Source organism: Silene latifolia, chromosome 10 (assembly GCF_048544455.1).
Source record: "Silene latifolia isolate original U9 population chromosome 10, ASM4854445v1, whole genome shotgun sequence".
Lineage (NCBI taxonomy): Eukaryota > Viridiplantae > Streptophyta > Magnoliopsida > Caryophyllales > Caryophyllaceae > Silene > Silene latifolia.
The window spans coordinates 107,272,328-107,416,506 of record NC_133535.1 but is presented as its reverse complement, the minus strand read 5'-3'; the positions used below and the strand labels follow the sequence as shown (position 1 = coordinate 107,416,506).

The window sequence follows — 144,179 nt, the reverse complement described above, 5'->3', positions numbered from 1 at the left end:
ATGGACATGGACACCCCCATGAATGAAGCGGGGGAGGGGTCTCATGCACCGGTTGCTCCTTGGCAACAAAGTATGTACGCCTATTTCAAGGAGACTAGAGAGGTGTTCACTACCATAAGTGGGCGTGTGGAGAATCTCCAATCTTGGCAACAACAACAAACACCAAGGTTGGAGAATCTTGACCAATGGAAAAGTGTGGTTGATGATCGGGGAAGATTGATAGAGGAGGCCGCAACAACTCAAACGGCTTTGATGAGGGAAATGATTGCCAACCAAGAGGCTAACCGTCGTTGGCAACAACAACTTGACCAATCAATGGCGGACAATGCCACCATGTGGAAAGAGCAAAATGAGTGGAGAAGCCAAATGGACCACCAATTTGGGGTCCAAAATGAAAGATATCAAGAGTATGTTGAAGATTCATACTATGATGCACGGACCCAAGAAGACACACTTGGGATAGTTAGTGGTCTATTTGGCATGTCTCTCCACCCCACCATCCCACCCTCTATCACCCAAGAAGATGTGGACCAACAATATGCCCGGGCAATAAGAGAAAGAGAAAGAAGAGAAAGAAGGTGGAAGAACCAAGGCACCGATGATCAAGGGGGTGCCTCGGGTTCTCATTGAAGAAGAAGAAGTGTTTGCCTCCTCCACATTGAGGACGATGTGGAATGTAAGTGTGGGGGAGGAATTTGGATTGTATTATATGTAAATTTCTTGTTGGTTAATGCTTAAAAAAAAAAAAAAAAAAAAAAAAAAAAAAAAACCGAAAATCCCGGCTAGGTGAAAACCCACAAGGGTGGGCGCCTAGGCAAGATTGGGAAAGGTGGCCGAGGACGGAATGAAAACCCGAAAGGGCATTCCGGGCAAAATGAAAAATTGAGTTGCGAGCCACCATGAGAGGAAAGGAAAAGCTAAGGTGAAAACCCGAAAGGGCACCTTAGGCAAAATGAGGGATTTTCAACAAAAAAAATTAAAAATTGAAAAATGTACCACCAAAAAGATGGAGGGACAAGAAGGGAGTGATAAGGAGGGTCTTGGAAGGAGGTTAGACTAGGATTTAATTTCATTTTTGAGTCACAAAAACTTGTTCCAAATCGGTGGATTTTTGGCTATGGCTACTTTGGTTGTTGAAATTGCATAGGTGTGTGGCCAACCAAGTAGCATGATCATACTCTTTGTGGAATGATAAGGGGGTGAAATAAGGGGGAGATGAATGAATTGGAGGATTGGTTTTGCCACTTTGCTTGTGCCTTGGGATAAGGCAAGAGTGGCTACTTCTTCTTTGGAGATATAAGAAGGGTGGAGTTATGTGAGGAGTCGGAGTTGGGGTCATGTCGTGTCTTGTGTGAGGGATGATATAAGGAGGACGAGTGAGAGAAGAGTTTGTGTCACCTTTGAGTCTAGATTTTCTCTTTAATTGGTGGTAGTTCAAGAGGGAGATATAAGGAGGAAGAGGTGAGGGAAGAGTGGTCATTCTCTCCTACACCCGCTTGTGGGCTTGCCGAATGCTTTCTTGAGTTTTACTCGGGACGAGCAAAAGTCCAAGTGTGGGGGAGTTTGATAGAGTCAAGAAGTGTCGAGTCACTAGGGCCTTTTTAGGCCAAGTATGCTTTTAATTAAGGGTCTTTTTGTCGGAATCAAGAGTTAATCTTCCCGTCCCGATGATTGTCATAACTAATGCGTTTTGATTCACGTGTGGAGCTTCGTATGAGGATGGAACCCGGAATCCAAAGAGTGAACCTCTAGCCACACTAGTAGACAAGCAATCATGCGGAGACGACCTCACATGAACCAGTTACGGAGCCGACATTCCCTGCTAGGAAGCATGAAGGCTAAGTAGTGAAGAACTCGTGTTGAGGAAGTGAAGAAATAAATTCGTTCCAGGCTCTTTTGGCAGACTGCCACCATCCACAGCAGTCTGCCACGGCAGTCTGCCATTCAGCCGGCAGTCTGCCGTTGTGCTATGCTCGTGATTTTTATTAAGCCCGTTGGCTTAAATTTAAGCCCAAATCCCGTATTACCCTAGAATTTCGTGCAGCCCTATAAATACCCCTTATGTTTGAAGACCTAGTTATCATCTAAGTATTGAATAATCTCTAGAAACTTGTAGTAGCAAGAACAATTTATTTTGGGTAAAAGTTGTAATCTTTTGGCTTTGGATGTTAATCTTTCCTCATTTCTTGGGTTTTTCTAAGAAGATGGAAGGCTAATCTTTCCATTGCTTGATGTAATTTGATCAAAGTATCCAACTTTGGTGATTGTAAGACTCTTAAATCTCTCTTAATTTATCTAATGTTCTTTTCTTGTGCTTAATCTCCCATGTTGAGTAATTGAATGTTTGGTTTGATCATCCTTACATGTTGTTTACTTGACTAGTGCAAATCCTAATGAAATGGTTTAATTTAGTTGGGATTGTTGAAGCAAGTTTGTTGTTAGTTGATTTGGTTTAAAGGATTCTTGCAACAAATAGGAAATTTCATGTCTTTTGCTCATTTGTATGGTTTAATCTTGTGAGTAATTGATTCTAGCTTCATCTTTTGGTCAAATTCTTAATGCTCATGCTTAGTCTCTTTTCATGGTTTAATGACTTGTTGTCTAAGTTTGAAGGATATTTGTAGATGGTTTAATTTGCATGTATCAATATCTTGAGGTGATAGTATTGGGTAGATAATTGTGAGAGAGTATAAAGAGTCAAGCTTTACCATAGTTGGGTTACTAAGAGAGAGTTACATCAAGTATTCCCTTTATATTGAACCTTGCATACTAGTTGTTTGTTGAATTGTCTCAATAGGAAGATCTCCAATCTTTACTCATTTTCCCATGTTTGTTTCCCAAAACCAATCCTTTTCCATCTATGTTTCCCACTAGTTGATCCTTGTTAATAGCCATTGTTTGTGATTATTGCATTTTGTTAAGTTTAAGTTGATATTAGGCTCTTAATTAGTAGTAGAGACCTACTTAGTTGTCAATAGTTTACAAATTCAAGTCTTTAGTTCAAAAGTTCTTCCCTTGGGTTCGACCCTAGCTTGCCAATTTACTACTCTATTGCTTGAAGTTAGTAAAGTTTAGTTAGGCTTATAAATTGTTAATTTGGTAGTTAATTCTAGTATTTAATACCAATACCATTTCTAGCAATATTAACAATATTAAAGGTTTCAGGGAATCTAGGGCCGTTTCTACAATATAAGAAACTATTAAATTCAACCAACAACACATGTGAACTAAAACTTGATAAATGGCCTAAAACAAGAAAAAGGCCGATTATCCAATTCATATAATATTTCATCCAACCGAATTTTTACCCGCAACCCCAGTCCTGCGACAGGTACGGGTTAAATTGCGGCTGACCAATCACACAATTGATCGACATCGATTGATCAAAGGGACCAAGGCTCAGTTTTCGGCATAATCATCCAAACATTACAATTATCGCTATAAAATTCATTTTGAGCCTATTCATTACAATTTCATTTTATAACCTATTCTAACATGTGTCAACTACCAAAATAAACATAATTTTTACTATCAACATAATTTTACTACTAATATGATTCATTTCAAAAGATTACCCATTTGTTACTTATACTAATTATAACATTAATAAACCCAAAATGACAAATAATGCATGAAAAACCGCGAAACAAGCAACGGGCTGACCCGGGCCAGCCGTGGGCCTGCCGGGCCTGCTTGCCGCCACCCCCAACCCTCCATTTCTCCATTTTTGTTCAGTTTAACATCGTCTGAAGCATCAATTAATCATTCCTATACTAATATGTTAACTTAAACTAACAAAAGACATGAATTAGACAAGAAATTAACCCATATTAACATGTGAAATAAACCATTCAATTAATAATCACAAAATCAAACAAAAAGCAAAGAATGTGACGATTATTCGTCGAGTAACTCGAAATATGTTACCTTTAGCAACAAAATGAGCAATTAGCACCTTGAAACCAAACCCTAATCTGCCAACTAACCACTATCTTCAACAATATACGAGTCCCCAAACTCGTCTTCCAAATCTTCACCTAAATAAACAATAAAAACACAACAATAAGCACAAAAATCGAAATATGCCCAAATTCGTCTTAAATCAACATCAAGAAAACTGAAATTAAAACATACTAGGATGTAGATCTTGAAGAGAGGATTCCAAAAATATAAATTTTGTGAAAATCGGACTAGAAACGAGTGAGTTATGGTGAAATTAGCTTGGATTTTGTATAAAAATGGTGGTTTTATGTTTTGGAAAGCTTTAGAACATTAAGGAAGATGAAGTTGGAAAAAGAAAAATGAAAAGGAAAGGGGGAAGGGAGGTGCCGCGGGAAAGGAAGAGGAAAGGCGGGATTGAGACGGAAATTTTATGAGTCGGTTTTGGTTCGTCTCGATGATAATTAGAACCGCTTGTCAATTGCAAATTCCGACAAGACCAAAATTCTTAAACACGAGATTACAAGAAAATTGAGTATTCATATGACCCATTTCCATAATCATTTGCCCAATTTTCAATAGAGTTGTCATTTTTTCCCGATATGCCCTTATTTCGAAATAAAAAGTTTTTACATGGTTTAAACTATTTTTAAACATTTCGAAACTATCAAAATAAATACTTTTCTTCAAAATATAATAAAATTATATTTCTTTGAATTATTATTACTTCAAATACATTAATATCAAATTTTACTTGATTAATAAATTACTTCCGCAATATAATAATGGTTCGAAATTACGGGGTGTTACAGAAAAGGTCAAATGGTAGTGATTTTAGGTCGGAGTAAGTAAGTTGGTAGTGATTATGAAAGTTTTTTTTAAGTCGGTAGTGATTATGAAAAAGAAGACATATGTTGGTACTATTTATCAATTTACCCTTTTATAATATATAATATACCAAGATCTGTAATGGCTTTTCATTCTTACCCATTGTTACGATTAGTGGTCAACACGTTAAGATGCATGTATATGACAAACTGTTCTGCTTGGTACGCACTTTAATGCATCATTCCTTTAATCGTCTTTATTTGTTGCATGTATGTATTACTTCTATTGCTAGTTGCTTTACCTGTCACCGTTTACTAGGGAAGTGAACTTCGGGGACGAAGTTCCTTTAAGGGAGGGTAGACTTTGTCTTGGTTGTTTTGGTTATGAATACAAAAGATGTGTATGTGTATATATGTGATTGCAATTATAGTTTGCAGTTATAGTTATGTTGTGATTGGTAGTGGTCATGTCGAGAACGTGGTTGTCAGCGAGTATGAGTTATAACCTTTTAACGTGGTTGAGTATAAGTTATAACCTTTTAATGTGGCGACACTTGTTAGTTCGTGTTACTTATGGTGTTAGGTGAACTTTGGGAACGAATTTCAATTTAAGGGGGGAAGACTGTAATACCCGCCTCTTTAGGGGACCTTGCGGAGGACCTCCTATGTCTAAGGGACCTTTTGGGAGACAATACTATAGGCTTAGTTGCAAGCCAGACCTAGTTACTCGATCTAGTGAGGGTTATTCAGTCGAGTATGTCAGATAATCGACCGAGTAAGACCTACTCGGTCGAGATGTGGGGACACTCGACCGAGTAGCGTTGGTTCAGCGGTTATTTTACAATCGTGCGTCGGGATTTATATCTTTTTGTTTCTCATTTCTTTCATTCTCAAAACCTAAAATCAGATCCTCACTTTCCCACCTCTCTTCCTCCTTCCCTCATTCTTTCAAATTTACATTATTCACCTAGAAGACTAGCATGGGAACGGGAATTAACAAGTCAGGACGTGGCCTCCGTCGTAAGTCAGTTAGCAAGGTAAGTCGCTGTCACCGTCTTCGGTACTAGTTGATGATTGTGGTTGGTCATGATAGAGTCTTATTGATTGTTTAGGTGGCGATGTTAGTTTCTTATATGCATAAGTGTGAATGTGTGCGCTAGCAGGAGCATTCGCTAGAGGTAGGGTTTCCCTACCTAGTGCAGTTATTGTGATTGAATCGTGTTGTTGTGATTGTCTTTATAATTGTGATTGATTATTGTTGGATGGTTGATGGTGGTGGATATGTGGTTGGTATTGTGGAGCCATGTCGGGAGATGGTTTTTGTAATACTCTATTAAACCAAAAACGTTATTCGGGTGGGGTAACCCCTTGAAGAGGTCCATTGATAGGCTTAAAATCTGACTAGTGCTTAAAGGGATTGAAAGTTCTACTCATATCACCAAAGTGCACCTTCTTTTCTGGTTATCCATGCGAAAGAACTCCACAGTTAAGTGTGCTTGGCTGAGAGTAGTCTTAGGATGGATAACCTCCTGGGAAGGTTTATGGGATGCGCATGAGTGAAGACAAAATGCACTGGAAAAGACCCGTGTTGATCTGTTGGCCATGTACATAGACTGGCGAGATATCATGAGTGACCACTCCCAAACCTAGGTTTGAGCCGGGGTGTTACAAGTAGTATCAGAGCAACCCCGCGACCGTGTGTAAGCCTGTGGTCAGGAGTACCCGGGTCACCCACCTAATGGGGGAGGATTCTTGGCTTGGCAAATTGGCTACGGTCAAATGCTGCCAGGCGCAACGAGGATGTTGCGTTCTTCAAGTGAAGGTGTGTAATACTCAACTGAACCGAAGACGTTATTCGGGTGGGGGTAACCCCTTGAAGAGGTCCATTGATAGGATTAAAATCTGACTAGTGTTTAAAGGGATTGAAAGTACTAGTCATATCACCAAAATGCACTTTCTTTTCTGGTTATCCATGCGAAAGAACTCCACAGTTAAGCGTGCTTGGCTGGGAGTAGTCTTATGATGGGTGACCTCATGGAAAGGTTTCCGGAATGCGCATGAGTGAGGACAAAATGCGCTGTAAAGGACCCGTGTTGATCTGGGGGCCATGTACATAGCCCGGCGAGTTACCATGAGTGACCGCTCCCAACCTAGGTTTGGGCCAGGGTATTACAGTTTCACCCCTATATGTATCGCCTCTTGTGACTCCCGTCACAAGGGGGATGTGCACATTAATGATCTGGGTTCGCTCGTTGCGATTAGCGGGGCTTTTGATGTTCAATGTTGTGGTCTGACATCGGCAGGGTTGGATTACCTGTTGTGATGGGAACCCGGCTACTCGTTGCTGTAATACTACGGTTTTCTATGTCTATGGGTGCTCTATCGAGTGGGGCTTACTCTGTCGAGTAAGTATGTTTTTACGCAAAACAGTAGTCTGCCTGATGGGTACTCGATCGAGTATGTGGGACACTCGATCGAGTAAGGGTCACTCGATCGAGTAAGTCACTTACTCGATCGAGTAAGTCACTTACTCGATCGAGTAAGTTGGTTTTACGGGTTATTTTAGCCGGGTTTTGTTAATAACGCGTGATTAGTATAAAAGGATTCCGTCATTCTTCTTAATCACTTTTTCACCTTTCTAAAACCCTTCAAAAGAAAAGAAGTTACGTAGTTCTTTTCCATCGCGTTATTAGCAAATCCCAAGGGCTAGGATCGTCAGATTGTCTTGTTCTTTACGCCGTTGAGATCGTCGTGTCAAGGGTAAGCTTCTTGATAGGCTAATCGTATACCTACCAAAGATAACCAACTGGTCTCTAACTAATGTAGCAAGGAAGTCAGGATCGTATCCACAGGGAGGCTGTCTGCAATCTAATTTGTCAATTAAGTTCGTCTGAGTCACAAAGTTGGGGGTTTGAAATGGTTTTGTCTATTAACTAAGGTAGCAAACAAAAGAAAGTAAATTGATAAACGATTTCAATAAAAGAGAGAATAGCTAGGATGATCGGTTCACCACGGTCTACAACGATCTAAGGTAAGGTCAACGGTCAGCAATAAACGGTCTGAAGGGTACTGAACAGGTCCTCTCGGTCCACTGTTTGCCCTAGAATTCTAATGTAGCTCTCGCCCTAATTAGAGTTTCCTATTGTTCATAGCAAGTCTTCGCCTTTTCCAATCTCTCGATCCAGGTTAAGGTTTAACAAGATGGTCAATTAATTACGTGCACTTAATTAATCAAACCGTTATCAGATGCCACGATTAACAATTCAGATGGGGTAAACAGCTAGACCTAAAACCCTAACATATTATATCATAGAACCGCGGATCCCCTAAATCCTAGCAGAAAGGAATTAGCTATGCATAATTAAATGAAAGACAATAATTAAAGTAGAAGAGAAAACTAAGAATTGCATAATGGAATTAAATAGATAAACTAGCATAAAGCGGAGCGAATAAGAATAATAAAAGGACAATAATGAAAATAAGGAATGAAGAACAATTGAAATTACCGAAATAGGAAGAGAAAGATTACAAGTTTAGATCCAAAATCGAAGGAGCAAAGTAACGTGTAAATTAGTTTCTGCCAAAGTGCCAGATACCCTAATAAAGTTCTCAGCTCTGCATTATATAGAAAAAGCTGATAATTATTGAATAAACGACTAATGGGCGGAAAAACTAACTAAGCAAACACGTCCTGGTAAGTAAAATAGTCGATCGACCAAAATTCCAGTCGATCGACTAATTCTCTGGGCAAAAGCAGTCGATCGACCACCATCTTCAGTCGATCGACTTTTTCTGGGTAAACAGCAGCGACAGTCATCACTTAATCATGCTTTCTTTCGTCTTCACACATTCGAAGATGATCATTCCCGAGCCTAACTTCACTAGTATCCATAATGTAACTTCGGGGGCGGGCTTTGGCTTGTTTAACACTCCTTTCGGGTCCATATCTGCACGTAATACAAAATAATCCAAAGTAGCCAATTCATGGGAGAAAAGTAGCTAGTCGCTACTAAATAAGCATAGAACTGCGTGCAAATGAGAAAAGTAAATGTATGAAATAGGCACGCATCAAACCTCCCCAAACCAAACCCGTGCTTGTCCCCAAGCAAGCAAAAACTAAGGACAAAAACAACTAATGGAACGATAGACAAGCTCAGAGCTAACTATGCTTCATACGCCCAAACCAATTTAATGCGAGTGGCCAAAACCAAAGTACATAATCGATTGAAAACAAGTTATACATATGAAACAACTTACTGAACCTTCAACCTTTCAAGACTCGTATATATCGGACTCTCACGGGTCGCTCATCACTCGTTAAAAAAATTTGGTGAGTATATAGTGTCAGATAGAAAGAAATGTAGCCGCTCACCTAACTGCAACCTATAAGAATATGCATGCAATCTAACACGATAGTCATCTCTACCGACCGTACATATGCATTCCAACCAAACAGGACCAAGTCACATGCCGAGGACTTCCAAATATGGTAAAGTGAGGTAATTGGGTAAAAAGGGGCAAAACATTTTTGGAAGTGTGGAGATAAGAGCCAAGCTAGTATCAAACGAAACCAAATAGTAAACTCATCCGCCTCATGAACCCAACTAAAAAGAAGTAAACAATGCCAATGCGGCATAAACTCACCCACACCATTAAGACACGACCCCCCATAATATATAAAGATAACCATGGGAGTGAAAATCAACACAATTTATTCTCTTTTTTCTCCTTTTTTCAGCCGTTATTTTTTTCTGATATCAATTTTGATTCCCTTTTTTTTTTTTGAATTTGATTTTTTTTCGGCTCAATTCAAGCCTCTTCTCATCATCAAATGTAAGTACCAAACTGACGGATAACACATACCCACTATTAACAAATAAACTAGCTTGACTAGGGTAGGCTAATTTAGGATTGTAGTTAACATCTGGGTCAAAACAAGTCAATTTGGCTAATGTGAGGCTCAAGAGTAGAATAAGAAGAAAAAGGATGCCGCTCCACATGTGACACTGCCACTAACCCGAATGCATACAGGTACTAAGAGACAAAAATCATGTTTATGCAAATTAAAATTACATGTCTTATATGGAGTACTACTCTCATCCTAGAATGAAACTGATCATGAATGTCATCAGTTTATTTAGCTCTAATACCTCAGAAATTTTGAGTAGTTTGCCGATATTAAGTCAAGTTTATTCGTTCATAAAAGTTGATCACAAACTCGTAGACTATGCAATGATCGTACAAGAGTGGCAAAGCAAGGCTTGGGCTATAAATACAGCATAGACGCAGTTTCATCATTGTCATCTAACTGTTCCGACTCGACCTAATATGCAAAAGAAGAACATGTTTTTGTAAATTTTTTAAATTTTTCAATTTTTTTGATTTTTTTATAGCGGAAAACGAAAAACAATGCATACGGAAATGCAATAAACATGCAAACAGAAATGCAGTAAAAATGCAGATGGATGCAAACAGACAGATGCATACCCTCCCCAAACCAGATCACACAATGCCCTCATTGTGTTCAGCAGACACTAGTAGCAGTGCAAAATAAAAAGGGAAAAGGGGTACGCGAACGATATGAAAACAAGTGAAGGAAAGCATAGGAAACAGAGGCAGCGGGAACTTACAATTTAATGACCTCCCCAAACCAGCCAAGAACAAGGGAGGTCGTGGCCAGCTGCCACTATGCAACACTCGCAACAAAATGGAGATCAACAGCTCTGTTATCTCTCACTAGTCACCATGGTTAGTCGATCGACAGGCTGAAGTAGTCGATCGAATTTTTCCGTGAGTGCGTTCCAGTCGATCGACCATTATATGCAGTCGATCAACTTTTCTACCTTGCATATTCAGCGTATTCCATCTTCGTTAGGCACAATTCCCTAACGTCATTCGCCGCTTCTCCGGTGCACCTGAAAGTAAAGCCCATATCTCTCAACAAAAACCAAAGCATGTGTCCTAATTGTCTCAGTAGCAAACGGTAATAAATCCTAATTACAACGCAAATAAAGCGAACGATAAACTAAGCTAAAATGTCCTTTGCTAAATAATAACTTATTCAAACCGGGTTGCCTCCCGTTTAGCGCTGGTTTTTGAGGTCCTGCTCGACCTCAAAGATCAGACGGCTCACAGCTCGACCGCTGACTAAGTGAAGTCCTCTCAGCATTCTTGACCTTGGGCCACCACTCAAACTTGGCTTTGAAAATACAAGATCGTCCCGCAGCATGGGCTTCCTCGCAACACTTTGCACGCGGCAAGGGATCTTCTGTCTCTCCACCATAATCAGCATCGCCGGCCTCAAAAAATGCACCCAACGCACTAAGTCCACCTCCCGAATCCTCCTGGTATCTCAACCTGTCATGTCCTGTAAAAGGAGATACAAAAGCACGGTCCTCCATCTTGCTCCCGGCATGGGGCGGAGGTGTCACAGTAATGGCAAAACAGGACTCAACTATAGGACTATGAACTACTACAAGGTAAGGTACAACATGCATAGGTGCCCTACGACCACAAGATTGGGAGTAGGTCAGCTTCTCACCCCTCACTTTAAAGGTCAGAGTCCTTGCTCCTACGTCAATAATTGCACCAGCAGTGTCCAAGAATAGTCTCCCTAAGATAATAGGGGTATGGGTATCCTCCGGAATGTCCAAAACAACAAAATCGACGGGTATAAAGAACTTCCCTACCCGCACAGGAACATCTTCCAGGATCCCTAAAGGACGCGACAAGGAACGGTCTGCCATTTGGACAGTCATATTTGTGCATCTAAGCTCAGTCAAACCTATCTTTTGAGCTAAAGATAAGGGTAAGACACTGATGCTGGCACATAAAGTCACATAGAGCATTATCAATAGTATGGGTGCCTATAAAACAGGGGATAGAGAAACTACCTGGGTCAGCCAATTTAGGTGGAGACTTATTTTGTAGGATTACACTACATTTCGCAGTAAAAGCAATAGTCTCTACCTCATCAAAACTCGTCTTACGAGACAGAATCTCTTTCATGAATTTAGCATATGAGGGAATTTGAGTAATAAGTTCAGTGAAAGGTACCGTTACCTGAAGATCCTTTACGACTTTCAATAACTTCCCGAATTGCTGCTCAACCTTCGTATTCAGCTGTAGGACCGGAAAGGGAAGCTTAATCGAAATAGGTGGCTCAACAGCTTTACTCTTCCCTCCATCAGTAATGGATGCCTTATCAGCAATAGAAGACGTTTTAATAGCAATAGACGACAGATCAGCAATTCCGTCTGGCAAAACAGTCGATCGACCAGCTGGATCAGTCGATCGACTAAGAGGACCAGTCGATCGACCACTATGGCCAGTCGATCGGCTTTTTTCGATTTCCACATTGCTCATATCAGAAGTTTTAGTCGATCGACCAAAAATTTCTGTCGATCGACTTTTTTCAGCAATCCCATCAATTTCGTCAGCACATTCATCTTCTGCATCAACATCCAAATCCTCAATAATAACCTCATTGTTCACCCGGGGCATCTCTGGTCCATCATATGCAAGACCACTTCGCAGATGTATCGCATTAACATCTCATGAGGCTTATCAGGCTTAGACGGCAACGCACCTAGCTGCCTACTTGTATTTTGGCTCGATAACTGGGCAATTTGAGTGTCCAAGACTTTATTGTGAGCCAACAACTGAGCAATTAGAGCTTCTTGCTTTTGTGAAGCAGCCATTTGCTGTTGCAACATAGCTTTAATATCTGACATATCACTGCTTGAAGCCTGAGGAGGAGGCTGCATCTGTTGAAACTGCTTTTGAGGTGGCCTAATAAAGTTCCCTTGTGGTTGGTTACCACGATTTTGAGGGATGATGTAAGGATTGGCTGGCGGAGGGGTAGGTTGGAACCCATTCTGAGTTCTCTCAGCGAAGAAATTAGAATACGGAGTACCTTGCTTGAAAGATTGATAGGCATGAACTTGTTCTAAAGTACTCATACATCCAGCTGCAACATGACCATGTGTACCACATCGCTCACAAGGGACCTCCTGTTGAACCAAAGCATTAACTGTCTGCCGATTTCCCAAGGACTGGGCTGTCTTTAGTTCGGCAATCTGGGCAGTTAGAGCCTCTAGCTGAGTTGCAATTACACTATCCGAACCACATCCTCTTTTGCTACCTCTTGGATTACAGTACTCAGCTGTGTGAGTAGCTATCTGATCAATTATTTTCCAGGCATTGGCATCATTAGTGTTGTCCTAGAATCTCCCGTTAACAGCTGAATCAAGTAAGGCCTTATTGTCATCATACAGCCCGTTGTAGAATTGATTGCAAAGGAACCAGATCTATAACCCATGATGTGGAATAGATAAAACTAGTCGTTTAAAACGAACCCACGTCTCATTAAAGTCCTCATCAGGACCTTGTTTGAAACTCGTAATTTGGCTTCGAAGAGCACTAGTCTTCTGTGGTGGGAAGTATCTCTTGTAGAAAGCAAGAGCTAATGAATTCCAGTTCGTAACACCATGAGCTTCCATATCCATGTCACGCAGCCACGCCGCTGCATCATCTCGTAGGAAAAAAGGGAAAAGTGTCTGTTTCATTTGCTCCCGAGTCACGCCCGCTGACAAAGAAACGAAGCAGCAGTAATTAACAAACTTCTCCATATGTTTAGCTGGGTCCTCACCAGCTCCCTCTCCAAATAAATTCCGCTCCACCAGATTAATGTAAGATGGGCGAATTTCAAAAGTACCCGTATCCGTAGTGGGGAGCTTGAATCCCTTGGGAAGAGTGGCAAGGGTAGGCTCAGAGTGACTTGCTAAAGTCGGCATGATTATAGTAGGGGCAGAAGTAGATGTGTCTTCCTCTAAAGACTGATTTTCTGCAACAAATGCGGCGTAAGCTGAATCAAGCGTACTCAAGTCTTCTGCTTGATATATCTCATTTAAAAAGTTTTGTCTAGCACGGGGGGTCCTTTCTGGTTCTGGGTCAAAAGGTATGAGTTCAGACCTGAAAGACCTGGGCATAAACAAAACTAGCACTGAAAGGTTAGATATGGTCTCAAAGAACACAGGTTCCTTGAGAAAAGAGACAAACTAAAATAAAAACAAATAGAAAGATGCGTTCGATCCCCGGCAACGACGCCAAAATTTGACAGGCTAATCGTATACCTACCAAAGATAACCAACTGGTCTCTAACTAATGTAGCAAGGAAGTCGCGATCGTATCCACAGGGAGGTTGTCTGCAATCTAATTTGTCAATTAAGTTCGTCTGAGTCACAAAGTTGGGGGTTTGAAATGGGTTTGTCTATTAACTAAGGTAGCAAACAAAAGAAACTAAATTGAAAAACGATTTCAATAATAGAGAGAATAGCTAGGATGGTCGGTTCACCGCGGTCTACAACGATCTAAGGTAAGGTCAACGGTCAGCAATAAACGGTCTGAAGGGTACTGAATAGGTCCTCTCGGTCCACTATTTGCCCTAGAATTCTAATGTAGCTCTCGCCCTAATTAGAGTATCCTATAGTTCATAGAAAGTCTTCACCTTTTCCAATCTCTCGATCCAGGTTAAGGTTTAACAAGATGGTCAATTAATTACATGCACTTAATTAATTAAACCGCTATCAGATGCCACGATTAACAATTCAGACGGAGTAAACAACTAGACCTAAAACCCTAACATATTATATCATAGAACCGCGGATCCCCTAAATCCTAGCATAAAGGAATTAGCTATGCATAATTAAATGAAAGACAACAATTGAAGTAGAAGAGAAAACTAAGAATTGCATAATGGAATTAAATAGATAAACTAGCATAAAGCGGAGCGAATAAGAATAATAAAAGGACAATATATAATGGAAATAAGGAATGAAGAATAATTGAAATTACCGAAATAGGAAGAGAAAGATTACAAGTTTAGATCCGAAATCGAAGGAGCAAAGTAACGTGTAAATTAGTTTCTGCCAAACTTCCAGATACCCTAATAAAGTTCTCAGCTCTACTTTATATAGAAAAAGCTGATAATTATTGAATAAACGACTAATGGGCCGAAATACTAACTAAGCAAACATGGCCTGGTAAGTAAAATAGTCGATCGACCAAAATTCCAGTCGATCGACTAATTCTCTGGGCAAAAGCTGTCGATCGACCACCATCTTCAGTCGATCGACTTTTTCTGGGTAAATAGGAGCGACAGTCGTCACTTAATCATGCTTTCTTTCATCTTCACGCATTCCAAGATGATCATTCCCGATCTTAAATTCACTAGTATCCATAATGCAACTCCGGGGACGAGCTTTGGCTTGTTTAATACTCCTTTCGGGTCCATATCTGCACGTAATACAAAATAACCCAAAGTAGCCGATTCATGGGAGAATAGTAGCTAGTCGCTACTAAATAAGCATAGAACTGCGTGCAAATGAGAAAAGTAAATGTATGAAATAGGCACGCATCACATCTTGTATAATTTTTATAATGTTTCGTTGAGTTTGCTTAAAGTCCTAATTGGGTAAGATTGGGGGTTTTAGGTGTATTGTATTGATTAGGTGATAATTGTATATATATGTGAATATAGGAGGAGGATTCGTTGAGGAACATTACTGATTAGCTGTTGTGACGGTCTTGTGGTTGCTATTCCAGGTAGGGTTTCCTACTCGGTTATTGTTTACATGTGTTGTGGTGGTTGAACATTGTTGTTCATTTATATCATACCGGAATTGGTAAATAGTAATTGTTGTGGTATAATGTGGTTGTTGTATAATTGTCTGTGTTTGCGAGGTGCGTCCTCGGCTGAGTGGAGTCACTTGCGGGAGTGGCTTCACGCCCTTGATTCTCCCTCTGTGGAACCCGCCACAGAGGGGATTTGCACATTTAGGAACTTGGGTTATCGCCCGGATGAGATGAGCGGGGCTTAGGTGGGAACAGCTGCGGTCCCCCACTAGCGGTGTGGAATACTTGTTGCGATGGGTATTCTGGCATGACTACATACTTTAGTGTGTAGTCAGGTATGTGGTGATATGATGGAGATTGGATTATTATATTGCTTTTGTTGTATTGTTTTATGTAAACAGTAACTGACCCCGGTTTAAATGTTTTGAAAACTATGGTGATCCATTCGGGAATGATGAGCAGTTATTGAGCAGGTATGAGACGATGCGCATGAGATAGCTGGGTTGAGTTGCCACGAGATGTCTAAGAGTGTTCCGCTGTGTCATAAACATTCATTTACATTATTTTGGATTAGTACTTTTAGAACAGTTGTATTTACTTTACCAGTTTTGGGATTTGGGCTTGTATCACTTTAAATTCATTTGTTAAAGTACATTTTTTATTGTTTTTTTGATATACATTGCCTCGGGTAACCGAGATGGTAGCATTCCCATGCCTTAAGTGGTCCTGGTGAGGCACTTGGAGTATAGGGGTGTTACAAAGTGGTATCAGAGCGATTTTGGAACCTGTAACTAATGAACCCAATGAACTTAGGGAGTCAAAATAAAATTAACCCGGGTAGGAGTTGTTAGGAGCTAATGCAAAGACTTGAGAGACATCCTAAAGTCGTGATCTCGCCCTACAACTTTGAACCGGTCACTATGGGGTGTGTCTTGGGATCGTTATATGTTTACCTACGTATATTGCATATCTATATAGAAGTGTGATGGTGAATGGTGGATGAATGCATGTGGAGGATGGGGAATGTTGTGGTGAAAGTGATGAGTAACATGAGTGTATATATTGATTGAATAATGGAATTGTATGATGAATGATTTATAACGTGGCTTGTTAGAAACATGTGAAGTAGGATGTCGTTTGTTGTATATATATATGTATGTTTGTCGTTTTATATATATAAATATAGTTGGTTGGAAAGTGTTGAGTTGAGCATGCGGGTAGTGTACGAGTCAGCATGACTCGATCGAGTGAGGGGCACTCGATCGAGTAGGTGAGTGACTCGATCGAGTGGTTGTGACTCGATCGAGTAGGGTGGATATCGTTTCTGGACAGTGTACTGTTTTTGGGCACTCGATCGAGTAAGTAGGGGGACTCGATCGAGCAGGGTCAACTCGATCGAGTAAGTATGTGGCTCGATCGAGTGAGGTTTTTGATGCTTTCTGGTCAGGTTCTGGAGTCGAGGCACTCGATCGAGTGGCCTCAACTCGATCGAGTAGGTTGTGTTACTCGACCGAGTAGGTTCTGCACAGGTCATATGCGTGTTTGAGTTGTGGGATGTGTGTTTATGTTTACCTTTTCTCTTATATAGTTCAAAGATGCCGTCAAAGAGAAATGCGTTGTATGCTTGGGCTCAGAATATGAGCATTGATGAGATAGTTAAGATGCTGGAGCATCAAGATGCGCTTATAGATGCTTTAAAGAATTTTGGGAAGGATAAAGAGGCTAGAGTGGACTTTGCTAAGATGAGTATCAACATCGCTCGTTTCAACCCAAAAGAGTATATGGGTACAGGTGCGCCAATCTTGCTTGATAATTGGCACAGAGAGATGGAGAATATTTTGAATGTGGTTCATTGCCCTGAGTAATTTAGAGTGGAATAAGATGCGTTCTACTTGAGAGATGCGGCCGGAGAGTGGTGGGATAAGGTTAGGGAGAGTGCCTTAGACCTATATGTGAAACAGGGGTTGTCAGTTATACCTTGGAGTGAGTTCAAGAGAGCTATGCGTCGAGAGTTTGTGCCGGAGCATGTCCGTAGTAAGTTGAGGGAGGAGTTTGATGATTTCAAGATGGCTCTGGATATGACAGTGGCTGAGTACTACCACAAGTTCAATGAGAAGTCCAGATATGCTGAGGATATGGGGTTGAGTAAGGAGAACCTAGCTTTGAGGTTTGAGAAGGGTTTGACACCTAAGATCATGGAGAAGCTACCTGTAGGAGTCCTTACTGATGTTAAGGAGGTATATGAGCGCGCCGGGAGAGCTGAGAGGTTGGTTGAGATGGCTAAGGAGAATAGGGAGAGGGGTTCTGAGAAGAGCAAGGGTGGTGGTCATTCTAGTTATAAGAGGGACAACCATAACCAGGCGAGGGCTTACTCTTCGGGGTCGGGGTTGAGTGGTGGAGCTTCCTATGGGTGTGGCCGAGGTGGTGGTAGTAGCAGTTGGGGAATATCTTGCTTTAACTGTGGCGGTATGGGCCAGAAGAGACATGAGTGCACCAGTGCCGTGAGCAGGGGTTTCCAGAGGCCATCATAGGGGAGTTTCTCTCAGGGTCCGTCTCAGAGCTATGCTAGTAACAGGCCGGCTGGGTCATGGAACAATCAGGGTGGTTGATACCGTCGTTTAGTATAAAAAATAATATTTATAACCTAAATACTACTAACAGAAGCTAGTGGCAGTCAGGGTCGAACCACAAGGAGGCAAGCAATTTAAAGTTGTCTAATTAAAGTCTAAAGTAACAGTTTTTGGGGGGTTTGATTTGAATGATTCTATAACTAAAGGCAATGAAATTAAAACTAAACTAAAGCAAGTAAATGAGCAATTAAAGAAAATAGATGAAATCAAGTATTAAAAGGATGCTAAGATGGTCGGTTCACTGTAGTTTCGACGGCAGTAACTCTAAGTAAACTGATTTAGGCATGTTAGACGGGAAAATAAAAAGTCCTCTCGGTCCAATTTAACAGGTAGCAACCTTTCGGCCTAAGCTACGGGTCCCTGAATCTCATTAATACTAACTTTCGTTCTTGATTAATGATACTTAAAGTCTAAATTAACTTATCTCTCGATCTTATTAATTTAGTCGTCTTAATTAAGTAGTCTATTTCCCTCCCCTATCTTTCGATCTATCGGGTCGGACAACTCCTAAGCATTCAACTAGTCGCGTGCACTCGATTCGTCAAATATAGCAATTAAATTAATTAAGTCGAAGCTAATCTAACATGTGGCAGTCGATCAACCATGCAGGGCGGTCGATCGACCTACGGACCCAGTCGATCGACCAACGAAGTCAGTCGATCGACCAGAGCCCGATAACAGGTCACCTATTGTCGAAACCGTCTAACCTACAGATCCCCTACATCTTAGCACGTAGGATTTAGCTACTCATGATGGTGATAATAACAACAATAAAATTAACAAATAAAGTAATTGAATTCATATTTGAATTAACTAAATAAATAATTAACATGAAACGAGAATTTGGCTTTGGGAAATCTAAACTAGCAATTCTAAACTACGGAAGAATTAAATCAACGAAATTGAACAAAGGAACAGAGGAATACCGTAAAGAAGAATTGAAGAGAAAAGACCAAAACCCAATGCGAAAAGAAAACTTTATTGATGAAAAACTAATCTAAACTAATGGATTAATAAAAATTCAACTTTTGTGTATTGAACCCTAATTAATTCGATCTATAAAATTCCTAAAATTCGATCTATCTCTCTCTTCTGAAAACAAGGGTTCACGTTATATAGGAATATATCGTGACTCTTATTCCTAAAGCCTAATTACATTGGGCTTTCTCGTTTTCCAAATTTGCGCCAGATAAAAATAGTAGTTGATCGACCACTAGGACCAGTCGATCGACCAAGCCTCGCTGAACAGTAGCTTCTGATCTTATTTAGGAATCGCGCTCTGGTCGATCGACTATGTGGGTCAGTCGATCGACTGCTCCAGCAGGTACTTTGCTCCAAAAGCCTCGTAAATTTGTCTTTCAGGCCTCGATACGCGCACCAAGTTTGCTTCCCGAGTCTTTACTTCACGTCAGGTCCTATGCCTAGTACTCGGGGATGGATTCGGCTCATTTTCCGCTGCATTCTTCCCATTTCTGCAATATTACACAAAAACACGAAAGTAGGCGGAAATAGGGAAAATAGTAGCATAAACTACATAATTGAGCTCTGAAATGCGTGTGAAATAGGGTGTAGAACATCATATTTTAGACACGCATCAAACTTCCCCAAACCAAACCCTTGCTTGTCCCCAAGCAAGAACTAGACTCGATCTTAAAACCTAGTGGAACGATTTCATCCTCAGAGCGAAATGCAAACCGAATAGCCTAAACCAGTTTAATGCTAAAAATCAACAATCAATTAATTATATGAATCATGCAAAGGAGTTATGTAGTCGTTAAAAACTGCTGAACCGTAAATTATAAAGACTTATCAATTCGGACTCTCACGGGTCGCTCAAATCACACAATGAATACAGGTGAGTATATGTAAAGATAGAAAGAAGTAAATGTAATGACTCTCACCTAACTACGACCTATAAGAACATGTATGCAGTCTAACATGAAAAGGATCTCTATAACCGTACATATGCATTCCAACCATTAAAGACCATGACACATGCCGAGGCGATTTGGGATTGTGAGGTATGGGTAAGAAGGGGCTAAGATAAGTTTGGATATGAGGAGTTAAAGCCAAGCTAGTAACTACAGATCCAAATTACGGGAACATCCCAACTTCAAACTCAAGATCAATCGATACAAAACGGTGCCAATTAGAAGCACAAATCTCACAGTTTCCACAATAAGTCAACTCCCCATAAGATACAAATACAACATGGGAGCAAAAATCGCCATTTAATAAAGACTTTGAATTATGCAATTTTGATTTTTTTTTTCCTTCTGCAGTGCACGGTCGATCGACCCATGAGTTCAGTCGACCGACCAAAGATCGAACTTGCTTTTCATTTTTTTTTCAATTCTATTTTTTTCTTTCTTTCTTTCCTCCTTTCCAACATTCCACCAACCTTCTTATAAAGAGCAATATAACCAAAATGCAATAAACACATTCCCACAACTACCAATACTAGCTCGGATAAGGTAAGCTAAATATAGTATGTAGCTTATGGGGAAAAAAAAACAATTTGGCCATGTGAGGTTTATGGGTAAAATGAGAAAAGGGGACCTCTACCACATGTGTCAACAAACCACAAACCGAATGCATACAGGTATTAAGTAGACCAAGTTCATGCTTATGCAATTTGACGTAACATGTCTCATAAGGAGTAACTACTCACATTCCTAAATAAACCGGTCATGAATGTCACCAGTTATAAGCTCTAAACCTTAGAATATAATGTAGTTTGCCAATTTTCAAAGTCAAGTCTCAAGATTCAGCAAATAAATTAACGAAAACTCGTAGATATGCATTAAAACTCTACTAATAACATGTCAATTAACAAGGTTTAGGCGTAAACAGATGAAAATGCAATGTCATCATTGGACTACTACCGTTCCGACTCGACTAAATGCTAAAATAAACGTGCATTTTTTTGAATTTTTGATTTTTTTTTTGGATTTTTGTATATATATAGGAAATGAAATAAACAATGCAAGACAAAAATTAAACGTGAATGCAAAACAGAATGAATGCAACGCAAAACCCTTCCCCAAACCAAATCACACAATGCCCTCATTGTGCGAAATCATATAAGAAAGATAAGCAAAGAAAATTGGGATTTTGCGGAATTATAACTAAAATTGACATAAAAGAAGGACCCGAAAACTCACAAGACTTTAAGCGCAGCAGAAAACCTCCCCAAACCAGCGTGAGCTAGGAGGTTTCAGTAGCCAGCAGTGCTACCATAGGTACATGAAAAGAAAGAAAAGTACCGCGCGTAATTCCGAGAAAGCAATTTATGAAACGCAAAATTATGTGCAAAATAAGAAAACAGAAGAAAACAGAAATGAATCGGAGAATAAAGTGGAGAAAAGACTCCCTCAACTCTGCAAATCGACCAAACACAGCAGGGGAATGGTCGTGAACTGGTACAGCAGCGAAGGCGGTCGATCGACCATACCATCCAATCGATCGACCAGGGTGACAGGAACAGAAGCCCCTGGAGTCGCGGCACAGTCGATCGACCACACAAGCCAGTCGATCGACTGAGATACCTGCTCTAAGTTTCTGATTTCTTCGAATTAGCTCAATAAATTGAGCTAATATGGTCTATGAACCTGCAAATACACATAATAACGCGCCAAAATTGCGCAAAACCCAAAGTAATAGTCTAAAGTCTTTAAATCCTAAGCAAACTTATTAAAGCGAAGTCTCGCGCACACCAAAGCAATAAAAAGTCTAACAAAAGCAATAAAATGTTTTTTTAAAAAAGTCTTAATCAACTAATAGTTGATCAAGAATGGCCACGGAATGGCCCACTTGCTCGGCTTCTGGCTACAAGAAGTAGCCTCTACATCGCTCATCCTCTCAGCTGCACTTCTAATAATTCCAATATCCGCAGAACTCAACGGATCAACATCTCTAACATCTTCCCAATCACCGACCTCGTCTGGCTCATCAAAATCCAAATCGGACTCCGTCACTTTGACTGGCTCCTCATCCGGCTCCTCATCAGTTGCATAGCTCAGACACCCTAGATAGCCTCTCTGCACAATGGGCTCTCTCACAACTGGAGCAACATGCGGCTCTAAATTCCCCAAACCAGCTCCTGCAACAGTCAAAACAGAAGGATCTTCCTCCAATTTGCTCCCAATCTGGGGCGAAGGTGTTATTGCAGAACTAGGTATAGGGGCAGGCATATCAGGCAACACAACATAAGATTTAGCTACATTGCAAGTTACTGGGTACATAGCATCCTTCTTCTTATAGGTCTGGGCAAAAACAATGGACTGTTTTCCTACCTTAAAGGTCAATGTCCCTTAGCCAACATCTATAACTGCACTAGCAGTGTGCAGAAATGGTCTACCCAAAATGATAGGAATGTGAGCATCCTCGGGTATATCTAGCACGATAAAGTCAACTGGGAAAAAGAACTTTCCTATTTGCACAGGAATATCCTCTAAGACTCTTATAGGTTGGACCGCAGAACGATCGACCATCTGTACAGTCATATTAGTAACTGCAAACCTAGTCAATTTCAATTTCTTAGCAAGACTCAAAGGCATAACACTAATACTGGCCCCTAGGTCACACAATGCCTTCTCAATAGAAAAGGTGCCAATATTACATGGGACTGAAAAACTACCTGGGTCTTCTAGCTTATGAGGTGCAGTACGAGTCAAATAGGAAGATGACTCCTCAGTTAGTGCGACAGATTGCATAGTATCAAGTGATTTCTTTTTGGACAACAACTGCTTCATAAATTTCATATAGGCAGGCACTTGATTAACTAATTCTAGGAAAGGAACTTGCACATTTAAACTACGAATAGCATTTTCAAACTTGTTAAACGATACCTGTTCCTTTGTCGGCACCAATCTCTCTGGATAAGGGGCTATAAGAAGCAACTTAGCCCTTTCCTCTAGGTCTCTCATACCGGCATCAGTGGACTTAGGCTGAAAATCCACTACTTTATCATTGTTGTAGCTCGAACCTTCTTCAGACCGTCTCAAGAATGAACCATTAACCGTCGTAGGGTCATACTTTGGAATCGGAACTGACCCATCAGCATTTGGATCTTGCCTCAATAATTTCGGAGTCGTCGTACCCCGAAATAAGTAGTCCCTCAAGTTATCTGGCATTGGAGGACGTAAAGGTTCAAAATAAACAGCTCCTTCAGTCGATCGACCATGGAGGTCAGTCGATCGACTGGCTTCACTGTTGCTCTAAGTTTCTGTTTTGTTACAGACTCGCTACTATTCACCAGATGCGGTCGATCGACCAGGTGTGTCAGTCGATCGACTGATGCACCTGCTGATCGTCTTTTTATTATTACTGTTCATTCCAGCCTTTTTCTTACTCGGTTCCGCCTCATCTTTTTCAGTAGCATCTTCGACCATAGCGGGCCCATCAAGGGTAGATCCACTCCTCAAAGTCATCGCATTTAGAGTCTCTTTTTGATCCGGCTGCGACGGTAATTGCCCCGGAGCTCTAGTTGCACTTTTGCTTGCCAATTGGGCAATTTGACTCTCCAACATTTTTTTAGAAGTCTCTCTAGCTAGAGACTCCTTTTGCAGCAAACCCGACAAATTCTGAACCATGTTTTTCAATTCGGAGATATCAGAACTTTGAAATTGCTGCTGCTGAGGCACATAGGGAGGCTTTTGATACTGCTACTGCTTAGGAGGGGGCACATAATTCTGCTTCTGCTGCGGTGGTGGACCCGGATTAAGGACATTTTGGTTAGTCCACCTCAAATTGGGGTGGACATTAGAGGGATCGGGATAAGTACCAGTCTGCCTAAAATGTTGAAAGGTAGCACATGTTTCATTCGAACTAGTACAAAACTCCGAAACATGTCCCTCTCCTCCACATCTTTTGCATGTAAAGGGACCGTCTGAAACTGCGTTAACTTTATACATCCCACCTTTTTGGGATCCCCTAAAATCTAACTTGTCGAATCTCGCAGTAAGGGCCACTATTGCAGCTACAGCAGGAGATTCAGCTGATCTTCTCTTATTTCCTCTAGAATTCCCATGCTCAGCTTTATGGGTGGCCATATCTTCAATAATCTTCCACCCCTTAGTTTCTCCAACATTCTCCTGGAATCTGCCATTAGCTGCAGCATCCAGGATAACCCTCTGATCATCATAAAGCCCATTATAGAATTGATTACACAGGCACCATTGTTCGAACCCATGGTGCGGAATAGATCGCACCAACATCTTGAAACGGACCCATGCCTCATGAAAATCTTCATCATGACCTTGTTTAAAGCTTGTGATCTGAGCTCTAATTGCATTGGTCTTCGATGCAGAGAAATATTTCTTATAAAATGCTAGGGTCAGCGAATTCCAATCAGTAATCCCATTAGCAGCTCGATCCAGATCTCGGTACCACTCCCTAGCAGCATCACGGAGCGAGAATATGAACATCGTCTCTTTTATCTGGTCTGGGTCACACCTTTGGTGGGGGTATGGAACAACGATAGTCAATGAATATCTCCATATGTTTAGCGCATCTTCATTCGCAGCTCCCCAAATTGATTTCTCTCAACCAAGTTGATGTAGGACGGTTTTGCTTCGAATTTTCTTTCCGTCCGGCGGGCAACGCGAATCCCTTATAGAGATTCTCAGCTTTTGGCTCGAGGAGTGACTATACTTGCTTCTTCACCATATCCGGAGATGTAACGGTCTCGGTGAAGAAGTAGAAATAGGAGACGAAGGTGGATCCTCCTCAAATAACTCGTTCTCGTAATAACTGGACAGAGTACTCAGCTCTTCCTCTGTCGGCAATACTCTAGATGATCGTCTCAACTCACGCAAAGTCCTTTCGATTTTAGGATCTAATGGTCGTAATTCACCACCCTGTGACCTGCGCATAAGAGGAAACTACAAGTAGAATATGAGAATAGTTTAAGGAACAGATGTCCCTTATACTAAGAGAAAGACTAAAATAAAAACAACTAAAAATTTAAACAATTGCGTCCCCGGCAACGGTGCCAAAATTTGATACCGTCGTTTAGTATCAAAAATAATATTTATAACTTAAATACTATTAACAGAAGCTAGTGGCAGGCAGGGTCGAACCACAAGGAGGCAAACAATTTAAAGTTGTCTAATTAAAGTCTAAAGTAACAGTTTTTGGGGGGTTTGATTTGAATGATTCTATAACTAAAGGCAATGAAATTAAAACTAAACTAAAGCAAGTAAATGAGCAATTAAAGAAAATAGATGAAATCAAGTATTAAAAGGATGCTAAGATGGTCGGTTCACTGTAGTTTCGACGGCAGTAACTCTAAGTAAACTGATTTAGGCATGTTAGACGGGAAAATAAAAAGTCCTCTCGGTCCAATTTAACAGGTAGCAACCTTTCGGCCTAAGCTACGGGTCCCTGAGTCTCACTAATACTAACTTTCGTTCTTGATTAATGATACTTAAAGTCTAAATTAACTTATCTCTCGATCTTATTAATTTAGTCGTCTTAATTAAGTAGTCTATTTCCCTCCCCTATCTTTCGATCTATCGGGTCGGTCAACTCCTAAGCATTCAACTAGTCGCGTGCACTCGATTCGTCAAATATAGTAATTAAATTAATTAAGTCGAAGCTAATCTAACATGTGGCAGTCGATCAACCATGCAGGGCGGCGATCGACCTACGGACCCAGCCGATCGACCAACGAAGTCAGTCGATCGACCAGAGCCCGATAACAGATCACCTATTGCCGAAACCGTCTAACCTACAGATCCCCTACATCTTAGCACGTAGGATTTAGCTACTCATGATGGTGATAATAACAACAATAAAATTAACAAATAAAGCAATTGAATTCATATTTGAATTAACTAAATAAATAATTAACATGAAACGAGAATTTGGCTTTGGGAAATCTAAACTAGCAATTCTAAACTACGGAAGAATTAAAGCAACGAAATTGAACAAAGGAACAGAGGAATACTGTAAAGAAGAATTGAAGAGAAAAGACCAAAACCCAATGCGGAAAGAAAACTTTATTGATGAAAAACTAATCTAAACTAATGGAATAATCAAAATTCAACTTTTGTGTATTGAACCCTAATTAATTCGATCTATAAAATTCCTCAAATTCGATCTATCTCTCTCTTCTGAAAACAAGGGTTCACGTTATATAGGAATATATCGTGACTCTTATTCCTAAAACCTAATTACATTGGGCTTCCGCGTTTTCCAAATTTGCGTCAGATAAAAATAGCAGTCGATCGACCACTAGGACCAGTCGATCGACCAAGCCTCGCTGAATAGTAGATTCTGATCTTATTTAGGAATCGCGCTCTGGTCGATCGACTATGTGGGTCAGTCGATCGACTGCTCCAGCAGGTACTTTGCTCCAAAAGCCTCGTAATTTTGTCTTTTAGGCCTCGATACGCGCACCAAGTTTGCTTCCTGTGTCTTTACTTCACGTCAGGTCCTATACCTAGTACTCGGGGATGGATTCAGCTCATTTTTCGCTGCATTCTTCCCATTTCTGCAATATTACACAAAAACACGAAAGTAGGCGGAAATAGGGAAAATAGTAGCATAAACTACATAATTGAGCTCTGAAATGCGTGTGAAATAGGGTATAAAACATCATATTTTAGACACGCATCAGTGGTCAGGACAACAACAACAACAGTGGGGCTAACCGTAATGGCGGTAATTCATATCAGAGACTATCGACGAACAACAATCAGAGGTCGGCTACTAAGCCGTCTACTTCTATTAGTACTGTCTAGGGATGTGGACAGAAGACCAGTGGCAAGCTTTTCTTGATGGAGAAGAAAGCAGCTGAGGATGATGCTCACGTAATCACGGGTACTTTTCTTATTAATGGTGTCTTTACCTTTGTTTTGTTTGATTCGGGGGCGTCACAATCTTTTGTATCATCGAGTTATGCTAAGCTTTTGGGTTTGAGAGAGTTTGAGTCTGTAAAAGAGGAAGTTTTTATACAGTTGGTGAGTCTGTATCTTGTGAGAGGTTGTATAAGGTTGTGTCTATGATAGGTGGGCAGGTTGACCTACCAGTGGACTTGTTAGAGTTTCCTATGGACGGTTTTGAGATGATAGTTGGCATGGATTGGTTGGTAAGTATAAAGCTAGGATAGACTGTCACCAAAAGAGAGTCTCTTTGAGAGGTCCTAATGGAGTTAGTGTGTCTTATCGTGGGTTTGTTGTCAAACCCAAAGTCAAAGTGATTGCAGCGGTGACATTGAAGTCTTATCCGAGGAAGGGGTGTCCGTTGATTCTATGCCATGTGAAAGACCATAGTATGGTGAGTTTGACAGTTGATCAGATACTAGTGGTGGGTGAGTTTCCAGATGTTTTTTCATAAGAGATACCAAGTTTACCACCAAAGAGGGAGATATATTTCAGTGTGGAGTTGAAACCAGGGACGGGACCAATCTTTAAGGCCCCGTACCGCATGGGCCTAAGGAGTTGGAGGAGGTGAAGAAACAGCTGGATGATTTAATTGATAAGGGATACATTAGACCTAGTGTATCACCATGGGGAGCACCCGTTCTGTTTGTGAAAAAGAAAGATGGGAGTTTGAGTTTGTGCATCGATTACAGAGAGTTGAACAGGGTCACTGTAAAGAATAAGTATCCTTTGCGCCAAGGATAGATGATTTGTTTGACCAGTTGAACGGGGCAGCAGTCTTTTCTAAGATTGATTTAAGGTCGGGTTACCATCAGATGAAGATTCGGGATGAGCAAATACTGAAGACAACTTTTACATCGAGGTATAGTTACTATGAGTATGTTGTGATGCTGTTTGGGTTGTCTAATGCACCTGCAGTGTTTATGGATTTGATGAACCGGGTCTTCAGTCAGTTTTTAGATCGGTTTGTTGTGGTCTTCATCGATGATATATTAGTCTATTCTAAGACTAAGGAGGAGCATGAGGAGTACTTGAGATTGGTGTTGCAGACATTGTGTGACAATCAGCTATATGCAAAGTTGTCAAAGTGTGAGTTCTGGCTCGAGGAGGTTGCCTTTCTGGGGCATGTGATTTCAAAGAAGGGTGTAGTTGTGGATCCGGCAAAGATAGAGGCAGTCACTCAGTGGGAAGCACCGAAGAATGTAGCAGAGATCAGGAGTTTCTTGGGTTTGGCAGGGTACTACCGTCGGTTTGTGAAAAACTTTTCTAAGATAGCCATACCTATGACAGCGTTGATGAGGAAAGAGAACAGGTTTCGTTGGGATGAAAGTTGTGAGACAGCGTTCCAAAAATTAAATGAGCGTTTGACCACAGCTCCAGTCTTAGCATTACCTGAAGGGTGTGAGAACTTTGAGGTATATACAGATGCTTCAAAGAATGGATTGGGATGTATGTTGATGCAGAACGGGAAATTAATTGCCTATGCTTTTAGGCAATTGAAGCCTTATGAGGAGAACTATCCGACACATGATTTGGAGTTAGGTGCAGTTGTGTTTGCTCTCAAGATCTGGAAGCATTATCTTTATGGGGCGACCTTTAAGGTGTTTTCAGATCACAAGAGTCTCAAGTACATCTTCAATCAAAAGGAGCTGAACATGAGACAGAGGAGGTGGATGGAGCTTATAGGGGACTATGACATGGATATTATATACCATAAAGGGATGGCAAACGTGGTTGCTGATGCGCTAAGCAGGAAGAGTGTGCATTCTCTATGCACAACTATGTCTTTGATGAGGTTGAGAGATGAGGTGGGGAAGATGGGGATACATATGATACAACAAGGGAATGCTAGAGGGGACTTGACATTGGAGCCAGATCTTTATGAGGATATTCGCAGCAAATAGGCTTTGGATCCTAAGATTGAGGAGTGGAGAGCTGGAGTAGAGAAAAGGACAGTGTCTCGATTCTCTATTCATACAGATGGAAGTGTGAGATTTGATGGCAGGTGCTGTGTTCCTAATGATGAGGAGCTGAAAAAGGTGATCATGATAGAGGCTCATTGCACACCATATTTGGTACATCCAGATGGTGACAAATTGTATAAAGATTTGAAGAAGACTTTCTGGTGGCATGGGATGAAGAAGGAAACAGCTGATTTTGTGGCTCGATGATTGACATGTCAGACGGTTAAGGGAGAGCAGCGACGACCAAAAGGTAAGATTCAGTCTCTTGAGGTACCTGAGTGGAAATGGGAGTCTATCTCTATGGATTTTATAGTGAGTTTGCCGAGGTGTCAACAAGATAACAACATGATATGGGTAATTGTTGTCCGTTTGACCAAGTCAGCTCACTTTATTCCGATGACCGATACTTGGACCAAGATACAGTTAGCTTTGGCTTATAGGAAGCATGTGGTTCGTTTGCATGGGGTGCCTAAGGATATAGTGTCAGATAGAGATGCGAGGTTCATATCACGGTTTTGGAGAGAGTTGCAGGAGTTGATGGGAACTACTTTGAAGATGAGTACAGCTTTTCATCCTGCGACAGATGGACAGACAGAGCGGACCATCAAGACTTTGGAGGATATGTTGCGAGCTTGTGTGATGGAGTTTGGTGGTAGCTGGGAGGATAGATTGGATCTGATTAAATTTTCTTATAACAACAGCTATCACACGAGTATTGGAATGGCACCGTTTGAGGCTTTGTATGGGAGGAGGTGTAGGAGTCTGATTTGCTGGGATGATAGAGCTGAGACCATGGTTTTAGGACCACAAATGGTACAGGAGATGGTAGAACAGGTTAAGCTGATCAGGCAAAAGATGAAAGCGGTCTAGGATCGACAAAAGAGTTATGCAGATTTACATCGTCGTGACATAGAGTTTCAGGTTGAGGACAAGGTTCTTTTGAAAGTGTCTCCTATGCGTGCAGTCATGAGGTTTGGTAAGAAAGGGAAGCTGAGCCAGAAGTTTATTGGACCATATGAGATTTTGGATCGCGTGGGTGAGGTTGCTTACCGGTTAGCATTGCCAACAGCTTTGGATAGGGTGCATAATGTGTTTCATGTGTCTCAGCTACGGAAGTATGTGAGTGATCCTTCACGTGTTAGAGGTGGAGAACATAGAGTTGGATGAGTCCTTGTCTTATCTTGAGGTGCCAAAGCAGATTCTTGATCGCAAGGTTCGGAAAACTAGACATGGGGAAACAGTGTTGCTTAAGGTTCTTTGGTCTAACCATGAGGTTGAGGAGGCTACTTGGGAGGCGGAAGAGGCTATGAGGTAGCGGTATTCATCTCTTTTTGATCAGGTATGTGTAGTTACGGGGACGTAACCATGTTTCTTTTAGGGGGTAGGAGATGGTCGCATAAGGTTTAGTGTGGTTTTATGTTAGTTTTAGTACAGTAAGTAGTTGCTTTGAGTCAGTTTGAGTTTTGGTTGGGAGTTTTGTTTTGAGTTTTGGTTATGTTGTTGTGTCGGAGTTGAGATAGTATGTTTTGTTTTTGTGTATGGGTTGAACTTCGGGGACGAAGTTCTTTTTAAGGAGGGAAGACTGTAATACTACGTTTTCTATGCCTATGGGTACTCTATCGAGTGGGGCTTACTCTATCGAGTAAGTATGTTTTTACGCAAAACAGTAGTCTGCCTGATGGGTACTCGATCGAGTATGTGGGATACTCGATCGAGTAAGGGTCACTCGATCGAGTAAGTCATTTACTCGATCGAGTAAGTTGGTCTTACGGGTTATTTTAGCCGGGTTTTGTTAATAACGCGTGATTAATATAAAAGGATTCCGTCATTCTTCTTAATCACTTTTTCACCTTTCTCAAACCCTTCAAAAGAAAAGAAGTTACGTAGTTCTCTTCCATCGCGTTATTAGCAAATCCCAAGGGCTAGGATCGTCGGATTGTCTTGTTCTTTACGCCATTGAAATCGTCGTGTCAAGGGTAAGCTTCTTGTATAATTTTTATAATGTTTTGTTGAGTTTGTTTAAAGCCCTAATTGGGTAAGATTGGGGGTTTTGGGTGTATTGTATCGATTAGGTGATAATTGTATGTATATGTGAATATAGGAGGAGGATTCATTTAGGAACATTACTGATTAGCTGCTGTGACGGTCTTGTGGTTGCTATTCCAGGTAGGGTTTCCCTACTCGGTTATTGTTTACATGTGATGTGGTGGTTGATCATTGTTGTTGGTTTATATCATATCGGAATTGGTAAATAGTAATTGTTGTGGTATAATGTGGTTGTTGTATAATTGTCTGTGTTTGCGAGGTGCGTCCTCGGCTGAGTGGAGTCACTTGCGGGAGTGGCTTCACGCCCTTGATTCGCCCTCTGTGGAACCCGCCACAGAGGGGATGTGCACATTTAGGAACTTGGGTTATCGCTCGGATGAGATGAGCGGAGCTTAGGTGGGAACGGCTGCGGTCCCCCACTGTCGGTGTGGAATTGTAATACTACAGTTTTATGAGTCTTAGGGTACTCTATCTAGTGGGGCTTACTCTGTCGAGTAAGTTTGGTTTTACGCAAAACAGTAGTCTGCCTGATGGGTACTCGATCGAGTAAGTGTGACACTCGATCGAGTAAGGGTCACTCGATCGAGTAAGTGACTTACTCGATCGAGTGAGTCGGTTAACGGGTGATTTGCGACGGGTTTGTTAATAATGCGGATTGATATATATTGTTTCGTCAGTTTTTCCTTAAAAAACTTTTCATAACCTAAATCACACAAAGAGAAGATTAAAGTTACGTTGCTTCATCCTTATCGCATTATTAGCAAATCCCGGAGCTAGGAGTGTCGGTTTTCGTCGTTCTTTACATATTCGTGATCCTTGCGTCGAGGGTAAGTCTTACATATAATTTTTATATCATTTGGTTAATGTTGGTTAAACCTTAATTGGGTGATTTGGGGGTTTTGATGGTTTATATGATTACGGTAGTAATAATATGTATGTATGTATAGGAGGAGGGTTCGTTCAGGAGAGATTCTGATTTAGCTGCTTGATCGTCTGATTCCGTGTTTGCTTTCCAGGTAGGGTTTTCCTTACTCAGTATTAATTACATAATTGTGTGTTTATGCCAAAATTCACTATTTGGCCTAAGCCACGTGGCACGAGACGAGTGGGTAATTAATTAAGAAAATGGACCCATATCATAAATGGGGGAGTCGGGCCCACGGACCGAAGGAATAAGAACTCGGCTTGGACTGAGATATCGACAAGACCACGAGTGAGATAAGGAAGTCCAAGTTGTTACCAAATTCAGAATAAGGAAAGTCCAAATTGATACCAAACTCTACCTTGAGGAACAAGGCAATTAAGTGGGGAACCCTAATAAACCCACTAGAGTTTATTCATTATAAATACAAGGAGACAAGAGAAGAGAAGGGATCCATATTCATACATACATAAGACGGCGTATACTACCTATGCCGAGAACTACGTACAAAACAACCATCCTCTGCATATCATAAGAAAAGTAAAATATTCCCTACACCATCATGGGATAATGATTACCTAATCATTATGACATGCCCACCAATTTATAATCAACTTACTTACAGTACGATCCCACGAATAGCCACGGACGTCCGATTTATATATTGTCCGTCCCGTTTACACGATGGACCAGTCATCCGTCTCCAGATTTGAACTCTTTGTATATTGTATCCAGATTATCATATAGTGGACTATTGGCGGGATACCGACTCCCCCCGCGGTTGTTTCCCACATCGGGTTTTCCGCGTCACTAAAATCTTTTGCGTCATTATTTCCTTTATTTTGCCCTTTACATTATTTACATCATTATTTCTTCATAAGTCACATATAATTTAACCCCCCGATACGAGGCTAAAAAGAGTAGGTCACTTTAACCCCTAACGAGATAGAATATCGTGTTTTGACAGTTTTTTACCAAAACAGTTTTGGCGCCCACCGTGGCTCATGGTGATCGATTTCTATAGCCAAGTTGTCATTAAGTCAATCTCCGGTGCCACGTTTGCTAGCAAGCGAGATCTCATCGCTATTTATGAAGTCAGCAGTAGATCTGCTCCCCGGAAGTTATCCGGAAGCCAGCAGCATATCAGCTTCCTGGGATCCTCCAGAGATCTGGCAGCAGATATGGTCCCCGAAATTCCTTCATACGCCTGAGCCTGGCAGCAGATCTGGACCCCGGAATTCCTTCAGACGCCTGAGTCCTACAGCAGATCTGGTACCCGCAGTAGACCTGGTACCTGGAATTCCTTCAGACGCCTGAATCTAGCAGCAGATTTGGTTCCTGAAATTCCTTCAGACGTCTGAGTTCGGCAGCAGACCTGCAGACTACGTCAGGTAACACACTATCTTCTGATTTCGTTGGAGCTAAAATTCACCTTGCTACAGGAATTTCAGCCAGCAAGAATCAGAATGACAATCTGGAGCCATTGCCATACACCTCCAGTAATCAGTAACCCTAGAGGACATATCTGTACAAGGGTGTCGTCACGGAGGAAACATCTGTGGTACTATTCCGCCTGTCCCTAACCCTCTTGTAGGATCAAGAAGCCTGGTCGATAGCCAGGAGAGAGGTAAAATATCAATACAAACGGGGCAATCTGGACCACCTGCTATCACATAGGGGCAAGGTCCAGTAAATTATGCTCCACAAATCAGGTTCTACCCTCTACACTTCCTATTTGTTCTACAATAATATACGTGATAGCAGGTGGATCAAAACTGTGCGGCCTAACATACTAAGCAGCAAAAAAACAAAGAGAGAGATCTTAGAGTCCTTCTACAGAGTCAGCCATGGGAATCTGCCACCTTTCACATTCGACGAGAATATACAGGAACCAGACAAAATATAGCCAGCAGGCTGGACCCAACCAAGACAAAAATTATCAGAATGCTGACCTCAGCAACTTCAGGCAACTGTCACCCTCATAGGGTAGGCAGCCAGCAGTAATCAGTTTGTACGACGAGTATCCTAGTCAGGCTAGAACTCGAGAAACATCACAAAAATGAAACAAAGCGAAACAGAGAGGGCCAAGCCCCGAAACTGACAAACAAAAGTCCGAACAAGTTAGGGGAGAGATCTATCTAAAAGATCCTTTCCTCAGCAGCTGTAACACCAGCTCCACCATCCAGCTCTACTTGATCTCTTCTTGCAGGAACTAGCTCTGGCTCGGAGGCATCAGCAGCGTCAGCAACATTTAAGGGAATCTGACCTCATCAGCATCCAGAATCAGGTCCCCAACACGCTGAGATCTAGCAGAATAAGGAAGTCTCAACCAGATGCCTCCTCTCAAATTCAGGAAGCAGGAGGAGCCAGAATCGGGAATCGGGAATCCGGGAAGCAAGAAGCAGGAAGTAGGCAGCAGGATGCAGGAGGGAGCAGAGTCGAAAATTGAGGAGGCAGGAAGTAGTCAGCAGACACCAGAACGACAACCTGGATTAGTTGTCGCAGCAACCCCTTCAGCCAGCGGCCCTGGCAGCCAGAATCTAGCAGCAGCTTGGACAGGGAGCATCACCTAGAAGCCAGAAGGGGGCAAATGCAGGTTATCTTAGGGCATACTTGGGAGGCGCCAAAAGCTCGATTGAGCGGAGGAGCATGAAAGACATTCATGAAACTGAAACACTATTGGAGCGTGCCACCTTTGATGTCCAAACCAGAACCAAAAGAATCCTGGTCTCCATACCTATCAGTTACCGAGACAACAGGCAATGTCATGCTGGAAGCCAGAATATTATTTCAGTAAGTCTTTGCATCCTGCAAAGACCAGGTACACATCACTTGAAAAACTGGTTCTTGCACATGTTATAGCCTTCTATAAAATGCGTTCTTATTTTTAGTCTAGTAATGTCCATGTGCTAACTGACTACCCCCTGAAAGCCATTATGAGTAAACCATAGATATCAGGAGGGATGACCAATTGAACGACACATCTAAGTGCTTACAACATGAAATCCGAACCTCGGACGACCATTAAGTCACAAATCATGGTAGACTTTGTACCCAACTTTAGTCCAACACCTCAAACCTAGGTGGATATAAGCACCCCCAACCTAAAGGGAGACATGGGACCTATAGTTGGACGTAGCGCACTGGTAGGGCCACCAATATAAGGGGAACATGAGTAGGCCTGGTACTTACGAGGGAAGTAGGACAGGTACCTGAGAAAGCCAGGCACCTGATCGTCCAAGCATGCAGCAGCCCTGAATGTCAGACGCCTGCCAGTCAGACGCCTGAAAGTCTGGTGCCTGAAAATCTGACATCCAAAAAAGCCGGGCACCTGAAAAAAGATCAGAAATCAGGCAGGTCCCCGGTCGGTAACCAGAACCTTGTTGCAGACCCTCTCACAACCCTGGGAGCAACACTCAACCCAGGTATCTTATCAACCATACTTATCATTTTATATGCTGTAATTAACGGTAAGCGAAAGAAAGAATACTGATATCCATAGGCATATACGCTGCTCTTAAGGTAGCTCAGCAATTTGTGTTCTCATTACAATATTTATATTTTGTATAACTACTGCCTTGAGCGTCGGAGGGTTGTTGGCTATGCCATCTGCCAGCCCTAGCAGAAGTATTTCTTGCAGGACCGTCATTAGACTCCCTGTCGTAGAGTGGTCACACGGTCTCCAGAACCTACCACTCTTTCTCCAAGATCAAATGGAGCGTCCTCCTGTGAAATGCAGGGCGCAGAGCGCAGAACGCTGTCTACAACAAACTTTCTGCCTGCAGAAATAGCCTTCTTGCATGCAGATGAGGCCACCCAGCCAACATGACAGGTCGCTCCGCCAGCAAACTTTCTGCCTACAGAAACAGCCTTCTTGTGTGCAGGTCAGGTCACTTAGGCGGCATGTCGGATCGCTCTGCCAGCAGGATCCCAGTGACATACGTCTGGTCCTCTACAGGATCCCAATTTCTGGCGTCTGATCCCCAACATCTGCCCGACATCTGGCAGTACATAAAAGTTCCTAGCACCCTGAATATGCAGGAGACGGGCAGCAGCCAGAATGCTGCAGAACACATTCTTACAACAGCTTCCTCAAGCGAAAAATCACAGCAATACATGCTGACATCAACCAGGTCCCCTGAGAACCAGAACATGAAAATAATAAATGACAAGCAGAAGTGCATGTCCTCCACACCCAAGCTGTGAAAACCATGCAGGGGGCAAAGAATACATATTCCGCATGACAGCCAGAAACAAGCAGTCCAATGGACAAGTTGACTCACTATTGAGAACCTGAAACAAAAGCTGAAAGAAACTGGGGGCAGAAACTCAAACACCCTTCAGCCTGGTATTCGGAGGAGAGGTAGTAATACCACCAGAAGTTCAGGTCCTCGCCCACAGGTATGAATGTATGAAGAGGGGAACAAAACCAGGTGGAGATGATCACGCAGAATAAATCAGCAAAGGATAATACAATACACTTGAAGGTGTACAACCACCTAAACAGGCGTACAATCCCTTAAAGGTGTACAACCACCAAAACAGGCGTACAAGCCCTTGAAGGTGTACAACCACCTAAACAGGCATACAAGCCCTTGAAGGTGTACAACCACCTTGGTTGGACTAAATCTTTCGGTTACTTGTCGTTAGGAGCACCTAGACCAAAACACAATTTATAACTTCACAAACAACTCTACAATTAGTAAAGAGGCAAGTAAAGGTCGGATCCCAAGGGACGGGAATTAAGATGAGATTTCTATTGCAACTAGTGGTGTCTTAAGGGGTGTCACAATTGGGGTTGATGTAGAAGGTCACTAAACTAAATAACAAGCAAGATGATTTAAAAGGGTTGTAAACAATTGATAAAAAGCACTAGGGTGTCATGGGGTCATAGGGGATTCATGGGAATTGATCATACAAACATAATCTCAAGTTATAAGCAAGCAATTATTGTTGTGATGGATCGAGTTGGTTTATATCTTACAATCCTAGGAAAGTTTGGGTCCCGGAGCCGAATCGATTAGATTGTACAACACCTACAAGTCAACTTAATCTTCCCTACTCAACAATATGCATGGTCTAATGAGACTCGAGTTGGTTTATGTCTTACAAGTCTCATTGAAAAGATAGGTGATGGGTAAAAAATGCAAGGATTCATAGGCTCACATTTCATCAAACATAACATGTGCATAAGTTGAGATCACAACAAGCAAGCAAATAAACTATGAAAGCATATTAATTTAAGCATGAATCATTCCCCATGTTGGTTTCCCTTAATTACCCATTAACCCTAGCTAAGTAACTACTCACTCATTATCATGTTGAACATGCTAGTAAGGTTGTCAATCATACCAACAAAGTGAAACATGATGAATAAATGAAAATGATTAGCAATAATTAAAGAGGGATTAAGAGAATTATACCTACTAATGATTCCAATAATAAAGCAAAGAATAAAAGAAGTACTTGATGCTTGATTGGAAGGTTGCCAATCTCCCAATAATAACCCAAATAATCTTCAATTACCCAAAATAAAGGATGAACAAGAGAGAGATTAAGGAAATAAAACTTGTATTAAAACTTGATTAAATGTTGATTACAAGATTAAAGAGAGATTTGATTGATATTAACTACACTAAAGATTGCTAAGAAGAACATGCTCTTCTAATTAGACTAATGGGGTATTTATAGTGGGGATTAGGTGTATGAATTAGGGTTAACTAAGGGCTTAATTGACGATTAAGTCCCTTGTTGAGGAAACGCCGGTCTTTTTGGAAAGACTCCGGTCTCTAGAAAAAGATGTGCATCCTTCCTTGAAGCTTGAAGAAGACGAAATGGGTCTGCCTGGGAATCCGGGCGTCTTTAGCACAGGACGGGCGGATTTGGTGGTCTCTGCCCGGGCTTCTTGGGGTGAAGACGGGCGTCTTCTGGAGCTTTTGCCCGGGTGTCTTGGTGTGAAGACGCACGGATTGTGGAGTGGTGGACGGGCGTCTTCTGGACAATCCGCACGGATTGCTGGGCAGTCTCGTTTCTTCTTCTTTTATTCCTTTTTCTTCATAAGATCCTTGGGGATTTCCTCGGGGATGCAAGGATCTTTTCTTATCATTGCCCATCTACTATAGTATGTACAAAGACCTTCTAATCTTGTCTCTCCTTGATGCTTGGTCATTGAATTCAATCAATTTAGTCTCATTTTGCCATGAAAATTCAATGTTTGCACTCCTTTCCTACCAAGGTATCAAAACCTCAAAGAATATGCAAAACAAAGAACTAAAGACAATAAATGACCCAAATATGCACTAAAAAGCATAGGAGCAAGGCTAATTCGGGGACTAAATATGCTCTAATTATGGTCTCATCAAATATCCCCAAACCGAACCTTTGCTCGTCCCGAGTAAAGAGGTGACAAAGACTAGGACCATTATTTAAACTAACCTAATAACATAGCCGATATGAGATAATTAGCGGGTCTCACTCCGCCCCTTCAACTCACAACAAGACAACCATGAGGTAGGATGCCTTCTTGCAAGGCAAGGTGGGTCTTGCCAAAAGGGCGACACATCCAAACATTAAAGCACACAAAATTAAATAATGGATACATCTACAAAAGAATAGCCACTTTCCTCATCTAAGTGGCGGAAATTATCTACAAGGGAAGCAATTCAAGGGTACACACTCCTTCATAGATGCAATTTCTTCAAACTACTAAGCCTAGAAGGATACCAATAAATCACCTCCAAGTTGTGTCAAGCTAGGGTACCTTTGTCCTCAATCGTTAAATGCTTTTGTCAAGAATAGACTCCCTATGGTGTTAGAAACACTGGAGGATCGCGGAATTCTCCCTCTTGTCTAGACAAGAGGAAGGGTCGTCCCCTCTCTACCATGCACAAAAATGGATACGATGGATAAAGGGATCAATATATATTTGAGTTTCACTTTGGGAGTTTGCTTTTGTTTTTGTTTTCCCCCCAATTTCTTGTGGCATATAACATTTGAGAACACTTTCTTGCCATTTCTTTTGATTTTTGGCATTTCAACACTTGACAACTTTCAACTTTTCTTTTGCATTTCTTTTTGAAAATTTTCAAAGTCACCCCATATGTAGTGAGGGTGCCTTATATTTGAAGCTTTAGGAGTTCTATTTTTGCTCCTCTTTTCATTTGATGCATTTTTGCAAACTTTCTTTCACTTTTCATTTCATTGAACTCAAATTGATTTCTTTTTGTGCCCATTCCCTTTGATGACAAAAGTGTGGTAGAACATGGATGATGGATGCATGGTTTCAAGGGTCACCTTTGAATAAACGGTAGCCAAGGAGTTATCACACCACAAGGTACTCTTGACTAGGCCTTAATCCATGGGTCAAAGAATATTAGCATGACACATCCTAGGGTGTTTTACAAGTATTCTAACAAGCAAAGTCTTAAGAAGAAAAACCATCTACTAGGGCCTATATACACTTGTCAAGCTTCCCAAGTAGACGGTTTCACAAAATTTTTCTAACATGCAACTACATGCCATGATGCAACTAGCATATAAACATCCTAATGCAAATGATTCTACCAACTAGTATGCCATATAAACTAAATGTAAGTCCTAAGTTCACATTGTTATACCGCATCAATCAAAATAAAGACACATAGTCATTAACATAAAGAGGAAAAAGGAGATTGGAAAGATCATACCATGCGGTCTTCAATATCCTCATGTCTCGGATGTGGCGTAGTCAATCAATGTGAACAAGGATAAAACAAACACAATATATACAACAATATATACATGACTACACTACAAAGGAAATGAACTTCTTTTTGGTTTTTCAATTTTTCAAATTTTTATGGTTTTTCGAAAATTTTCAATTTTTTTGGATTTTTGAATGAAAGTTAAGTTAGAATTCCCCATCCCCACACTAATATGGGCATTGTCCTCAATGGCCAAAATGATGGGAAATTATGCAAATATGATGCGTGATTTCTACACTAAATGCAAGCTACACTAATCTACACTACATGATGCATGGGTTTTTGTTTATGACGGAGAGCGTAATTTAGATTACCTCCCGTTGCGTATGCATGTACTTCCCCAAACCGAATTAGACATTATTTCTAATGTCCTAAAGTTAGGGGGTAGTTCATGCAAACAAGATGCAATGTATGAAACTAAATTTGTCATTTTGGATTTTCAAAAGCGGGAACAATGAAATAATAACACCTTAATGGGGCCGAAGTGTTAGTCCTCTATGTTGCTAGGACTCTCCAACCATGATCAAGATAAAGTAAATAAAACAAAGAAAGAAGTAGACAAACCTCAAGAGGGTAGGAGCCTCCAAAGCTTGCTAGTCTTCCACCATATCATCATTATCATCATCTTCCTCAATAGAAGTGGACTCATCACCACTTCCCTCTTCACTTCCTTCATCATCCTCTTCTTCTTCATCACTAGCCTCTTCCTCAATGTTATCATCAACAACTTCATCACCGACAACCTCATCGTCACCCGGAATCTCACCCCTAGATGAGCTCGGAAAGAAGACTTCCCTATCCGCCCAACTAGGCAAAGGACATGAAGGATCAAGTAGTCCTTGCCTAGCTAAATGAAGGAGGGGTGGATATTAGGCTAAGTAAGCATCTTCCCGATCCTTAAAAGCTTGCTTGTGCATCTCTTGCATAAGTAGAGTCATATAGTCTTTGCTTGCTTCAACACCTTCGGGTTTGAACTCTTGATACTTGAAAGGATAAGGTGGTGTGACAATGGAGGAGGAGGGCATTTCAATTTCACCCCTTTGTTGTCGGATGATGTATTCGGCATATTTTGAGAGGGGAAGGTGGTAGTTGGTCCGATGGACACTCAAACGACAAATCTTGGAAGACAAAGTAAAAGATCTAGCCTCATTGGTGAGCCACCCATACTTGGTGTCAAGAGGGTTATGAGTGACCCACTTGTACTTGTTAATCATAGCATCCATGTCAATGAGATGACCCCCCCTTTTTCGCCACATACTTGCTATCCTTGTTGAAGTTCGGATCAAAGTACTTAGCCAAAAGAGTGACTAGACCTCCATTCACAATAATGGTGGTGCCTTGCTTCCCACAATCAACATTTAGCCATATTTCCACCAAAAGCCTTAGAGAATTGTAAGGCGTGGTGAATTCCCTTCCAATAATTAAGGCCGACTCAAGAAGAACACAATCGAGCTTGGTAAAGTGGTTGGTGTCTTTTATTGCAATGATGGTATTCCCGATGACCTTATGCCACACTCTAATGCCTCGATGGTGGACTAATAGAGCGCGACTAGCATGATAGTTCTCAAATTCCTTTCCGGAAATCGCCTCCCAAAGAGGAGCGGGGTCATACTTTACGGGATTCTTGAAATAACTAGGTGAATCACTAAGACCCAATGCTTTACCCAATTCATCAAAGGTGATGCGCCTACTCACATTAGCAAGGCGGAACTCGATGTTTTCTCTAGTCTCTACCTTAATAGTTTTCAAAGAACTCAAGAATTCTAAGGTAAGGGAGGGGTATGTCAATTCTTTTGTAGCAAACAATTTTCCCAACCCCATGGCTTCAAAGAAGGCTTTAGTTTGTTCAAGGATACCCAACTTGTTCAAGGCATCTTCACAAATAAACTTGGTGGATAGAAAGGATTTTCTAGCATACTTGGCAAATGTTTCCCTATGGGAGTTAGAAATGAAAATTACCTCCGGATAGTTCGAAAGTTGAGCGATTTCCGGAGTTGTTGATGTTGTTGCTTCCAAGGGAGGTTGTTGTTGTTGCACTTCCAAGTTTGAACTAGCTACCACCATAGCCAATGAGGCTTTCTTTGCTTGAAGACTCTTTTGTCTTGTTGAGAGTGACTTTGCCTTAGGTGCCTTTGTTTCTTCTTTTGTCCTTGCCATTAATGATTGAACCAAGAAAAGAGTGAAAATCTTCAATTTCCAAGTATACCCAAATCGATTTTAAGATGAAAGGCTTTGCCTTTATAATTTTAAAAATCGACTCAAAGGTTGAAGATTTTGGTACTTGGTTTGATTTTTGTTGGAAGAGGAGTGATTAATTGTTGTTAAAAGGAAGTTTGGATTTGATTTTGTTGAATTTGGTTGAGGAAATCTTGTTTTGGTGATGGAGAGGATGAGGGTTTTGAGTTTTGGGGTTTATGGGTAGTGTTTTGAATGAAGAAATGAAGAAATGAATGTGGGAGGGGGATTTAAAATACCCGAAAAATTTGAAATAGCAGGGGAAGACGGGCGTCTTTCCGTCGGGACGCTCGGATTCTGCCTCTTTTTGCTTCAGAATTCTCGCCTAAAGACGGGCGTCTTTCAGCAAACACACTCGGATTTATCAACTGCGGGACGGGCGTCTTTCGCTGAAGACGGGCGGATTCTCTTCCAGTGAGTTTTCTTGTTTTTCTCAGCCAAAAAGACGGGCGTCTTTCCTTCCAGGACGGGCGTCTTTCTGCAGACAGACGGATTCTCTTGCAGGACGCTCGGATTTATCAACAGTCCCAAATTTTCAAAATTTCGGCTCAGATGGACGGGCGGATTTTGACCAAAACGCCCGGATTGCTTGAAGACGGGCGAATTCCTATGAAAACGCTCGGATTCTCTCTGTTTTACCCGGATTCAGTTCCATCCGTGCACTTGCATATCCCGTGTCATTTTTCATTCTTCAAAATCCCGTGTTCTTCATTGTAGGGGCACTACTAAGGCATGAATAGCCTAGGCAATTGTTATCCCCACACTAAGCTAAAGCACTAGACATCAATTAAAATCATTAGTCCCTCCCTCACTTCTCTCAAGAATGATAATTATCTTGATCAAAGTATAAAAATCCAAAAATGACAAAAATGCAATGTAAGATTTAAAATGCGAGTTAGGGAGTTAGAAATATTTACAAATGGTGGTTTAGGGAGGACTTCACCAAACTCTCATCCTTAGTGAGATGTCATGGGGGCATGTCCAAGGTGTTGTTGATGTTGCTAAACACCTTGAAGAAGTAATCAAAAGCTTGTTCATTATCATGATAAAGATCTTCAATAGATCTTTGCCCTTGTTGTCGGTCTTGATCGATAGCATCACCAATATAGGGATTGAAAATCCCTTCAAATTCATCGTCCCAAAGACCACAAACTTCGTCTACTTGATCACTAAAGATCTCTTGAGTTGATAGAGACAACTCTCCCACTTTCTTGTCTTGGCCAATGAGGCCATCCTCTTCATTGCTTGACTTTGGTGAGCTTTTCAAGCTCTCTTTGTTACAATTCACTTGCTCTTTGAATGGAGCATCTTCAATTTTCTTATTCCATTGGAGTTCCGACTTCTTCCTATCATCCTTCCGGCTATGATGATCAACCATAAAACATGGTTCATGCAAACGGGGAGCTCTCATTGTCTTGTCAAGATTGAAAGTTATGCTCTCATCTCCCACTTCTAGAGTGAGCTCTCCATGCTTCACATCAATCACCGCACCCGCGGTGTGTAAGAAAGGTCTTCCTAGAATGATTGGAATGTTGGAGTCTTCTTCCATGTCAACAATGACAAAGTCCACCGGGATGAAAAATTTCCCAACTCTTACGGGAACATCTTCCCATATCCCTAATGGTGTCTTCGTCGATCTATCGGCCATTTAAAGTGTGATATTGGTGCATTTAAGCTCTCCCATCCCCAACCTTTTACTCACCGAGTATGGCATAACACTCACACTAGCCCCTAGATCACATAAGGCTTTGTTGATCGTGGTGTCGCCAATGGTACACGGTATTGAGAAGCTTCCCGGATCTTTGAGTTTTGGAGGTGAACTCCCTTGAAGTATTGCACTACTCCCCTTAGTGAAGGCGATAGTCTCAAGCTTCCGGATCGACTTCTTCTTTGTGAGGATGTCTTTCATGTATTTCGCATAGGCCGACACGTGATTGATTAATTCCGTGAAAGGAATTGAGACTTCCAAATTCTTCACAATTTCCATAAATTTCCCAAGTTGGTCATCAAATTTGGGGTTGGCTTGACGACTCGGAAAAGGAAGTCTAATCACAATGGGCTCCTTCTCGTTGACCTTGTCTTCATTTTTCTTTGAAATTTCTTCTTTTGATGGTTCCCCATCCTTGGAGTTTTGCACAATTTATTCTTTGTCACTAGCTTCCACAACTTCATCCTCAACTTGCTCCTTCGGTGCTTCATACCTTGTACCACTTCTCAAGTGAATGGCACTAACCGTTTCATGTCTTGGGGGATTACTTTGAGGTGGTAATTGCCCCTTTTGTCTTTGTGAGCTTGAAGATGTTAGTTGAGTCAATTGGGTTTCCAACATTTTGGTGTGAGCTAGGATGTTGTTGATGGTGATTTCCTTTGCTTGACTATCCTTTTGCATTTGAGTGAAAAACTCTTATTGATTCTTTTGCATTTGAAGTACCGCTTTTTGAACATCAAAACCTTGGTCATTTTGTTGATTGTATGGAGTTTGATTTTGGTAACCTTGGTTTTGGTTGTAAAAGGGTCTTTGATTTTGGTTTCTCATGGGAGGTGGGGTGTATGTTGGTTGAGGGTTTTGAACATTTTGGCTTTTGTATGAGAGATTTGGATGGAATTTGGTGTTTTCATTGTAATAGTTGGAATAAGGGGTACTACTCTTGTATGCTTGGAAAGCATTCACTTGTTCATTTGGTCCCCTACATTCACTTTGGTCATGTCCCAAAGTTCCACAATTCTCGCATATCCCACTTGGGATTGATGAAGATGCCGTCATGGCATTAACATGATGCTTTGGTGATTTTGAGGCTTCTTCAAGTCTAGCCATAGCTTTTTCAAACTTCAAATTGATGGTATCAATGTGAGCACTAAGTTGAGCACCCAATTGAGTAATGGAGTCTACTTCATGCTTTTCTCCTCTAGTAGCCTTGCGAGGTCTACTATATTGTGAGTTATGGACCGCCATTTCCTCAATTTTGTTCCAAGTTTGATTGTCATCAACTTCGGTGAACATTCCATTTGATCCCATGTTGAGAATGTTCCTTGAATCTTCATAAAGACCGTTCCAAAATTTTTGTACCAAGAACCACTCGCTAAGTCCATGGTGAGGACATGAGCGACAAATTCCTTTGAATCGCTCCCAAGCTTCATACAAAGATTCTTCATCCCTTTGCTTTAAGCCCGTAATTTGAGCTCTTAGCATGTTAGTCTTTTCCGGTGGATAGAACTTTTTGTAGAAAGCTAGAGCCAACTTCTTCCAAGAATCAATTCCGAGAGTAGCCTTATCAAGGCCTTTCAACCATTGTTTCGCGGTGCCAATTAGAGAAAAAAGAAATAAGACCCATCGAATTTGGTCTTGAGTTACACCGGTTTGAGAAATCGCATCACAATAGTCACAAAAGGTCTCCATATGAGAGTGAGGGTCTTCACTAGGCATCCCCCCAAATTGGCTTCTTTCGACTAATTGGATAAATGCGGATTTGGCAATAAAATTTCCGGTTAGATGTTGTGGTGTGGGAGTACCATTGGGTAGGTTCTCCTCGGTGGGTACGGAATGTGATGAAAACTTAGGCATTATGGGTTCATTTTGTGTTGGATTTTGTGTTGGGTTCTCCTCACCTTCTCTTGCAAAAGGGTTGATGAACTCAATAGTATTTGGTTGAATATCTACAACCTCACCAATACCTCTCAAAGTTCTCCTAGCAAGTCTTCTATTGGTTGTCAAAGTTCTTTCAATTTCGTGATCAAAAGGTAACAAGTCACCTTGTGACCTTCTACACATGCAAAATATCAAACAACTCGAAAACAATTAGAACAAACCTTGAGGAATTTTACTTCCCCAAGGCAGAGAAAGACACAACTAATAACAATGTAAGAAAATCTAAATCAAGTTAACACCGTCCCCGGCAACGGCGCCATTTTTGGTCGGACTAAATCTTTCGGTTACTTGTCGTTAGGAGCACCTAGACCAAAACACAATTTATAACTTCACAAATAACTCTACAATTAGTAAAGAGGCAAGTAAAGGACGGATCCCAAGGGACGGGAATTGAGATGAGATTTCTATTGCAACTAGTGGTGTCTTAAGGGGTGTCACAATTGGGGTTGATGTAGAAGGTCACTAAACTAAATAACAATGAAAGTAAACAAGCAAGATGATTTAAAAGGGTTGTAAACAATTGATAAAAAGCACTAGGGTGTCATGGGGTCATAGGGGATTCATGGGAATTGATCATACAAACATAATCTCAAGTTATAAGCAAGCAATTATTGTTGTGATGGATCGAGTTGGTTTATATCTTACAATCCTAGGAAAGTGTGGGTCCCGGAGCCGAATCGATTAGATTGTACAACACCTACAAGTCAACTTAATCTTCCCTACTCAACAATATGCATGGTCTAATGAGACTCGAGTTGGTTTATGTCTTACAAGTCTCATTGAAAAGATAGGTGATGGGTAAAAAATGCAAGGATTCATAGGCTCACATTTCATCAAACATAACATGTGCATAAGTTGAGATCACAACAAGCAAGCAAATAAACTATGAAAGCATATTAATTTAAGCATGAATCATTCCCCATGTTTGTTTCCCCTAATTACCCATTAACCCTACCTAAGTAACTACTCACTCATTATCATGTTGAACATGCTAGTAAGGTTGTCAATCATACCAACAAAGTGAAACATGATGAATAAATGAAAATGATTAGCAATAATTAAAGAGGGATTAAGAGAATTATACCTACTAATGATTCCAATAATAAAGCAAAGAATAAAATAAGTACTTGATGCTTGATTGGAAGGTTGTCAATCTCCCAATAATAACCCAAATAATCTTCAATTACCCAAAATAAAGGATGAACAAGAGAGAGATTAAGGAAATAAAACTTGTATTAAAACTTGATTAAATGTTGATTACAAGATTAAAGAGAGATTTGATTGATATTAACTACACTAAAGATTGCTAAGAAGAACATGCTCTTCTAATTAGACTAATGGGGTATTTATAGTGGGGATTAGGTGTATGAATTAGGGTTAACTAAGGGCTTAAATGACGATTAAGTCCCTTGTTGAGGAAACGCCGGTCTTTTTGGAAAGACTCCGGTCTCTAGGGAGACTCCGGTCTCTAGAAAAAGATGTGCATCCTTCCTTGAAGCTTGAAGAAGACGAAATGGGTCTGCCTAGGAATCCGGGCGTCTTTAGCACGGGACGGGCGGATTTGGTGGTCTCTGCCCTGGCGTCTTGGGGTGAAGACGGGCGTCTTCTGGAGCTTTTGCCCGGGCGTCTTGGTGTGAAGACGCATGGATTATGGAGTGGTGGACGGGCGTCTTCTGAACAATCCGCACGGATTGCTGGGCAGTCTCGTTTCTTCTTCTTTTCTTCCTTTTTCTTCATAAGATCCTTGGGGATTTCCTCGGGGATGCAAGGATCTTTTCTCATCATTGCCCATCTACTATAGTATGTACAAAGGCCTTCTAATCTTGTATCTCTTTGATGCTTGGTCATTGAATTCAATCAATTTAGTGTCATTTTGCCATGAAAATGCAAGGTTTGCACTCCTTTCCTACCAAGGGATCAAAACCTCAAAGAATATGCAAAACAAAGAACTAAAGACAATAAATGACCCAAATATGCACTAAAAAGCATGGGAACAAGGCTAATTCGGGGACTAAATATGCTCTAATTATGGTCACATCACACCTAGATAGGCATAGGGCCCCAGCATGCATGCAAAAACAAGCCCTTGAAGGTGTACAGCCACCTAAACAGGCATACAAGCCCTTGAAGGTGTACAACCACTTAAACAGGCATACAAGCCCTTGAAGGTGTACAACCACCTAGACAGGCATAAGGAGCGCAGGGATTTCTGAACAACTAGGATCCTGCAACGTTCCACTGGTCCTAGAATGACGATAAACTTGCCTAAGATACGCCCCTGTTGGCTTTAAACATGATGAACACACCTTGCGTCATGAACAAGGTTAAGTAGTCAAATGCGGCATATGTCTAAATCAGCCATTGGGCTGACACGACAGCTAGCTAAGTCTAAATCAACCTTCTCAGGTTGACACGACGGGTCTAAATCAACCTCTCAGGTTGACACGGCCACCTCTATCCAGAATGCGACATATGTCTAAATTATCCCCTTGGGTTGACACGACAGCTAGCTAGGTCTAAATCAGCCCCTTGGGTTGAAACGGCCACCTCCAGTCTAAATCTGCTCCTTGGGTAGACACGACAAGCAATGTATTTGAAAACACTTACCAGGAATTGCACCTTGCAAAGTCAACTTCCCAGAACATTTCAACGGTCCTAGAACGACGATAAACTTACCTAAGGTACGTCCTACAATAACCTTACACTTACTCCTACCCCCTGGCCAGGGGCAGGTATATTTATCATCCTTCAAAACATGTCTTGTCCCCGCAGACAAAGACAAAACATATAGGCATGATTGACATTGCATTCACATCATACTATAGCCCCTATCATACATTAGAGGGGTCCTCGCATGCACATGCATTGCATTACTAATATTTTGCAGGTATCACTTACATGACAAGTTCACAATAAACTTGTGCCAACTACCAGACTTAGCCTTGGTGACCAGATAACATAATGGTAAGGGCAGGTGGAAACTATTTCTCCCGAGCGGTTGTCGCCAAGATTCCCGTGTCGACCATCGCTCCCAAAGATCGCCAAAGAAGATCCCAAAGATCATCGCCACCTGGTCCCTAGTGTCAGGCATATTCTCCCTGGCATCCGCAAGCAGGTTCCCAGCATCAGCCGCCTGGTCAGCCGTCTGGTCCCCAGAGTCAGCCGTCTGGCTCCCAACGTCAGTCGTCTGGTTACCAAAGATCGGCCGCTGGTCGATCGTCCGGTCCCAGTCGACCATCCCCGGTTCCCGCATCGATCGTCGGGTTCCAGCATCGATCGCGTGGTGGGCCCGTCAGTCCCGAGTCACCGTCGCTCCAGCGTCGATCGTCTGGTTCCAACATCATCCCGCTGGTCGTCACCGTCCCGGTCCCAGTTGACCATCCAGTTCCCAGCATCGATCGTACGGTTCCCAGCATCGGTATTGCCTGGTCACCATCTAGTCCCAGTAGTCACCGTCGGCTCCCAGCGTCAGCCGTCTGGTTCCCAACATCGACCATCGGTCTCCGGAAGATCGGCCCGACGGGATCCTAATGTCAGCCATCTGGATCCTAGCGTCTGCCATCTGGTTCCCAACGGCAACCAACAGTGTCCGCCTTCAGGAACCCAGCGTCCATCGTCAGAATCCTGGCGACCACTAAGTTGAGTTGAGCATCCTTCAGCAGAAATCCGCCTGAAATCCGCTTGCTTGCGTAGTATGCTAGTAGAAATCTACAGGTCGACATCTTCAGAACATCAGGTTGCAGATTAGCAGAATTAAGGACTGACAGAAATTGGTCTGCCGAATTAATAAAAATAAAGGATCTCAACCCTAGAGAGAGAAAGATTATGACTGCGTAGAGAGAGAAAGCGAAGTTTGACCTAGATTGCGCGCCTATGGCAAGGAAATATAACCTTCAACGACAGCGGGAGATGTCTCTACGAGGACGGAGCATCCCTGCACAGCAAACTGAGACGTCGTGTAATGACTCTGAAACGGAATTAAGCAAGGAGGAAAACCCTACTGAGATTCATAATGGCCCTGATGTTGATGAGGGAGGCAAGATGAAAAATATCAATGAAGTTGTTGGAATCCCTGAATTGGTTGTTGAAACGGCAAGTGAGGATGAATCTTTGCATGAGGACGATGACTCTGTTCATGAAGAGGAGGAAACCATAGTGACTGAAACGCAGGAAACAGAGACACGGGTGGAAGATGATGCAAAAACAGAGTGTGATGAGATGCTCCAAATTCAACCAGAAGATGTGAAGGAAGAGATTGAGTAGTGGAATCAGGCGGTTATGTGCTTCATCCTGGGGGCTAATCCACCATGGGAGGTGGTGAAAGGCTTTATCAGGCGCATTTGGACAAAGTTTAACATCGATAAAATTTCGTTCCTGCCAAATGGTGTTTTTCTGGTCAGATTTAAATTTATGGAGATGAAGGAGAAAGTTCTATCATCAGGGCACTACCTATTTGATAACAAGACAATGATAGTCAAAGAATGGACAAAGGATTTGGAATTATCAAAAGCGGATGTAAAGTCTGTTCCAGCTTGGATACGATTGCATAACTTGCCAATTTAGTTCTGGGGTAAGAGCCTGCCAAAGATATCTAGTTTGGTAGGTAATTATGTCAAAAGTGATCAAGCAACGGATGAGAGGACGAGGTTGGGGTTTGCAAGAGTGATGGTGGAGATGATGGTGGACCAACACCTCCTAGTAGATGTTTCATTCAAAGATGAGAAAGGAGATGTGGTTAAAGTGGAGGTAAAGTATGAGTGGAGGCCTGTTACTTGCAGCATTTGCCATGGGATGGGTCATGAAGGGAAACATTGTAAACGTGGAGAGAAAAAGAAGAAGGATACAGTGATTACCAGTAAAGTTTGGAGGCCTATTGCTAAGAAAGCATCTGAGGAACTGGTACAGGGAACTCCTGCTACAACAGTCCAGGTGGCTCAACCAGCAGGTAGGGCTCCAGTTAGAAGTATTCAAAATAACACTCCCCCAGTCAAGAGATTAACTATATTGACTAGGAGGAGAGAAGAGACAGGTGGGTATAGTAAGGAGGAATTTGGAGCACATTCGTATAAGGAGGTTTTATCTTCTCCACCCTCAAGAAAACAGTCTGGTGCAAATGGTAATGATTTCTCCCCTACACATTCACATGGATAGTATAGGGTTTTGGAACATTAGGGGTATGAATAGAGTAGGGAAACAGAAAAGTATCAATTATTATTTACAGAATAAAGGCATAGGATTATTTGGTCTTTTGGAAACAAAAATTAAGAATAATCTTTTTTCAAAAGCTGTTAACAGTTTCAATAATGGGTGGTGTATATCTACAAATAATGGATATCATCGTGGGGGTCGTATATGGATCTTATGGAAACCAAAGATGTTTAGAGTGCATTTTATTGAATACAATGCCCAGTTTATCCACATGAAGATTGAATCCCTGCTAGACAAAGGCATATGCTACTTAACTATGGTCTATGCTTTTAATGGCATCCAAGAGAGAGCTCCCCTGTGGGATCATCTGAGGAAGCTTGCTGGCTAGGTTCAAGGGCCATGGGCCATAGCAGGTGATTTCAACTGTGTTTTGGCTGCTAATGATAGATATGGGGGTGCTTCTGCTGCTACAGAAATGGAGCCTTTTAGGAGGTGTGTAGAAGACTGTGAGGTGGTGGATATTGCTGCTACTGGATCATTATACACCTGGAATAATAAGCAGAGGCCTGAGGAGAGAATTTATAGCAGGATAGATAGGTTTATGGTTAACAAAGATTGGTGTGATATATACCCTGATAAATATGCTCATTTCTTGCCAGAAGGATTATTTGATCATTCTCCATGTCTGGTAAGAAGTACTAATAGTGTGCAGGGTAAAAGAAGCTTTAAATATCTGAATATGTGGGGCAGCTCTAAGGATTTTCTCAGTACTATTAAGAATATTTGGGACATGAGCATAGAGGGCACTCCTCTCTATAAACTGACCACAAATCTGAAGAGACTTAAGGCAGGACTGCTTCAGCTGAATAGGGATGCTTTTAGTGATATTGAGAAGGCAACTGCCAAACTGCAATAGGAGGTTGAGGGTCTACAAAAGCAACTGGGCGTGGATCCTGGTAATCAGCAGTTACAACAGCAGGAGTATGAGGCTTCCCAGGAGCTTAAAATTAAGAGCTTGGCTAGAGACAGCTTCCTTTATCAAAAGGCAAAGAGTGTCTGGATTAAGGATGGTGACTCTAACAGTGCTTATTTTTATAACACAATCAAGCAGAGAAGGAATAAGAATATAGTGATTATGATAGAGGACATGGATTGCAACATGTGTGATACTCCTGGACTGGTACAAAATGCTTTTCTGGAGTATTATAAGCATCTCTTAGGCACGAAACAAAGGGATCAAAGAATTCACAGGAAGATTATTGATCAAGGCCCTAGGTGTTCTGAAGCTCATACTGCCCTCCTACTCAGACCTGTCACTGGTGAAGAGGTCAAGGACACTCGTTTTAGTATCCCTGATGTCAAATCCCCGGGACCAGATGGGTATAATAGCAGGTTTTTCAAAGATGCTTGGGGAGAGATAGGCAAGGATGTTATCACAGCTGTTCTAGATTTCTTCCAACATGGTAACATTTTGAAGCAAATAAATGCAACTAATCTTACCATGGTACCTAAATGTGATAGACCTCAGAATGTTATGCAATATCGTCCCATTGCTTACTGCAATGTAATTTATAAGGTAATGTCGAAGATTTTATGTGCTAGACTGGCTGATGTCCTCCCTCATATAGTGGATCAAAATCAGGGAGCTTTTATCCAACACAGAAGCATTCAAGAGAACATTCTGATATATCAGGATCTGATTAGACTATATGAAAGACCTTCTTCCTCTCCCACGTGTATGTTTAAAATTGATCTACAGAAAGATTATGACACTGTAGAGTGGGAGTTTGTGGACAAGTTGCTGATCATGCTGAACTTTCCCTTGAGATTTAGGAATATGGTAATGCAATGCATTACTATAGCTTCCTTTTCTATTTCTTTGAATGGTGAAATGTTTGGTTTCTTTCCAAGGAAGAGGGGTCTGAGGCAGGGAGACCCTCTTTCACCCCTCATTTTTACTCTGTGTATGGAATACTTGACCAGAACCCTCAAATATGCAGCTTCTAGATATGAGTTTGGTTTTCATCCAATGTGCAAAAAATTAGGGCTCACTAATCTGATGTTTGCTGATGATGTCCTTATGTTCAGTAGAGGGGATGCAGAGTCAATGATGCTATTATTGAGGTCCTACTCTACTTTCTCAAAAGCTACTAGTTTAAAAGTAAGTGCATCAAAATCCAATGCTTACTTCTGTGGGGTGTCTGATCAACTCAAGCAGGAGATTTTAAGTGTTTCTGGGTTCAAGGAAGGGAAGCTGCCTTTCAGATATTTAGGCTTGCCTATCCAAACTACTAGATTGCAAAAGAGAGATTGTGACTGTTTGGTAGAAAAAATTTTCTCTAAAATCCATAGCTTTGGGGCTAGGAAATTCTCATATACAGGAAGACTGATCTTGGTACAGGCTGTGTTAAAGAGTCTTTGTTCTTACTGGGCTTCTTTATTTATTCTTCCCAAAGGGATAATCCAAAGAGTGGAAGCTACTTGCAGGAACTTCCTATGGGATGGGGGCACTGATTATAGGAGAGCTCCTTTGGTGGCTTGGGACAAAGTGTGCAGGCCTAAAGAGGAAGGGGGTCTAGGTCTTAAGGAAATGGTGATGTGGAATAAAGCTCTGGTAGGGAGGCTTGTGGACTGGGTCTATGAGGGAAGGGACACTGTCTGGGTTCACTGGGTGGAATGTAATTATCTCAAAGGAAGGGCTTGGTCTGATTATGAGCCTACTACCAATTCCAGCTGGGTTTGGAGGCGCATATGCAGGGTCAAACAGGAGCTTACAGCAGGCTATTCAACTGGCAGATGGCATGATCAACCAGACGGATACTCTCCTGCTGGCTGCTATAGGTGGCTGAGAGGGTTCAGGCCTCAAGTTTGTTGGATGAATGTGGTTTGGAATCCATGGAACATCCCTAAGAATAGTTTTATGGGATGGTTATGGGCTCATGATGCTCTGCAGACTAAGAACAAGCTTTTGCAATATGGGGTTGCCAGTGATGCTCACTGTCTTCTGTGTGGGCAAGACACTGAATCTCAAGACCATCTCTTTTTTGCCTGTATTTATAGCAGGAGAGTTATCCAGTCTTTGAATCAGATTATTGGGGGAGCCTTTCCCACAACTAATCTGCTGGATTGGTGTTTGCATAAAACTGGTACCAAGGTCCAGAAAAGGGTGTATTTTGCTGTGCTTATGTGTCTGATTTATCAGGTTTGGCAGGAAAGGAACAAGAGTAGGGTGGAAATGACTATTCTCAGGCCTGAAATGCTTAGTAAAGTGATAGAGCAGGAGGTGAAAGCTAGGATCAGGAGTAGGGATATGCAACATTTGAAACATGATGATCTTGAATGGCTAGATAGCATGAATCTCTTGTAATTATCATATATGACCTTTGTACTATGATATCCTTTTATTAATATATTCTTACATTTTACCAAAAAAAAAAGAAATTGGTCTGCCAGAATAACGGAGTATGGTTCAGCAGAAACAAGTAGATTAGGGCACCAGAATTATGGGTACAGAACACGGATGCACAATTATCTCAAATATATCTACCAGGAGTCATACCTAGCGGGCTGGCAACAACTTTCTCCAGCACAGTTTCAGCAGCCCGCTCCAGCAGAAGTTTTGCAGTATATCATAGCAGAGTTTCAATAGTCTGTTCCAGCATGTCAGCCTGTTCCAGCAGAGTTTCAGCAGTCTGCTCCAGTACAGTTTCAGCAGTCTGCTCCAGTACAGTTTTAGTAGTCTCCTCCAGCAGAAAGTCTGCAGTCTATCCTAGCAGAGTTCTAGCATCTTTTTCTGGCAGAGTTCCAGTGTCATCTTCCAGCAGGATGGTAGCATCTTGTTCTAGAAAGTCTCAGCGGTCGAATCCAGAAGCGTGGCAACTGTTTGTTCCAGTAGCAGAATGACAATAGCAGGCAGAATTTGAAAAGTCAATTTCCCTCCTCAACGAAGCTGAGAAGCGAAATTGGGGGCAAACTGTTTGGGCCAAAATTCACTATTTGGCCTAAGCCACGTGGCACGAGACTAGACCTGGCAAACAGATCGGGTCGTGTCGGGTTCGTGTTCGTGTCACATGTAAACGGGTCACAATCCCTCCAACCCAAACCCGACCCAATTAAATCTCGTGTCGTGTTCGTGTCGACCCACTTACATAAATGGGTCATAAGGCCTGAACCCTAACCCGTTAATTTCGTGTCGGGTTCGTGTCGTGTTTTCGTGTCACGTCCATATTTTGAAAGTTTAAGTATATTTATGTGATGGAGTATCAAGAAAAATTAGGATTAATTTAGTAAACAGGTCATTCATGTCGGGTTCGTGTTTAGAGATGTCAACCCTAACCCAACCCAATTAAATATCGTGTCGTGTTCGTGTCGACCCACTTACATAAATGGGTCATTAAGTCTCAACCCAAACCCGTTAATTTCGTGTCGGGTTCGTGTCGTGTTTTCGTGTCGTGTCATTATTTGCCACCTCTACACGAGACGAGTGGGTAACTAATTAAGAAAATGGACCCATATCATATATGGGGGATGTTGGAGCTTGTGTCCTCCACAAATTAGTGTGATAACATTTGTAAATCTCTTACAGGTTCACAAGGGTATACTTCGTATTTTAATCAGTTGATTAACGATTACCTAATAACGGTTGGCTTGCTAGAAAGTTTGACGTTATTATCATACAGATGGCGGTGATCAACTGGTCCCTAAAGGTCACACCTATAGGTGTGTTTGATAGATGTGGTTAAAGAAATATAATCACATTGATGCCTAATATGACTAAACAGTTAGTCAATGTGTTGATGAGACAATTATTTAATGAAGATTAAATAATATTAGTTGAGACCAATTAACTGTCAATTCGTAAATTGAATATAATAAGTTATATTTAATTAAATGTATGTAATGTTAGCTTGGACGAATTAATCTGTTAATTCGTAATTAAATGTAATCGGTTATATTTAATATCAACAAGATGAATGTGTCATAGTGGTAATAGTGAGGGTATGCAAACCAAGAGGTCATGGGTTCGATCCTCACTAGATGACAATTTAACACATTTTAAACATTTTTGGAATAACCGAAAATAAGGAAAATATACTCCTTATTTCGGTGATATGGGCCGAATTAGGGAAGATAATATCTCCCTTATTCACTCCCATTTTCGGTTTCCATAAGAGGAGAAAGGGAGATCATTTTCTAACCCTAATTCTCTTTTAACCTAATCTTTCCTCTCATCAGAAAACACAAAAATAACCTAAATTTTACAGAAAATTTGGATCGATTTCTAGCATAATCAAAGGGCATATCTCATATCATCTTGGGTGCAACTGATAGGAGAATATCATTGCGATATTGTTCATAGGCCGTATTTGCTAGGACCGAAGGTTATCTCTTAATCCTTTACTTTTGTTTATGTAATTTTATTTTATGACTAGTGATCATCTTCATAAAATTCGTTATAATCCTTGTATATAAAGGGATGCATACAGATAAATCCCACAAGTGGTATCAGAGCCAAGGCCACGAATTTTAATTTTGATGATTTTCATAAAATTGTATGTAAACAATATGAGGAATTTCGAAAAATAAGAAAAAAAAAATTTCGGCTAAAAATTTTTTTTGCCGAGAGGTAATTTTTTTTTCGGCCTGTTTTTTTTTTCGTTTTTTCTTTTGCTTGATGATTTATTTCCAATTTCATTTTTCATATCACTGTTTTAATCAGTTAAAATTATCATATGAAGAATTGGTAGATTTTGATTTAATGAAGATTAAGTTAAAATGCAAATAGAATCGTCATGTCGATGATACAAGAACTTGTTTTTGCTATATAGTTTTAGCATATACGATTAATCATGTTCATTAATTCATTTGATAAATCATGTTCTAATAGCAACTGTAAACATTTTCTTCATCGAATTTTTGTATTAGGGCTTTTTGCCGCAAAAGAAAAAAAAAGACGGCTTATTTTTTTTAGGGTTTGCCGTGAGCTCAAAAGAAAAAAAAAATTCTGTTTTTTGTGTTTGTTTTTTTTATGAAATGTCGGAAAAAAAAAAAAATAATTAGAAAAGTTTTTTTTTCCTTTCGTTTTTTGCCAAATTGCCGAATTGGGAAAAATTTTGGGCTGTTTTTTTATTCCAGCCGTGAGCAGCTGGGAATTAAAAAAAAAAATTTTTTTTTTATTTTGCCGTGACTGAAAATAAAAAAAAATAAAAAAAAAAACTTGTTTGTTTTGGCCAATTAGTTATTGTGAAACGGTTCACAATTTAAAGATACCATATTATTTTAAAGCAGTTTAAAATTTTGATGGATTAAATTCATATTACAAGTTTAATATGAATTAAGTTTGAAATTAATGTGATTAATTGAGGAATTGTCACTTAATTTGTTAATTTAAATAGGTGGTTTGGATAAATTAATCAACATAATTAAGGAATTGTGTCATGTATGTTTAATTTATTTTAGTTGATGCATTTTATTTTAATTTTGTTGAATGAATCGATTGAATGAATTTAATTTACGTATTTTTGCAATCAGTTGTAATTTGTAATACTTAGTGTGGCCTTAGTCAAATTATGTTTTCGTAATGAAGGAAACATGATTTTTATGTAATTATGAGATCTCGAATCTCCTTTTTCTTTAGTTTTTGGGTTTTGAAATTAGAATGTAATAAATAGGTTTATTATGTAAATTTTATTTATTGTATTTTTCAAAAGAAGACTAAAGATGGAGATTGGAGCTCACTCCCGCTACATGGATCAAGATGGAACATCAAGACAAGCTTCTCGGGTCCAAGGATGGATTCCAAACTTGTATTTATTGTTCATTTTGATAGGATAGGCCACACTAGGACTTTTATTGTTTTTACGTTTTCATTCTTATTGCTTTTCATTCACATGATAGTTTATGCATCATATTCCGCCTAAAACCAAACCACCTACTACTAAAATGCATGAAAATTGACTCATATAGGTTGTATGTTAGTTTTCATGGACATACAGATGTCACAGTCTTATTACGCCATCACCTTAGTTTATTCATTCTCGCATGCTAGATATTAGTTCACTTAAAATTAATTAAAATAAAGTTGATGGGATCTTCCTCTAAAACGGAAATTGAGATTAGTCTTTATAAGGGCAAACAACTATGAATCCCTTCTTCGTCGGTAGGCATAATATGACCCCTTCTACGTTGGGTAAGTAGTTGTATTGACTTAGTTTACCTCAATATCATAGTTCGAAGAGTTCCTCGTGATTATGATGGACTAAAGATAGAATTTACAGAAATTTATCGACCAAGAATTCTAACGGTAGAATTAGCTAAAAGGTTAGCTTATCAATTTACAGATAATTGAGTCTTGGGATCATTTATTTAATTCTTGAGGGAGGTCAATTGTATAAATGTTTTGAGTCTTCGCGTTATGACAGTAGTTCATTAGACTTAAAAATATAAACGATGCACATGCTTATTATTTTTATTCTTCTTCTCATGAGTGTAGAACACGTATATTTTGATAATCTTGTTACAACTAAATGGCTGGAAATAACGCAATCCCAATGCCTAGTGCCACACTTGATCGCGCGTCCTGGCTTAAAATTTTTATGGACCAGATGAATCGGTTCACACGTCCTAAAAAAACGACGGGTCCAACTTTGCGGACTGAGAAGCGGCACTACGAAATGCTGCCATTGCTGACGGTAAGCTCAAGTACTTAACTGAGCCAATACCGGTCAACCCAGGCCCCAATGCAAGAGTCAACGAGTCACTCGCTTATAGTGACTTCGTTATGGAAGCGGGTGCGATAAAGAACGTACTCATCTTTGCAATGGAAACCAATTTGCAGAGACGCTTCATTGCCCAAGGTGCAAACAAGATTTTCACCACGCTCACTAACGAGTTCTCAAAAGCACCGAGAATCGTTACATATGAGCATACCTGTCGCTTCTTTGATGCGAAACTCCAGAAGGGCCAACCGGTTAGCCCACACATTCTTCACATTATTGAGAATGTCGAGAAGCTGGAGGCACTGAATTGTAAAATCAGTGAGAGCATTGTCATTGACCGTATGCTTCATTCTCTTCACGATGGTTTTTCCCTTTTCAGGGCAAACTACTACATGAATGACTTGAAAAAGAGTCCTCATGAGCTACACTCCCTTCTCGTACAGACCGAGAAGGATATGAAATTGAGTGGGAGCATGAAGCAGGATGTTCTCATGATTTCAAACAAAGGTAAAGGTAAGGGCAAGGCTCATGGCGACCTAGATGTAGGTAAGCCAAAGTTTAAATAGCCAGGAAACGGTAAGAGTGCGCCTGGTGAGACTAGTGGCTCACAGGGCAAGGCAAAGAGCAAGGGAGGTGACATAGAGTGCCACCACTGTCACAAGACTGGACATTGGAGGAGGAACTGTCCCGTCTACCGTGAGGACATCAAAGTGGGCCGCGCTGTTCCTGTTGGTATGTCATCTTATATTCATATGATTGAGATTAATCATGCAAGTTTCGGAACTTGGGTACTTGATACTGGTTGTGGTTCTCATCTGTGTAATCATTTGCAGGGCCTAGAGAACATCATACCTCTCGAAAAAGGTGATGTGGACCTGCGAGTCGGGAATGGAGCACGAGTTCTTTCTGCTTTGTCTCGAAGGAAACATATGTAATCCAACTCCCTAGTGGTTTTGAGTTATTTTTAAATAACTGTTACTATGTACCCAGTTTGTCTAAGAACATTATTTCTGTTTCCGTACTTGCTAAAGACGGTTTTGCATTTTCAATAAAGGATAATAGCTGTATTTTCTCTTTCAATGAAATGATTTATGGCAAAGCAGTTTCCATGAATGGAATTTACATCTTAGACCAAAACACGGAAGTATTACACGTGAATAATAAGAAAATAAAGGTTGGACACATAAATGAGAAACGCGTGAAGAAACTCGTCGATAATGGGACTATTCCCGCATTCGATTTTTTTACATATGGCACGTGTGAATCATGTCTCATTGGCAAGATGACTCGAATTTCCTTCAAAGGTGTTGGAATGCGCGCTAGTGACCTATTAGGACTCATACATACGGACGTATGTGGACCTATGTCAATTACCGCTAGAGATGGCTATAGATATTTTATCACTTTCACGGACGATTTAAGTAGATACGGATATGTCTACTTAATGAAGCATAAAAGTGAGTCCTTTGAGAAATTCAAGGAATACCGTAACAGGCACAGAACCAACTGGGTAGAAAGGTTAAAGCACTCCGTTCAGATCGGGGTGGCGAATATCTTTCAAATGAGTTTGATCAACACCTGAAAGACTGTGGAATCGTTTTGCAGTTAACTCCACCTAGAACACCTCAATTGAATGGTGTGTCCGAACGGAGAAATCGAACCTTACTTGATATGGTTCGATCCATGATGAGTCACACCGTAGTGCCTGATTCATTATGGGGTTATGCTCTTTTGTCATTTTGCTCTTATACTTAACCGAAGTCCGTCTAAAGCTGTCGACAAGACTCCATATGAAATGTGGAAGGGAACGGTCCCTAACTTGTCCTTTATTCGGGTTTGGGGCTGCGAGGCTTATGTCAAGTGGAGACACGAGGATAAGCTCGGCCCGCGATCGGTCAAGACATACTTTATAGGTTATCCAAAAAGAACATTTGGTCATTACTTCTATTTGCCTACCGAACATCGAGTTTTTGTTGCGGTTAGTGCGACGTTCTTAGAGAAAGAATTTCTTGAGAACAAGACGAGTAATAGAACCTTCGAGCTGTCGGAGATTCCAGAACCAACAACCGAGGAACGGATGGAGGAAGTTGTTCCTCCAACTGATAATACGGTTAATATTCCTGAGGAACCTAGGAGGTCGGGTAGAGTCTCTCATCCTCTGGACAAATACATTGGTATGGTCGAGGAGAATGACGTTTTACTCCTAGAGAGTAATGAACCCGCTACCTATAAAGGTGCTATGGCCTGTTCTGACTCAAAGCTATGGCTCGAAGCCATGCAATCCGAGATGGACTCCATGTATGAGAATGACGTATGGGATCTAGTTGATTTACCTAATAAGGTAAAACCTCTACAGTGCAAATGGCTTTACAAAATAAAGCGTTCTGTAGACGCGCAACCAGATACCTATAAGGCACGACTAGTGGCAAAAGGTTTCACTCAAGTGCACGGATTACATTATGATGAGATTTTTGCACCTGTAGTCATGCTACAATCCATTCGGATAATCTTAGCGATTGCCGCATTTCATGATTATGAAATTTGGCAAATGGATGTGAAAACCGCCTTCTTAAACGGTTATTTGGAGGAAGAGTTGTACATGGTGCAACCCGAAGGTTTCATAGATCCTGAACATCCTAAGAAAGTATGCAAGCTTAAGCGTTACATTTATGGACTTAAGCAAGCTTCTCGGAGTTGGAATCATCGTTTCGGCCTGGTGATAAAAGAGTATGGTTTCACTCGATCGGTCGAAGAACCACGCTTATATATCAAGTCGAGTGGGAGCAAGATTGTATTCTTGATATTATATGTCGATGACATACTCCTGATTGGGAATGACATTCCTCTCCTATCTTCGGTTAAAGAATGGTTGAAGAACCATTTCCAGATGAAAGATCTGGGTGAGGCACAGCGCATTTTGGGAATCCGTATCTACCGAGATAGATCACGACGGACGTTATCACTTAGTCAGGAGTCTTATTTGGATAAGATTCTTGAGAAGTTCAGCATGGCCAACTCCAAGAAGGGGAACCTTCCAATGACGACTGGGATGCGGTTGAGCAAGTCTCGATCACCCACGACGCCTTTGCTGAGGGATTGAGCGCATGAGTCGTGTTCCTTATGCATCTGCAATAGGATCGATCATGTATGCCATGATATGAACACGTCCAGACGTGGCATATGCATTGAGTATGACGAGTCGGTACCAAAAGACTCCAGGTGAAACACACTGGATAGCTGTTAAAAACATCCTCAAGTACCTACGGAGGACTAAGGATTGGGTATTGACTTATGGAGGCGATACTAAGCTACGCGCAATCAATTCTACGCAGATGCTAGCTTCCAAACGGATCGAGATGACTCAAAATCTCGTTCGGGTTCGCTTCACTCTTAATGGTCTGCGGTCACCTGGAAGAGTTCCAAACAGAGTGTTGTAGCAGATTCTACTACTGAATCCGAGTACTATGCCGCTCGGAGGCAAAGCAAAGGAAGCGATATGGATGCGTCAATTCTTACAAGGACTTACGATAGTTCCTAGTTCGAATGACCCGATCACCATCTATTGTGACAATAGAGGTGCCATCTTCCAGCTAAGGAGCCAAAGTCTAGCAACAAATCTAGACATGTACATCGGAAAACTCCCGATCCGTGATTACGTGGAGCAAGAGGAGATAGTGATAGACAAGATTGCGACGGATGATAACATCGCGGATCCTCTAACTAAACCGTTGAATTATGATAAGCATGTAGGGCACGTTAATTCCATGGGAATTAAACGCGTTCCTGAGTTGTAGTACTTGATTATGGATTTGATACATTATCTTTTTCATATACTATTTATAACTTCATCGTTTTATTATAATATTTTGTTTTTCATGTGGATTGTACTGACAACATTGAACGCCACAAAGTGAACTGAATTACATTATATTTGTTTTGGTCCGTAATCGCCAATGTGAGCTGATAACTCCGGCTATTATATTGTGCAGTCGATTGATGGTGGGTTCAACGAGCCATAAGTCAAACGGTTGACTGATCGATCACAGATGCGAGATTATAACGATACCTCGTAGGACAACTGACAACGTAATGGAGTCCTAAATGTTTAAAAACATTCGGTGCTAGGTCGTGGATAGGACATCCATTGTGTTCCTAGAGTCGATTCTTTTGACTATCGATTGTCTCTTGAGATTAAGGCAGTTTTTGGGTGACTTTGGTTTCTTTCTCACACCACCCCAGAATCGGAGGCTAAGTAGATTTTTTTTGGGTCATTTCATACTGTGCTTACATCTGCAGGATTCGAGTTGAGGAAAATATCCAACCCTTATCAGGTATAGTTATTTCTCAAAGCCACTCGAGGAGTTGTAACTGAAATGCATGGCCATGCTCGAATGTTGATTCGTTTATCAGTTAAGTTACTCTCTAGTCGGGGAAACCGCTCTTGATAATGATCGCTTGTAAAATACGAACTTTGTGAATACGGATTTGCAAATTGTTTTACATTGAGTGGGAGAAATTTTAGGATATGAGAATCGGTTATCGCACATACACTTGTGAGGACAAGTGGGAGTTTGTTGGAGCTTGTGTCCTCCACAAATTAGTGTGATAACATTTGTAAATCTCTTACAGGTTCACAAGGGTATACTTCGTATTTTAATCAGTTGATTAACGATTACCTAATAACGGTTGGCTTGCTAGAAAGTTTGACGTTATTATCATACAGATGGCGGTGATCAACTGGTCCCTAAAGGTCACACCTATAGGATGTGTTTGAGAGATGTGGTTATAGAAATATAATCACATTGATGCCTAATATGACTAAACAGTTAGTCAATGTGTTGATGAGACAATTATTTAATGAAGATTAAATAATATTAGTTGAGACGAATTAACTGTCAATTCGTTAATTGAATATAATAAGTTATATTTAATTAAATGTATTTAATGTTAGCTTGGACTAATTAATCTGTTAATTCGTAATTAAATGTAATCGGTTATATTTAATATCAACAAGATGAATGTGTCATAGTGGTAATAGTGAGGGTACGCAAACCAAGAGGTCATGGGTTCGATCCTCACTAGATGACAATTTAACACATTTTAAACATTTTTGGAATAACCGAAAATAAGGAAAATATACTCTTTATTTCGGTTATATGGGCCGAATTAGGGAAGATAATATCTCCCTTATTCACTCCCATTTTCGGTTTCCATAAGAGGAGAAAGGGAGATCATTTTCTAACCCTAATTCTCTTTTAACCTAATCTCTCCTCTCATCAGATAACACAAAAATAACCTAAATTTTACAGAAAATTTGGATCGATTTCTAGCATAATAAAAGGGCATATCTCATATCATCTTGGGTGCAACTGATAGGAGAATATCATTGCGATATTGTTCATAGGCCGTATTTGCTAGGACCGAAGGTTATCTCTTAATCCTTTACTTTTGTTTATGTAATTTTATTTTATGACTAGTGATCATCTTCATAAAATTCGTTATAATCCTTGTATATAAAGGGATGCATACAGATAAATCCCACAGAGGAGTCGGGCCCACAGACCGAAGGAATAAGAACTCGGCTTGGACTGAGATATCGATAAGACCACGAGTGAGATAAGGAAGTCCAAGTTGTTACCAAATTCAGAATAAGGAAAGTCCAAATTGATACCAAACTCTACCTTGAGGAACAAGGAAATTAAGTGGGGAACCCTAATAAACCCACTAGAGTTTATTCACTATAAATACAAGGAGACAAGAGAAGAGAAGGGATCCATATTCATACATACATAAGACGGCGTATACTACCTATGCCGAGAACTACGTACAAAACAACCATCCTCTGCATATCATAAGAAAAGTAAAATATTCCCTACGCCATCATGGGATAATGATTACCTAATCATTATGACATGCCCACCAATTTATAATTAACGTACTTACAGTACGATCCTACGAATAGCCAAGGGCGTCCAATTTGTATATTGTCCGTCCCGTTTACACGATGGACCAGTCATCCGTCTCCAGATTTGAACTCTTTGTATATTGTATCTAGATTATCATATAGTGGACTATTGGCGGGATACCGACTCCCCCCGCGGTTGTTTCCCACATCGGGTTTTCCGCGTCACCAAAATCTCTTGCGTCATTATTTCCTTTATTTTTCCCTTTACATTATTTACATCATTATTTCGTCATAAGTCACATATAATTTAACTCCCCGATACGAGGCTAAAAAGAGTAGGTCACTTTAACCCCTAACGAGATAGAATATCGTGTTTTGACAGTTTTTTACCAAAATAGTGTGGTTGGTGATTACTGCTGTTGTTGTTTATCGTATTGGCAATGCATTCTAATTTGGTGGTTGTTGATAGTGTAATATAATTGTGGTTGTATAACTGTCTGTGATATTTGGGGCGCGTCCCTGGCTGAGTGGAGTCACTTGCGGGAGTGGCTTCACGCCCTTGATTCTCCCTCTATGGAACCCGCCACAGAGGGGATATGCACATTAAGGAAACTTGGGTTTATCGCTCAGTGGTGATGAGCGGGGATTTAGTGGGTACGGCTGCGGTCCCACACTGGCGGTGTAAAGTACTTGTTGAGATGGGTACTCTGGCAGGACTATACACTTTAGTGTGTAGTCAGTTGTGAGGAGATTGATTATGGAGACTGGGGAATTTGTTGTATTGTTGAGTTGTTTTTGGCATTTGTTCCGTTGTGGCATTATTTTATGTAACTAGTACTGACCCCGTTAATTGTTTTAAAAACTGTGGTGATCCATTCGGGGATGGTGAACAGTTATTGACCAGGTATGATATGACGAGTATGGGATAGCTGGGATGAGTCATCACGCGGCAGTTAGAAGAGTCTTCCGCTGTGTCAGACGATGTTTTATAGTTTTGACAGTTTATTAGTAGACCGTTTTGAGAACCTTGTATTTCAGTTTAACAGTTTTGGAGTTGACATGTAATCACTTTAAACCTTATTTACTTTTAAGTATGTTTCGTTATTGTCTTAATGATTATCATTGCCTCGGGTAACCGAGATGGTGACGTTTCTATGCCTTAAGTGGTCCTGGTAAGGCACTTGGAGTATGGGGGTGTCACAAAGTGGTATCAGAGAGACGATCTTGAAACCTGTAAACAATGAACCTAATGAACATAGTGAGTCAAACTAAAATGAACCCAGGGTAGAAGTTGTAGAAGCGAATGCAAAGGCTTGGGAGACGTCCTAAAGTCGCGAACTCGCCCTACAATTTTGAACCGGTCGCATGGGGAACGTGTCGGGATCGTTATGTGTTATTTTCTTGTTTACATATCTATATAATAACATGTGGTGTGAATCGGTGGATGCATGAATGTGGAGGATATGAGGTATGGAATAAAAGGTGATGATTATGTGATTTGTATGTTGGATGATTGAAGGCATGATGTTTGATTTATAATGTGGTATGTTAGAAATATGGAAGTAAAGTTGTTTTGTTGAGTATATAAAGAGTTGCGTATATATATATATATATATATATATATATACATATATATATATATATATATGTATATATATATATATATATATATATATATATATATATATATGTATATATATATATATATATATATATATATATATATATATATATATATATATATGTGTATATATATATATATATATATATATACATATATATATATATATATATATATATATATATATACATATATATATATATATATATATATATATATATATATATATATATATATTATATATATATATATATATATATATATATATATATATATATATATATATATATATATATACATATATATATACATATATATATATATACATATATATATATATACATATATATATATATATATATACATATATATATATATATATATATATATATATATATGTTGTCGTTGTTGTTATGCTGGTAGTATAGATAGTTGGGAAAGTAAGATGAATATGCGGGTAATATATGCGAGTCAGCATGACTCGATCGATTGGGGGCACTCGATCGAGTAGGTGAGAGGCTCGATCGAGTGGGTTTGAATCGATCGAGTAGATAGTTTTACGTTTTCTGGGCAGAAGCAAGTTTTTGGGCGCTCGATCGAGTAGGTGGTGGCACTCGATCGAGTGGGCAGTCAGCTCATTCGAGTGATTTTTTGGGAGTTTTCTGATCAGGTTCTAGAGTCGAGGCACTCGATCGAGTAGGTGGGGCAACTCGATCGAGTGACCTCAACTCGATCGAGTAGGTCGAGGGGCTCGATCGAGTAGGTCCTATACAGGTTGCATGCGTGTTTTGAGATATGGAATGAGTGTTTATGTTTACCTTTCTCTTATATAGTTACAAGATGCCGCCAAAGAGGAATGCTTTGTATGTAGAGCAGAGAGTATGACCGTTGATGATATAGTAAAGATGTTGGAGCACCAGGATGCTCTCACTGATGCTTTGAAAAGAGTGGGAAAGGATAAGGATGTTGATCACTCCAAAATTAGCATTCACATAGCTAGGTTCAACCCTAAGAAGTATAAGGGGACAGGGGCGCCAATTCTGCTGGATAATTGGCACAGAGAGATGGAGAATATCCTCGAGTTAGTTCATTGCCCGGAGGAGTTGAAAGTGGAACAAGCTGCGTTCTACTTGAGGGAAGCGGCCGGTGAGTGGTAGGATAAGGTTAAGGTGAGTGCTCGGGAGATGTATATGAAGTAGGGGCTACCTGCGATACCTTGGGATGAGTTCAGGAAGGCGATGAGGCGTGAATTTGTGACAGAGCACGTGCGTAGTAAGTTAAGGGAAGAATTTGATGATTTTAAGATGACGTCTGAGATGACGGTAGCTGAGTACTACCGCAAGTTTAATGAGAAATCCAGGTATGCTGAGGACATGGGGCTGAGTGAAGAGAACTTGGCATTGAGATTTAAGAAGGGGTTGACCCCCAAGATTATGGAGAAGTTACCGGTGGGAGTTCTTACAGATGTGAAGGAGGCCTATGAGCGTGCTGGGAGGGTTCAGAGGTTAGTGGATATGACCAAGGAGAGGGGTGCTGAGAAGAGGAAAGCTGAGAGCGAGGGTGGTGGCCAGTCCAGCTACAAGAAGGGTGGCCACAATCAGGTGAGAGCATATTCATCGGGCTCGGGGTTTAGTGCCGGGGCTTCATACGGGCGTGGTCGTGGTAGTGGTGGTAGTAGTTGGGGTATGACCTGTTATAACTGTGGCGGTGTGGGCCACAAGAGACATGAGTGCACCAGTGCGGTGAGTAGGGGTTTTCAAAGACCGTCGTAGGGGAGTTTCTCACAGGGTCCTACACAGAGTTATGCTAGTAACAGGCCGGCTGGGTCATGGAACAACAGGAGAGGTCAGAGCAACAACGGTGCGGCTAACCGCAATGGCGGTAATTCTTATCAGAGACCGACTACGAACACCAACAACAACCAGGGGTCGGCTACCAAACCGACTACCTCAGCTAGTACTGTCCAGGGAGGTGGGCAAAAGACCAGTGGCAAGCTGTTTATGATGGAGAAGAAAGCAGCTGAGGATGATGCTCACGTTATCACCGGTATATTTCTTGTTAATGGAGTTTATACCTTTGTTTTGTTTGATTCGACAGCGTCACAGTGGTTTGTATCATCGAGTCATGTTAAACGGTTGGGTTTGAGTGAATATGAGTCTGTAAGAGAGGAAGTTTTTATACCTTCGGGGGAGTCTGTATCTTGTGGGCGGTTGTATAGAGGTGTTTCCATTTTAGTTGGACAAGTTGATCTACCTCTAGACTTGTTAGAGTTTCCTTTAGACGGTTTTGAGATGATAGTTAGGATGGATTGGTTGGGAAAGTACAAGGCTAAGATAGATTGCCATCAAAAGAGGGTTTCTTTGAGAGGTCCTAAGGGGATTAGTGTGTCTTATCGTGGGTTTGTTGTCAAACCCAAAGTTAAGTTGATTGCAGCAGTGACCTTGAAGTCCTATCTGTGGAAGGGGTGCCCGCTGATCTTATGCCATGTGAGGGATCATAGAGTGGAGAGTCCGACAGTTTAGCAGATACCAGTGGTGGGAGAGTTTCCAGATGTCTTTCCAGAGGAGATTCCGGGGTTACCACCGAAGAGGGAGATAGATTTCAATGTTGAATTGAAACCGGGGACGGGGCCAATCTCTAAGGCACTGTACCGTATGGGTCATAAGGAGTTGGAGGAGTTAAGAAAGCAGTTGGATGATCTAATTGAGAAGGGATACATTAGACCTAGTGTATCACCGTGGGGAGCACCAGTTTTGTTTGTGAAAAAAAAAAGATGGGAGCTTGAGGTTGTGCATCGACTATAAGGAGCTGAATAGAGTGACAGTAAAGAACAAGTATCCTTTGCCAAGGATAGATGATTTGTTTGATCAGTTGAGCGGTGCAGCAGTCTTTTCTAAGATTGATTTGAGGTCGGGTTACCATCAGGTGAAGATTAGGGAAGAAGACATACCAAAGACAGCTTTTACATCGAGGTATGGTCATTATGAGTATGTGGTGATGCCGTTTGGGTTATCTAATGCACCTGCCGTGTTTATGGATTTGATGAATCAGGTCTTCAGTCAGTTCTTGGATCGGTTTGTGGTGGTCTTTATAGATGATATCTTAGTCTTTTCTAAGGCTAAAGAGAAGCATGAGGAGCATTTGAGGATTGTGTTGCAGACCTTGAGAGAACATCAATTGTATGCAAAGTTGTCCAAGTGTGAGTTCTGGTTAGAGGAGGTTGCTTTTCTGGGGCATGTGATTTCAAAGAAAGGGGTAGCTGTGGATCCTGCAAAGATTGAAGCAGTTACCAAGTGGGAAGCACCAAAGAATATGGCAGAGATCAGGAGTTTCTTGGGTTTAGCAGGGTATTATCGACGGTTCATTAAGGATTTCTCCAAGATAGCTAGACCTATGACAACCTTGATGAGGAAAGAGAAAAGGTTTCGTTGGGATGAAAGTTGTGAGACGGCGTTCCAGACATTAAAGGAACGTTTGGCCACAACTCCAATCTTAGCATTGCCTGAAGGGAGTGAGAACTTTGAGGTGTATACGGATGCTTCAAAGAATGGGTTGGGTTGTGTGTTGATGCAGAATGGGAAAGTGATTGCCTATGCTTCTAGGTAATTGAAGCCTTATGAGGAGAACTACCCTACACATGATCTAGAGTTGGGTGCAGTTGTGTTTGCTCTTAAGATTTGGAGACATTATCTATATGGGGAGACCTTTAAGGTATTTTCATATCACAAGAGTCTCAAGTGCATCTTCACTTAAAAGGAGTTGAATATGAGACAGAGGAGGTGGATGGAGTTGATTGGGGATTATGACATGGATATTATATACCATGAAGGGAAAGCTAATGTGGTTGTAGATGCTTTGAGCAGGAAGAGTGTGCATTCTCTTTGCACGGCTGTGTCTTTGATAAGATTGAGAGATGAGGTGGGGAAGTTCGGGATACATATGATCCAGAAAGGGGATGCTATGAGGGATTTGACAGTGGAGCCAGACCTTTATGATGACATTCGCAGTAAACATGCGTTGGATCCCAAGATTGAGGAGTGGAGAGCTGGAGTAGAGAAAGGGATAGGGTCTAGATTCTCTATTCATACAGATGGTAGTGTGAGATTTGATGGGAGGTGGTGTATCCCTAATGATGAGGAGTTAAAAAAGATAATCATGACAGAGGCTCATTGCACGCCATACTCGGTACATCCAGGCGGTGACAAGCTATACAGAGATTTGAAGAAGACTTTCTGGTGGCCTGGGATGAAGAAAGAAACAACTGAGTTCGTGGCTCGTTGTTTGACGTGTCAGAGAGTGAAAGGAGAGCAACGATGACCACAAGGTAAGATTCAACCTCTTGAGGTACCTGAGTGGAAGTGGGAGTCTATTTCTATGGATTTTATTATGGGTTATAGTGGATCGTCTGACCAAGTCAGCTCATTTTGTGCCAATGAAAGACACATGGACTAAGACACAGTTAGCTATGGCTTATCAGAAAAACGTGGTTCGACTGCATGGGGTGCCTAAGGACATAGTGTCTGATAGAGATTCGAGATTCATCTCACGGTTTTGGAAAGAGTTGTAGGAGTCTATGGGAACTACCTTAAAGTAGAGTACAACATTTCATCCTGCGACAGATAGCCAGACGGAGAGGACCATCAAGACTCTAGAGGATATGTTGCGAGCTTGTGTTATGGATTTTGGTGGTAGCTGGGAACAGAGGTTAGATTTGATTGAGTTTTCCTACAACAACAGCTATCACACCAGTAATTGCATGGCACCATTTGAGGCTTTATATGGGAGGAGGTGTAGGAGTCCGATTTGTTGGGACGATAGTGCTGAGGCAGTGGTTTTAGGACCAGAGATGGTGGAACAGATTAAGCTGATCAGATAGAGGATGAGAGCGGCCCAGGATCGACAAAAGAGTTATGCAGATCTGCATCGCCGGGATATCGAGTTTCAGGTTGGGGACAAGGTTCTTTTGAAAGTTTCTCCTATGCGTGGGGTCATGAGATTTGGTAAGAAAGGGAAGCTAAGCCAGAAGTTCATAGGACCGTATGAGATCTTGGATCGTGTGGGTGAGGTTGCTTATCGGTTGGCTTTACCGTCTGCCTTAGATAGAGTGCACAATGTGTTTCATGTATCTCAGCTGTGGAAGTATGTTAGTGATCCGTCACATGCGTTAGAGGTAGAGAACATAGAGCTGGATGAGTCCTTGTCTTATCTTGAGGTACCTAAACAGATTCTTGATCGAAAGGTTAGGAAAACTAGACATGGTGAGACAGTGTTGCTTAAGGTTCTTTGGTCTAACCATGAGGTTGAGGAGGCTACATGGGAGGCGGAAGAGGCTATGAGGGAGCGATACCCGTCTCTTTTTGATCAGGTATGTATGGTTACGGGGACGTAACCTTGTTTCTTTTAGGGGGTAGGAGATGGTCGCATAGAGTTTTTACATGTTTTATGTTGGTTGTGATATAGTTAGTAGTTATTTTGAGTCGGGTTGAGTTTTGTTTTGGGAGGTGTGATGGGTGTGTGGTATTGAGTTTTTGTTTATGTAGTTGTGTCAGGCGGATGTCGGTGTATTTGTTTTTGGTTGTGGTTTGAACTTCGGGGACGAAGTTCTTTTTAAGGAGGGAAGACTGTAATACTACGGTTTTATGAGTCTTAGGGTACTCTATCGAGTGGGGCTTACTCTGTCGAGTAAGTTTGGTTTTACGCAAAACAGTAGTCTGCCTGATGGGTACTCGATCGAGTAAGTGTGACACTCGATCGAGTAAGGGTCACTCGATTGAGTAAGTGAGTTACTCGATCGAGTAAGTCGGTTAACGGGTGATTTGCGACGGGTTTGTTAATAATGCGGATTGATATATATTGTTTCGTCAGTTTTTCCTTAAAACACTTTTCATAACCTAAATCACACAAAGAGAAGATTAAAGTTACGTTGCTTCGTCCTCATCGCATTATTAGCAAATTCCGGAGCTAGGAGTGTTGGTTTTCGTCGTTCTTTACATATTCGTGATCCTTGCGTCGAGGATAAGTCTTACATATAATTTTTATTTCGTTTGGTTGATGTTGGTTAAACCCTAATTGGGTGATTTGGGGGTTTTGATGGTTTATACGATTACGGTAGTAATAATATGTATGTATGTATAGGAGGAGGGTTCGTTGAGGAGAGATTATGATTTAGCTGCTTGATCGTCTGATTCCGTGTTTGCTTTCCAGGTAGGGTTTTCCCTACTGAGTATTAATTACATAAGTGTGGTTGGTGATTACTGTTGTTGTTGTTTATCGTATTGGCAATGGATTCTGATTTGGTGGTTGTTGATAGTGTAATATAATTGTGGTTGTATAACTTTTTGTGATACTCGGGGCGCGTCCCTGGCTGATTGGAGTCACTTGCAGGAGTGGCTTCACGCCCTTGATTCGACCTCTGTGGAACCCGCCACAGAGGGGATGTGCACATTAAGGAAACTTGGGTTTATCGCTCAGTGATGATGAACGGGGATTTGGTGGGTACGGCTGCGGTCCCCCACTGGCGGTGTGGAGTACTTGTAGCGATGGGTACTCTGGCAGGACTACACACTTTAGTGTGTAGTTAGTTGTGAGGAGATTGATTATGGAGACTGGGGAATTTGTTGTATTGTTGAGTTGTTTTTGGCATTTGTTCCGTTGTGGCATTTGTTCCGTTGTGGCATTGTTTTATGTAACTAGTACTGACCCTGTTAATTGTTTTTAAAACTGTGGTGATCCATTCGGGGATGGTGAGCAGTTATTGAGCAGGTATGATATGACGATTATGGGATAGCTGGGATGAGTCATCACGTGGCAGTTAGAAGAGTCTTCCGCTGTGTTAGACGATGTTTTGTAGTTTTGACAGTTTTATCAGTAGATCGTTTTGAGAACCTTGTATTTCAGTTTAACAGTTTTGGAGTTGACATTTAATCACTTTAAACCGTATTTACTTTTAAGTATGTTTCGTTATTGTCTTATGATTATCATTACCTCGGGTAACCGAGATGATGACGTTTCCATGCCTTAAGTGGTCCTGGTAAGGCACTTGGAGTATGGGGGTGTCACAGAAATACTTGTTGCGATAGGTATTCTGGCAGGACTACGCACTTTAGTGTTAGTCAGGTGTGTGGTGATATGATGGAGATTGGATTGTTGTATTGCTTTTGTTGTATTGTTTTATGTAAATAGTAACTGACCCTGGTTTAAATGTTTTGAAAACTGTGGTGATCCATTCGGGGATGGTGAGCAGTTATTGAGCAGGTATGAGACGATGCGCATGGGATAGCTGGGTTGAGTTGCCACGAGATGTCTAGGAGTCTTCCGATGTGTCATAAACATTCATTTACATTATTTTAGATTAGTACTTTTGGAACAGTTGTATTTACTTTACCAGTTTTGGGATTTGGACTTGTATCACTTTAAATTCATTTATTAAAGTACGTTTCTTTATTTTCTGTTTGATATACATTGCCTCGGGTAACCAAGATGATAGCATTCTTATGCCTTAAGTGGTCCTGGTAAGGCACTTGGAGTATGGGGGTGTTACAGTTGCGATGAGAGCCATTGGTGTCTGCGCTGCGGTTCAGACACCGGATGCTATGAAGTATTGGGTGGTGGATAGTAGAGTGGTCACATGTGGTTAAATCTTGTCTTGTATGTAGCATCATTTATCTTTTCACTCGCTGTGTACTATTATTGACCTTGTGATGGTTATGTTGTCTTTTTTTTTCTGTTCTTGTCTGCGGTGATTCATTTGATGTTGCCGGTAAATGGTGAGCAGGTAGTCTTATCAGGTGGTTGGTGATTGCTGTGAGCTGTAGCTAGGATTCTTGGAGGGCGCATGACATCATTGAGTCTCGCTTAGTTAAGATGATAGTAGCCTTGGACTAATTGTTATATTCCGCTGTTGGATATTTGTTTTTGGTTTGACTTGTAACAATACTTTCAAGTTTGAACTAATAACGTTGTAATGGTTCTTTTAATGTCAATTTGATATGTACTACCTCAGGCTACCTAGATGGTAGCGTCCTTATTTGCTGAGGAAGGTCTGGCTAAAGGCTCCTTGGTAAATGAGGGTGTTACAGCGGCGGCCCGGGGTCAGACACCGTGGGGTTCAGCTGTTTTTTGGTGGTTGTCACTGGTGGTCGTTAATAACAAGTCTAATTCAACATAAGCGTGAGAGATTAGTTGGATCGTGGAGGGTTGTTAGGGTCACCGCCACATGGGTAGTTGGCGGTTGGGGCGCCTGCAAAAGGTTTTTCGGTGAATGCGCCCATTTTTTAAATCCAATAATAAATAAATAAATCCATACAATGAAAATCAATTTTATATGGGGGAAAACATAAGAATTTGTTTACGTGACAAAGAAGAGCACTAGCCAAAAAGCCGGAGATTGGGAAGATATTTCACATGTAATAATTAATTAATATAAACTTAAGTTTTGGACATTATTATGTTCAAAACATAATGTTACTACTACTTAAGTCATATTTAAAGCTCAACTTTAACATGCAATTATCAAACTGAGATTTTATGTCGCACTTGGTAGTCATTACGCTAAACGTGGACCGCAAAGGAATGAGATTGATGGGTATTTTCTTAACCTATCTTAATTAAATTATACTATCATTCATGTGGCTGTTCATATAATTAATGACGATTATTAATTGATGTTCTCCACATAATTAGGCAAGGAACCAAAACGATTACTAATAATGGTAGTATTCCGTAATACTTAATTTGTTGCTTCACTTCATTCATTTCTTACCTCAAAATATCGAGCATCCTGCGTGCAACACCCATAATTATAGAAAAACCCTCAAAACCATTTTAAATTATATGGAGTACTTCATTTAGTAAATAAGTGAATATATAATTGATTGGTAGAGTAATTTTGATCACAAATACTATCCTACAACCAGTTGTATAGTAGTATTGTACAACCGCCTCAAAGTTGTTGAGCTCTGACACAAAGTTGTTGAGCTATTTTACAAGTTATTGAGCTATTTTACAAAGTTATTGAGCTTAATAATTATTCTGTTAAGCTCAATAACTTTGTATCATAACTCGATAATTTTGTTAGTATAGCTCGATAACTTTATAACAAAGCTCAACTACATTGAATAAGTTGTATATACAACTAGTTGTATAATACATTAACTGTAATTTGATTGTATCTAGACACTGGCGGAATATTTCCTTTAGGAGGACGAAATATTTCAGCGAAGACGAATAAGTAATGTCATAAAATAAACTTGAAAAGCGTTCGAAAAACTTTGGATATTTCACTTTTCTGCAGGGGTGAGCGCATCAATCAATATTTGAAAACCCCTATATCTACTAAATGAATAGATGGATCAAAAAATTTTCCCGCCAAAAAGTATCTTTTTAAATAAGGAAGATAATTAAAATTAAGTCCATTTAATAAATAAGGAAACTAATAATTATATTTTATTTTATTAAATTATATTTTTATTAATATTAATCTCTTCATTAAATTATATTATTTTCACTAAACTCTAAACTATATTCACTTAATTAAAATATAAATAAAATTAATATAAAACTATAAATTGCTATCTATTTTATTGATGCTATTATTTGATAATGACTTGACCCATATTACGTATAAAACAAACTGTAAATCGCTATTATTACTTTCGTGACAAAAAAAATTAAGAGAATTTAAAAATTAAAATCATTAGCTTTGTGGTATAAAAAATATTTTGTTTAAAATACATTACAGCACATCACTCAATACGTACTCTTGATTAATTGTCAGTTACAACTTTTTTTTTCCGAGGATGTAGCAAATTACCCCCATAACTTATGTGCTATGTGCAATTCAACCCCCTAAGTTTCACTCGTAGCAAATTACCCCCATAAGTTTTCAAAAATGTGCAATTAAGCCCAAATCAATTTTTCTACCATTTTTTTAACTAAAATCCATTATTTTCTATGTGAATGGCGGTTGATGTGAATGATGACAACGCAAAGGAGGGGAGTAGTGGTGGCATGAGGGCGAATGAGAAGTAGTGGTGGTGAGGTGTTCGTTGGAGGGAGGGTGACAAGGTGTTTAGATGAAGGAGCATTAGGAGCTAACGAAGTATTGATAAGTCAAGACATTTTCAAGTTGGTCGAAGGATTTAAGAGTGGTTCAAGTCAGGTGAATATGGTCACTTGGAAAGAAATCAGTCAGAACGAGAGTGTTGGAAATAGGGGCTTTATTAGGCAAAGTCATTTTTCCATATTGTCCCACATTGGTGAGGAAAAGAAAGATGTATGTGTTTATATATCTCATCTTGCCTTACACTATCACTAGTGGGTCAAGGGAGGCTTTTGTGGAAGCCTTGCGAGGTGCTTAATTCAGCTCGCACACGCGCGCGCGCGCCGTGCCCGAGCCCGGCCCGGCCCGGATCCGGATTCGTGATTTGGGATTTGGCAATCGCCTGCGGCGGGCTATGCCTATCTTTTTGGGCCGAGTGTGTGTTTTTGCTGCTTCTGTTTTGGTGTCAAAACAGAATAAGAGAAATGATCCACATTGATCGTTAGTGGGTGAGCAAAAGGCTCCTGTTCTTCGTGCCTTGATCGCTGCAGATTTAGGGGCACGTTTTTAGCTTCCGAATCGCTCCGTTCGCTATAAATAAGACCCCGCACTCGGCTTCGTAAACACATTCCAAAACACTCTTCTTCCTCTCTTCTCTTCTGTTCTCTAAATAATTTCTGGGTATTGCTCAATCTCGTTCCAAGTCTCTCTGTCACGAGTGGGCGTGATGTGAGGAGGCAGTAGTGTGATCCTTGGGGAACTACCGGCACTAGCCGATCGCCACCACGGTCGCACGGGCAAATAGTTTTCAAGGCGGTGGCATCCTACCACGGCACTACTTCTTACGGTTCTATCTTTCTGATCTTTTTCGCTTATTTTCGATTCGAGTTCTTTCTCATTACCGCAATTAAAACAACAATTTGAAAACTATTTTTTGTTGTTTCGTAACCATGTCTCGTTAGTTCGAAAATTGCTCCTGAATTGGCGAAATTGGAGTCATTAGATGGTCATAATTATAAGTTACCGGTCCCTAAATTATTGATGTATTTTGAGCGAGTTAGATATTGATTACGTCTTATTTAATGACCCGCCTAAACCTATCTCCCCTCGATCCGAGAAGACCCTCCTCCCTCTAAAGATGTTAAGTCCAATGAAGAGGATATTGCAAAATTTGTGAAAGATAACAAAACCGCTAGGTGGCATATTTCGAATAATATGACAAACACCCTTTTCGACTTATTTTCTTTGTGAATAAGTCTCGCTAAATTTATTTGGGAGTCTTTAGAAACTAAGTATGGGGCTGATGATGCGGGGAAAAAGAAGTATGTTGTGGGAAAATGGTTGGGATTTCGGATGGTCGACGGAAAACCCATTATGGATCAAGTCCATGTCTATGAAAACTTATGTGTTGATGTTGTGAATGAGGGCATGAAACTTGACGATATCTTTGTAGCTAATGTTTTGCTAGAGAAATTCCCTCCCTCCCGGTCCGATTACCGAAACCAACTTAAGCATAAAAAGAAAGACCGTCCCTTAAAGAACTTATAGGACATATGAGGACCGAGGAGGCTAATCGCCTTAAAGACCTTCCCGCTAGTCAATCCGTGACTCATTCTCGCGTTGTTCTTTCTTTGTTAAAGCTAATTTGGTTGAGTCCGGTGGTCCGTCTAATCCGAGAAATATAAGGGTAAGGGTAAGGCCAAGGTTGGTCGGGTAAGAACCAGGGTCCTGCTAAGAAGAATGGTCCAGGGAAGCATACCAAACCGGTTCCTAAGATTGTAAAGTCGCTAAGGGCCCTATTGTCTGCTATGTCTGCGGAAAACCCGGGCACAAAGCCTACCAATGCTCGAGAAGAAATTGAGGCCAATGTTTTGGATCGATGATGTTATTGCAACTGTGTGGTTGTGGAAGCTAATCGGTGGGTAATGTTCTTTGAATGGGTCTTGATACCGGAGCTTCGAGACACCTCTGGCCGATAGGGGTTTATTTTTGAGTTCGAGGAAGTTGCTGATGGGGAATGCGTCTACATGGGTAATTCTTCATCCGCAAAGATCACAGCAAAGGCAAGATCTTTCTCAAACTCACCTCGGGAAAACACTTGCTCTCAGTAATATTTTATTTGTACCCTCATTGCGTCGAAACCTTGTGTCCGGTGCCTTGTTAAACAAAGCTGGTTTGAAACTTGTTTTTGAGGCCGACAAGGTGGTAATGTCGCGTAATGGGGAATTTGTGGGCAAGGGTTATCATGTGTGGGGGGGTCTTTTTGTATTGAACTCGATTCTCGCTTATTAATAATATTGCATCTTCTTCTCGCTTTATATCGCCGAGTCTATTGATATTTGGCATGGTAGGTTAAGTCATGTGAATGTGGATTATATTAAAAAACTTAGAACTATGAGTTTAATTCCGAGTTTGACGAGTCAAGAATTCTCTAAATGTGCTAGTTGTGTTGAGGCTAAGTTTACAAAGAAGCCTAGTAAACCGTGACTCGCTAGGAACACGAGTCTTCTTGAGTTAATCCACACCGACCTAGTTGACTTCAAAAATGTTGCAAGTAGAGGTGGCAAGAATTATTATGTTACGTTTATAGATGACTGTTCTAGATACACCCGTGTCTATTTGCTTAAGACTAAAGATGAAGTAGAACAATCTTTTATAAACTTTAAGAATGAAGTTGAGAACCAACTTGACAGAAAAATTAAAAGGGTAAGGTCTGATAGAGGTGGTGAGTATAAATCCAGTTATCTAGCCGACTTTTTGTGTCGCAAACGGTTTAATACATGAGACTAGTCCACCTTACTTACCCCAATCCAATGGTGTAGTTGAACGTAAAAATAGAACCTTAAAAGAAATGATGAATGCTATGCTTTTAAGTTCTGGCCTATCTGACGATATGTGGGGGAAGCAATTCTTTCAGCTTGTCACATTCTTAACCGTGTACCTCATAAGAAAATTGACAAGACACCCTACGAGATTTGGAAGGGCTATCCTCCTAACCCGAGCTTCCTTAGGGTATGGGGGTGTTTAGCTAAAGTGGGTTTACCTGATTTTAGGAGACCTACCGTTGGATCTAAGACCTATGATTGTGTGTTTATAGGTTATGCTCAAAATAGCTCTGCTTATAGATTTATGTCTTTGAGTGACCGTTCTATATCCGAGGCTAGAGATGCCGAATTTTTTGAGCATGTTTTTCCTTTTCGTAAAACCGTTGTACCATCTCCTAGTTTATCCGTTGCATCTCCCGATTTGTCTTCACATGCTAGAGCTAGCTCTTCTATTCTGTTTCTGTTGAACCTAGAAGAAGTAAAAGACCTAGATGCCCAAAGAACTTTGGTGATGATTATGATACAACTATGTTGTCGAACTTGATACACTGTTTGTGCTAGTGATGAGTTTGTTTGACCTTTTTAATAGAAGATGACCCAAAAACCTATAGTGAGGCAATGAAATCCATTGATGCTAATTTTTGGAAAGATGCTATTAAAAGTGAACTTGACTCTATTGTGTCAAATCAGACTTGGGAGTTGACTGATTTACCTAAAGGTAGTAAACCCATTACAAGTAAATGGATCTTTAAAAAGAAAATGAGACCTGACGGTACAATAGAGAGGTTCAAAGCTAGACTTGTAGTTAGAGGCTTTACACAAAAGAAGGGTATTGATTATTTTGATACTTACTCTCCTGTGACCAAAATTTCGACTATTAGGACTCTTGTCGCCTTAGCTGCTATTCATAACCTTGTTATACATCAGATGGATGTTAAAACTGCCTTTTTGAATGGTGAACTAAGGGAAGAGATCTACATGTCTCAACCTGAAGGTTTTGTGATTGAGGGTCAAGAGAGTAAAGTGTGTAAACTGAACAAGTCACTTTATGGACTGAAACAAGCACCTAAACAGTGGTATGAGAAATTTAACAACACTTTAATAAGTAATGGCTATATGGTTAACAATTCTGATTCATGTGTTTATTCAAAAAAGATGGAATCTGATTGTGTAATTATATGCCTATATGTTGATGACATGTTAATACTTGGCAATAATTTGGAGGTCATAATTAGAACCAAAGATTTTTTGTCATCACAATTTGAGATGAAGAACTTAGGAGAAGCTGATGTTATCCTAGGAGTTAAGGTCATCCGAAACCCCAATGGAATCTGTCTAAGTCAATCTCATTATGTTGAAAAAGTGTTGAAAAAGTTTAACTGCTTTGATGATGTGCCTGCTAGAACACCCTATGATCCTAGTGTACACTTGTGTAAAAACTTGGGCAAGAGTATGCTAAAATCCTAGGTAGTGTGATGTTTTTAATGAACTGTACTCGACCAGATATTGCTTATGCAGTTAGTAGACTGAGTCGTTATACACATAACCCTAGTAATGAACACTGGAATGCTCTTCGTCGTTTACTAAAATACCTAAAAGGAACAGTTGACTTATGTTTGCATTATAGTAAATTTCCTGCTGTGTTAGAGGGATATTGTGATGCGAACTGGGTTGCAGGTAACGATGAGATCTGTTCTACTAGTGGTTATGTCTTTACCATGGGTGGAGGTGCTATATCGTGGAAGTCCTCTAAACAGACTTGTATCGCACGCTCTACCATGGAATCTGAGTTCATAGCTCTTGAGTTGGCAGGACAAGAGGCTGAATGGTTGAGAAACCTTTTAGCTGATATACCAGTATGGGGCGGACGGTTGACACCGGTCTCCCTACACTGTGACTCGCAGGCTGCTATTGGTGTTGCAAAGAATAGTGTCTACAATTCGAAGAAGAGACACATTCGAATAAGGCACGCTGCAGTTAGACAACTCCAAGACAACGGAGTGATTGCTTTGGACTATGTGAAGTCCGAAAACAATCTTGCTGATCCCTTTACTAAAGGGCTGGCTAGGAGACTAGTCGTTGATACGTCGAGGGGAATGGGGCTTAAGTCCTTAGGTCAAGAGTGAGACTTGACTAGGTCTAAAGCTTCTATTCCTATGGCGTTGTATGATTCATAGCCTTTATGGTGGTGCTTTGAGACGCACTTGATGGATCATACACCAGGTTGGACTTAGGTCCTTAATGACTTATGTGAGAAGTGCTATTGAGAAGCACTTGAGTCACCTACGTAGGTGTAACGATCATTAGACTATGAGAAGTCTTCTGATCACATCTATTAGTACCGAGGTAAACGCATAACTCTAAAAGAGCGCGTTGCACTTTCGCGGAACGATCTTAATCTGAAGGTATGATATGTGTTGTGGGGGGTATCGACCGAAGCTCAGCTAGGAATTCAAATCGCAAGATATTCTCTCGCTGTAAGTAAGTTGTTTCCTCATTACACTAAAGTGTCAATTCAAATCGAAAGATATTGATACCTAAGTATCCAATCCTTCCTTTACCCAGGAATTCTTTTTCTTTGTCTCTGGCGCCCCTAGTGGGGGATTGTTGGAAATAGGGGCTTTATTAGGCAAAGTCATTTTTCCATATTGTCCCACATTGGTGAGGAAAAGAAAGATGTATGTGTTTATATATCTCATCTTGCCTTACACTATCACTAGTGGGTCAAGGGAGGCTTTTGTGGAAGCCTTGCGAGGTGCTTAATTCAGCTCGCACACGCGCGCGCGCCGTGCCCGTGCCCGAGCCCGGCCCGGCCCGGATCCGGATTCGGGATTCGGGATTTGGGATTTGGCAATCGCCTGCGGCGGGCTATGCCTATCTTTTTGGGCCGAGTGTGTGTTTTTGCTGCTTCTGTTTTGGTGTCAAAACAGAATAAGAGAAACTTGATCCACCACCGATTGTTAGTGGATGAGCAAAAGGCTCTGTTCTTCGTGCCTTGATCGCTGCGATTTAGGGGCACGTTTTTAGCTTCGAATCGCTGCTCCGTTCGCTATAAATAACCCCGCACTCGCCTTCGTAAACACATTCCAAAACACTCTTCTTCCTCTCTTCTCTTCTGTTCTCTAAATAATTTCTGGGTATTGCTCAATCTCGTTCCAAGTCTCTCTGTCACGAGTGGGCGTGACAGTGAGGAGGCTGTAGTGTGATCCTTGGGGAACTACCGGCACTAACTGATCGCCACCACGGTCGTACCGGGCAAATAGTTTTCAAGGCAGTGGCATCCTACCACGGCACTACTTCTTACGGTTCTATCTTTCTGATCTTTTTCGCTTATTTTCGATTCGAGTTCTTCTCTGTTACCGCAATTAAAACAACAGAGAGAAGTGAACATTCTTCGGGACTTTTCAAATTGCTTCAATATTATTCAGACGTGTTCAGTTGTGTACTTGACATCCAACGATTTGTTCAATCTTAGTTCGAGTAGTTTTACATTATGTTCCCCGAAGAGGGGGTGTGTGGCTACTGGCTAGCCAAATAACTATGTCCACGAATGACTGAACGGGGAGAACAAACCAATATATTAGATCAAAGTCCATACACAAAATAACATGTCGACGTTACAATTTTGATTTTTTGCTATACGCGTTAATACAATTCACTAATTAGGTGAATAATGATTCTATATATGCTAATTTTAACCAGTATAGATCCCGGGCGAATGCGCGGTTTTTTAGATGCGTATATTAAAGAAAAGGGTAATACGAAGTAGTAATAATATTTAACTCAATTTGATATTTAATTATAAAATTTATTATTATTAATGTTTTGTATTAATCGGTGGAAAAGGGAAAATTTAGTATAATCCAGTTGTAGATATAATATAATGAAAGTTCAATTAAAGATATGATATAATAATAGCCCAATTACAGATATAATATAAAGAAAGCCCAATTATAACCAAATTCATTTAGACGGAAAAATTTGAAAATTTCTTATTCTTTTAGTATAAGGGGATATGAAAACGAGCCACAAGATTGGAAGAAAAATGATTACGCATCTGAGGTACTACCTCAGACCTTGTAGTTTTTGAACATATACACATTTTTTCTGAGCATATTACCATTTATAAATATAGTTTTTGAGCAATATTATATTTTTTTGGTTTAATGTTTTAGTAAATGTGCTCAAAAACTTTATACTAAAACAGAAATCAAAAACTTTAAAATAAAACTCAAAAAATAAACAATAAGATGTAGTACCTTACATGTATAATCTATAAACTGCAAGATTGAACTTGATAATACTTCGTATACTATCCATCATGTGATATACCGCTGTGTTTGTCGCACCTCAACTACCTCTACACTTCCTCGTTAGTTTTTCTACCATTACTAATTTGTTTTTAATAAACTTAAAGGAATAAATACCTCCTCCGTCTCAGAGCATTAGTTTACATATTTTATTTAACAGTATCTTATTCATTTATTTACTTTTTTTTTTTTAATATTAAATGAGTTTTTTTATGGATTTATAATTTGTTCATACACATTTATTATGGTTCACTTATAATCCACTAACTAGCTTTTATTCCTGTGAAAATCACGGGTGCGTTTGAGTCTAACTATGTAAACTCACTACTAATAAATGTAGTCTTATTAATTTGGGATACGTTGATATTTTTGTTGTCTTGTGTTACATACAGTGGGATGAAAAAATGTATGAATTATGATTATATTTTTGTGAAAAGTAAAATAACATATTGATATTCAATTTTACATGAATTAAAATATTAGACGGGTAAATTCCTGTAATAGCGTATAACTATAACCTCGAATTACTTATTTTAATAGTAAGAGTTGTGTGCAAAATTAACCATGTTAAGTGATGAGTGTTCGATACGTGTAAAACTTATTTTCATCATAAACCGATGCTTTTTTTTATAGTATACTATGCAAATATGGTTGTATAGACAAATAAAATTTCACATTTTTCATACTGTCTTATATAAATTTGAGAATAATACAATATAAATTTACATTAGCCAACATAATGTATTTATATAGCACACTTTTCATTTGCATACATTAGTTTAAATGACAATAACCATTATTTTTCAATTTCATTCAATGTTATTTATTATTTGAGTATGTCATTCTCTTGCAATTTCAACAGAAACACAAAAATAGTAACTAAATAAGATTGTAACTATTAATTCAAAATATAATAAAGATAAAAAGTGAAATAATTTGTTAGTTCTCTATGTAAACTTTACCTACCAATTTTTTGAATAAAAATAAAAATTAGGATTAATATAGTATTTACATAAGAAATTTTTTGTAATTAGTTATGGCATTATTTTCAACAATTTATTCGAGGGAAAAAGAAATATTTTGTGAGTGAAGGGAAGATAAAAAGAAAATTATGGTAACATAAATACAAAGTATAATAATGTTGAAGGAAAACAAAAAGATCATCCCATTAAATTAAAGAAATAAAGGTCAAATAAATAGGGTAGATTGATAACCAAAGTTATGAGAGGAAAATAAAAGGTTTGTATTAATTTAGTTTTTTTTTTTTTGTTTTTTTTTGTGTTTGCAAGTAATATTTTGAAATGTTTTGTACTTGTTTGTATAAATTTTAAATAAATAAATAAATGTGTAATTTTTAAGTAGCATGATTTTGGAAAATAAAAAGTTTGTATTAATTTAGGGTTTTTTTTGTGTGTGTGTTTGCACCCAATATTCTTGAAATTTTTCGTACTTATTTGTATAAATTTTAAATAAATAAATGAATGCGTAATTTTTAAGTAATACTGATGTGAACATTATTTGCACACATTTAGTCCCCTAATTGAACCTATTTTGCATACTATTATAACATTTCATGACCATTTTATCCGTCAATTCCTTCCTATTATGCTTTCCTAGTGCATTTCGTATGTTTTGTAGGAAAGAAGATAATAAGGCGGAAATTCCCGTCTTTCTTACATATTTGGAAGCTTATTGATGATATTAGATGGACTAGTATGAAGAGGAGGCAGGAATGATGACCAAGGATGTAGGAATAAAGAGTATATAGAAGGATCATAGGGTTAAAAAAGCAAGGAAGCCATTACATGAAGAAATTGCTCGGAACCCAAACCAAGGGTTGCTCCTTTGGCTCTGAAAGTATTCTAGATGGAACGGCGTCGAAAAAACAAGTGATCTAGGATTTTGAATCACTCCAATAGGAGTCCGGATGAGAAAATGACGTCCGTTTTACAATCTGAGGTCAAACAAAGAAGCTGTCCGCCAATCCGCTCGTCCCGAGACTCAAGACGCTCGGATTCCTGAGACCCAATCCGCCCGTTTTCCCCACAAGACGCTCGGATTATTCGACAGACAAGAATGAAGAAAAACACTTCAGGAATCCGCCCGTTCAAGCAACAATCCGCCCGTCTTCCCTCAATCCGCCCGTCTTCCCAACAATCCGCCCGTCTTCCCTCAATCCCCCCGTCTTCATGCCTTGGACGCCCGGATTCCCTTACAGCAACTTTTCGTGCTCTTCTTGTTCTATGAAGGATGCACATATTTTTCAAAGACCGGCGAAAAGGAGACCGGAGTCTCCCTTGAGACCGGCGATTCCCTACTCAGCAATTACCATTGTTAATTACTATTTTACCCTTACTTAACCTAATGAATCCCTACTATAAATACCCCATTTGTAATAATCAAAGGAGGAGGCTTTCATTAGATAAAATCAAGTTTCCTTAGATTAAATCAAGCTTTCTTAGATTAGATTAGGAGTAGATTAGAATAGATTAATCTCAATCTTTCCACAAAATTACACATTAATCTTTCCTTAATTATTGTTCTAGTTTATTATTATTGGGTAATTGAAGATTATTGGGTTATTATTGAAGGATTGACAACCCTTCATCAATCAATCAAGTTTCTTCTATTATTCTTTGCTTTATTATTTGGAATCATCTCAAGTTTGGTATAATTCTTTTACCCTTTACTCTTTATTGTTTATTTCCTCATTCTCTTATCATGTTTACACTTGTTGTGATGATTGACACCATTAATGACATGTTTACCATGATAATAAGTGAGTAGTCTCTTAGCTAGGATTAGTGGGTAATTAGGGAAACCATCATGGGGATTGATCCATGCTTAATCTAATGTGGTTTCACAATTAAATTGCTTGCTTGTTGTGATGTCAACTTTATGCACATGTTATGTTTGATGAAATGCTAAGCCTATGAATCTTTGCATTTACAACCATCTCTTATCTACTCAACTTGACTTGTAAGATATAAACCAACTCGAGTCTTGTTAGACCATGCATAGAGGTTGAATAGGAGGAACGTAAGTCGACTTGTAGGTGTTGTACAATCTAATCGATTCGGCTCCGGGACCCAACTCTTCCTATAAACCGTAAGACATAAACCAACTCGGTTCCTCCACAACATTAATTGCTTGCAACTTTGTAAACATGTTTGTATGATCAACACCATGAATCCCCTATGACCCCATGAAATCCTAGCACTTTTAATCATTTGTTTACATCCTTCATTTCATTGCTTGTTATACTTTATTGCTTTTATTAGTCTAGAACACAACTACAAACCCAAACCAATTGTGACACTAGCATAAATTGAGATAGATAGACTTAGAACCCAAAGCACACCGTCCCATGGATCGACCTCGACTTACCGCTAACTAGTTGTTTGTTGAGTATTATAAATGTGTTTGATTGGGAGACCCGACGACATCACTCACCTACCAAAAATGGCGCCGTTGCCGGGGATGGTGCTATGTGATTAAATTCTTACTTCTTTGTCTATTTTAATTTTGCTTTCACCTTGAGGAACTTGTTCCTCAAGGATTGTTCTTACCGTTTTTGTGTAGTTTCTATGCTTGTAGTTGTTTCCTTGTCTTAGCTATGATGACTCAAGACATGAGTTATGGAGTATGTGGTGGATCTTTTGAGTATTACTATGGGTATGGGGAGTTTGAGGAGCAAGTCAACACAAACCTACTTTACAACTCATACAATGAAAATCCTAACTACTACCCCAATTTTTCCCACCAAAATCACCACACCCAATATCAACAACAACCATCCACCCAAAACTCACTTTACAACCAATTCCAAATGCCACAATATGAGCACTTTCACACCCACCCACAACAAGAAGATGAACCCATTCCAAATGTGATTCTCCAAATGATGGAAGGTCAACAAAACTTCTTCAAACAAATGCTAGAGAAGAGCCAAAATAGGGACAATGTTCTTCAAGGCATTGTTGCCCAAGGTGAGGAGTTGGAGATTCAAATTGCCCAAATGAGAGAATCCCAAGAAACCACCCCCCACCACTCCTTGGACATTGATCATGAATGTGAATTTGAAGTAGTAACCTTTGATATGGAAAATGAGAAGTGGGAAGAGCCAATCTCTTTGAGCTCTTGTGAGTATGAAAGTGTGGTGTTTGATGAGGAAGACATGAGGTTGAGTAAGCCAAGTACTCTTAGCCTTTGTGAGTATGAGGGTGTGTCATTTGATGTGAACGTTGAGGTGTTGGAGAAAGAGTTGGTGAAGAGGAGTGAAGCCCCCATTTATGATTCATATGGAGATAGCGATGATAAAAAGCCTATGAAAGAAGCTTATGCGGAATATGTGTCTCTCAAGGACTCATGGAATGAAGAAGAGGAATGGAGTTATGATATTGCCTCACTTGAGGACCCCATCCTTGAGAAGTTTGAGGTATGCTTCCATGAGGAAGATAGATGTCTATTTCCTATTGACCATGAAGACCTTTTCGCACCCACCATGGAACCTATGATTGTTGGAGATGATATGGTGGACCTTCTCCAAAAGGTCAAAACATCATATAAAGGGTACTTGGTGGAGAAGATCAAGAACAAACTTGCAAATGAACTTGCTTGTGGAAATTTGGCACCCACAACATCAATTCCTAAGGTATCCGGTCATCAATGTTATGAGAATTCTCCTTCTACTCTTGAAGGATTGATAAATCCAAATGCTATCTTCATCACCAAAATTGAAGAAGAAAGTGGTGAGTTGAAGTCTCCGGACGAATATAAACCATACTTCATACCTTACATTGACAAGAATCATGGGCTTCTTGGTTTGAAGCATTGCAAAGACCCAAGAGCCAAGGGCAAGGTGAATGAGAGAGAAAGTGTCAAGCTCCCTTGGGCAAGCTTCATATTGAATTGGAACAAACCGTATTCATGCTTATTTGAGGATTGTGCTCAAGCCTTTGACCGGTTATTGAGAGCATTGAGCAACATGGACAACATCAATAATCATGGCAACAAGGAATCAGTTTGGTGGAGTGCTCTCTCAAACCACCATTTGTAAGATATCCTATCCTTTAACTTTGCACTTGCATTTAGTTATATACATATACATTTAGCTTGCATTTGTATTATATTTCATATTGCATTTTCATTAGTTAGTTCATTTAGTATAGCTTGCATTGTAATATATCTCACATGATTCATATAGATAGTTGCATATAGATTAGAATTCATGCATAGTTACTAATGGCCAAACCTATTCATTTCTACACTAGAAATAGTGTTTAAATCGGTTTGGGGAGGTTTGATCATAGGTGACCATAGCTTACTAAAAATCATGCATCATATAGGATAGTTTAGATTGCATTCATTTGTTATATATGTCATATAGAATTGTTGGGGCTGGTGTCCTTTACAGTTAGTGCAAGGACTTATAAATCTCCAAAAGGATCAAAGGGTATACTTTTGTATTATAATCAGTTGGTCCACGTTTATCAATAACGGTTGGCTTGCTAGATAAGTTTGACGTTATTGTCATACGGATGACGGTGATCAACTGGTCCCTAAAAGTCACACCTATAGGATACGTTTGAGAAATGTGACGGTATGAAAATACAGTCATGTTGATGCCAAAGTTGACGAAGCAGTTAGTCGGAGTCATTGACTAATAATTAGTCAAACGCGATGTTGAGATAATTATTTAATCCAGATTAAATAATAATGGCTAAAACGAATTAAACAGTTAATTCGTAAATTAAATATAAACGATTATATTTAAATTGATGTATATTGAATTAATTATACAATATCGTCTTTGTCGGACATGTATTAATATTTCAACTAATCCGTGTTATTAGTTGATGTTTTAATAACCGATAACCGATGACGATTTATAATAAAAGCGAGTCATATACATTTTGCATTTTTCGAGCCGGACCACGAGGTAAAATTAAGAGGAAGTGGAAGCCCACTTCCCCATGCAAACCCACGGTTGGCCGAAACACACAAAAGGAGAGCTCCTCTCCTTTGTGACCTAGACAATTCATTTTGCACACAAAACTAGGGTTTTGGAAAAATTTCCTCGGAAACCTAGATCTCAGATCTCGTAAAACTCACAACAAATTCTCTCAATATTGCAAGGCAATTAGAGAATACATTCTAGCACAAGGGCATATTCTCAGACGGTCTTGGGTGCAACAATTAGGAGGAAATCTACGTTGATTTCTGTTCATTTTGCCGAATTGCACTAGGACCCGAGGTTGATTCTTTACCTTTATCGTTTCTCTTGTATTTATGTTTTATGACAATAATCACGTGCTAAATCTACGTTATAGTCCTAAAATTTATGGGAATTTTACGGATATTTCCCTTCAAGAATTGCATTTAGTAAGAGCATGCATTCATTCATATCATATCATTGCATTTGTACTTCATTTCAAAAAAAAAAAAAAAAAATCAAAAATCCAAAAACATGTATTTCCTTTTTATTCCTACTCCTACATGTACATTGAGGACAATGTCCAAAATAAAGTGGGGGATGGGAATTTATATTCCAAAAATACAAAAAAATTGAAATTTTTTGAAAAATACAAAAACATGTCTTTTTATTTCATCAAAAATGAAAACCATAAAAGATTGAAAAATTAAAAAATCCAAAAACATGTTCATTACCTTTGTAGTGTAGTTTGTATATATTGTTTGTATATATTGTGTTTGTCTATCCTTGTTCACATTGATTGACTACGCCACATCCGAGACATGAGGATATTGAAGACCGCATGGTATGATCTTTCCAATATCTTTTTTCCTCTTTATGTTAATGACTATGTGGCTTTATTTTGATTGATGCGGTATAAACAATGTGAATTTAGGACTTGCATTTAGTTTACATGACATACTAGTTGGTAGAAGCATATGCATTAGGATGTATATATGTTAGTTGCATCATGGCATGTAGTTTGTATGGTTAGAAAAATTTTGTGAAACCGTCTATTTGAGAAGCTTGACAAGTGTATATAGGCCCTAGTAGATGCTTTTTCTTCTTAAGACTTTGCTTGTTAGAATACTTGTAAAACACCCTAGGATGTGTCATGCTAGTATCCATTGACCCATGGATTAAGGCCTAGTCAAGAGTACCTTGTGGTGTGATAACTCCTTGGCTACCGTTTATTCCAAGGTGACCCTTGAAATCATGCAACCATCATTCATCCATGTTCTACCATACATTTTGTCATCAAAGGGAATGGGCACAAAAAGAAATTGCTCAAAAATTTGAGTTCAAGAAAAGAAAAGAAAAGTGAAAAAGTTTGCAAAATGCATCAAAAGAAAAGAAAAGAGGAGTAACAAAAATAAAAACTCCTAAAGCTTCAAATATAAGCACCCTCACTACATATGGGGTGACTTTGAAAATGTTCAAAAAAAGAAATGCAAAGAAAAGTTGAAAGTTGTCAAGTATTGAAATGCCAAAAATCAAAAGAAATGACAAAAGAAAGTGTTCTCAAATGTTATATGCCACAAGAAATTGGGGGGAAAAATAACAACAAAAAGCAAACTCCCAAATAAAACTCAATTACTATTGATCCATTTATCCATCGTATCCACTTTTGTGCATGGTAGAGAGGGGACGACCCTTCTTCTTGTCTAGGCCAGAGAGGGAATTCCGCGATCCTCCAGTGTTTCTAACACCATAGGGAGTCTACTCTTGACAAAAGCATTTAACGATTGAGGACAAAGGTATCCTAGCTTGACACACCTTGGAGGTGATTTATTGGTATCCTTCTAGGCTTAGTAGTTTGAAGAAATTGCATCTATGAAGGAGTGTGTACCCTTGAATTGCTTCCCTTGTAGATAATTTCCGCCACTTAGATGAGGAAAGTGGCTATTCTTTTGTAGATGCATCCATTACTTGTTTTGTGTGCTTTAATGCTTGGATGTGTCGCCATTTTGGCAAGACCCACCTTGCCTTGCAAGAAGGCATCCTACCTCATGGTTGTCTTGTTGTGAGTTGAAGGGGCGGAGTGAGACCCGTTAATTGTCTCACATCGGCTATGTTATTAGGATAGTTTAAATAAAGGTCTAGTTTTTGTCACCTCTTTACTCGGGACGAGTAAAGGTTCGGTTTTGGGGATATTTGATGTGAACATTATTTGCACACATTTAGTCCCCTAATTGATCTATTTTGCATACTATTATAACATTTCATGACCATTTTATCCGTCAATTCCTTCCTATTTTGCTTTCCTAGTGCATTTCGTATGTTTTGTAGGAAAGAAGATAATAAGGCGGAAATTCCCGTCTTTCTTACATATTTGGAAGCTTATTGATGATATTAGATGGACTAGTATGAAGAGGAGGCAGGAATGATGACCAAGGATGTAGGAATAAAGAGTATATAGAAGGATCATAAGGTTAAAAAAGCAAGGAAGCCATTACATGAAGAAATTACTCGGAACCCAAACCAAGGATTGCTCCTTTGGCTTTGAAAGTATGCTAGATGGAAAGGCGTCGAAAAAACAAGTGATCTAGGCTTTTGAATCACTCCAATAGGAGTCCGGATGAGAAAATGACGTCCGTTTTACAATCCGAGGTCAAACAAAGAAGCTGTCCGCCAATCCGCTCGTCCCGAGACTCAAGACGCTCGGATTCCTGAGACCCAATCCGCCCGTCTTCCCCACAAGATGCTCGGATTATTTGACAGACAAGAATGAAGAAAAACACTTCAGGAATCCGCCCGTCCAAGCAATAATCCGCCCGTCTTCCCTCAATCCGCCCGTCTTCCCAACAATCCGCCCGTCTTCCCTCAATCCGCCCGTCTTCCCGACAATCTTCCCGTCTTCCCTCAATCCGCACGTCTTCATGCCTTAGACGCCCGGATTCCCTTACAGCAACTTTTCGTGCTCTTCTTGTTCTATAAAGGATGCGCATATTTTTCAAAGACCGGCGAAAAGGAGACCGGAGTCTCCGTTGAGACCGGCGATTCCCTACTCAACAATTACCATTGTTAATTACTATTTTACCCTTGCTTAACCTAATGAATCCCTATTATAAATACCCCATTTGTAATAATCAAAGGAGGAGGCTTTCATTAGATAAAATCAAGTTTCCTTAGATTAAATCAAGCTTTCTTAGATTAGATTAGGAGTAGATTAGAATAGATTAATCTCAATCTTTCCACAAAATTACACATTAATCTTTCCTTAATTATTGTTCTAGTTTATTATTATTGGGTAATTGAAGATTATTGGGTTATTATTGAAGGATTGACAACCCTTCATCAATCAATCAAGTTTCTTCTATTATTCTTTGCTTTATTATTTGGAATCATCTCAAGTTTGGTATAATTCTTTTACCCTTTACTCTTTATTGTTTATTTCCTCATTCTCTTATCATGTTTACACTTGTTGTGATGATTGACACCATTAATGACATGTTTACCATGATAATAAGTGAGTAGTCTCTTAGCTAGGATTAGTGGGTAATTAGGGAAACCATCATGGGGATTGATCCATGCTTAATCTAATGTGTTTTCACAATTAAATTGCTTGCTTGTTGTGATGTCAACTTTATGCACATGTTATGTTTGATGAAATGCTAAGCCTATGAATCCTTGCATTTACAACCATCTCTTATCTACTCAACTTGACTTGTAAGATATAAACCAACTCGAGTCTTGTTAGACCATACATAGAGGTTGAATAGGAGGAAAGTAATTCGACTTGTAGGTGTTGTACAATCTAATCGATTCGGCTCCGGGACCCAACTCTTCCTATGAACCGTAAGACATAAACCAACTCGGTTCCTCCACAACATTAATTGCTTGCAACTTTGTAAACATGTTTGTATGATCAACACCATGAATCCCCTATGACCCCATGATATCCTAGCACTTTTAATCATTTGTTTACATCCTTCATTTCATTGCTTGTTATACTTTATTGCTTTTATTAGTCTAGAACACAACTACAAACCCAAACCAATTGTGACACTAGCATAAATTGAGATAGATAGACTTAGAACCCAAAGCACACCGTCCCATGGATCGACCTCGACTTACCGCTAACTAGTTGTTTGTTGAGTATTATAAATGTGTTTGATTGGATGTGACCCGACGACATCACCTATCAAATACATTTTTGAAAAATTAAGTTTAGCAATTACCAAACGAAAAATATACTCCCTCCTATTCAGCCTAATGTTCCCCTTTCATTATAATACTCCTCACATATATTAGAGAAAGGGGAACATTAGGCTGAATAGGAGGGCGTATAACGTTTTCAACCAAAATTTCATCATATGAAATCAGTTAGTAAGAAAATTACGAAAAACCTTAATCGATTCATTAACACGCTTAATTACGAACATTTCAATTAAAATGTAAATTTTAATTATAAAATATGAAACTTAGATGTGATTTGTACAGTTTACATTACTCTTTGAATTTTTTTAACTCATGAAATATTTATTGTACACAATTAATTTTGATATAGACATAATGACATTTTTGTAAGGAATTTATTTAGTTAATTTATGTATAATGTGGAATGGTTAGTTTAGTAAGTTTACATGGTGATGAGGTAGCATCATAATATGCTAGGAAAAAACGTTTTTTTTTTTTTAATTATAGATTCATATAATTGACAATACAATAAGTTTTTGATTCGTTTATTAGAAACTATGATCAAATAACTATTTTTAGTTTTCCTTTATTTTAGTATTTATTTGTTTATTAAGGGGTGCTTTCGTTCGCCGTGTTTGTGGAAAACTAGGCATAAAAGAAAGTATCGCTAGGAGGCGCATGACAGGTTGGTAGTAGGGTGTACGTTTTTTAAAAAAAAAACTTTATGTAATGCTCGATGTGTTTTATTTTTTATATTTTTTTGCATTTACATTTTCACCGTTATAATTTTTTTTTGTTTGTTGTTTTCTTTTTATTACTTCTGTTTATTTTATTTATATTATTGAATAATGTGACTTTAGAAAAGTTTACATGGAAGACTATATATATTATCCATGTAGTACGATATACAATATTGATTTTGCTACGCTATTAAAATATTTGAAGATATATGAAAAATATGTTAACGACCTCGCTTTTCAATATTTTTTTATATATCCAACTAATTTAAATTGAGGGTATATAACAAAAGAAGGGATAAAATTTATAAATAACGCAAAAATTGGAGTGGTGTAATGTGATTTTTATTTGTCATATTACTTATTCTAACAATAAAACCACAAAATTTAAAATTTAGTGTTTGATTTGATACATGGCTATTGTTTTGTTTAATTTAGTTTATCTTTTTTCTTTTGATACAATTAGTTTAGTTTACTCTAAAAGGCCAAATTTTAGTGTTTGTTGTGCTCTAATGTGTGTTTAATGCAATAGATTTATTTAATTTTTTACCCTTTTCTTTTATTAAATACTCCGTAATAGATGGTGATGTGGCGTGAGAAAATGACTTTAAACATGGGGATGGTGAAATATGATGCCTTTGATTGTCTTTTTAATATTTAGATAGATAGATAGATATAGACAAGTAACAACCACCATAAATTATCCCTTCCACTTTTCTTGATCTTTATGCTAAAAACAAAGATAAATAAATTATCGAAATGAGGAGAGTGTATATTAATTAGCTTCTACAATCCACCACCAATAAATAAATTATTTATAGAGTAATAATTAATACTCCCTCCATTATTTTATATATGACATTTTCGTTTTACGAGGTAAGTCTTTGACTTTCAATTATATAAAAATATACTCTAGAAAAAATTATGAAAATTATATCATTAGATTCGTCATAAAATTTGCTTTCAAAAGAGTATACATTTCATATTATTAACTTATATATTTTGAGAGATATTGAAGAGAGAAGTGAATATCTCGAAATGTGAGAATGACATATATAAAATAATAGAGGGAGTATGTTATCAACTTTTATACTTGACCTGTACTGTCCCTTCGTACGGAATATGGGCTCTGCACCATCAGTCCACCCATTTAATATTTTAAACAAAAGTCTAGGGGTTCTCTCTAAATTCCTAGGGTTCCGTCTCTTGTATTCTAAGACTCTTCCTTCTGTTCGAGGCTTCTTCTCACGTTTTTTAGCGTGAGATCGTTTTTGTTCTTTGCTTTTGTTGCTTTGTTTCTTGCAGGGACAGTTGATGGGAGATACACGCAGTCAGACTCGGAAAGGGAAGGGGATTTTGGGTGGGAAGGATTCACAGGAGGCGTCCGTCTTCGAATGGGATGATGAGGGGGATGAGGGTAAGAAGAAGAACTGCTTCATGCTCGTGGGTAAACTATGGGCATCACGATCGATTAATGTGAAAGCGGCAATTGATACTATGATCAAACTGTGGAATTCGTCGCAACCGATGTTGGGGAACGTTGTGGACCCGAAGGAGAAGACGTTTTTCTTCAAATTTGGCTCCAAGCGGGATAAGGCTAGGGTTTTCGAAGGACGACCGTGGCACTTCGATAAATTCGTGTGATGCTTCAATGAACCAAATGAGAATGATAAGCTTACTGATGTTCCTTTATTTCGATTACCTATTTGGTCGAGAGTCTACGACCTTCCCATTATGGGACGGTCCAGTCAAGCTAATTTGAGGAGAATAGGAGCAAGTTTGGGGACCTTTATCGATGCTGATATGGGGCCAAATAATGAACTGAATAGAGCTGTTCGAATTCGCATTCTTCATGACGTTCGACAACCATTGAAAAAGTCTATACCTATCAAAATGAAGGCGGGGAAGATTGAAGAGTTCGAGGTTAAGTATGAGCGGCTACCTATTTATTGCTACGGGTGTGGGGTGATTGGCTATGGTGAGAAGGATTGTGACGATGGTCCTTATAAGGAAGAAGATTTAGCTTTTGGAGAGTGGTTGCGGGCTTCGCCCTGGAAGGTTACAAAGACCAAAATCGAGGGGCCTGGGAAAGCGAGAAGAGATTTAAATGCTGAATTTGATGCTGCAAAGAAGAATGATACGGATAATGATATCAACACAATGATCGAAAAACTGCAGGCAATTGCTCTTGAACTGAAAACGAAAAAGGGAGTAAAGGGGAGTGTGATGAGCAGCGTGAAAAAGGGACTGATGCAAAAGGAGGGACTGAGGGGATGTGGATGGAGGAGGGTGTGAAGCGAAAGGATGAGGGGGTGAGGGGATGCTGGAGGGGAATAATTCTTTGATGGTGTCTATGGGGTGTGAGCTGAGTTTTGAAGAGAGGGATGTGGGATGTGGGACGGGGCAGTATAATATGTATAGTATGGAGACTGAGGAAGGGAAACTAATGCTGTGGAGGGTCCAGTGGGTGTTGTCTCGGTGGGGGAGGGAAGGAGAATTAGGGTATTCAGTTATCAAGGCAAGAGCTGGAGGAGGTTTGATAGAGAGGTGAGTGGGGAAGCAGGAGAGAGTATCCAAACAGCAGGAGGGAAACGTGGGCGGACTGATGAGGGATGCAGTGAGATGGCGAAACGTTCAAAGTTGGTGGCAGACGGGGGCGTCTTAATACCTGAGGCGGAGGTTGAGGACACTCAACCCCGCCGGGCTCAATGAATCTCTTAAGTATTAATTGTCGGGGCTTGGGCAACCCCGACGCGGTGAGAGCTCTTCGTACTTTGGTGCGGAGGGAGGCCCCGGCCATGCTCTTTTTATGCGAGACGAAGTTGTGTGGTCATAATATGCGGAGAGTTAAGGATAGGTTGGACGGTTATTATGGGATGGAGGTGGATTCTGTGGGACGATCGGGGGGTCTTGCTTTCTTTTGGCGAAAGCAAATAAATTGTACCTTTGTTTCCGCGTCAGTACATCATATGGATTTCATTATTTGCGAGGATAATAAGGAATGGAGGGTTACGGGTTTCTATGGGTGGCCAGCTGTGTGTGACACGCATTTATCTTGGGAGCTTCTACGGGTTCTTAGCAGGCAGTCTGCGTTACCATGGGTTTGCATTGGGGACTTCAATGTAGTCCTTTTTTTTCCACGGAAATGAAAGGACGGAATCGAGCGCAGTGGCAGATGAATAATTTTCAAGCTGCTGTGGATGATTGTGGACTAAGGGATATTATGTGGAAGGGATACCAGTATACTTATGACAACGGCCAAGTGGGGGAAGCCAATAGACAATGTAGGTTGGATCGAGCGATGTGTACAAGTGCCTGGCTAGAGATTTACCCGTATGCGAAGTTACTTCATTTGGACCGTGAATGGTCTGACCATGCTCCCATAAAGTTGGTGTTCGATAGACGGGATGAGGGTGGAGTTCGAAGGCGTAGGTTTAGATTTGAGCAGATTTGGGTGGGTATGGAGGGGTGTGAGGAAGCGATTGTGAGAGGCGTCGATAAGGGGAATGGAAATTTAGGAAGGATGATTGCCGTCTGTGAGAGAGAAATCCAAGCATGGAAGAAGATCAGCATTGGGAAGATTAATTGGGCGCTTGATAAGAAACGTAAGCAGCTGGCGCGGTTAAATGGTGGGGCAAGAACACAGGAGGAAGCGAAGCGTCGAAGGAAACTTGTGGCGGAAATTGCGGAGCTGTATCGCCAGGAAGAACAATATTGGCGCCAAAGATCACGAGCTCTATGGCTCCGTGATGGGGACCGTAATAGAAAGTTTTTTCATGCTAGAGCGGAGGAGAGGAAGAGGAAGAATAATATGCAAGCTAATCGATGATAATGGAGTTGACTGGTTTGGGGATGTTGCTGTGGCAGAAGTAGCGGTGTCCTACTTTCGTGAGCTTCTTGCTACAGGGGCTCTGACTTTGATGGAGGAGGTGCTGATCGGGCTTGAGGGAAGGGTGAGCGAGAGAATGAATATGATGTTGAGAGTGGAGTACACGGAAGAGAAGATGGTTGATGCGCTTAATCAGATGAATCCTTTGAAGGCACCGAGACTGGATGGAATGAATGGGCTTTTTTATCAATCGTATTGGAATATTATTGGGTCCGAGGTGATTACCGTGGTGCTGAGAATTTTACGAGGAGAATTGTCACCGACTGAGTTTAATAAGACTAATATAGTCTTAATGCCAAAAAAGAAAGCTCCGGACAAAATTCGAGATTTTCGACCGATTAGCCTTTGTAATGTGGTGTACAAACTTGTGTTTAAGGTGCTGGCGAATCGATTAAAGCTCTTCTGGGGTGACATTGTTTCGGAAAATCAAAGTGCCTTTACGCCAGGAAGACTCATCTCGGACAATATTTTAATTGCCTTTGAATTGTTCCACTACATGAAAAATTCGAGACATTCGGGGGGCACATGGCGATTAAGCTTGATATGGCAAAGGCTTATGATCGGGTGGAGTGGACGTTTTTTAGGCGACTACTCGTTACTATGGGGTTCGATGGTGCATGGGTAAGGCGAGTGATGGAGTGTGTCTCTACTGTTACTTTTTCTGTCCTTATTAATGGAGAACCGTCAGAAGAGTTTCGGCCAACGAGAGGCCTAAGACAAGGTGACCCATTTTCTCCTTATCTCTTTATTCATTGTGCGAAGGCCTTATCTAATCTTATGAGATGGGCTGTTGAGTGTAATTCGCTGCATGGTGTCCGGGTGTCGAGTAGTGCTCCTGCGGTTTCACATTTGCTCTTCGCTGACGATAGTATCTTTTTTGCTCGTGCAACGATGGGAGAGGCCGAGGTTATTAATGGGGTCCTTCGAAAATATGAAGCAGCTTCGGGGCAGGTGGTTAGCCTTGAAAAGACCACTGTTTCTTTCAGTAGAGGAGTGTCAAGGGAGCAACAGGATAGGCTGGTGGCACGGCTGGGGGTGAGCGAGGTGGCGGAGAAGAAGCGGTATCTTGGGCTACCCACAGTTGTGGGGCGGTCTAAGAAGGTGATTACAAATATTATCCGGGACAAGCTGTGTAAACGGCTACAGGGATGGCGTGGGAAAATTTTGTCTAGGGCTGGTAAGGAGGTTTTTATAAAGGCAGTGGCCAATTCACTCCCTACCTATGTGATGAGTGTGTTTAAAATCCCCGCTAATTTCTGTGATGAGCTCCAATCTTTGGTGGCGCGCTTCTGGTGGGGTCATGAGGAGGGTCGACGAGGTATGGCTTGGGTTGCGTGGAAGAAATTATGCAGACCAAAGGGGGAAGGAGGTATAGGCTTTCGGGATTTCCATTTGTTTAACCTTGCGTTGCTTGGGAAACAAGCTTGTCGATTGCTAACCAGCCCGGATAGTTTATGGGCACGTATTATGAAGGCGAGATACTACCCGAATGGTGATTTTGTTAGTGCGGTGGTTGGGCATAATCCAAGCTATACTTGTGGGTGTATAATGGAGGCTCGGAAGGTGTTGGACGGGGGTTTAAGACGGAGGATAGGGGATGGGAAGGACACGCGAGTGTGGGGGCAAGCGTGGGTAGTTGGGTCGCAGACTGGTAGGGTGATTACTCCGTGTCCTGTTGGGATGGAAGGGATGGTTGTGGCGGATTTTATAGCGGATAATATTGGTTGGGACATTTGAGCACGAGCGAATTACAAATATTCGGTTGAGTCCAAATCGCCCGAGTGACTGATGGTATTTGGGGTGGGAACGAGATGGGGTTTATACTGTGAAATCGGCCTATTTGATGCTGTCCGGAGAAGCTGTGGATTTAGCTGAGCAATCGGATAGGTTGAGGGAGCGATGGTTGTGGAATAACCTATGGAAGGTTCCGGTCTGGCCGCGCGTAAAACTCTTCTTCTGGCAACTCTGTAGTGAAGCTTTGGCAACGAAAGAAAACATCGTTTCTCGAATTGGAGGTGAGTCTTCTCCTTGTCCTTTATGTAATTTGTCTATTGAATCAAGTATTCACCTTTTCCGATATTGTGGGGTAGCTAAGTGGGTGTGGGAAGGGTTGGGCTGGGACTGTGAGGTGCCGGGTGGAGGGAGTAGTGTTCAGGCTTGGGTGGAGGAGGTTTGGAGGGAGATTGGTGCTGGGGAGTACGGGAAATTCATGTTAGGGTGCTGGGCGATTTGGGAGCACAGGAATAAGGTTATCTTCGATGAGGTGGATGTTAACCCGGAGCTGAATGTTCGGAGGGTGGGCGTTGTTATGCATGACTGTGAGGGGGTAGAGGAGTATGGGGGTGCAGCGTGGAATAGGAAGGACAGAAAGGAGGGTGACGGGAGGGTGACGGGAGGGCGAAGGGATGGGAAGCTGCACCGGAGGGATACGTGAAAGTGAATGTCGATGCGGGAGTGAAAGATGGGGAGGGAGTTTCTACGGGCATAGTGTGTAGGGACGGTAGGGGGAAGGTGTTATAGGGGGTTTCGATTGCTAGAACTGAGTCCTGGGAATCGCTTGTCGCTGAAGCTGTAGCTGTGCTGGATAGACTGCAAGAAGCTAGGAGAAGAGGTGATAGTAAGGTGATGGTGGAGAGTGATTGTCTACAACTCGTTGATGCTTTGCAGGAGAAGCGGCAGGGAAGAAGCATGTTTTCGCAGATTATAGATGACATTCTCGTCTTTTGTACTGAATTTCAGTCGGTCTTATGGTCTCATACTAGTCGTTTAGATAATTGTGTGGCGCATTCTCTAGCGCATATTACGCCTAGAGTAGTTGGTAGAATGGATTGGGGGGGGGGGGGGGATAGCTTACCTCCGATTGCGAACAATGATGTACTGTTTGATATTTCGTTATCAATTTAATACCCGCAGGGGTGTTTTCCTCAAAAAAAAAAAAAAAAAATTAATATTTTAAAGAATAATTTATAAGACTATTCAAAAGTAGAGGTCGCGACCCAATTTTACTCTTATTCCCATTTTATTTATCTTGACCTACTTTCACCCTCCAAACAGAAGCTCACGACCTAGTTTATCAACCCAATCATTTTTCACTTTCCAACCAATTAAATTTCTCCACATTATATCACATTTTCACACACACACACACACATATATATATATATATATATATATATATATATATATATATATATATATATATATATAGAGGTAAGATCCGCTGAGTCCACCTATATTTTTGAGTCGCATGAGTCCATTTATGTATCACACGCTATACACAAAAATATCACAAATTGAATAACAATATAGTTTTGTTCATAAACATCGGGAATTAGCTGAGATTGGTGGCTTTTAATGATAGAGAGAAACCACGTGAATTAGCTGAGATTGGGATGAAGATAGTTAAGAAATAATCTAATGTTCCCCTCGCTATAGTGGGGACAGGTACCCTTTTGTACGGTCAGTCCATAGGTATATGGCAGACTTACGGATTATTTACCAAAGTTTATATAGGGGCAATCGGTCCTACAGTTGAATGATACTATAAGCTACATTTATTTATATAGGAGGATTTTACATCAGCTGTCACCAAAGTTTTACGGAGTATTTACCATGCGGTCCATCAACGTGTCGCTAAAATCCGCACCTGAAGTTAGAGGAAGCTGTTAGCAACTGCTTACAGGTTCATGATGTCTCTGATGCTACAAAGCCCGTATATCTGATATCTCTAGTTCGATGATTCCGTAACACCGCTACTATGAAAATTTATCAAAGGGACAGTTTGTCGGACAACAAAAGACTCTAATAAAGCTAAGATGAATCTTTTAGCAATTGTTTCAGTTTCGCTAATGACCATACCAGTGAAATTGGCCTTAAAAGCAACGGCTTTTTCAAGGTATGCTCCGTTAAATGTTGATCCACTGAAATCTGATTCTCTCTATTCTCTAATGGGGTTGAGCTATGTAACAGAGGGGACACAAATAATGGCGGATTATAATGGTGGACAAGATGACTGACAATGAACATGGTGAAAGACGGAGTTAGGTTCAGTGGTGTGATATTGTATAGTATAACCGGTTATATTGTTTAGTACAACCAATGGTATTGTTTATTGTAAGGTGTGATATTGTTTTGTATAACTTGTGATACTCTTTTACTGGACTCACAGACTCAGATACAATATCACGGGTTATATTAAACAATATCACAGGTTAGACTTTAAAAAAAAAACTTTTTTTATAAAAAAAAAAAAAATTATAAATTTTTTTTTTTTACTCATAAAAAAAATTCGTGATATTTTTTTGTATAGCGTGTGATACATAAATGGACTCACGGGACTCAAAAAGATAGGGTGGACTCATGTGATCCTAATTCTATATATATATATATATATATATATATATATATATATATATATATATATATATATATATATATATATATATATATATATATATATATATATATATATATATATATATATATATATATATATATATATATATATATATAGGCAAGTTCAAATGAGTCCACCTAAAATGGTGAGTCCCTAAGTCCTAATCTAAGCCGTTAGATCTTCTAAGATTGATGATTGAGATTTGAAACTTTTAAACAATTTCTGATTTGAATCTTTAATGTTTTAAAAGTGAAACTTTAATCTGTGAAGGTAACTTTAATTCTTTACAAATGTAACTTTAATTTTTTAAAGTCATTTTATAAATAAAAATGTAATTTTTTGTATTTTTGAATATAACTTTAATGTTTTACGACTGAAACTTTAATGCTAAAAAGTGTAACTTTAATTTTTTTAGGCCATTTTTTAATATAAAATTTGATTTTATGAAATAATGTAATTGGGACTAATATTTTTATTTAATTTAACTGAGTTTTTACTGTAACTTTAATGATATACGAGTGAAACTTTAATGCTTTAAAGTGAAACTTTAATTTTTTTAGGCATTTTTTAATATAAAAATTTGAATTTATGTAATAATGTGCTTGTGAGTAATATTTATTTAATTTCACTGATATATAAATATAACTTTAATGTTTAACGAGTGAAACTTTAATGCTAAAAATTGCAACTTTAATTTTTTTAGGCCATTTCAATATAAAAATTTGTATTTATGTAATAATGTAATTGTGACTAAAATTTTTCTAATTTCTCTAATTTACGATTGTAACTTTAATGGTCTACGAGTGAAACTTTAATGGTGTACTATTGAAACGTTAATGGTAGTATACTAGTGATTTTATCTACATTTATATTTTATGCAATTTTATATCCATCCACCGTCATCGACACCGCTAACGACCAACACCCACCACAAGCCCCCGCCTGACCCACCACCCTCAACGCCTCCACGACACCTCCCAGACCCGCACCACCACAAATGGAGGAAAAATCAGAAAAAAAAACAGTCGACAAACAGCAATCTAACACACACCCACGTCCATCACCGAGATCCGTCATCACCGCCAATCTAACCCACACACACGGCCAACACCAACACAAAACTCGACCCCAACAGCCGCCACTCACCACCACTCAAATCAGAAAAAAAAAAAGAGAAAGGAGAAGGGAGAGAGGCGCAGAACCACCATTACCAACCGCGCACGACATCACCACCACTACTAGCCTCACACATAAAACACCAACAACCACCACAAGTTCTTTTTTTCAAAAAGGCGGCTGCCGTCGTTTTGTTGTAGGTGTGGTCGGAAGAGAAGGGGAGGAAGAAGAAAGGGAAAGGGGAGGTGTTAGAGTGGTGACGGCGTGGCAGCAAGGGCGGTGCAGAGAGGATATGAGGAGGCGGGATTTTAAATATCAAAATTCAAAAAAAAAGGCGGGATTTCAGAGGAGGAAGAAAGGGAGGCGACGAGTGGGTCTGGGGGCGGTGTTGGCAGCAGTTGGGGACGGCGTCAGTGTGGTGGCGGCGTGGGCAGCAGGTGGTGGCAGTGGTATTATCAGGTGGTGGCCGGAAATATTAGGGAAGAGGGAGTGATGTATGAGAGAATAGGGAGTAGTGGCGGGTGGTGGTGGTGGTACTCGTGTGGTGGCCGAGGGAGGGAGAAGAGGAGAGAGGAGGGAGGAAAGGAGAGAGGAGGGAGTTAGAGAGAGAAGGAGGCAGAGAGAATGAATGAGTGAGTGAGGATGGATTAGGGTTTGCTTGCTTTTATATCTCCCTTCTTTTTTTGTTTTAATCTTAGCCATCCAATTTCTATGATCTAAGGGTTAGAAATAGGACTTAGGGACTCATCTAAGAGTAGAGGACTCACTTGAACCTAATTATATATATATTGCATCCGGTGAGTCTATGTATGTTAGGTGAGTCAGTCCCGCTGATACCGTCGTTTCAGTACCAAAAATAAAAACCTAGATACTACTAACAGAAGTCAGCGATAAGTAGGGTCGATCTCCATAGGGAGGCGGTCACTATCTACTTGTTAATTCAGTCTGTCTACGGTCACAAGATGGAGGTTTGAGTTGTATAAACTAAACTATGGAAGATTAAGGCAAGAGAAAGGATAGGAGGAATTAATAAGAGAGAGAGAAAACTAGGATCGTCGGGTCATCAATGAATATCGGTTAATTGCAGCTAAGGTCGCAGATCGGTCGCATGTGTCGGTCTAAGGGGCAACGAATATCTCCTTCCGGTCTCAATTCGCCCTAAAATACTATTAGCTTAGCTTCCGCCCTCACTAAAGCATCCTATTGTTCACTGCGGGTCTCACCCCTTCCAACCTTCCGATCTAGGTCAAGGCTTACCAAGGTCAAATAGGCTAAGTGCATCGATTCAAATAGCTGATTACAGTTAATAGCAGTGATTAACAACACAGACATAACGACAACGAAAGATCTGTAACCTAATTAGCAATTAACAACGATTCATCGACTCCCCTAAATCCTATCAGGGGAATTAGCTAGACTTAATAAATACAACAAAAGCAGAAGATGAAGAAGTAAATAACATTGCAAAATAAAGAGAGAATAGAGAAAGAATTACTAAATTAGATCTGGAAGAAAGGCAGTGTTCAACAAAGAGAAAGGGAAAAGATTAATGTATGAGGTGCTGTCAAAGTGTCTGTCGTCTTTCCTATTTATAGGAAAGACAAATTATTTGACCTAAAAACGAAATAAGACTGAAAAAGCCCGAGCCCAATAGAAAATCACTCGATCGAGCAATTTCGAATCACTCGATCGAACAGATTCCTGGCAAAACCTCTCGATCGAGTAGAAAACCTACTCGATCGAGGAACTCCAATTATGCGCATTTAGATCGAACATAAATGTTACTCGATCGAAGACTTCTTCTATCCAAAACTACTCGATCGACCACAAAAGCTACCGATCGAATGACTTGGACTCAACCAGTTACTTGTTTCGTTGATTTCAGCATTGACTTGTTTATTTAGCTTCCGAAATGACTTCACGCATCCCATAACAGCAGTATTTCCGCTCCAAATCTACTCATCCTCCAAATTCATGCTAAACGGACGATAAAAGGCTTGATTCCACCACTTTCAGGTCCATTCCTGCAAATAAAGCAAAACAAACCAAAGTAGAATATTCGGGGCATTTCGTAGCATAAAACTACGAGGATAGCATAGAAATACGTGCATAAAGAGGCCTAAAAAGACTATATAAAATGCACGTATCAAATCTTCCCAAACCGAACCTTTACTCGTTCTCGAGTAAACTAAATGCAAACTAAGGAACGGATATGAAATCTCAGAGCTAGCTACAAATGCCCACTCAAACCAATTTAATGTAAGCGAACTAACACTTATAGCGAAACAGTCAAATGCAAACGAGTTGTAAGATGTTTATAATATAGCTGAACTGTCGACCTTGCAAGACCTTTAATGATGGACTCTCACGGGTCACTCTTCTCTCATGAAGCAAAGGGTAAGCATATAAATGTAAGAGAGAAAGAAAAATAGTTGCTCACCTAAACTACGACCCACATAAACATGCATGCAGTTAATATGATAGACAATTCTAGCTACCGTACACACATTCAACCCAAACAAGGTCCTGTCACAGCCGAGGGCTTACAAAAGTATGGTAAAGTGAGGCAATGGGTAAGAAAAGGCAAAACATTTATGGGAATGTGGAGGTATAGGCGGCCAAGCTAGTACCTGAACAGAACCAAATGGAACATATCCATTTCTTACTCAATTATAGAATTAAGCACATGTGCCCTTCATTCGGCACCAAAACTCACCAAACCGAACCGAACATACTCCTCAAATGATCAAAATAAAACATAGGAGTAACACCAACTTATGCAAATTCTTTTTTCTTTCTTCCATTTTCTTTTCTTTTCACAGTTTTTTTTTCTTTTTTTTTTCTTTTCCTTTTTTTTTTCTTCAACTTCTTTTTTTTCATTTCATCCTCCTTCTCCTTCATAAATTACCAGCTCCAGACCAATACAATACAAACCAAACTTGGCATGATAAATTATATACCGCAAAAACATACACTAAACTAGCTTGACAAGGCAGGCCAAATTTGGACGTAGTTAAGGGTCAAAAGGCAAATTTGGCTAATGTGGAGTTTAATGGGTAAAAATGAAAGAAAAGGGAAATTGTAAGCACCTCCCTGCATGTGACACCAACCACTAACCCGAATGTATGTAGGCAAAAAGCAATTGAATTTCATATACGTGCAAATTACTGAACATGTTATGCAAGGAGTATACTACTCACAACCCTACATGGATCTGGTCATAAATGACACCAGTTTATTAGGCTCTAAATCTTAGAAATTATAAGTAGTTTGCCAAAATTTTCAGGTCAAGTTTATTCGTTCAGCTAAATTTTAACATTAACTTGTAGATATGCAAAATGACAAAGCTAAAGAGATAATTAGTTAAGCAAGGCTTAAATAAAAAGGACAAATTATAGTGCAGTTTCATCATAAAAATCTACCGTTCCGACTCAACCTACATGATAAAATAAACATGAAATTTTTTGAAATTTTTTGAAATTTCTAATTTTTATGAGTTTTTTTATTTTTGTAAAAATAAAGAACAATGCATACGAAAATTAATCGTGATAACAAAAATGCAATAAAAACAACATGCAGACACAAATATGGATGCATAACCTCCCCAAACCAAACCGTACAATGCCCTCATTGTACCCAAAAATAGGGAAAGGAAATGCAAACTAAAGAGGAGGGAGTGAAAATGGGACTCGGAAAACTTACAAAAATACGCGAAGTGGGGACCTCCCCTAACCAGCCAGCAACATGGGAGGTTGCAAACAGCTGCAGAACAGCGTCACAAGAAACGAATCCAAGTCAAAAGCACTCGATCGAAATAGAACAATGGTCGATCGAGTGAACTGGGCACCTAAGCATTTCGATCGAGGAAGTAGGGCTCTCGATCGAAAGATCCTCCTTTGCAGGCACTCGATCAAGAAGAATATATAATCGATCGAGTGAAATCAGCAGCAAAATAATTCGATCGAGTATATAAAGTACTCGATCGACCTATCCACTATAGACTCCAGCAAAGACGCGATAAACAGCCCGCGAAACCAACAAAACAAGCTTAACTGTTCCAATCTATAGTTTAAAAATCAATTATTACACACACAGCAAAAATGTTCGAAAAGCAACTAAAAATTAAAAACTTCGGGTTGCCTCCCGGTAGCGCTAGTTTCAGACAGGTCCCAGCTCGACCATCTTTTCTTCGAGCCTGTCTAATTTTGCCTGGTCAAAACAGCTTAAAGCACGCAGCAACCGATCAAATAGTTGCGCATGTACTACACAAAACTGTAAGTAGCACCATAATATAATAGTAACATAGGAAAATAAAATGTTCAATCGTTTAAGCCTAACAAATTTCCTATGACTGCTCCCAAATTTGTCCACAAAATAAAGGAGCTCAGGAGCACTTAAAAATAAACTAAGGTACCGTTTCAGCCTGACAAATTTCGGATGACAAGAATGGTGAAAAATTGTTAAATTGTTTGTCCAGCCGGGAGGGGGTAGAGCATCAAAAGAAAAAGTAGAAGTCATATGAGATAGCGTACTATCAATACCAACAATAATAAAATTATCGTTAACTACCTCGGTTTGGTTGCTCTCAATGACGGGATCATCGACAAAAGAATATATTATCTCTTCCGTGCTAGAAGCAATCACTGACTCATCTGTCTTCTCATTCCCCTCCTCTGCGGGTTCTATCCAGTAAATCGCAGCCTCCAAGGCATCCAGCTCGGCTTTGAAAATGGGGGATTCACCATAACCATTGTCGTCGTCCATATCGTCATCCAAGGCAGACCAAAGTGATATATCATTATGCTCCATGGCCAATAAGGTCGATCGAGTAGAGATAATACTTTATCGAAAGCTTTCCTCTTGAATATTGCTCGATCGAACAACATGTTCTGCTCGATCGAGGTCTTCCTCATAACAGCTGTTCGATCGAGTGGTTTGTTCTACTCGATCGAACACTTCCTTAGATATTCCACTCGATCGAACACTGTAGCCAGTTCGATCGAGTACTTGTTGCTGTACAACGCATAAATCTTCAAGTAATGCTTCGTTTTCAGATAGATCATCATATTCTGAGTCATAGAAATCAGCAGTAGCGCTAGGCAACTCGGGTCCTTCATGGGAAAGACAACTCTCTGTGTAGGTAACGCATACCTTCTCTGGTTTCCTAATGTTAGACTCAGCAGCTAGCTGAGCTATTTGAGACTCTAGCTTAATGAGTTGAGCTTCTTTATGTCTATCGTCTTCTTGCAGTCGGAGTGCAAGTGTCTTAATTAAAGATTTTAACTCAGCAACAGCTTCTTTCTGTTTATCAAGAGGAGGAACTTGTTGTTGCGGTGGCCAAATAAAAGAAGGCTTTTGATAGCCTTGTTGATAAAGTGGATGTGGCGGCACAATTGCAAAAGATTGACTGGCTTGTCTACGCTGCTTAAACCCGTAAACTTCATCGTTACCTATCAAACAAACAATGGCATTGTGCCCAGCAGTACCGCATCTCTTACAGTAAGCCACCTGCTACGCCATAGGATGGAATATAGGTGGAGGATCAAAGGTACTCAAGCCTTCCCTTTGACGATCTTTTACCTAGAACTGTCTAGGTAGGACCTATCAAAACAGCACTAAAGAAAAAGATGAGAACGGCCTCAAGGGATAAATCCCTTGAAGCTAAAGACAGACAAAAAGAAACAAGTAAATAAAATAGTTGCCTCCCCGGCAACGGCGCCAAAATTTGATACCGTCGTTTCAGTATCAAAAATAAATACCTAGATACTACTAACAGAAGTCAGCGATAAGTAGGGTTGATCTACACAGGGAGGCGGTCACTATCTACTTGTTAATTCAGTCTGTCTACGGTCACAAGATGGGGGTTTGAGTTGCATAAACTAAACTAAGGAAGATTAAGGCAAGAGAAAAGGATAGGAGGAATTAATAAGAGAGAGAGAAAACTAGGATCGTCGGGTCATCAATGAATATCGGTTAATTGCAGCTAAGGTCGCAGATCGGTCGCATGTGTCGGTCTAAGGGGCAACGAATATCTCCTTCCGGTCTCAGTTTGCCCTAAAATACTATTAGCTTAGCTTCCGCCCTCACTAAAGCATCCTATTGTTCGCTGCGGGTCTCACCCTTTCCAACCTTCCGGTCTAGGTCAAGGCTTATCAAGGTCAAATAGGCCAAGTGCATCGATTCAAATAGCTGATTACAGTTAATAGCAGTGATTAACAGCACAGACATAACGACAACGAAAGATCTGTAACCTAATTAGCAATTAACAACGATTCATCGACTCCCCTAAATCCTAGCAGGGGAATTAGCTACACATAATATATACAACAAAAGCAGAAGATGAAGAAGTAAATAACATTGAAAAATAAAGAGAGAATAGAGAAAGAATTACTTAGATCCGGAAGAAAGGCAGTGTTCAACAGAGAGAAAGGGAAAAGATTAATGTATGAGGTGCTGTCAAAGTGTCTGTCGTCTTTCCTATTTATAGGAAAGACAAATTATTTGACCTAAAAACGAAATAAGACTGAAAAAGCCCGAACCCAATAGAAAACCACTCGATCGAGCAATTTAGAATCACTCGATCGAACAGATTCCTGGCAAAACCTCTCGATCGAGTAGAAAACCTGCTCGATCAAGGAACTCCAATTATGCGCATTTCGATCGAACATAAATGTTACTCGATCGAAGACTTCTTCTATCTAAAACTACTCGATCGACCACAAAAGCTTCCAATCGAATGACTTGGACTCAACTAGCTACTTGTTTCGTTGATTTCAGCATTGACTTGTTTATTTAGCTTCCGAAATGACTTCACGCATCCCATAACAGCAGTATTTCCGCTCCAAATCTACCCATCCTCCAAATGCATGCTAAACGGACGATAAAAGGCTTCATTCCACCACTTTCAGGTCCATTCCTGCAAATAAAGCAAAAGAAACCAAAGTAAAATATTCTGGGCATTTCGTAGCATAAAACTACGAGGATAACATAGAAACGCGTGCATAAAGAGGCCTAAAAAGACTATATAAAATGCACGTATCACCCGCGAATCTCAACCACTAGATTTTAATACAAATGCACGGCTGAGATTAATCCTCACAAATTATAATTGATGTATATAAACTTCAGATTTCACATCTTCCCTTATAATTCAATTTCACTTTCTCTCTCTTCATTCACTCTCTTTTTCTCTCTACGAATTTCTCTGTTTTCTTTCGTCGTCTTCGCGTTCAATTCACGAATAAATTCATTCAACAATTCAATCAACTTTCTATCATATCGTTCAATTCAATCAACCTAATTTCGATTTTCAATCCTTGTTCGAATTCAGTCCGTTCATACAATTCCTTTTTCCTTGTTTTGAGCTTTTTGTTACTAGTATGAATTCCTATTCTACAGAGAACACCATGCGCGCATGTAATTTCATGAATCCTTTGCTTTTTAGGTTTTTTGTTCTTTGATTTCATGTTTTCATTGTTGTTAAAGTGATGTAGCTTTGCAATTTTTGTTGATACTTTTTATTTCTTACTATTAAGTTTCAGTTATCATTAAGAATCGTTCGACATACTGTGCAATTATGTTATTTTAGCTCGAGATTACGATTTTGCGCTCATTCCCACCAGATCTAGGTTTTTTGTTGTTCGTCAGCAATGTTTGGATTGAATTGATGTAGGTATACAAATTAATTGCAATTATGCTTTTCACTTTCTCATTCGATCTTTTCTGTATTGTAATTTATCTCCTATTTCACATTAATTTGTAGGCATCAGCTGCATCTTAGGTCAATCAATTTAGAACGATTTAGATTATATGTATTCTGCGTGTTTTAAAAAAAAAAAAAAGAGTTCTGACCTAGTCACATTCAAACCTTTATTTGTTTTCATGAAATTTGTAGCAATTATGGGGATTAAATCAGCGTTCTTAAAATATTCGACACCTGTTAATGTAATATCGTTACTATAACATTACAACTTGTTATCAGCACTGAACTTGAACTAATTATGAAAACGTGTTACTATATATTTGTGTAAGTACTTTCTTTTGATGAAGTTTTAGCTAAATGATAGTGCTATTCCCACTTTAAAATTGCAGAGTCTATTATCGTTAATCGAGGCCATATTTCTGTTCTGCTATCAATCTTTGTGTACTTACATTGTGATGGTAACAGCGTTACTATAACAGTACTTCCCTTTGCAGTCCCGCTCGTCTATTTATATCAATAATACTCCTTTTTTCCCTTTCATATTACAGAGTCCAGTATTGTCAATCCAGTCCTTTCTACGCCAATCGCACAACAACACACCAATGTTCAACCAAATAATCAGCTTGTTTTGTCTCATACACCTAATGGAAGCGAGAGGTGGATTCGTGTAGTTGAGAGCAAGTTCAGATCTACAATTGGTACAGTTTTCAGCTCACTTGAGGAAGGAATTGAATTCTACGGGGTTTACGCACGCGCATGTGGTTTTACTCCCAGGAAGTACACTGCCAAAAACTTTCGAGGTGGCATAGCACACCAAAAATTTATAGTCTGTAATCGTGAAGGGTTTAGGGGAAATAAACAGAAACTATGTTCCATTCCTGTCGATGAGCATAATAATAGTGACAGCTCTTCCACAGTTGAAACAGTTAAAAGGCGCGTTAAAATCTCAAGAATTGGCTGCATAGCTTACGTTAAATTTGCCCTTCTTAATGGGCTTGAGGGACCTGCTATGATTGATGACTTTTCTGAGTTTCATAACCATCATCTCACCTATATTTCTAATCGAGATCTCGAAAAGATTTCAAGATGCCTTTACATGTTTCACAAACAGCTTATATTGGACAATTCCAAGTTGAACATCGGGGCTGCAAAGACTTTCAGGCACGTTAAGGAGCTTGTACATGGGTATCAAAATATAGGTGCTACATTGGTGGACTTTAAAAACTTTCAAAGAGATATAAAGTGTTATATAGGGGAAAGAGATGCTGACCTTTTTCTTGATCGTCTTGAAAAACTCAAAGCCACCCAACCCCAGTTTTAATTTGCCTATGATGTTGACGCATCTAACTATCTCACGAAGGTTATTTGGGCTGATTCTACATCAATTAGAAACTACTCATTCTTCGGGGATGCTGTCAGCTTTGACCCCACCTATGGCACAAACAAGTATGATATGGTTTTTACACCATTTACAGGTGTGAATCTCCACAGAAAGTCGATGTTTTTCGCTGCTTGTTTACTGTCACACGAAGATGAACTGTCCTTCAAATGGATCTTTCAGCATTTCTTGACTACTGTGGGTCAAAAGGAGCCCCAATTTCTTATCATGGATCAATGCCCTGGTATAAAAAAAGGCATTCCCCTCTGTCTTCAAGCAAGCTCGGCATCGTCATTGCATGTGGCATATAACGCAAAAGATCATAGACAAAGTGGGTTCAGCACTCTGCAAAGACACCGACTTTCTTACTCGGTTCAACACTATCGTTTGGGACTCTGATTTGGAACCGTTTGAGTTTGAAGAAAAGTGGCAGAAACTTATTTCAGATTTTCAACTGGAAGATAATGACTGGTTATCTACAATGTTCACTGACCGAAAGCATTGGATTCTTGCCTACCATCGTGACCTTCCCATGGGCTACATATTAAGAACAACACAGCGATCCAAAAGTGCAAATTCTTTTTCAAGCGGTATGAGAATCACTTTGGTACACTGGTCGAATTTTGGATGAGGTAAACAAACATCTCTATTCCTTTGGTCACAATCTCTGTAAATAGATTACGTTACAGTAACACCATTACTGTATCATTGTTACATAATTCAAATGTTGTTGTGCCCTTGTCACATTATTACTAGGTTCCAAACTGCTATGGACCAGCAGCGGTACACACAAAGCCCCGATTATTATGACAACGACCACTCATTACCTAACCTAGACACAAATATACATTTAGAAAAACATGGTGCTATTGTATACACACATGCTGTGTTTAAGATGTTCCAAGAGGAAGTAAAGGCTGCTATATCATGTGGTGTCGCTGACTTTGACAAGGAAGAAAATCTGCGGATAATTTTTGTGGAAGAAGCTGAATAAAACAGAACTTTCAAGGTGACATTCAACCTTTCAACCATGGATGCAAAATGTGCTTGCAAACTCTTCGAAAAAATAGGGTTACTTTGCAGACATATTGTGTGGGTGTACAAGGGCAAAGGAATTCGATAAATACCAAGTAAGTACATTTTAGATCGTTGGACCAAGAACTCTCACGCAACTATCATGTTATATTCGAAAACATTATTATGAACTCTAGCTTACTGTTTCACTTTGAGCCCTCACTCCAATAATTTATTACAGTAATATTGTTGATACGTGCAATTTATTTAGTCTTTTTTAGCCTCTTATTGCACGTATTTCTGTATCATTTACATTGTTTTGTATTGCAAAATGCCCCGAATTGGCTACTTTGGTTCGTCTTGTCTCATTTGCAGGAAATGGACCTTAAAGTAGTGGAATCGTACCTTTTTCGTTCCTCTTAGCATGCATTTTGAGGAGATGGAAATTTGGAGTAGAATGTCGTACCTCGGGAAGCGTGAAGGTGGTCCTTGGAAGCTAACCAAATGAGTTCCTTGTTGATTTCAGTGGATTACACTCGATCGAGAGGATTTGGTGATCGATGGAGTAGTTTTGGCAGTGAAGATGTTCGATCGAGTCCCTGCTGTACTCGATCTAAGTAGGCTATTTTGGAGGTGTTCGATCGAGAGCCCAAGTTGCTCGATCGAGAAGAATTTCCGGATAATCACTCGATCGAGAGGAATAAAGTTGCTCGATCGAGTGACTAGCACTATACTCGGGATTTCTATTCCGTGTTAGGTTATTTTTGTCAATAAAAACGCTTCCCTATATAAAGGAAGTCGTCATTAGGTCTTAATTATCTTTTGAACACTTGAATACACTTTTTTACTCTTAATCACTGTTACTTTTGCTTGCCTCTTTTCCGGATTCGAACCTTGTAATCTTTCTCTTCTCTTAATCTCAATTCAAACCTTTGTTGCTCTTAATCATTTCTCTATTGTTTTATTGTCATTAGTTTATGCTTTATCTTAATCTCTTTGTTATGTCTTGCTTTAGTATGCTTATTGTTATTGTTGTTATTAATTCCGATAGCATGAGTAGCTAAACACCCTTATGTTAGGATTATGGGAGCCATGGTAGGAAATTGATGATGTTATGAATAGGCTAGACGATTGAATGTGAGAACCTGTGCCATTAGCAATATAACTGTAATATGATTAGTTGAGTGCACTCTTCTAAACCCCTTAATCTGGTAAATTCGCTCCTAGATCGGAAGATTGGAATGAACAGACCTGCTATGAACAGTAGACTACCCTAATGTGGACGGTAGTTAAGTTAGTTGTAATCTAGTGTGGATAGCGGACCGGAAGGACATATCCCTCTCTATTTGACTACATTCGTTGCTTTTTCTTGCCTTTACTGCTCTCGTCTTTATTTCTCTTGCCTTAGACCTTCAGTAGTTTAGGAAGCAATCTAAAAACCCCCATTTGTTACTAGACAGACGAGATTGACAGATAGATACTTTAGCCTCCCTGTGGAGATCGACCCTACTTACCGCTGACTTCTGTTAGTAGTACTTAGGTATTTATTTTTGATACTAAAACGACGGTATCAAATTTTGGCGCCGTTGCCGGGGAGGCAATTAGCCTATTTGTCTGTTTTATTTTCGTTTGTCTCTCAGTCTCAGGGAATTTTTAATTCCTTGAGATAGTTCTTATTTATTTTCTCCAGTGCTTTTTATGCCCAGGTCTAACAGGTCAGAGTTAGTTCCAGCTGATCCTGAACCAGAGAGGACCTTTCGCTATAGACAAAGACTGTAGAGAAAGATTCAAAAGCAAGCCTTGAGTACTTTTGAACCCGAGCCAGAACACTTTTTATTTGCAGAAGACCCGTCTTTTAAAGAAGACAAATCTATTTCTGCCGTTAGTCCCGTGAAGATGCCTAATATCGCGAGTCATTCAGAGCCAACAACCGCTTCAATCCCTAAAGGTTTCAAACTTGCGACCGAGGATGGGAACACATTTGACATTCGGCCTTCCTACATCAACCTCGTCGAAAGGAATTTATTTCGTGGAGTAGCTGGAGAGGACCCGCGGAAACATATGGAGGTTTTCACAGACTATTGCTCAACCATTCCCACTACTAAGGGAGTGACTCAGGACAAGATTAAGGAGGTCCTATTTCCTTTTTCTTTGATCGATGGAGCCCGAGAGTGGCTCACCGATCTTGATCGAACTGCAGCCAGTATTACTAACTGGGAGACCCTGGCCCTTACCTTCTATAAAAGGTATTTTCCTCCACGACGAACTAATCAGCTGAGAGGAAAAATTACAAGTTTCAAGCAAACACCAGATCAAAAATTGTACGAAGCATGGTGCCGGTTTAAAAAGTTGGTGCGGTCTCTTCCTCATCATGGTTTCGATCAGTGTTTCTTGTGCAACCAGTTTTATAACGGGTTGTATGACGACCACCGTGCTATTTTGGGCGCCTCATCAAATGGGCGATTTTAGAAGAATAATGATGATGACAAGGGATGGGGAATTATAGAAGAGATGGCTACCCATTGTGTTGAGTATGGGAATATAAGAGGAGGTATTCGTACAGTTTCTTCTGTTGATAATGCAGTTGTGGTTCAGCTGGAAGCCATGAATGCCCGTTTTGATAAGTTAGAGTTGCAGAATGATGGTGATCAACAAACGGTTCACTTGTTGACTATACAAGAAGCCGTTTCATGTGAAAGGTGCGGTAGCAATGACGGTCACACTGCTGTTGACTGTCTAACTGAGAAGGAGCAAGTTCTTGCTTTTCAGCAATATAGGCAAGGAGGCTCTTACTATAACAATCAGAGTTGAGTCCATCCTAATTTGAGATGGACTAGTCAGAATGTGTTGAATCCTACCCCTTCACCGCAGCAACAACAACCTTACATTCCTCCTCCTAAAGCTCAACAAGGCTTTCAAAATCCTCCATCCTTTCCACCGTCGCAATATGGAGCATCATCTAGTGGTGTAAGTGAAATGGCAGAGTTGAAGTCAATGATTCAGTCATTGACAATCCAGTTGCAGAAGAGTGATCAACAAAAAGATGCGTCGATAAAGTCACTTGAGTCCCAGATAGCTCAACTTGCCACTAACCAATCCTCTAGGAAGCCGGACCATTTACCATCTCAACCTGATAAGAACCAACATGAGATGGTGAATCTGATAAATTTGAGAAGTGGTCTTTCCTACGAAGGACCCAAATTGTCAACTGATGAAGACATATCAGACCTGGAAACTACTGTTGCAGGCCGTGAACATTCGTCATTGGACGAAACTATGCTGAAACCGCGCAAAGTCCTCGATCGACTCATTTCAGGTGGTCGATCGAGAGGAAATGCTGAAGAAACTACTCGATCGAGTGAAATGTCTGTTCGATTGAGTAGTGCTGATAATGAAGATTTCGATCGAGTGGGTGATTATTCTCGATCGAAGGAAGTTGTTGCTGAAAGTACTCGATCGAAGGGCAAAAGGGGTCGATCGAGTAAGAAAGATGATCATCGTGTTAAGACGTTGGTAGAAAGAAATAAGGGGTTTGAAATTCCTATCACGGTTCCTTTTCCGAGGCGATTGCAGAACAAGAAGGCCGAACAACTGTTCGGGAAATTTTCTGATATCCTGAAGAGCCTTCATGTCAACGTTCCTTTCGCTGAACTGCTTACCCAGGTACCCTTTTACATGAAGTTTATGAAAAAAATATTAACGCGTAAGAGGCATATTACTGATCATAAAACGGTAGCTTTGACTGAAATAAGGTCCGCCTTAGTTCAGAATAAGACACCACCTAAACAATCCGACCCGGGTAGCTTTTCGATTCCATGCCATATAGAAACCCACTTAATTGATAATGCGCTATGTGACTTAGGTGCTAGCGTAAATGTCTTACCACTGTCTCTTGCTAAGAGACTGGGTTTGACCAAATTTGATTGCACTAACATGACTGTTCAGATGGCCGACCGTACTATATCTTGGCCACTAGGTGTCTTAGAGGACATACCTGTGAAGATCGGGAGATTATATATTTCCATTGATTTTGTGGTCTTAGACATACCCGAAGATTCTTACACTCCCATTATTTTGGGATGACCATTCTTATTTACTGCTCGCGCGGTAATTGATGTCGGGGGGAAGACCCTTACTTTTCAGGTAGGTGACGAGGAGCTGACATTTTATCAGTCCAAAGCTCGTAGGTCTCCTATCCAAGTTCAACCTTGCAATGCCTTACCCTTTATAGACCCAGTAGATTCTCCAGCTGATGGAATTGATTTCTGTGCTGCTATAGTGACACCTCTGCCTCAGACTGAGAGCAATATGGAGGACCATTCTGTTGTTTTCCTTGCTGCAGGTACAAACAGAGGGGATAATGGAGATTCCATCGGTCATGGTACAGTGAAAGTCAAGATAAGTGATGGGAACAATGAAAATGATGAGCCCAACAAGAGTGCCAAAGGGAAGAAGAAAGTGCAGGCGTATGTGGACGCGAACTATGTTTCTTCTATCAGTTCAAGTTCAAGCTCATGGCAATCCAAGAGGACGGTCCGCGATGCTGAAGAGACCTCCTCTAGTCAGAAGCCCTTTTTGGGCTGTTACAGTGTTTTGGAAGATAAGCGGGGAATGCCCCGTTGTAACACTTTGTAATTTGAATTTCCGTTAGACACCTTTATTCTCGTTTTAGACTGTTAGACAATAACGTAGTTAGTTTTAGCATAAGACCGAATATAGACTGCGTACTTTTGAATTTGGTATTTGCGGGAAGCATTTCTATGTGTTTTATCTAGGTTTGGGAAAGATTTAATGCATTGGGATACGTGCCAAAGGAAAACAACTCGATCGAGTACTTTTTGTACTCGATCGAGAGAAATGCCCAGACAAAGTCTTCGATCGAATTGTCCAAAAAGGGAAGTTCTCGATCGAACGCTGATTTACTCGATCGAGCAGAATGATGGAAGAAGTTCTCGATCGAGTGGTTTCAAATAACTCGATCGAGTAACTATGTCTTATAAGACGCAGGGAGTATTCCTTTTCCCTTCTATTTTCATTCTAATTATCCATTTTTCCCTTTTGTGCGATAAACCTTCGAAAAAATCCCCCAAATCTCCTTTTGTTGTTCCCCTTTACCAAATTCATCTCCCACATTGTGTTTATTACCTTATTATCGACAATATCCCTCTGTTTTCCCCTTTAAATCCGTTTTGGTTGCGGTTTAATTAGGGACTTAGGGTTTGCTCGAGTCGGGTTTAAATCCGACTAATTTCTTGCGTTTTTGTCGATTCTTTTGCATCTTTCTGTGGGTAATCAATCAAGTAAGTCTTTCCCTTTAATTCTTGTTGTTTAATTGATCGTTTTCGACCTTAATTAGGGCTAGGGTTTCAAAATTTCTGATTCAATTGGGGAAAATCGTCTTGTAATTGTTTAATTGACTGATTAAAGTACTTATTTGATTGTTAGGATGGATAGTAGTACTCTGCCCTCTACTAGTTCTACTGTTACTCCATCCCTTTATGAGATGGTGGTCCCTGCTGCTGTCACCGTCACTAGTGTTGTTTCTGCTACTGTTACTGCCGCTGCCACCACTGCAGCTTCTGTCCCTTCCACGGTGACGACCCCTGCTGTGTCATCACCTGCTGTCACAGCTGCTTTATCGTCAGCTTTAGTGCCTCGACCAGTCACAGGCCGTGCTCTTGGACTGGCTTCTTCTTCTTTGGGTACTGCTGGACGAGGGCGGGGTCGAGGACGAGGTCTTACTACTGCTGCTGGACGCACTGCAGCCACGTTCTGAGCAGACGACTCTTTGGACCCGCTTCCTGATTTTCCTTAGGTACGTTTCGTGAACTCGCTTCATCGTAAACGTTTTAAGAATATAATGCACTGTGACATCACTTCTACTATGTTTTTGTGTCGGACTACACTTGAGAGACTGGGGATTTACGAGCCTGTAGCTGAAATTTTAAACGGTACGGGGATGATCGGGTTGACCACAATGCATGCACTGACCTACGAGCAGCTGACCCTTGAGTTTTTCAGCTCTTTTACCTTTTCGGCTGGTGCATATGACACTGACCCGGAGAGCTCTTGTGTCTCCTTTAGACTGTTCAACCAGACCACTTCTTGGACCTTAGCTGAGTTTGGGAGGCGGTTAGGTTTCTCTTCTCTCGGCCATTTGGACCCTCCTCGGAAGGTCCTGCATTTACTTTGGCCTACCTTGGAACAGACTCCCTTTGAGCAGCGGAGGCTGGCTCACATTCACCTTCCCCTGGCCCGTTACTTTCTTCGTCTCCTTGGCGGGACGATTTTTGGCCGTAAAGAGCCTAACAACATTAACAATGTTGAGTTGTCGATTTTAGGGGGCTATTTAAACATTGATAGCACTGGCCCCTTTGTTCTTGACATTGCTTACTTGACAGGTCAGCATTTTAATGCTGTCGGGCAGAAGAAGACGGGCACGATTTCCTGTGGAGGCATAGCCTCCTACCTCACCCTTTCTCTCTTCACTGACTTTCCCCGTGGACTGACACACTTAGATAAGGAAGCGAACTTAGATGTTGACGCCTTGCAGGCGATGTTTTGGTTAGCTAAGGATCAGCGGACTTGGAAGATCTGTGGTTACGAGTTCGTGACCTTACCTTTTCCCGAGCTACCCCGTCTTTCACCTTTGACCACTGTGTCGGGTAGGTTGCCTCCACCTCTACCTTCGTACCACCTCACACTCGCTCCTCCCACTACTTCCGCTCCTAAGAAGCGGAAGAGACCTAAGACTGGAGAGGAGTCCACACCGACTGAGGCTGGGCAGACTTCCACGCCCACGCCTACACCGACCCCTATCCCTACTCCTTCTGTTACACAGCCGGTCTTACCGGCTAATTTTGTTCTTCATACTCCCTTTGTGGCGCTTGAGGTCATGGACCAAGGGCGTCGTGACGGTTCGCTCCTTGAGATGTGCAGTCGAGTAGCTCGTATAGAGCGGGACCAGGCATTTGCCTTGTTCCCTCTGTACGAGTATCACATGAGGAGAGGACGTCCCATTCCTGAGGGCTGGCCACACCTTTCTTTCTACCGGTTCCCGGCGGAGGGGTACCCGCAGCCAGAGAGCGAGGCGGACACAGCTGAGCAGGAGGAGAGAGCTAGAGCTTACGAGAGGAGGAGACGGGAGCAGGAGCGAGATCCTGACTACACGGTGGTAAACGAGGAGGAGGAGGAGGCTGTTGACGAGTAGCTGCTGGTCTACTCACTTCCCCAGTTTTCTGACTGGTTTGGGGAAGATCGCTATTTTGTATGTATTTCTGCTCTTTCTTTTTATTTTCATCTCCTTTATTTATTTATTGTTTTCATTCATTTATTGGTTGTTTTATCCCGTTCTCCGTATATACTGCTGGTTTATGCTGGAGGACAACGAGGGCGTTGTCCATTTTGGTTTGGGGAGGGTATTGCATCCTTTGAGTCTGCATTTGCATTTGTTTTGCATTCGCGTTTATTTTCTTTTCTTGTTTGCATCGTATTTTATTTCAAAAAATTTGAAAAATCAAAAAAAAAAAAAAAACATTGAAAAATTCAAAAATATCACGTTTCATTTTGCATATAGGTCGAGTCGGAACGATAGATTTCTATGATGATTTTGCACTGTAACTTGTCATTTCACTTAAGCCTTGCATCGAATTCGCAGTTATTAGCTTTGTCATGCGCGTAGTCTACGAGTTAATTTTAAAATACAGCTGATCGTACAGACTTGACCTTAAAAATTGGCAAACTACTTTTAAATTTCTAAGTTATTAGAGCCGTATAACTGGTGTCATTCATGACTAGTTCATGTAGGAATTTGAGAGTAGTATACTCCTTGCATAACATGTTCATCACTTTGCACTTTTATGAAATTCGATTGCTTTTTGCTTGCATACATTCGGGTTTGTGGTTGGTGTCACATGCGGGGAAGTGCTTGCAATTTTCCCCTTTCTTTTATTTTCACCCATTTAGCTCCACATTAGCCAAACTTAACCTTTTGACCCACTAACTACACCCAAATTAAGCCTGCCTGTCAAGCTAGTTTAGTGTACTTTTTGTGGTATATTTCTCTTTTATATGGAGTTGGTCTGTTCTAATTCATATGGAGTTGGTCGAAAAGAAATAAATGTGGGCAAGAAAATGAGAAAAGCATGAAATGAAAAAAAAAAGAAAAAAAAACGTGAAAAAAGAAAAAGAAAGAAGAAAAAAAAAGTAAGTTGGGCAGGAAAAAGAAAAAGATGGACCGTTTAAAAAAGGGAAGTTTGTGACGGTCTTACTCCTATGTTTATTTTTATATCATTTGAGGAGTTGTTGTTTCTTGGTTAGTGAGTTTTGTGCCAAAGAAGGGCATTTGTGTTTGATTTTATAATCAGCTGAGAATTGGATGTTCCTATATGGTCTTGTTTAGGTGCTAGCTTGACGCTTTACCTCCACATATCCCATAATCATTTTGCCTTTTCTTACCTTTTGCCTCACTTTTCCATAACTTTTGTAAGCCCTCGGCTGTGACGGACATTGTTGGTTGGAATGTATGTATGGTGACTAGAATCGTCTATCATTTTTGTTGCATGCATGTTTATGTGGGTCGTAGTTTAGGTGAGTGTAGATACCTCATTTCTGCACCTCCCGCAAACCACCCTATGATGATTATGCCGCATGTTTGGTACGCGGAACGATTTGTGACAGTTCGTAAGTTTATCGTCAAGTGATCGCTCAAACATTTATGTCTACCTCTTAATTGTCATCTACATGCCGATACGGTCATTTTGACAGTAATTAGAGTACATTTGGAGTTCGGGCCTAAAACCGTCTTCATTTTCTGATAACCATTAAAATGCCGAGTCAGAATGTTCTGGAATGTTCCGGATATTTCTATTCCATATTTTATAAATCTTTTAATCTTTGGTAAACAATTTCCCGTCATACTCATACAAAATATTAAGGAAAACCAAATCATTCCGTTATTCCATAAACTAAACACGGAAATCTTTCTTCCGCAGGAGGAAACCACTTGGGAAAGGACGCAGCAAGTGTTGCGCCTCTTCCAAGAGACGCAGTGCCTGCTGCGCCTCTTCCCAAGTCCTTTTCTGCGTATTTTTCGTATCTTTTCATATCTTTTCGAGATTCACTTCCAAAGTCTCTCCGAAAACCCTACTTCCTCCGTGTGATTAGTAGAAATAGGAGCCTTCGCTCCTCATTTTCTCACGCGAGTGTCCGCCCTTCTCTTCTCCCTTTGCATTCTAGACCACTTTCTCACTTTTTCGCGTCTACGTGCTCAAACTTTCGACCACGTAAGCTCGGATCTTTCTGAGTACCAGCCTCGTTTTGCATGACCGACCAATTTGACCAACTACACCATAATCAACTTTAATCAATCTTAGTCTTTTTTCCTCTTACGAGGGCACTTTCGCTACATTTGAGTCGAGCATCACTAATCGTTAACTTAGTTCATCTCGTTTCGTCAAACATGTAAGTCTGAGGGTGTAAATCTCTCTTTTATTTATTGTTCTTCATTATTATAATCATATTGTAAGATTTATGTCGAAAATACAATTAAAACCGATTTCTAAAACCCTTTGTTTAAACCTTTTTACGGATTAACAAGAGACAGACGTTGAGAAGGGACGCAGCAACTGCTGCGCCTCTTGGAAAGGACGCAGCACTAGCTGCGCCTCTTCCTGAGGTTGCCACCGTTCCTACTTCTCTTCTTCTTCCTCCGTCTTCCGTTGGTTTTGTCTTTTGTTTTCTTTCGTCTTTGTTTGTTCCTATTTCGTTCACATGATAATTTAACATATTGTTCATCATCATTAACATATAATTCATCTTTTAATTCTCGACTCAAATCCCAAATAACCAATATTTGCGGGTTTTCATCATTAAAGTTAAAACCGGGTTGTAGAAATTCGATTCATTCATATTGGGTTTCTGGAATTCGATCTTTGATATATTTCCACCTGTTTATTATCATATTCATCATTAGTCCGTCGTTAATTTATCATGTTTAACCTAATTCATTAGTTAGTTTCTTAATTTGTTAATTATTAATCCTTTTTAATCTTATAAATATTCATTATAATCCGTTCATTCATGTTTATTGTTTTTATGACCCTTAATCACATGTAAATAATCTGCTAATCACTTTCACCCGAGTCAAATAGCATAATCAAACCTCAAAATCACCAACGAACATTAACGACTTGCAATTCCGGCTTCACAGCCAGAACTGAGCCAAGGAACGGACGCATCAACTGCTGCGCCTCTTCCAAGCGACGCAGCTCTGTTGCGCCTGTTCCTGGCTGATTTCAGTCTCTGAACTCCCGTTTTGCTTTGACCTAGTTTACTAATTACGTATTAATTAACTATTATTCGTATTATCGCCTTAATTCCTGTTCGTTAATTTATTTGTTTATTCTTTCTCAAATAATCCATTTTAAATGTATTTTCGACATAAATCAATTAATCTAATGTAATTATTGTAATTTTCATTATTGTAATTTTTCATTATTGTATTCGTTGTATTCCTTGTATCATATTGCTTGTATGCCTTCACATGTAATTGGACTTAAATCTCTACTTTGACATCAATTGTATGCTAAATTGCATGTTTAACCGACTTAGTCTAATTCTTCACATGTTAGGAATAATTTATTGGATGTTGCATTGCATGCATATAATCGACAATATATCGAGTATAGACGATTTTCCCTAATCATTAGTAGAGGCCGCTATCGAGGCGGGCGGGAATAGGTGTTCGATCAAAAGAGCTTCCTAATACGTACCCTCACCCCTTACTCCAGATCTCTGTGAACATCCGTGTTCATTGGCATCCACGAGAGTCATTCTAGACATAGAATGCTAAGGGTAACGAGTTCTTGGTGTTCATGTCACTACTTTGTGTCTTGACATGACACGATTATTCGAACGGTTTCCAATTTTCCACAATAAATTGGTGGCGACTCCACAAATGCAAACGCTTGTTCCCAAGCGCCCCCGTGGCCCATGTCCACAGTTTGGCGACTCCACTGGGGATAATACACTTACGTGTAGCCAAAAGGGTGAAACTTGAACAATGTTAGGGAATAGTTTGTACTAGACAATTGTCGGTTTTCATAACTCGGTCTTCCTAGATTGTTTCATTCGGTCTTCCTAGGCCCAACCCAACCCATTCGACCAATCGTCCCGTCTAAACGATCCTAATTCTTATTTGGGCCTAAGGATGGATAGTGATTGATGTCATCCATACCATGGTACTTACTCTTGTTTGTATCAAGGACATTTACTACTTGAGGAAATGGACTAGGAATCGGCCTTACTCTTGTTTGGTACGAGCCTCTCCACAGACTTCGGGTTTGATTGTTCGGTATGGCAACCCACCCTTTAAACCAAAACCCATTTAAATGCACTCAGCATCCCGTTATAATGCGTGTATATTGTTTGTACCATACGTGATCACCCTTTTCTAAACAAAACCAAGACGATTTTTTGTAAAATTCAAAATCCTTCTTTAAAACGTAAAATTTTCGAAACTTTGGCCTAATATTAGCGCAAAACAAGCCGAAACTCTGTCCAATTGTCGAGTCAAAATTCGGGCCTCAAAACCCATTTCAAAGCCTCACTTCAAGTCCACTCCTACAACTACACTAAAGTTGACTAGGACCAACATTTCTCAAACTTTGTCATTTCTGAAAACTCACTTGACACAAGTGGCACACTCCCACTTCACGAGTCAAAACATTTCTTTTCAAGTAAGTGTGCTAGAATGGTCGATCGTGTTTTGATTCGTCGTCGATCTCTTATCCAGTTTCCAAGATGCCTGAAACAAGCGACTTAAGCCACGACCAACCCCCGAATAGTAATGATCAAATCCTAGCCGCGCTAGCTCGTCTCCAAGTTACTCAAGACCAAGTGTATGATCGCCTCGACACAATCGAAGGCCGAATATATACCGTAGAAACGAGGTTGCCTCCTCGAGAAAGTGAAGTATCCGATGACTTTGTGAACAACTTTGGCGAAGAGAACCCTCCCGTAGGTATGACTGCAGCTGAGAAGCGACTCCAATACTTAGAGGAGCAATTGATGTATCTTAAAGGGGATGACATTTATAGGGAGAATAATCGCAAATATGAGGCTGTGAGTTCCAAGTTGCCAACCAACTTCAACATGACGGATATCCCGAAATTCAAGGGGCACGAAAACCCTTTGAACCATATCCGTGCCTTTAAGGATTACATGTCTATCAAAGGCATTAAACCCGAGATGTTCTTAAGGATCTTTCCTTCATCTCTTGATACCATCCCAAAACAATGGTTCTATTCGCTAGAGCACAAGAAAATCGCTACTTGGGACGATGCCGCAATCGAGTTTGCTAAACAATATGCGGATAATGCTGAAATCCAAGTCAACATGCGCACTTTAGAGGTTCTTACCCAAAATGACAAAGAAGGTTTCACCGATTTCCTAAGTCGGTGGAGGAAGACTAGTACTCAACTTGGTGAACGCCCGGATGAGGCTACCCTTGTGGAGAAATTCGTGGACAACCTAAAGCCCATCTATGCAAATCATTTGAGGTATCAAAACATCAAGACTTTCAAAGATTTGACCGTACTAGGGACAAGGATCAAAGATGACATTCGTAAAGGCCTCTTGTCCAAAACGATAGGTCGAGGATACCAAGGCTCAACAAGTCGTTCTTACGGCTCTACTAGCAAGACTGATGAAGTTAACCTCCTCGAGCCATCTAAGAAGAGTACCCCTCCAAGGAAATTCACAAATCTAGGGGACACGTATTCCAACGCTCTGAAAAGATTGATGAAACTCGGGAAACTTCAACCCATAGGCCCTACGCCCGAACCAGAAAAGAAATCCAAGTTCTGGGATGAGAATTCGTACTGCGAATACCATAGAGGTAAGGCACATGACACGGAAAAATGCTACAAACTGAAAAATGTGCTTCAAGACATGATTGAAGACGGTCGCCTACCAATACCGCCGGGAGGCAAGCCTAACAACACTCAGAATCCTCTTAGAGTTCTGATGATTACAAGTGACGAATCTACCTTAGATTGCTCACATCTTATCTCCCCAAAAGAAGAGATAATCAACGGGATATGGACGGATAGCGAGGAAGATGTCTACCTCCAGGATTCTCCCTTGATCAAAAGCGCCGAAAGCATCATAGATGAGATCATTGCCATGCTGGGGACAACAGAAATCAACACCAATCAGCAGAAAGGATGGAGAAAATCGATCAAGTGGACAAACAATCAAGGAAGACTCTTCAAGCTCACTACTGGAGAAGGAAAGATGTTCAAAGGAGAACCAGAAGACGATGAATTCGAGTCAGAGTCAGAGTCGGAGTCAGAGTCGGAGTCTAGAGAAGTTCCTAGAGAGTCTCCTCCTGTCGTCATTCCCACTCCCCTCGTCTCTCCTAGCCTAGTGTCGAATTGCAACAGTAGTTCGGGAAATGTCCCAACCGCTGTCCCTTTACCGCCACTGACAACAGATCAGATGGCTTCTTTGTTTCAACTTTTCTCAAATCTTAATATGAATAAATCAGGTTATGCTTACTCTTCGTGTTATCTTGAATGCAATTCTGTTTACGATGATAATGAGAATGACCAAGACCTCGACTCAATCGAGATACCTCCCTACATAGCCAAAGAAATACTACAAGAGAGGGAAGGGGGACCAATGATAGAGAATACTGAACCCATCAACGTAGGAACTGAACTAGAACCCCAAGAACTTAGGATAGGGACAACCCTAAGCCCCACCGAAAGGGCCAATTTCATAGACCTCCTACACGAGTTCAAAGACGTTTTTGCTTGATCCTACAAAGATATGCCAGGGATCGACAGAGACATTGCAGAGCATAGAATCCCAATCAAACCAGGGTTCAAACCCGTGAAACAGAAGCTTCGACGAATGAGGACAGAATGGGCTCTCAAGATCAAAGAAGAAGTCGATAAACAATTCAAAGCCGGGTTCATCAAAGTTTAAGTACTGGATTTGGGTAGCTAACATAGTACCCGTACCCAAAAAGGATGGGAGAATCCGTGTTTGTTTTGACTTTTGAGACTTAAACAAAGAAAGCCCTAAGGATGACTTTCCTCTACCACATATCGACATATTAGTGGATAATACGGCGGATCACGCGTTGCTATCCTTCATGGATGGATACGCGGGATATAACAAGATCAAGATGGCCTTAGAGGACATGCATAAGACCGCCTTTGTCACTCAATGGGGAACCTACTGCTACACGGTTATGCCGTTTGGGTTAATCAACGCCGGAGCTACATACCAACGCACCGCAACTACGCTCTTACATGACATGATGCATAAAGAAGTCGAGGTGTACGTAGATGACATGATTGTCAAGTCCAAGGAAAGAGAGGGACATATGGCGAACCTTCGCAAATTCTTCTCGAGGCTACGGAAGTACAACATGAGGCTCAATCCTCAGAAATGCGCATTCGGAGTGACATCTGGCAAACTCCTGGTATACGTGGTTAGCGAACGAGGTATAGAAATAGACCCTTCAAAGATCAAAGCTTTAATCGAAATGCCGCAACCTCAAACAGAGAAAGAAGTTAGGGGATTCCTAGGCAAGGTACAATACATCAGTCGATTCATATCGAAACTCACTATGATCTGCGAACCCATATTCAAGAAGTTAATGAAAACAGATCACACCATGTGGGATGATTGATGTGACCATTATTTGCGCACATTTAGTCCCCTAATTGAGCCTATTTTGCATACTATTATAACATTCTATGGCCATTTTATCCATCAAAACCTTCCTATTTGCTTTTCTATCGCATTTCATATGTTTTGTAGAAAAGGAGATAATAAGGCGGGAATTCCCGTCTTTCGTGCATATTTGGAGGCTACTTGACGATACTAGATGGACTAGTATGAAGAGGAAGCAAAGACTAAAGACCAATCCCGTAAGAATAAAATAGGAATGAGCAAAAGGGAAGAAAAGAATCGTTGCTGAAGAACAATCCGTGCGGATTCTAGAAAATCCGCCCGTCTCCACACTACACAATCCGAGCGTCTTGCTTTGAATACGCTCGGATCGCCCCACCAGAATCCCCCCGGATTCTAGCAAATCCGCTCGTCTTCCTCTCCCAGAATCCGCCCGTCCCGACCACAATACGCACGGATTCCTCCACAGCACAATTTCGTCTTCTCCAAGCTACAAAGAAAGAAGCCCTTCCTTCGAAAAATACCGGCTCCTCCTTGCTCAATCTAAAAAGTGTAATTACTATTTTAGCCTTAGTTAACCCTAAATGCATCCACCTAATTTCCACTATAAATACCCCATCTTTGTAATTAATCAAGTGTGTGGTTTTTAGGAGGAAATTCTCTTAGATTAGATTAGGAGTAGATTAGAATAAATTATCATTTAATCTTTCCATAAATTACACATTAATCTCTCCTTAATTATTGTTCAAGTTTATTATTCAAGTTTATTATTGGGTAATTGAAGATTATTGGGTTATTGGAGGATTGACAACCCTTCATCAATCAATCAAGTTTCTTCTTTTATTCTTGCTTTATTATTTGGATCACCTCAAGTTTGGTATAATTCCTTTACCCCTTTAATCTTTATTGTTCATTTCTTCATTCTATTATCATGTTTATACTTGTTGTGATGTTTGACACCATTAATGACATGTTTCCCATGATAATGAGTGAGTAGTCTCTTAGCTAGGATTAGTGGGTAATTAAGGGAAACAAACACGGGATTGATTCATGCTTAATCTAATATGTTCACATGATTAAACTGCTTGCTTGTTGTGATGTCAACTTTATGCACATGTTATGTTTGATGAAATGCTAAGCCTATGAATCCTTGCATTTACAACCATCTCTTATCTATTCAACTTGACTTGTAAGACATAAACCAACTCGAGTCTTGTTAGACCATGCATAGAAGTTGATTAGGAGGAAAGTAAGTCGACTTGTGGGTGTTGTACAATCTAATCGATTCGGCTCCGGGACCCAACTCTTCCTAAGAACCGTAAGATATAACCCAACTCGGTTCCTCCACAACATTAATTGCTTGCTTATAATTGTGAACATGTTTGTATGATCAAAACCATGAATCCCCTATGACCCCATGATATCCTAGCACTTTTAATCAATTGTTTACATCTTTCCTTTTATTATTTGTTTTACTCTATCACTTTTATTAGTCTAGAACACAACTACAAACCCAAATAAATCGTGACACTAGCATAAATTGAGATAGATAGACTTAGAACCCAAAGCACACCGTCCCATGGATCGGCCTCGACTTACCGCTAACTAGTAGTTTGTTGAGTATTATAAATGTGTTTGATTGGATGTGACCCGACGACATCGCTCCACATCAAAATGGCGCCGTTGCCGGGGATGGTGCTATGTGATTAAGTTCTTACTTGTTTGTCTATTTTAATTGTGCTTTCACCTTGAGGAACTTGTTCCTCAAGGATTGTTCTTACCGTTTTTGTGTAGTTTCCATGCTTGTAGTTGTTTACTTGTCTTAACCATGATGATGCAAGACTTGACAAATGGAGTATGTGGTAGATCTTTTGAGTATAACTATGGGTATGGGGAGTTTGAGGAGCAAGTCAACACAAACCTACCTTATTATTTGTACAACGAAAATCCTAACCACTACCCCAATTTTTCCCACCAAAATTACCACACCCAATATCAACATCAACCACTCACCTGATACCCATTTCACAATGAACTTCAATTGCCACAAAACAACCACTTTCACACCTACCCACAACAAAAAGATGAACCCATTCAAAACATGATTCTCCAAATGATGGGAGATCAACAAAACTTCTTCAAACAAATGCTAGAAGAGAGCCGAAAAGAAGATAATGTTCTTAAAGACATTGTTATCCAAAGAGAGGAGTTGAGGATTCAAATTGCCCAATTAAAAGAATTCCAAGCAAACACTCACCACCGCTCTTTGGATATTGAACATAAATGCGAGTTTGAAGTAGTGACATTTGACATGGAAGATGAAAAGTGGGAAGAGCCAAGTTCTTAGAGCTCTTGTGACTATGAAAGTGTTGTGTTCGATGAAGAAGACATGAGGTTGAGCAACCCAAATACTATTAACCTTTGTGAGTATGAGGGTGTGTCTTTTGATGTGAACCTTGAGGTGTTGGAAAAAGAGCTAAATGAAGCCCCCATTTACGATTCGCGTGAGGATAGCAACAATGATGATGAGCCTAGAGGAGGGATTCATAAAATCACCTTGCTTGAGGAGCCTATCCTTGAGGCATTTGAGATACCCTATCATAAAGAAGAACGCCCTTCCTTTATCCTTCATGAAGACCACTTGGCACCTATCATGGAGCCAATGATCATTGAAGAGGATATGTTAGACCTTATTCAAAAGGCCAAAGTTTCTTACAAGAGCTATTTGGTGAAAAAGCTCAATGAGAAAATTGCTCGTGAGGCTACTTGTGAAGATTTGGCACCCATGATTTCAACTCCTATGGTATCCGATCATCAAAGTCATGAAAATTCTCTTCCTACTCATGAAGGATTGATAAATTCAAATGCTATCGTCATCACCAAAATTGAAGAAGAAGTTGGTAAGTGGAAGGCCATGGATGGAAATGAACCGCACTTCATGCTTAGTTTTGGCAAGAATCATGGGTGTATATATTTGAAGCATCGGGAAAGCTCTAACGCTAAGGAGAAGCCAAGAAAAAGAGCATGCTACAAGCCTCCTTGGCCAAGTTTCATATTCAAATTGAGCAACCCATACTTATGCTTATTTGGAGCTTGTTCACAAGCTTTTGATCTTTTATTAAGAGCTTTGAGCTCTATGGATAAGAGTCTCTACAAATTGAACTAGTTTGGTGGAGTCCTACCTCAAGAACCACCGTTTGTAAGATATTTCTTGAACCCTTTTTCTTTGTATAAAATTGTACATTTACATTTGCATTTAACTTCTTGCATGGGAGAGAAGAGAGAGAGAGAGAGTCATCTTACATGTTTTATGAGCAAATTTCAGAAAAAGATAAGGAAAAAGAGAAAATCAGTGAAAAAGGGGTATGTTGCTTCATCAAAAAGAAAGAAGGAGAAGGAGAGAAGAAGAAGACGCCCGGATTCCAGCAAATCCGCCCGTCCAGGGCTCGTGGCAAAGAAAAAGTTGAAACTGCTGAAGAATCCGTGCGGATTCTAGAAAATCCGCCCGTCCCAGACAATCCGTCCGTCTTCTTCACGGGACGCCCGTCCCGTGTGTCATCCAGAAGCAAGATTTTGAACTGTGTCAAAATCCGTGCGGATTATAGAAAATCCGCCCGTCCAGATCAAGCCGTGCGTCCTGAAGAAAATCCGCCCGTCTTTTCCCTGCTTCACAGCCAAAGAAATTCTCTGTCCTAGAATCCGTGCGGATTCTACCAAAGACGCCCGTCTTCTTTCCCGACAATCCGCCCGTCCCGTCTTAAATCCGCTCGGATTGTACTGTTTTTACGGATAAAACGGGTTCGACCCAATCTTATCCGCTCGGATCCCCTACTCCTTCTATATAATCGCCCCCTTCTCCCTCATTTCCTCACCTTACCAAACCCTAAAACACTCATCTCAACCCTCAAAATCACCCTCCAATCCTCAAAAACACCCCCATCACCAATATGAGCACCAAAGGAAAGGCCAAGAAATTGATTGAATCAATCGGGAAGAAGCGCAAGGGATCAACCTCTTCAACACCTCGAGAGGTAATACTACCAAGGAACACCCGACCCTTAATGAGAGGAGGCATTGAGCAACTCAATAACTTCCAAGAAGTGATCTTCCTATCCGGCGAACACCGCGAAAAATTCGTCGAACTCCTAGGTAAGAAGTACGAACCTACTCAATTTGTTGATACTAGGGTGTTGGAAATCCTTAAGATAAGGTATCCTACCGAGATGTTCTTTAATGGCCTTGGCATTGGAAGCTTTTTCCATGCCCATGAAGAGACTTACCTTAGTCTCACACTTGAATTCTTGAGTAGCCTTCGCATTGTGGCGGATACCCACAACAATGTAGGCATGGAGTTTAGGTTATGCAACCTAGACCATGTTCTTTCTCTTGAGGAATTTGCCTATGTTTTCGGTCTTGAAGTACCCACCGACTATACCGAAAAGCCCGATAATTTCAATGTGGACTTTCTTTGGAAAGCTATCTCCGGGAGGGACTTTACCCATATAAAGCGTTGCTATACATTTGCTATCCAACACCCGGTGATTCGATTCACCGAACGCTTTGTAGCCGGTTGCATCAATGGGAGGTACGAGCAAGATCGGTGTACTCTCATCGACTTAACTTTTCTTGAGTCTTATTTGAATGTTCGAGCGGTGAGGCGTTATAACTTCAACACGCCACTTGAGATACTTACTAGGTTCAATGATTTTGCTCAAGGGACCACCCAACTCAAAACCTTTGTGATGGGAGGTCTAATTACAATTTTGGCCAAACACCTTTGCCCCGGGTTCAATGCCCGAGGAACCTATATTCCTCTTGAAGGGAGAACTTTGATTGATGAACACACCATCTTCCACAGTCACCGGTGGTGCAACCACACCCGAGATGGGAGTGTGGAGTGGCACACCAAGGGATGCACCTCAATGGTCCTTGAGGGATGGAAGATACCGGGCATTGACCCAAGATTGAGTCCATACTCTCCTCCACCAAGCTACCTCCTTGAAATCCAAATTCTTGATAATCCCCCTCAAAGGGAAGAGCCACACCGTCAACCACCTCGTGGAGGGCCGGGTGCACCTTTTCGCCCACCTTCCTACGTCCCTATCCCGCCTTACCCCACTCCATATACCCAATTCCAACCGGAAATCCCAAACACCCCGGGTATTAATGATTTGATGGCACTCATGAATAGAGTGGACCTTGAGGTGCATAAAGGGAGGGAAGACAACTACTTGGCCCTCTACCCCCAATACTATAACATGGCTCAACAAGGGTATATTGACCCCGATGGTCCTAAGCCCTCTTGGGCACAACCGGAGCTCTTGTTCCCAAATTATGGGGACCAAGGTTGGGGTCGAGGAGACGGAGGGCAATCTAGCCAAGGTGGAGGGTACTCGGGTCAAGGGGGAGGATTTGACCAAGGAGGATATTGGGGCCAAGCACCCGGATATGATCAAGCCGGAAGTTCTCATGGTTATGGCTATGATCAAAATGAGGATGACGAGTGAAAGAGGCCTAATTCACCACTTCCATTTGTATGATACCCATCTCTCCCTCTCTCTTTTGTATTTACATTGCATTTAGTGTAGCTTTTGCATGCATTTGTATTATATTTCATATTGCATTTACATTAGTTAGATCATTAGTATAGTTGCATTGTAATTTAATTCATGTAGATAGTTGCATATAGACTAGAATTCATGTATAGTTATTAATGGCCAAACCTATTCATTTCTACACTAGAAATAGTGTTTAAATCGGTTTGGGGAGGTTTGATCATAAGTGACCATAATTTACTAAGAAATCATGCATCATCTAGTGTAGATTAGTTTGCATTCATTTGTTATATATGTCATATAGAATTGCATTTAGTTAGGGCATGCATTCATTCATACCATATCATTGCATTTGTACTTCAATTTCCAAAAAAAATCAAAATTCCAAAAACATGTATTTCTTTTCCATTCCTACTCCTACATGTACATTGAGGACAATGTCCAAAATAAAGTGGGGGATGGGAATTTATATTCCAAAAATGATAAAAATTGAAAAAATTTGAAAAATCATAAAAATACGTCTTTTAATTTCATAAAAACAAAAACCATAAAAATTTGAAAAATTGAAAAATCCAAAAACAAGTTCATTTCCTTTTTAGTGTAGTCTTGTACATATTGTTTTGTATATATTGTGTTTGTCCATCCTTTTTCACATTGATTGACTACGCCACATCCGAGACATGAGGATATTGAAGACCGCATGGTATGATCTTTCCAATCTCCTTTTTCCTCTTTATGTTAATGACTATGTGGCTTTATTTTGATTAATGCGGTAAAAACAATGTGAACTTAAGACTTGCATTTAGTTTATATGGCATATTAGTTGGTAGAATTATTTACATTAGGATGTATATATGTTAGTTGCATCATGGCATGTAGTTTGCATGTTAGAAAAAATTTTGCGAAACCGTCTACTTGGGAAGCTTGACTAGTGTATATAGGCCCTAGTAGATGCTTTTTATTCTTAAGACTTTGCTTGTTAGAATACTTGTAAAACACCCTAGGATGTGTCATGCTAGTATCCTTTGACCCATGGATTAAGGCCTAGTCAAGAGTACCTTGTGGTGTGATAACTCCTTGGCTACCGTTTATTCCAAGGTGACCCTTGAAACCATGCATCCATCCATCCATCATCCATGTTCTACCATACATTTTTGTCATCAAAGGGAATGGGCACAAAAAGAAATCAATTTGAGTTCAATGAAATGAAAAGTGAAAGAAAGTTTGCAAAATGCATCAAAAGAAAAGAGGAGCAAAAAAAAATAGAACTCCTAAGCTTCAAATACAAGGCACCCTCGTTACTAATTGGGGTGACTTTGAAAATATTCAAAAAGAAATGCAAAAAGTTGTCAAGTATTGAAATGCCAAAAATCAAAAAGAAATGGCAAAGAAAGTGTTCTCAAATGGTATATGCCACAAGAAATTGGGGGGAAAAAGAACAAAAACAAAAGCAAACTCCCAAATTAAACTCAAATTCTATCGGTCCCTTTATCCACCGTATCCATTTTTGTGCATGGTAGAGAGGGGACGACCCTTCTTCTTGTCTAGGCAAGAGGGGGAATTCCGCGATCCTCCAGTGTTTCTAACACCATGGGGAGTCTACTCTTGACAAAAGCATTTAACGATTGAGGGAAAAGGTACCCTAGCTTGACACATTTTGGAGGTGATTTATTAGTATCCTTCTAGGCTTAGTAGTTTGAACAAATTGCATCTATGAAGGAGTGTGTACTCTTGAATTGCTTCCCTTGTAGATAATTTCCGCCACTTAGATGAGGAAAGTGGCTATTCTTTTGTAGATGCATCCATTACTTGTTTTGTGTGCTTTAATGTTTGGATGTATCGCCATTTTGGCAAGACCCACCTTGCCTTGCAAGAAGGCATCCTACCTCATGGTTGTCCTGTTGTGAGTTGAAGGGGCGGAGTGAGACCCGCTAATTGTCTCATATCGGTTATGTTATTAGGTTAGTTTAAATAAAGGTCTAGTTTTAGTCACCTCTTTACTCGGGACGAGTAAAGGTTCGGTTTGGGGATATTTGATGTGACCATTATTTGCGCACATTTAGTCCCCTAATTGAGCCTATTTTGCATACTATTATAACATTCTATGGCCATTTTATCCGTCAAAACCTTCCTATTTGCTTTTCTATCGCATTTCATATGTTTTGTAGAAAAGGAGATAATAAGGCGGAAATTCCCGTCTTTCGTGCATATTTGGAGGCTACTTGACGATACTAGATGGACTAGTATGAAGAGGAAGCAAAGACTAAAGACCAATCCCGTAAGAATAAAATAGGAATGAGCAAAAGGGAAAAAAAGAATCGTTGCTGAAGAACAATCCGTGCGGATTCTAGAAAATCCGCCCGTCTCCACACTACACAATCCGAGCGTCTTGCTTTGAATACGCTCGGATCGCCCCACCAGAATCCGCCCGGATTCTAGCAAATCCGCTCGTCTTCCTCACCCAGAATCCGCCCGTCCCGACCACAATACGGACGGATTCCTCCACAGCACAATTTCGTCTTCTCCAAGCTACAAAGAAAGAAGCCCTTCCTTCGAAAAATACCGGCTCCTCCTTGCTCAATCTAAAAAGTGTAATTACTATTTTAGCCTTAGTTAACCCTAAATGCATCCACCTAATTTCCACTATAAATACCCCATCTTTGTAATTAATCAAGTGTGTGGTTTTTAGGAGGAAATTCTCTTAGATTAGATTAGGAGTAGATTAGAATAAATTATCATTTAATCTTTCCATAAATTACACATTAATCTCTCTTTAATTATTGTTCAAGTTTATTATTCAAGTTTATTATTGGGTAATTGAAGATTATTGGGTTATTGGAGGATTGACAACCCTTCATCAATCAATCAAGTTTCTTCTTTTATTCTTGCTTTATTATTTGGATCACCTCAAGTTTGGTATAATTCCTTTACCCCTTTAATCTTTATTGTTCATTTCTTCATTCTATTATCATGTTTATACTTGTTGTGATGTTTGACACCATTAATGACATGTTTCCCATGATAATGAGTGAGTAGTCTCTTAGCTAGGATTAGTGGGTAATTAAGGGAAACAAACACGGGATTGATTCATGCTTAATCTAATATGTTCACATGATTAAATTGCTTGCTTGTTGTGATGTCAACTTTATGCACATGTTATGTTTGATGAAATGCTAAGCCTATGAATCCTTGCATTTACAACCATCTCTTATCTATTCAACTTGACTTGTAAGACATAAACCAACTCGAGTCTTGTTAGACCATTCATAGAAGTTGATTAGGAGGAAAGTAAGTCGACTTGTGGGTGTTGTACAATCTAATCGATTCGGCTCCGGGACCCAACTCTTCCTAAGAACCGTAAGATATAACCCAACTCGGTTCCTCCACAACATTAATTGCTTGGTTATAATTGTGAACATGTTTGTATGATCAAAACCATGAATCCCCTATGACCCCATGATATCCTAGCACTTTTAATCAATTGTTTACATCTTTCCTTTTATTATTTGTTTTACTCTATCACTTTTATTAGTCTAGAACACAACTACAAACCCAAACAAATCGTGACACTGGCATAAATTGAGATAGATAGACTTAGAACCCAAAGCACACCGTCCCATGGATCGACCTCGACTTACCGCTAACTAGTAGTTTGTTGAGTATTATAAATGTGTTTGATTGGATGTGACCCGACGACATCGCTCCACATCAATGATGACTGTCAGAAGGCTTTCGACCGAATCAAGGAAATACTAGCCAAACCGTCACTGCTCATGCCACCTCAACGAGATCAACCTCTTGGTTTATAACTCACGGTAACTGAAACGGCCATGGGCGCCATGCTAGCTCAAACCGTAGGAAAAGAAGAAAGAGCCATCTACTATCTTAATAAGAAGTTCTTGGAATACGAGTGCAAATACACACCACTCGAGAAGACATGCCTCGCTCTTGTGTGGGCAACGAAGAAGCTACGCCATTACATGCTTAGATACTCCGTTAAAATATTCTCCAAAATGGATTCTGTCAAGTACCTCTTCGAGAAACCCGTCCTCAACGGACGTCTAGCAAGATGGACTTTGATGCTCTCTGAGTTTGATCTTAAATATGTACCTTTGAAAGTCATAAAGGGGCGTGCCGTTGCCGAATTCTTCGCAGAAAATCCCATCAATGATACACAAACGATAGACACTTGGTCATTTCCGGATGAGGATATACTCCAAACAGATGTAGACTCCTGGGACCTCTATTTTGACGGGGCATCGAACTTAAGAGGATTTGGAATAAGGGTGTTACTCATTTCTCTTGAAGGCGAGCATACACCAATCTCTGTCAAACTCGACTTCGAGGTGACAAATAACGATGCAGAAAATGAAGCCTATCTCATTGGATTACAAGCGGCAGTAAGTTTAGGCATCAAGAATCTTCGAGTACATGGGGATTCGTCCTTGATCATCAACCAAATTACGGGATCTTGGAAAATCCGAAGCGAAAGCCTGGCCCCTTATCAAGCCAGAATAGACCAAGTAGCCTAATTCTTTGATCAAGTAACGTACTTACATCTACCTCGAGAAGAAAATCAATTTACGGATGCTCTTGCAAAACTCGCATCTTTGATTAACATGCCGGATAGTATGGTAGAAATGCCTTTATGCATCGAACGACGATCATAGCCAGCTTATGTGCACCAAATCACCGATGAAGAGGAAATTACAGAGGAGCCTTGGTTCCAAGCAATCCTAAACTTCAAACTCAACGGCACCTATCCACCAGAAATGGACAAAAGGGGACAACGCGCGATCCGTTTGCTAGCTTCCCAATACGTCCTTATGCAAGGAGAGCTATACAAAAGAACACCTCTTGGTGTAAACCTACGTTGTCTTGATCATTCACAGGCACGAAAAGTGATGGAAGAAGTCCATGATGGAGAATGTGGCTCTCACATGAGTGGACCCATGATGGCAAAGAAAATCACACGTTTAGGATATTATTGGACCACGATGGAATCTGATTGCATCAAATATGTGAGACATTGCCATAATTGCCAGATCTTCGGGAATGTGCAACATGTTCCTCCCTCATTGCTTTACACTATGACATCTCCCTGGCCATTTTCTGCTTGGGGAATTGACATCATCGGTAAAATCACTCCAGCCGGAACAGGAGGTCACTGTTTCATCCTAGTAGCAATCGATTACTTCACCAAATGGGTGGAAGCGGCTTCCTACGCTAGTCTTACAGCCAAGAACGTGGCAAAGTTCATACAAACCAATATCATCTGTCGATATGGTTGCCCACATGAGATCATCAGTGACAATGGGTCACATTTCCAAGTTGAGACTGAACAATTGCTAGCCAAGTACAAAATGAAGCATCACCCCTCCTCGCCATATAGACCACAAACCAACGGCGCGGTAGAGGCAGCAAACAAAAACGTTGTCATAATTCTCAAGAAAATGATTGACAACTATAGAGATTGGCCAAGCAAGATACCCTTTGCTTTATGGGGATAACGTACATCCGTTAGGACGCCCACTGGGGCTAATCCTTTCTATTTGAACTACGGCATGGAAGCCATACAACCAGTCGAGCTAGAAATACCATCCTTGCGTATCTTACTCGAAAGTCAAATACCCGAAGCCGATTGGAAGAGGGATAGATATGAAGAACTCATACTCCTGGATGAACGAAGGTTACGTGCATTACATAACGTGCAAACATATCAGGCGCGTATCAAACGAGCCTTCAACAAAAGGGTTAAGCCAAGGAACATCAAAGAAGGAGACTTGGTCCTCAAGTCCATTAGGGCTCTTCTACCTGTGGATCCACGAGGGAAATTCAAACCCAATTGGGTCGGGCCTTTCCTAGTCAAATCCATACTTCCAGGGGGTGCGGTTAGGATCATAGACCTAGACGGGAACGAATTTGCCAACCCGACAAACCTCGACCAATTAAAACATTATTATGCCTTGAATAGGAGCAAAAAAACGCGCCTCGCGTGACCTCACGTGTCGCTCTTGTGGCACGAAATAAACGGCCCCTGGCCAAGCTGAATCAAACTAATGTCATCTTGCTCTTACATTTTTACAATTTGTCATTCTCATATCATCAAATAAACTAAATTGCATCTTCGGAGTAAGTAAAGCACATGCTTATTTTCTAAAGTTCATTACAAGCTCTTGCTTAGAACAATTATTCTTTTACATTTACTCGAACTACGCGCAAGGGTTTGATTTCATTTTTAATGAATACGTAGGCAATCCTTCATGGGACACAACCCACTTAATCACTTTAAATGTAAATAGAAGGACATTTGCAAATGCATTTGAAATTCGACAAGAATAATGAAAAGAAAACCACAACGGTTTCATAACCAATCAACCTCTTTTATTTCATTCCTAATAATAATACGTTACAAAATAAAATCATAATAAAAATAAATAGGTTAGGATTCTAAAAACCCCACCTTCTTATTGTAATAGTAATAATAATAAATAATAATAAAGACATAGGCTATTCTTCCATTTTACCTTTGCCTTTGTCATTTCTACCATACTTCTTGTCACGACCTCGAGCCGGACGCTCTTGCGCCACTTCCGACCTAATCACCAATGGTCTCTCTCGTGGTCTTGCTTTGACATTGTTGTCAACCACCATCTTGACGACAGGAGAAGTCTTCGGTTTCTTCGAAGGATGAACAACTCGAAACCCGGCTTCTTCCTCTCCCTCAGTCAGATGCTTCTCCTTCTCCTTTTCCACCTCGCGAACCTTGTAGTCAATAGGTTCACGCTTCCTCAGTCTCTCGCGTTCCTCCGGAGTAGCAGCTTTCCTCCACCGCATATAGGAGTCCGACACCCATAGAGCACTAACAGAAGAATTCAAGAACCAAATGTTCCTCTGAGCCCATTTGATGGCCCATTCTCTTCGACTCTCAGTAGTAAGCGCCACGGCAGTCTGCGGAACAGTGTCAAGCTTCGGGATCCTCTGCTTCAATCCAACCTGCCTCATCAACCTCTCCGGGAAGATGCATATCATAAACTCAAAGCCGGGAATGCAAACAGATCGGGTAGGATCCAGGGAAGATACTCCAGTGACTGATTTGAGGTGCCACCATGGTACGATCCATCTAATTAAGGGGCCATCTTCACTTTTCAACTTGTTTTCCCAGTAGTTACACACTCGAGTGAAGTCCACCATGTAAAGCCTGGTCCTCATTGCAATCGAACGAGCATGATAAGAAGGAACATTAGCTGGGGGCTCGATCAATCGAAGACGCTCCATAAGCCAGACCTACCAAAAGCAGGTATAAAAAAAAAAAGAAAGAAAGAAAAAAAAAACGAAAAAAGAAGAAAAAACAAAAACAAAAACAAAAACAAAAAACGAAAAACGAAAAATATTCTTTTACCTGCAAAATAATGGGACTTCCCAGATAAGGTAGGTCGCGATTGGCTTTCCTGTTATCCAAGACCAATAGGATCTCTCCTAAACACAGACAAGCTGGGCTCCTGCGCAGCTCCATTTGCTCAATCAGGCTCAAAAGACGAGGGTCGCCCCTCATGTCCTCATAAACATGCCCTTGAAGGACATATACATGTAATAGGCAGAATCCGAATGCCCTTCGCCTCGCAACATAAGAGACAGTAGGATCAGCCTTATTGATGAAGCGATCGATGAAATCCAACATTCGCACTCCTTTAGAAGTCACAAGACGGTCAACATCAACTCTGGCCAATCCAAGCAAGTCTCTAAACTTATTCTTATACCCTTGAGAAGTGGATGGAATAGCAGGCAAATGTTCGGGGTCCCAACCACCAATCGCAACAATCTCCTCAGGAAAGGGGCAAATGTCTCCTCCAGGAAAGGCAAATACGTGATAATTCGGGTCCCAATAGTCAAGACAAGCATCGAGAAACGGTTTGACTACCTTGATCAATTTCAAGCTCAAAAGTGCTCCAAAATTATAAGCACCCATGTCATACTTCTCCACACTAGAGAACTCATTTGTCCATTCATGATGTGGACTTATTTTGGGAATTTTGTGTAATAAGACGAAGAAAGACGGAAGAATTATGTGAATAAAACCTCCCTCGACGTCTCTATTTATACTAAAAGCTGTTTCCTAAAATCCGTCAGAACGGACGCACCGGGGAACAGGCGCAGCAGGTGCTGCGCCTCTTCCTCAGCACTCTTTCTGTGATTTTCCGCGTTGGATCTTTCCTAAATTCCTCAACGAATAATTTCCTATTCATACGGGTTATTATTTTGGTAAATGCGTCAGATTACCATATTTCGTGTTTCCTAATTTCGCGGGCACGCATCTCGAGACGATATCGACATTTTCGTCATTTTGGAGCATCCGCAAAGGTGGAAATTAAGCTCCCCATATACACTCTCTTTCCTCATATGGAGTTCCTCATTGTTGCACCAACCTCCCCAATATTTGGGGCTCCACTGTTTTTAGGGAAGGTCCCCAAAAGAAAAGTAAGGCAATTTGTGTTACTTTTTGGGAGGTTCCCAAATTTTTGTGTGTGAATTGGGGAGCCTCATTGTTGCATAGATGTAGTTATGAAATGTGGAGGGTAAATGCAAAAGTTAGTGCAAAATGAGGTGGACGAATAAGAAAAAGAAAGATAAAATATGGGGAGCCTCACCTTTGCGGATGCTCTTAGCACACTTATACATTCTTTTTTTAATTTTTCTTTTTTGGGGAATCATTTCACCAATTTAATTTCATTTATTCTTTTTTTACATTTTGGTATTTAATTAATTATATCATTTTTTTGAACTTTACCTTTTTGGGGAATGATTTCACTCTCCATTTCAAACTTATATATTTTTATTTTTTTTCTTTTTTAGGGGGTAACCCTCCCTACCGTCCGGTCATTTCCGACCAAATTTTTGCATTTTCGCCATTTCCGACCAAATTTTTGCATTTTCATTTCTGGTCATTTTTTTTGCATTGTCGAGTCATTGTTCTGCGCTAATTTAGGCCATATGTACAAATATATGTTCTATGAGATTCCTCTGTAAATTTCGGCAGCATGACAGCGTAAACCGTCATCTACCAAACCTGTTCAAAGCTAACCTGCAGGTACAAACAAAGCAACCCAGCAGCAAAGGCACGCAGGCCATCATATATACAACCGAAAAGGGGATATGTACGCCAAACTGGGGGCTCGAGGCCCAAAACAAAATCCAAATGTCCAAAGATGTATAAATGTACAAAAATACAACCAAAAAACAAGAAAGCAACGCGGAGGCTACTGCTGGTCGTCGTCTAGCTCAGCAACTCTCGCCTCGAGAGCAGCAACCTCGGCATCACGAACCTCAACCTCCCTCAGCAGGCGAGCCGTCTCCTCTCGGGACTTGGCAAGCTCTCGCTCCAGCTCGCGCTCCCTCTGCAAACGACAAAACTGGCTCATGTCAATCATTTCAAGCATAAAGGAAGATTAGAAAATAAAGTAAACGGAAGGTTCATACCTGACGTCCTCGGCCACCAGCAAGTGCCTCGACGGCAGTAGCCCGCAGCCGGTTGGCTACCCTCCACAAAGCCACGAACCAGGATGGCGCGACCTGCATTTAAAAAGAAAAATGTTTAAGCAATTGAGCAAACTCGAGCAAATGTGTTCTTAGACATAAACTATGCAAGCTAGAAGACTCACTCTCCGAATCAGATGCTGCCAATCGTCCAAGCCAGCATCTCTCACCGCCACGTCAAAGTCACGTAGCTCGGAGACCGTCGTCATCCCCGTCGTGTCGGTGTACTCAAGGGTCTTGACACGTCTGTCGCGTACCTGTCAAAAATAACCAACTGGCTCTAACTAATATAGCTAGGGAAGTCGGGTCGAATCCACAGAGAGGTAGGAAATTGTCAGCTAAATCTAAGTTCGTCAAGGTAACCAAATTGGGGGTTTATAAATGTGATTTTCTAAACTAAAGAGAATAAGGAGGAGAGAAATAAAAAGGAGGAAATAACAGATAGAGAAGAACAGCTAAGACAAACGGTTCACCACAGTCATCCGGTCGAGTAATCTAGGTCTCAGGTCAATGCAATACGGTCTAAGGGGTAGCGAACGTCACCTTTCGGTCCTTAATTCACCCTAAAGTGTAAACAGCTTAACTTTCGCCCTCACTGCAATACTCTATTGTTCGCTACTAGTCTCGCCTTTTCCAACCTTTCGGTCCAGGTCAAAGATCACTAAGAATTAAAGGTCTAATTGCGTTGACTCAATTAGGCAGTTACAATTAACTGTAGCATTTAACCAACAAAGACTATACCGCATTAACCTAGTAAATCGATTACTCTCCCTTCATATTATGGATCCCCTATAGTCTCAAAGATGAGAAAATTAGCTACTCATAATCATTGAATTATCAATAACAACAAACAGATAATTAAAACTAGACATGATGATGAAACTAATAAAGATTCAATTAAGCAATTATGATAGTAAAGAGAAGAAGAATTAAAGCAATAAATGAGATTAAGAATAAAACTAGAATGATAATACCGATCGCAGAATCCAAATCCGAGT

At 40.3% G+C, this 144,179-nt stretch overlaps 4 protein-coding genes and 1 non-coding gene across 5 annotated transcripts; all 5 read left to right on the top strand.

Annotated features, from left to right (window-relative positions):
- The first annotated feature begins 44,911 nt into the window (after window positions 1-44,911).
- On the top strand, window positions 44,912-45,018 carry LOC141610225 (small nucleolar RNA R71). Its single transcript, XR_012528121.1, has one exon. It is a non-coding gene; the product is annotated as a small nucleolar RNA R71 (small nucleolar RNA).
- Window positions 45,019-50,139: 5,121 nt separating this feature from the next.
- LOC141608033 (uncharacterized) lies at window positions 50,140-54,271 on the top strand. Its single transcript, XM_074427383.1, has 4 exons — window positions 50,140-50,590; window positions 51,036-51,310; window positions 51,539-53,985; window positions 54,076-54,271. The coding sequence occupies exons 1-4, from the start codon at window positions 50,140-50,142 to the stop codon at window positions 54,269-54,271; spliced, it is 3,369 nt and encodes a 1,122-aa protein (XP_074283484.1).
- A 42,765-nt stretch (window positions 54,272-97,036) lies between these two features.
- Window positions 97,037-97,720, top strand: LOC141608032 (uncharacterized). Its single transcript, XM_074427382.1, has one exon. It carries the CDS (start codon window positions 97,037-97,039, stop codon window positions 97,718-97,720), a length of 684 nt encoding a protein of 227 aa, XP_074283483.1.
- Window positions 97,721-99,623: 1,903 nt separating this feature from the next.
- On the top strand, window positions 99,624-100,214 carry LOC141608031 (uncharacterized). The gene has a single exon (XM_074427381.1). The coding sequence runs from the start codon at window positions 99,624-99,626 to the stop codon at window positions 100,212-100,214; it is 591 nt and encodes a 196-aa protein (XP_074283482.1).
- Window positions 100,215-112,670: 12,456 nt separating this feature from the next.
- LOC141608030 (protein FAR-RED IMPAIRED RESPONSE 1-like) lies at window positions 112,671-113,366 on the top strand. Its single transcript, XM_074427379.1, has 2 exons — window positions 112,671-112,962; window positions 113,050-113,366. The coding sequence occupies exons 1-2, from the start codon at window positions 112,671-112,673 to the stop codon at window positions 113,364-113,366; spliced, it is 609 nt and encodes a 202-aa protein (XP_074283480.1).
- The last annotated feature ends 30,813 nt before the right edge of the window (window positions 113,367-144,179 follow it).

Coding starts and splice junctions, on each gene's coding strand:
- LOC141608033 (XM_074427383.1), top strand. CDS start 50,140: ATGGTGGAGATGATGGTGGACCAACACCTCCTAGTAGATGTTTCATTC. Junction 51,311..51,538: donor TTGATCATTCTCCATGTCTG/GTAAGAAGTACT, acceptor AAACTGCAATAG/GAGGTTGAGGGTCTACAAAA. Junction 53,986..54,075: donor CTAGATAGCATGAATCTCTT/GTAATTATCATA, acceptor TTGGTCTGCCAG/AATAACGGAGTATGGTTCAG.
- LOC141608032 (XM_074427382.1), top strand. CDS start 97,037: ATGAAAGGACGGAATCGAGCGCAGTGGCAGATGAATAATTTTCAAGCT.
- LOC141608031 (XM_074427381.1), top strand. CDS start 99,624: ATGCTGTCCGGAGAAGCTGTGGATTTAGCTGAGCAATCGGATAGGTTG.
- LOC141608030 (XM_074427379.1), top strand. CDS start 112,671: ATGTGGCATATAACGCAAAAGATCATAGACAAAGTGGGTTCAGCACTC. Junction 112,963..113,049: donor TGCAAATTCTTTTTCAAGCG/GTATGAGAATCA, acceptor CTCTGTAAATAG/ATTACGTTACAGTAACACCA.